Source organism: Rosa chinensis, chromosome 7 (assembly GCF_002994745.2).
Source record: "Rosa chinensis cultivar Old Blush chromosome 7, RchiOBHm-V2, whole genome shotgun sequence".
NCBI classification, from domain to species: Eukaryota; Viridiplantae; Streptophyta; class Magnoliopsida; order Rosales; family Rosaceae; genus Rosa; species Rosa chinensis.
Genome location: NC_037094.1, coordinates 56,358,048 through 56,501,342, shown reverse-complemented (window position 1 = coordinate 56,501,342; position 143,295 = coordinate 56,358,048). Strand labels below are relative to the sequence as shown.

The window sequence follows — 143,295 nt, the reverse complement described above, 5'->3', positions numbered from 1 at the left end:
ATGGGTTGCATGGGAATATTAGGAATGTGCTGGACTGGTCCATGAGCCTGGCAATCCTGGCATCCTTTTGCGAATGTGATACAATCCGTCAAAATGTTAGGCCAATAGTACCCATGTCTCCTGATGAGCCAGCGCATCTTTGGGCCCGCCTGATAAGATCCACACACACCTTCATGCCCTTCTTGCATTAACCGTGTTGCTTCGCGGCCATAGACACACCTGAAATCGATGCCATCCTAGCCACGTCGACATAGCTCGTCACCTCTGAGGAAGTAATTGAGTGCCAGAAAACAGGTTTTCCTATCTGCAGTGGGATCCGACGGCGTGAGGTAGGAGATTAACGGTATATGCCAATCCACATCAATATAATCAAGGGCCGCCACTGTGTGCTCTTCTGGCGGGTCAGGGCGCGCAAACCACGAAGGCAGCGTGCATCGCTCAACCATGAGAATTCTCTCATGAACCCGATATTTCAAAGTAACACCTGTAGCCAACTGAGCGAGTTCATTGGCCGCGAAGTTTCGCTCGCGAGGAATATACTCCAAGTCCACATCTTCAAATTGGGCTATAAGTTCAAGAGCGCGATCCAAATATGGTGCAAGCAAGTAGCTGGAGCATCTGTACTTTGCGCGAAGCTGAATGATCACGAGTAAAGAGTCCCCGCGTACCTGGATGTCTCTGACTCCTAGTTCGAGTAACACCTCTAGGCCAATAATAAGGGCCTCATAGTCTGCCTGGTTGTTGGTGCACCAGAACTCCAGCTGGAAGGAATATGAGAAACGATCTCCAGCTGGAGTTTCCAAGACGACTCCAGCTCCAGCCAGTGTCTTCGTTCTCGAGCCATCAAAATATAACACCCAAGGTTGAAGTGAAACTATGGCTTGATATAACATGGCGTACTCAGGTAAGCATGCCAAATCTGGGCGGTCTACGGTTTCCGTAGCGACTTCTAAGTCTCTTACCGCAAGGATGTCTAGCATGGGGTGATGCGCTAAAAAGTCTGCGATGGCTTGTCCTTTCACTGGTTTCTGAGGGACATACTGTAGCAAAATTTTTGATAAAGCAAGCACCCATTTGCCGATGCGCCCCCTTAGGATAGGTCGTGATAGCATATATTTTACCAGATCGGTCTAAGTGATGATGCAAGTAGTAAAGGATAACATGTAATGTCGCAGCTTGCAAGCAGAGAAGTATAGAGTGAGGCATAGCTTCTTCATGGGAGTGTACTTTGTTTCGCAGTTTGTGAGTGTCTAACTGAGGTAAAAGATAGCATGTTCGACGCCAGCTTTGTCATCCTGTGCGAGGAGGCTGCCAACGGAAGCCTCTGCTGCTGAAATATATAAGTTTAACAGAAAACCAGCCCCGGGGTGAACTAGTACTGGCGGACTTGCTAGACAGGCCTTGATCTTGTCAAAAGCCTCTTGATGTTGAAGCTCCCAAACAAACTCGTTCTGTCCCTGCAACTTCAGTAGTGGGGAAAAAGGCTGAATTTTACCTGCAGAATTAGAGATGAAACGTCGCAAAAAGTTGATCTTACCCAACAGCTGCTATAGATCCTTCTTCTTTCATGGGGGAGAGCCGTTGATGACCGCGTTTGCCTTATCTTCAGGGACCTCGATTCCTCTTTGATGGACTATTAACCCCAGAAATTCCCCTGCCTAAACTCTGAAAATACATTTGGCGGGATTCATCTTGAGCTTGTGTAGCCGCATGCGCTCAAAAACTTTTCTTAGATCTACAATATGGTCCCCTCGCTTTTTAGATTTCACGACTACGTCATCAGTGTAAACCTCCAAAATCTTCTCAAGTATGTCATGGAAGATCAGGTTCATGACTCTCTGATACGTGGCCCTTGCATTCTTCAGACCAAAAGGCATGACCACATACTCGAAAAACCCCGCGAAGCCTGGGCAGCGAAACGAGGTCTTATGCCTGTCTTCTTCCGCGACCGGAATCTGGTGATATCCTACAGTTCCATTTATGAAGGATAACAATTCATGTCCCGCTACTGCGTCCACTAACATATCAGCGACCGGCATGGGATGAACATTTTTAGGTGTAGCCATATTAAGGTCTCTGTAATCCACACAGACTCGCATTTTGCCATTCTTCTTGCGAACAGGCACTATGTTAGATAGCCACTTATTGTACTTGGCCACCCTGAGGATGCCTGATTTATGCATCTTCTCGACTTCTTCTTTAACTAGAACCTGGGTTTCCAAATTCATTCTTCGTGGCTCTTGCTTCACAGGCCTCTTGTCAGGGAGTGTTGGCAGCTGATGGCATACCAAGTCCGGTGACAGGCCTGGCATATCCTCGTATTTTTTCGCGAAGCAGTCCTTGAATTCTAGCAATAAGTCGATGAGCCTCTCCTTCTCGCTAGGCTCTAAGTACACACTGATAACCACTTCCATGGGCTCGTAGTCAGTTCCTAGGTTGACCTTCTCAGTAGGGTCCCTGACTTTAGGAGGTGTGTCATCCAATGCTGCTGGGGCGAGCTGAATGTCTTCCTCTTCCTCTTCATGGTTAGAGAGCTCCTCGTTAACTATTTCCAAGGTTGCAACTCGATCATAGGCCTCTTTTTCCACCATATATGAGGATAATCTCTCGTACAACGAGTGGAAGGCCTCTATCCCTTCTTCTGGAAGGTCGTAATCCATTAATTATTTAAAGGTTTGGGCACAGCGTGGCCAGGCCATTCCAGGCCTTCCTTCGCGAGCGTGAGCCCCCACTGTGACAACTCAAAGGCCGTCACCCCTGTGGGGCGTCCTTTGTCATCGATGCCACTGACCTGTAATGGAGTGATTAGCTCCAAGTAGTACCTAGCATCTACGTAATTCGCAGAGATAGAGAATGGGCGAGGATCAGCCTTAATCACTTCAGCCTTATTCATAGCCCTGTTCCACATAATCAATTCCTGGTGAAGACTTGACGGGACACAATAAATCCGGTGGATCCAGTCTCTGCCTAGAATGGCGCTATACGCCGCGTAGCAGTCTGTCACAAAGAAAGCATATACCCCTTCCGCGGGGCCGACCTTGATACGCAGGAATAATAAGCCCAAAGTCTTCGTTACGGTCCCCGCGAAGTTCTTCAGCGTGAGGGATGTAAACTGAATCCTCTCTTTCTTAATTCCGAGCAAGTACACAGTCCTTATAGTAATGACATTAATTGCCGCTGCAATATCGACCATGATCTTGCTGACTTTGGTGCCGCCAATTTCTGCTGTGATATATAGAGGTCTCATGTGTAGGACCATAGCAAGTGTTGGTCCTGTAAATCTCATGACGGACTCTATGGGGTTGGCATCTTCTGTTTCCAAGAACACAGTCTCTTCCACAGGTGTCATGGCTGCTGAGGTAATCTGCAAAGGCTGTTCATTGCCTCCTTCAGCTTCCACACACTCCTGCGCGGCGACCGGTAGTGCATACCTCCCAGGAAGGACATAAACCATGTTGCATGAGGTATCTAACACTTCCGTCTCGTCCATCTCCTCATCCAGGTTGAGTTTGGGCTCATCAACTGGTATGTCAGTGTTGAATTGTTTGACCAATGAAGCAACTAATGACTCCTCTATGAGGCCTTTTACTTGGCACTGCTTGTGCTCCTGAGTCGTGGCAATCTACTTTGGCGAGCTCTCCTTCCTGGCTAGCGGAGGTGTTCTTTCTTTTGTGATCCTGCAAAAAACATTAGGCTTAGAAGCCCCTGACTCTGAGCGTGCTTGCTTCTGAAAATTGCGGGGAGCCACTAATCGCTTAGCTGCTAGCGCCTCCATTTCCCTCTAATATTGCTCAGGTGATTTGACCAGTTGCGAAGGTTTGATCAGGCCCTGATCTAGAGCTTCTAGTGTTCGCTTGGCCTCTCCCAACCTTCGTTGCAACTTCCTTTTCTTGGAATGGCTAATCTCCATTACTTTCCCTTTCTCTCTGGTATACCATTTGTCTTCCTTGATGGAAGACGTTGAAGAAGGTGGAATGTACGGTTTGGTCAAGACATCGTTGTGCTCATTCCTAGCCCTGTCATCTTTCTTATGTTCTGCTGCAGCTGCATTTAGTTTCTTGAACAAGTTGGAGTCCCTTGGGGATGACGGTGACTCTATCTTGTCTCTTGTTCTTGGGCTAAACGGTTGATAGTTTCGCGACGGTGAGGCACACTTGATTGGCGGGAAAGAGCTAAAACAAAATGTCTGATCGACTTCTTCATGAGACACTTGGATGCCACATTCTTCCTTGCATCACTAGCAAAGAACCACTGGTGAGGCTTCGATGACCGGTTTAGCTTTCTCCTTTGCAGGGGTCTCGTCCCCTTCTGTCCTCTCTTTTCAGCCCTTTGAAGTCAGATCCAAGGTTGGCTTTCTCTGGTTCTTCTTGGTTCAGTTCACATCAACCATGTTGATCTCATTGTCCGGGAAAGGGTTCAGGTCCACTAGTGCTGCCGCGGTCGTCGGAGTTTCCACCTGCAAACTACCATTATTGAGCCATACCTGAATTTGGTCCTTTAGCTTCACACAGTCAGTCGTGTTATGGTTCCACAAATTATGGAATTTGCAGTACTTCTTTCCCTTCAGTTGATCTGGATGAGGAAAAGGTCCGAAGTCCGTCTTCACCATCTTATCGGCAATCATCTCATTTAAAATCTCATGTGCCTTATTGGCATCATATGTATACGTCACAAACTCAGGTTTGGTGAAGGCCACAGACTTGAGCTTGACAGGTTCTTTAGATATCTTCAATTGCTTGAGGGCTGAGCTCTTCCTCTCTGTCAGTTCAAACACGGAGACATCATTCTCCTCTTCATCATCTTCTTCCTGGCAAACTTCTTCCCCTTGATGATGGTAGTATGGATCGTAGGAAGTCGGCTAGAAGTGCAAAGCGGCCACTGTACGATACTTTCCTGGTACATATGTCCCTTTGGACGCATTCTTCCTAGTATTAGTCTCTCCGAGGAGATGCTCGAAGCTTCCTACTTCTGTGATAAGCTCTCTCATGGACTGGATCATGCTGCCATGTTGCTTCTTTCGCTGGCGTGGCTCCAATCCTTTGATTATCGATTTAACCAACTCTATTTCGGGCAATATCATGCTTAATTTAGCCTTCTGGATCTAGAAGCGTTGGAGATAAGAAACAGCAGACTCGGTGGGCTGTTGGGCCATCTGGGTGAGAGAGGCCAAGTCAACCTCAGGCTCAATAGCTCCAAAAGTCTCTCAAAAGAGCTTTTCCATGGCTGGCCAATCAATCACTGACCCTGGCCGCAGTTTAGAAAACCATCTGAAAGCCGCACCAGATAGAGAAGTGCCAAAGATCCTGCACTTGAGGATGTCATCATTTTGATATTGGCCGCACTGCACTTTAAACCTAGCCAGATGGGTTGTCACGTCCTCAGTATCCTCTCCTAAAAAGGTAGATAATATAATATTTTTGTAGCCTCTGGAAAAAGGCGCGAGCATTATATGCAGCGGGAAAGGTCCCTCATAAACCCTATCTAGGTGGGCCCTCGGATTCGCCAATCTGATCATCTCCTCAACCTCTTCATGTTTCACATAGCCAGGACCAAGAGGAGGTATCACCACGTTCTGGCAAACATTCTGCAGAGGTGTAGCTTGGCTAGCGGCTATTGTACCTTCCCCTAAGCGAATTGTCCGGGGAATAGTGGATGGCTGCAGTGTCATCACTGGTACGGCCACATCCTTTACCAAGGCCATTATTTTGATCGGAGTGTCAGCCTGGTCAATACCATAATAATTCCCTAGAAGTTCTTCATAGACATTCTCCGCCTCGTCACTGTCGTTGTATTGAGTAAAGGAGACAGGATCAGCAGGAGTGCCTTCATTGGTCTTCAGAGTCTTACTCTTTTGCGAGGACATTGGAGTAGCCTTGTTACCACCAATTACCAGGGCTTTGTCCTTGCTCTTTGTTGCTGAGGCAGAAGCGGCTGCAGCAGGCGTAACAGTATTGCCGCTATTCTTCTCTCGAGCATTAGAAGGTATGTATTTACTAGTACCTGAAGCTTGTCCCAGTGAGCCAAGAATGGCATTAGGATCCCCCAAATCGTTATTCAGCACTTCCTTAGCTTGGTCTAACTCAGCTCTCTACATGGCGACTTGGGTCCCGAGATTGGATCCTTCGTTGCGAAGCACTGCCAATTCTGACGCAATATGCTTGGCTTGGTTCGCGATGTCAGTAGAGATGCGCTTGCTCTGAGTGGCCTGACCGGTCATCATATCCACAAGCTCTTTGTGATTTTTCTGGCTTTTCTTGTATGTATCTTGCCACTGTCCCTGCGTTTGTTGCGAACTTGCTTCAAGATTTCGCAGTGCGATCGAAACCTCATCAAGCCTTCGGCACTCTTCCGCGAGGGCCATTTCCATCCTCTCATTATATGCAGCATTATTATACTGAAAGATGGATAGCCGCTCCTTAATGCTCGCATTCGCCGGGGCAATAATGGGCACAAAGGAATCAATTGTCCCTTCACTCGAGGCCACTTGGGCAGTGTTGGCTGTGCTGCCAGCCTCCTTAGGCTAGACAGGAAGATTTTTGTCACCCTCAGTAGTGGGTTGTGGAGTTCCACCTTGTTCTGTTAACATGTCTCATGATGGTAGGTTGAGTGAGAACTTTTGTGTTACCTGTTCGTTGGAAAGACCACGACAGTCGGCACGAGAGTGTGGCATGTAACTGGAGGTCTTGTGGTTTGGGCAGCTAACGTAAACCTTCTGGTAAGGGTTTGTGCTTAATTTCCCAATGGTTGCAATCACAAAGAAACAGCTGTGTGTGTCCCACTGGGCGTGCCAGCACCGTGGGGTGCGGTCGTCGAAGAATCCCTTGACCTGACTTCTTGATCAAATGTCGTGGATGAGGAGAGCACTAACCTCGTCACTAGGTTCTTCTCTATGCCTTTCGGAAAAGGACTTCTTGCCTTACGGATAAGGGCTTTGGTTGTGATCTCTTCGCTACACCGAATCGATACTCAACGTTGTAGGTTGAGCAGAGCAATCACTGGGAAGTTTGGAGAAAGCACGAGTTTTGCTAAAGCGTGACTTTAGCTTCACTGGGTTGCGAGGGCGTTACCCTTGCCTCGCTGGGTTGCAACTGGGTTGCAGGTAGGTTTGCTCCGGAGAGGCTTTGATAATCTGTATGATTAGTTGATTGAAGAGTTGTGTCTAATTCGTCCTTGAAACCTGATTTTTATACCTAGGGCTTCGACTGTTCCTTGCCATAGAAGGATTATTGATTGAAGTTTCCTATTTAATCTCCACTACTTGATTCCAATAGGGGCTCATTTTCCATATGGATCACAGAATGGGCGAAGCTATAACCTAAACCCATGTAGGCTCATTTTTGAGTCGCTAGTATCGGCCCCATGTGCTAAATCCCTTAAGGGATCTTGCGCAAAAATACTTTTGAGCTCAAACAACAGTTATTTATATGCTGCCAAATAATACAGGACGTATTGAGCCCTTGAACGAGAAGGACACTGGCAGGCTACAGGATTAGCGGCCAGGCTCACCAGTGAGTGGACCTCTATTTTAATTAAATGATGCATGCAATATGGATTTTCAAGCATGGAATTTAATTTGTGAATTGAAAATAAATAATTGTTTCAAATGTGATTCTCGTTGAAAGAAAAGAGTTTTAAAATGATTGAGTTGGCAAGAAGGCTATTATAGGCGCATGCGTACATTTCCTAGTTGGCTGTCCCCTCTAGGTAATAGTCTGGTCGACAGTCCCTTTCAGTGCTTCATCTGGTCGACAGTCCCCTCCAGATGACAAGAATTAGTTAGTCGGCAGTCCCCTCTAACCACTACCTCCTAATTTCTGATCGGCAATCCCCTCCAGATGACAAGAGTTAGTTAGTCGGCAGTCCCCTCTAACTACCTGTGGTTAGTCGGCAGTCCCCTCTAACCACTACCTCCCATTTTCCTGTTGGCAGTCCCCTCCGATGCATCATCTGGGTAGTAGTCCCCTCCAGATGGCATGAGATGACTAGTCAGTAACCCTTTCTAGTCATTGAACGTTTTTCACCGAAAGGTTGATTTCAAAGGGAACGAGTTTGGAGATATTTTTATAAATCTCACTGCATGCCAGATTTAAATAACAAGAAATGGGAAAGCATCCAATTAGTTAGTTTCATAAATTACTTTATTTTCGTCCACTCACTCTAAAATTTTTAAATGTTTTTCCTTAGGCCCTATAGTTTTCTAAATGCACATATTTCATATTTGTTGAGGTAGTATCTAGGAACTTGAGGAATAGGATTCATCACTTCTGTTTTGATCATAGGTTATCACTTAACCTACCTTGTATGATATCGGCTTAATTACGTAGTACTGCTCTAATAACCATTTTAAATTGGAGAATGTTAATGCTTGAGAATTTGATGCCTTGTTGGTATTAAGATGGAGTTGTATTTTCGGAATATAATTTATACCTAGAATGTAAGTATTTGGAATGTATTTATGGTTGTGAGTTTAGTTATGTTCATGTCCAGGTTTTTGTAAACTTTGGGTAGTCCATTTTATGGGAGGTTTTGCAGATTTTTTGGTAAAATTTCACCTAAGGTGGTCCCTACAGGCTTGTATTTGGGTTTGGAGATGAAACTTGGGTTGGGTTCTGCCACTCGTATCCTGACATCGACTGATGACCCCCAGACCCAGATTGGATCGGAAGACGATCCCAGACCTTCAGTGCCCTGACCACCTATTTTCTTCAACCCAGAACACCAGCGTCCAGACTACAGGCCTGCCAGACTTCGACTCAGACCGACAGAAGTATCCTTTTGACCAATGAGGCGTAAACTCAAACCTCCAACAAACCCTGCCTCTTAGATTGGGACAATCCTAATCCTAGTTTTGAAACAACAGCTCTCTATCTGAGCCCAACCACCCATGGAAGGAGGAGAGAATAAGTGAGCTGAGATTTTGATTCGATCGATCAAGAGAGAGAGAGAGAGAGCTCACCTGTGGAAGAGGAGGAAGAGGTATAAATGAGAGAGAGAGAGAGAGAGAAAATAAATTTAAAAAAGGAGGAAGTGAGAGATATAATAAACATTCCAGACCCATTAGTATTGGATGAGAAATTAAGAGAAAAAGAAGTAATTTGTAAAATTTAGAATGTGAGGAATTGAACTGTTTTAGAGAGGAAAGTACATGAATTAACTAGTATTTAGTCCTATTAAATACATGTCATAGTCTACACACAATACTGTTCTCTCTCACTCCAAAAAACTCGGACCGCGCGTACGGTTTTTTTCAAGATCTCTTAGCCTTCTCATCCGGCGGCGCTTGTCGGTAGTGGTTCGCCATGCCGAATGGGCTGCTGCCGGGCAGGTTTTGAAAGCAATGGCCTTGTAGTCTTCTAAATGGGGGTGGCTCGAGGTTTGGCAAAGGAGTCTGGGCTGACCAGTTTGTGCAGGTTTGGTGGGTCGTCGAAGCTTCCACGACTACTGGCGGCAGGGTTCCGTCAGGAGCTCTCCTGAACATGTGATGGTGGTGTGGCTATGGCAGTTTTCTAGAAGATCGGAGTGGCAGCGCAGCTTTGGTGGTCTGGGAGGATCGCTACAGGGGCAGGGCCATGATAGATCTGGAGCGATCGTGGTGGCAGTGTGGCTAGGCTGTTTTGTGCAATCTCGTCTGGGGTCACGGCCACTACAGGTCTGGTGGTGATCAATGGCGCTGGAGGAGGATGTTTTGGTGGCTAGCTCGGGTCAGTCTTTTGTTGGGCCTTAGGCTGGACTCATTTCCTTGGGCTGCTCTCTTAGGCCTTATTTTGGGCTGGTTTTGTCCTAGTCCCTATTTACTTTGGTTAGTCTTCAATAATTCCCTACATTCAGGGACAGTTTAGGCACCTTTGTGCTTCTAGTTTTAGTATTTGGTCTTGGTCTTGTTGACTTAATTTTCAGTGTCTAGTTGTACACTAATTGAGGTCTCTAGGCGACTAGATTTGATGGATAAGAGTTAGGTTGGGAGGGCCGGACACTTCTAGTGCCTCCGGCGTAGTACCAAAGGGGGATCCTGCTATGTGTACGTATTGATTGTATAATGAGTTTGTCTATTTTCTATGTACCATTGTGGGTACTACCACTATCTTCTTGTTTGTCTAAATTGCAGCGGAAGGGTATGTAATGGTCTATTCTGGTTTTTTATGAATATATATTCGCCCTACGGCTCCATTATCAAAAATAAATAAATAAATACATGTCATAGTCTTGTTAGAAGAAAGATCAAAGGAGATGTTTCTTAGTATTTAATTAATGTATTGTTATAAATCATAGCTTACTTTACTCTTGTTGTGACTTTTTCCTAGTTACCATTTGAGTTGCAGAAGTGATAACATGTATTGTTAAGTGATAAAATACTACATGAAATGAACATTGTTTATATCACATGAATATCGAGCATAAAACACCAACATCACAAGGTTGGATAACCACCAAAACCTAATTGTTGGGATCCCACGCGCAATGATAATGATACCAACACCTGATGTACGCCATTCACTTTCCTAGAAAAATGACAAACCCCTCCCACATCGAAATTGGGCAGACCAAGCGTCCTTTCACCACCTATATAAGGCCAAAACCTTTTTACTATAGGTAAGTTTTCCTTCTCTCTCTCTCTCTGCCCCCACTCTCTACGCTATTACTTTATCAACAAATATTAACTTAGGCATTAGAGAGTTTTAGGTCGGCAACCCCAGTCTCTCTCCTAACCTTAATTGTTTTGGCAGGTAATGGAGACGATAATGAAGGTTTACGATTTCGTGATTTTAGACTCCGGCACAATGATAGAGATAGCTTCCCTCTTTCCCGGAATCATAAGAGAAACATTTGGCGCTAGGAGGGTTCAAACCTTTGAGGAGACCCTCTTTCAATTATGGGTGTTTTTCTTCTTTTTTGGCTTCAAGTTGTTGATCCCAATGAAATGAAATTATGCTTGAGTGCTCTAATGATTTGAACAGAAAAATAGAATTTTTGGTGTGCTAAAGAAGTATATGTTTCAGAAAATGTGCAAGTAACTATTGTTGAGAAAGTTTATGAAATGTTTTTAAACTTAGTAACTACTGGTATAATTGTTCTTATGTTAACTTATGGTGATATCGATGAAAATTATCACTATGGACATATACGCAAGGATCTTATCTTAAATTGCAGTTATGATCTTAATGAAAGTTTATTCTGGAAATATTGTCAAGGTTGCTGAGCGTAAGGTGGAGTTGAAGAATTTTAGGATAAAGGGTAAATTAGCAGATAATGTTTTATTTTGCCATGACCAATGGGAGGAGATTAGATCTAATTATCTCATTTATTGAGCCATCATGACCCTGGGATTCAGGTCACACGACAAATTGGGAAAAGGACGAGTACTATATCTAGCTCTTAAAATTGCTAAGTACATCAAAAATGTCTAATTCTCTAGACATATGTCCTATACATAAGAACGGTCACATGTTAGATGATCAAGACAGTTTTATGAGCATGCCTATTTACTGTTTTGCACTCTTCTTCGCAAGGATGAACTACAAGACATTTTAGATGTCCGAGATCGAGAACGTGCGACTGATCGCATATGGTACTGCTAGTTTTTTCATTCATCTAAGACATTTCTTCCCTTTTTAGTTGTCTGTTTTCACTCAATAGGTTTCAACATTTTGAAAAAGGTTATTATTACAAATGATATATGAACTATACCTCAATCTTATCGATGGTACCTGAACTTCAATTTTGATCACAACCAGTACCCGAACTTTTCGATTTCATTTTAATGGGTACCTAGAGCCACCTCCGATCACTATTATGACTAAAAACAGCATGGAAGGCGATCATAGTGATGATTTTTGATGATTTCGAGGGTTGCGATCATATATAGTGATGATTTTTTTATAATAGACTTGCCTTGAACTTGTTTTTTTGTTTTTTGTTTTTTTAGATTTGGCTTTTTTGGCCGGAATAGTGATCGAATGTGGCCTTAGGTACTATTTAAAATAAAATCTAAAAGTTCAGGTACTGGTTGTGATCAAAATTGAAGTTCAGGTACCATCGATAAAATAGAGGATAAGTTCAGGTACCATTTGTGATAATAACCCTTTTGAAAAATATATTGTCGGAATAGTCTTAAAATCCTAGTGTTTTTTTTTTTTTGTACCATTTAACTTTTGCTGTCTCATGTGTTGCAACGTTGCTTGTAGTACTGTGCGCGTTTAAATTTTTCTGTGAGTCAATAAAATACTTGAACAATATATGAAGGGGTAAAGTGACTATTCTCACTCATGCACCAGATTTGATAATGGTTTTATCACTTCTCGATTTCCACTTGTGATCCAGAAGTGGTACTTTTTCTATTCACTATGTTAATTTGACTTTTACTGAGGCAGCCATGCTATTTCTCTTCATCTCTGCATCTTTCAGTATAACATGTCGCATGTGTCAGGTGATTAAGGCAGTTGAAAATTCTCTTGCTTGGAAGTTCTATGGTAAACAGAATATAGATTAACCTCTCGTTTTTTAGCGAATACATTTTTATGAAAAAATATTTTATTTTTAAGGTCATCAATCAAGTAGTAGTTTCAGTATAAAATTACCTAATAAAATCAATGTTTGTTTGATCAAAGGGAAGTTCTAAGTTGGTCAGTTTATCATAGATTTAAAACTAAGAAAATCCTCCCTCAACTCAGCTACACCAAGAATGTTGTCGTCCAACCGTCTTCAAGTATGTTAAAAATTTTCTCTCGCATTATCCTTTATTTTCTCTATAGTTTAAGTTTTTTTTTTGTCTCAATCTCTCATTCTAACTTCCTATGTGAACAATTTAGCTTTTTGACTTGTCAAGACCACCAGGTATTTTTCACAACTTGAATTATAACCCTGAGTCCGTGACTTGGTATATATGGGAAACAAGGAAACTTTCTTTCCTAGATGATATCCCTTAATTGTATATTGATACTCTCGGAAAGACCCATAAAGAATATATTATGTTATCTTGTCATGCCACTTATGTAAACTCAAAAAACTTGTTGTCAATAATCTATTATAGAATACGTTTTTTATGTTGTCATAGTATATATGTGCTTCACTTCCGACGTTTTTATCCATGTGGAAATTCAATTGATGTTTCCACCCTTGCACAAGCATTATCAAAACTAACGATGACAGATAATGTCTTATTTGATACAATGAATAAGATATTAAGAATGCTGATTGCATTTGTTAGCTCACTTACACAAGTAATGCGGACTACTGAACTACTCGGTATATGACAAGCATAGCTAGCGGAGACATTCTTTGTGCTAGAACACACTGACGTTAGTTATTGTCCGCGGTTAGTCATTCCAGCTCTAGTATTTCCAAATTCCAAGGGTGATCAAATGCTTAATGATTGTGCTACAAGGAGGATACTGGTAGATCTTTATTTGTCTCACTGTACTATATTGTCTATGGTCAATTGATTTATTGCTCTAGTTGTTCAATTGATAGTTGTGGGATTACAAAATTGCCCTAGCGTGGTCACATGTTAGATGATCAAGACAATCTTATGAGCTTGTTTATTTACTCTTTTGATTCTCTTCTTTGCAAGGAGGAATTGCCAGACATTTCAAATGTCCAAGATTGAGAACCTATGACTAATCGCATACGGTAGTGCTAGTCTTTTTATAGTCGTTGTCTTTTTGTTCTAGTATTGGATATCGAATGTCTTCATAAGTGTCTTGATATGTCTATATAACATTTTTGCACTATGAATATATGAACTCATCATTCAAGATCCCACTCTTTTCAAGGTGAATTGCCTTCAAAAATAACTTTTGCTATTAGATTGAGAAACCCACTTAATCAAAAATGAAATTTGACCAACTTCTAGGTGATAGAACTTTTGTTACCAAGATAGCCGAGGGATCGATATAGGAAAAAAAACGTTCTTCTTGGATGAATTACAAGGTGTGCTATCACATGTCAGAGAGGCCAGTTGTGCAATTATACGCGTGTAATTGACTTCGTCGAGCAATTGAAAGCTGAGGAATGAACAAATCTCGGCTAAAGCTGGAGACAAGAACTTTGGGACTATTCAATGGATGATCTACGAATAATGATTGGTAACTGAACAATTATGTTACAACTACTCCTAGTGCAAAAGTGTAAACCCTTTTATAAAACAACAAACAAGTAAATTTTAGATTAAGTGCAAAAAGGTAAATTTTAGATTCTATGGATTCTTTTCCCTTGGTTGAACCAGTGGTAGGATCGAAGTTGCAAGGGTTCTTAGGATTTAGTGTAGCATTTCCACAACGTCCCATTTTCTCTGTTTTTTTTTTCTCTTAGTTTTGATTTTCTATTTGCTTGAATCTTCTTTTCTCTTAGTATAGGGCGTACTCCTGAACATCCCTCCGTGATGGGTCCGGCCTCGACCCATCACGAGTCATGAATGTCCTGAGTTGGAACTGCCAAGGGATCGGGAACCCTTGGGCCTTGGACAGTAAATGGGCTTAAAGGGTTGATAACCCTAAACATTCCCGATGTAATTTTTCTGAGTGAAACAAAGTGTACAGCTCAAGAGATGGATAGAGTACGATATCAGTTAGGTTTTCAAAATGTGTTTGCCGTGAGTAGTAAAGTGATTAGAAACCCAAATGGACGAGTGTCTAGAGCGGGTGGTTTATGTCTTTTTTGGAGGGAAGACATTGAGGTTGCTCTTCAGACTTATTCTGACAATCATATTGATGTCCTCATTGGGAGTGTGGGAGACAGGAATAGATGGAGATTTACCGGTATATATGGTCACTCTAAAGTAGAACTTCACCAGTTGACTTGGGCACTTATCGCTAAACTAGGGCATAATAATGTATGGCCTTGGTTAATAGGTGGTGACTTTAACGAAGTGCTTAAAGCTTGTGAGAAAGAGGGAGGCCCACCTAGGTGTCCCAGGCAAATAGAGGCTTTCAGAAGTTGTGTGGAGGGGTGCAATCTATTTGACCTAAATTTTGTGGGGCCGTGCTTTACATGGAGAGGGAAGCGGGCAGGAGAAATGATCAAGGTCCGCTTGGACCGGTTATTGGCCACGAAGGGGTGGACTGATTAATTTCCAGCATCTCGTGTCACCCACCTGAAGCCTTCGAAGTCGGACCACCTCCCCATCTTTTTGGAAGTGCGTTCTACTAGACCCAAGAAAAGGAGGAGAAAGAACCATTTCCGTTTTGAGGAATTTTGGCTCAACGATGATGAATGCGCCAGTGTAGTGAAAAAAGGATGGGAAGATGTGGAGGGTAGAGATCCGTTCCAAACTGTTCTGTTGAAAATTGAGAACACCAGAAGAGTTCTTTGTGAGTGGAGCAAACAGAAGTTTGGTAATCTTAAGGCTGAAATTGAACGTACTAGGGCTAAGCTGGTAGTTTATTTTGATAAGTCAATGTCTGCATACCCCTAGGAGGAACGTATGAGTTTGGAAGCAAGGCTAAACGATCTATTGTTACATGAGCACAATTACTGGAAACAGCGTTCGCGGATCATGTGGTTGACAGATGGTGACTTAAATACGCGTTTCTTTCACCAGCAAGCGTGTCACAGGAAGAGGAAGAATGAGATCAAGGGTTTGTTCAACAACAAGGGTGTATGGTGCACGGAGGATTCAGATTTGGAGAAAATTGTGGTTGACTATTTCGGTAATTTGTTCTCTACTAGTCACCCTAGAAATATGGACATCTTTACTAACCTTTTCCCACAGGTTGTTTCGGATGAGATGAATATGGAGTTAGTTAAGGAGTTTGATGAGAGTGAAGTTCTAAAGGCATTGAAACAGATGCACCCTACAAAGGCTCTGGGACCAGATGGTTTCTCTCCTATATTTTACCAGCGTTATTGGGTAGTGGTTGGTAGGGATGTTACTGCTACAATACGTAACTTTATGTCCTCGGAAGTTTTGCTCAGAGAGGTAAATGGTACTTTTGTTACGCTGATACCCAAAGTTAAGGAGTTGGAGCACATGCAACAACTTCGTCCGATCAGCCTCTGCAATGTAATTTATAAATTGGGGTCGAAGGTCTTCGCAAATAGATTGATGCCTCTCTTGCAAGACATAATTACCCCCAACCAAAGTGCTTTTGTAACAGGAAGACAGATTTCTGACAATTCGTTACTGGCTTTCGAGTTGTCACATTTTCTGAAGAGACGAAGTGGGAGTTCGCAAGGCTTCGGAGCATTGAAATTGGACATGAGTAAAGCATATGACAGAGTTGAGTGGGATTTTATTGAAATGGTGATGCGTAGTATGGGGTTTCATCCTACATGGATCAGATGGATTATGGGGTGCATAAGGACAGTGACATATTCTTTTATCCTGAATGGTGAACCTAGAGGACATCTTGTTCCTTCTAGGGGTTTACGTCAAGGTGACTCTATATCCCCATACTTGTTCCTATTATGTGCTGAAGGTTTATCTCGAATATTGTCCCAGGCAGAGAGGATGCAGCAGTTACATGGGATAGCCATAGCGACTAGGGCACCATCTATTAATCATTTATTCTTTGCGGATGATTCCTTCATTTTCATGAAGGCAGAAAGGGAAGAATGTGCCAGACTAAAGGAGATTTTGCAGTGCTATGGAGAAGCCTCGGGATAGCAAGTGAATTTCCAAAAAAGTTGTATCTCTTTCTCCAAAAATGTGAGCTTGGATTTCCAAGAAGAACTGGCTGCTGTGTTTTGGGTGGCTAGGGTGGACAAGCATGATAAATATTTAGGTTTACCCACTGAGGTTAGTTACTCAAAGACTGAAGCCTTTCAATTTATTATGGAAAAGACAAGAAACAAAATGAAGAATTGGAAGGACAAGACTCTTAGTGTGGCGGGAAAAGAAGTGATGATCAAAGCCGTTGTACAATCGGTGCCTACATATGTGATGAGCTATTTTGAATTACCCAAGCACCTTTGTCAAGAAATGCATCGTTGTATGGCTGAATTTTGGTGGGGAGATTCGGAGAATGGGAAGAAGATTCATTGGATGGCATGGGACAAAATGTGCATTCCAAAAGATAAGGGAGGTATAGGGTTCACTACTAGAGAAAACCCATTTGGAGATAAATTTTTTCGAGACGAACCAATTTTTCGTCCCCCAAACACATGATTAGAGACAAAAAAAATTATTTCGTCCCTAAAAATTTTGTTTCCAAAACTCTTCATTCGACACTATTTAGAGACAAATAAGTTTCAATTAGAGACAAAAACTATCTGTCCCAAAATTTAATTAGGGATGAAATTTAATTTAGTCTCCTAAACGTTTTAGACTTTGCAAATAATTGGTAAAATTTAAGTAGTTAGTTGCGCCAAATTTCAAATTTTGGACAAAAAGAATTAGGGGCAAAAAATTTCTTCTCTAATTTTGTTGGCGGTATTTTTCTTTTTTTAACTTTTTATCTAGACGGGTTTGGCAAAAATAAACAGTGTATAGTGATTGATTGAGATTGAAATGATGTATTTTTGATCTCACATATAAATAGCCTCTCCATTTATTTTTCTTCTCCCCTAGTCTCAGTTCTTCGAATTATTTGACGATCACTGCTCTGCGACTTGCCCATACGAACATCTGAACACCAATACCTCCCAACAACAGTGTCTCTATCATGTAACCCCTCTCACCTATCTCGCATCTCTTAGTTTCTCTTCTTCTCATTTAGTACTCTAAATATAGCATTAGGGTTTTCAATGTTGCAGAATTTCAATCTTTTTTTAGTTTTGGTACTGCTAATTTTTGTTTATTGATGTTGTAGTAAGGTTAGAGGCACGATTAGAAGACTTGCATTGTTGACTGTTACTAAGAACTTAAGAGAACTTTTTTGAAAATCCGGAATCTAGATCATCTTCTATATGAAAATTTTTGGTTCTTTTATTTTAATTATTTTATCCATAAAAATAATAGAGTTTGTTAACTAAAGCATAGTTTTTTTACGCAAATATCCCTTATATAGATACTAGGAGAACTACGTACATGAAAAAGGATAAACAAGTAAAATTACAAAGAAAAAAGAGATCTTTTGATTTTTATTGAAGGTAGCAAGGATAGAAATCTGTTCAAACAAAAGAAAAGAGGAAACGACCGAATGGAACGCGCTACACGCGCTCAGAGTCGAGTAACTATGTGAAATTGGGGCTTAGGGTTTTTGATCGAAATCTTCTTGATCTCGTGGGTAGTTAGGTGGTGATCCTTCTGGTCTCATCCTCTCTCTCATTGGAACCTGTTTTGTTCCTTCGCTCGTCATGATTTAAAGCTCGATCAAATCGTTTCTGTATTAGGATTGCTATATTAGTCTTTGACACACTCTCGCTCTGCAGGCTGCAAACCTCTGACGCCGACTCTAAGATCTGTCTGCCGCCGCAGCCGCAAATGGGTATTCTCTTCTCTCACTTCTCCACCTCAAAGACCGGTAGTAGTTCTTGGAAGTCGACAACCCTCTTCTGTTCTTGAACCCGATCCAGTTTTACTTCAAACACCGGTTCTTGGGTCTTCTTCTGTTCTTGAATTTGATCTTGAAAGACTGGTTCCTTGGGCTTCGACTTCGGCCTCGGTGTCTCTGAAATTATTTGATGTCTTCAAGTAGAAATCAATCTTTAGTTAATTGCTTGATATCTTCACTGTCTATTTTTCATTGCTACTTAGGATTATTTATATCTTATTGGCTTATCCTTGAATAAGTCTTTTGCTTAGCTTCACACTGTATGTGAAAACTTTGCATCGTTAAGCTCTCAGCTTTGAATAAAAGTTTGTCATGTTTATGAATAAAATGCAGAGATCTGTTTCTAACAATGTTGTTGGTAGCTTTTCAATTCTCTTGTGCCTTTGTTAGTGCTGTGATTATCCATTGTGCTATCTGAATTGTTTATGTGCTTTTGCTCATTGATTTCTCTAAATGAAGCTTTGTATGTCCACTGATAGCAATACTTTGATGCATCAGTTTATTTGGTTTGAGACTTTTAATTGGTGATTTTCCTATGACTACTATCAAGTAACACATGATAATATTACTGAAGATTCTGATATGTTAAAGTAGGATATAATGGTTTGAATTACATGAGTTAATTTGAAATGATTGATTGTGTCAGGGGTTAGTACTTTGTAGTATCTATTATTTGTTCGTTGGCATATGAAGAAGTATGAGAAGGGGGAGGAATAGGAAGACACCAGTTGTTCTGTTTCTGTATCATATGCATATATCCCTATTCTAGTTCTTGTTGGTTTAATTTCACCTTCCAAGTTCCAGCTGTTGCACCTTATTAAGCAGAGTAAATGGAGAACTTATTTTGTGTTACTTACTGACATTTTTTTAATGCTCATATGCGTAGAAACTTAAGGTACATATACATTTTGTCTGGTAAGCATATAATAACATAGTTGAATGGTATCACACCAAGGCTTTCACCTCCGCAATAAAGTTTAATAGCAAATATTAATGATTGACATTTGCTTCTTCATGAAGTTGATAAAGGAAACTGGTTACCTTGTCCCAGGAATGCTTGGCATCAGCTTGGCAACATGAGTGCAGAGGTAGCAATGGAGCAGTACATCACTCTTCTTTCAGAAAGTGTTCCTTGGTGGATGCAAGATGTTCATGGTGTAAGCATTTAACTTTTGAATCCTTAGTGCTAGTGCTTCAGTGGTTGTTTTTACCGTGCAATATAAGGTCATATTCCTTGCCTATTGCATTGGAGCAGGACTTTGCAGATCCCCAAGTACATGAGACGGTAACTACTTATCTGGACACATTGATTCAAAACCAATCAAACGCTGCAGGTGTAAGGTGCTGAGTGTTTCCTTAACTACTAACCATAAGCACTTTCAAGATTTGGAAAATTTTCCCTAACAAATAAAAAAAAACCTTTTCTGACTTTGCAGAAGAGTAGAAGAACTAAAGCCTAATGTTAAAGGTTTAGATGAGATTGGGGTGGGGGTCGTAACTTCAACTTAACCTATGGAATACCTTGAGAAGGTTGGAACCTCAAAACAATGAACCCTAGTCTCTTATCGGAGATTTCAATAATATTTGCTAACTGAGGAGAAAATTGGGGGTAACCTTTTAATTGTTATACGCATAATATCTGTTCTGGATATTGGTCTCTTGGCATTTCTTTTTTTTTTCTCAGCTAGATTCTTTTCTCTGGTGTATTAATAGTATTATACATGTTTGCTACTTTGCTTCATGCAGGATTAACAGACTCTGCGAGTTGTCTTTCTTTAATAAGGTAATAATAATGTAAAACTCTGATTATTACTATTACAAATTAAATATACTTGTTTGACAAGCTTACACTGCAGTTTGGTATGACTATACAAGTTATTTTTGCTGTGTCATTTAGATTTCAAAATGAATTCAATTATAATAGCTGTTGCCATTTGACATGAGAAAAAGCGGAACTTGGCTTCCTATTTGTGGCCTTTCTGTATTTTGCAGGTTAGAGTATCTGGTATCCCAGATTATCTCCAATTTCTTGGCTGTGATTGCAGACATCTTGGAGATGACATAGGTAAGAATGTTGTAGGTAATATAATGAGTGTTTTACGATACCACAAGTTGTATGTGGCCAGACACATTCGTTTAAGTCACTGAACTTTTTGGGTTTCAATGCTGCTGGTGCGTGCATTAGATTGTAGTCTGTGACACTGGAACCGTATTGTATGAAGTTATGAATGAATATATATAGTACTGGAGATAATATGCTAGTTCTGATATTTCTTTGTTTCTGTTTATATACATGATTTTGAGCTTGCTGAACTTATACCAAATTGTTTTGTGGCACATGTAGTTCATAAGAGTTCTGCAGCAGGAATTAAATGCCGTTGAGAAGGACAAGGATGCGTTCATTGAGGACTTTTCTAAGGTGAGTTTCTTCCTTGTTTTTTCTGGGCATTTGATATGTTATTACAGTTCTATGCATGAAATTCTGATTCTTTGCAATCAAAATATGTTCAGGAGGACTAGAATGACATGGTGGATGGAAGGTAAAAGCTGGATAGGACTAACTCTAGAGAGCAGAAGGGGGCCTCTTCATTGCCAAGAATAAATGATTGTGACACCTCAAGTTTTGCGAGTGCAATATTGTACTCGAGTTGGATATTCATTTCAGATAAACATTGTATTCAGTTGCTGGTGTGTTGTGCTGTAGACGGTCTTATCTTAAACTATGTCGTTGTCCTATTAGTGTTTGAACGTTTGTTGTCTATAATAAAGGAATCGGGGTTTGTCTTTGCTCATGTGTATCTGAATCTGTGTCAAATTCAATATTTGCCTATTTTAATTGTCTCCTATTCGTCTGATAGGTGTCATTAAATTTGAAAATAATTTAAAATTTGAAAATAGAAAGAGACGGAATGAGTTTCGTCCCCTATTCATCTGATTGGCGCCATTTATAGTTAATTTTCCCGCCAACTTGAATGAGAATGGGGGATGAAATTTTGTTGAATAGGAGATAATTTTAATTTCTTCTCCAAATGCATTAGGAGACGGAATTTATCAACCGTTGCCTTTAATAATTAGGGACGAGATTTAGGAGACGACTTTAGCCACAAAATGATTTTGTTTCAAATCTTTTTTTGGGACGAATTCTCAGTTTTTAGAAACAAACTGATTTCGTCCCTAAATGGGTTTTCTCTAGTAGTGGTTTCGGAATATGGAATTATTTAACCAAGCTCTACTTGCTAAGAAAGGTTGGAGGCTAATTAGATATCCCAACTCTCTGCTTGGTAGAATTTTAAAGGCTAAATATTTTCCAGATGGTGATTTTTTGCATGCTTGCGTGAGCCCTGGTGATTCTTATACTTGGAGGAGTCTTATGAAAGGGAAGTTACTGCTGGAGAAAGGGGTTAGGTATCAGATTGGTACGGGTCTGAATGTATCTGTATGGGACGACCCCTGGATCCCCAGACCATATACATTTCGACCTGTCGGGGGGGTGGTTGAAGGCCTAGAAAATTTGAAAGTTGCAGATTTGATCGACCCTGAGTCCAATGAATGGATGCATGATTGGCTGGAGGAGTTATTTTTTGTAGATGAGGTTGAGTTCATCCGCAAAATTTCGCTTAGCCTGAGACATCCAGCAGATAGGTTAATCTAGCACTTTGATAAACACGGTCTCTACAATGTCAAAAGCGGGTATCACATTGCAAGATGTGTGGCGGCACTTCCTCAACATGCATCTACGTCCCAGGCCCATGGGGAGGAAAAGTTATGGAGACTAGTCTGGCATGCTAGAGTTCAACCAAAAGTACGAACCTTCATTTGGAGGCTGCTGACAAACATTATTCCGACGAAGGCAAACTTGAGCAGACGAGTCTGGCTGGAAGATCAGGTATGTGTTTTTTGTGGATGTGAAGTGGAAACTAGTCTGCATGTGTTCAAGGAGTGCAACGTTATTGCATGTTTTTGGTTATTTAGCTCTCTTGGGCTGCGTGCCAGAAGCCATGCAACAACGTCCATGAAGAATTGGATTATGGATATGATTGATATCCTTGATAAACAATAATTAGATGTGTTCTTTATGCTTCTTTGGACTATTCGGTATGAAAGAAATAAATTGTTGTGGAATGGGGGGTCCTTTAATCTCATGCATGCAGTCAGTTGGGCTATGCATTTATTGGCTGAGTACCAACGCCTCCACCCACTGAAGACTCCTAACAGAACCATTAGAGGAGCGGTGCCGAAATGGATGTTCCCACCTCGAGGGAGGCTCAAACTTAATATTGACGGTGCTTATAGAAACTCTGACGGTAGTGGGGGTATTGGGGTTATTGCCCGTGATGATACTGGTAGCTTCAAAGGAGCCTGGTCTAAGATGCTTCCTCATTTAAGCTCTGCACTTCATAGTGAAGCCGAGGCTTGCAGAGCAGGTTTGTTTCTAGCAATCTATCATGGATGGACAAAGATTGAAATTGAGAGTGATTGTGCTCTCTTAGTTGCTGCTATGAATCAACAAGTGGACCATAACTCAGAGATTAGTCAGATTCTTGACGATTGTAAAAATTATATGCAAACATTTGATTATGTAAGCATTCGACATGTTTTTCGTGAAGCAAATAGTGTGGCCCATCGATTAGCCCACTTTGCTAGTTTAGATCATGTTGTGGATCTTTCTATAGTTAAGGCTCCTGTTTTCTTACAGGACGTCCTCTATGAGGATATATGTAATGCAACTATGTCTGCTCGGGGTACAGGAATTACGTCCCCCCCGGTGCGACAAAATATTATAAACAATAACATGGGCATGGGGATGAGCCTCCCAGCTTGACTAGGTTCCAAACCCCATTATTCAAAAAAAAAAAAATACATCTTTGATACAATTGAATAGGACAACAAATGCACACTTATACCAACACCGAGAAACACGTCCTAATTTTTAGGACCGACTGGCCAAAAATTGTAATGAGCTGAAACTTGGGATCCTAACCATATATTTTATTTAAGTCATTATAACGTTTGAGATTATTGCAATATCGATTTCGTAGATTGTGGTGTCGTTAACTACATTTCGATTTATATTAAAGACATACCTTTTTTTTAGGGTGTTCAATTAAAAAATAGTGGTTTTAGCATAAAACGTCCTATTAGGGATATCAAAACTTGGACTGGGCATAAACCTTAGAAAAACCGGTAACCAACTGAACCAAACCTAAAAATCCTGTTCGGTAACCGAACCGTGCATAAAACGACGTCGTTTTGAAGGTGAACCGCACCGAAACACTTAACTGTGGTGCGGGTTCTGTTTATGACCTCGAACCGCCCGCATTGAACTGAACCAGACGGATTGTTTTCTAATATATATTTGATTTATTTTTAATAATTTTTTATATTATTTCCCACACGACCTTAACCCTCAGTTGAGTAAGTTCTATCTCGCCGCTTCCTGCTATTTTCCCTCTTCTCCCACAACGTCTCTCTCTGGGTCGCTCCTCTCTACCATCGACGCCAACGCTCCTCTCCACTCATCTCCGGTCATCTTCGCTCATCTTTGCTCCTCTCTCCCTTCTCTCACAGCCTGAACCTCATAGCCGGTAAGATTAGAGCAGTTCAACAATGTCCAAAACTTCAAATCAAGTTAAATCAAGTTGATACAAGTTCTTAATTAGTAATTAATTTTACTTTCTTTGTGCTTATTAGGAGTGAAGAAACAAAGAACGAGGAAGAAGGTACTGGTGTTAAGAAACACGTCCCAGATCTGCGCTGGTATTAAGAAGGTACATAGTATAGACTATAATCTATTAATCTGCTCTGTCTCCGTTTCTCGTTCATCGTTTTCTCTTCATTGTTTTTCATGGCTATGTGCATATTATGGAGGGGATTTCCTCAACTCCGACACCGAGTCCAACTGGAACTGCAGACTCTAGCATTGGGATGACCCCCACACCGAGTCCCACAGTGACTCCTACTCCTGTAGTTGTCCAAGGTGATATTCCAGTACCACCACTTCCCCCACTTCCTGGAGAACAAGATGGTTCAAGCAAGAGGAAGAACAGCTGAATTATGTGGTAGCATTTCGAGAAGTTGAAGAATCCAGATGGGAGTTTCTTGAAGCCAGGGCGTTCAAGGTGCAAGTACTGGCCCCAAACCTACGCAAGCGACTCCAGAAGCAATGGCACATCAGCGATGAGGACACACGTGATGTACCAGTGTAGGAAATCGCCAATCTATGTCTCGAATAAGATGCAGAAGTACTTGACCTTTGATTCGACTAATAGTGGAGGTAAATTAATTGTTGTTGCTTATGATAAGAAGACTTCTAGGCTAGCTTGTGCGAAAATGGTGGTTTGTAATGAACTGCCATTTTCTTTTGTTGAGAATGAAGGGTTTAAGGATTTCAAGAAGGTGACTCAGCCTCAATTTAAGTCACCTTTTAGGAGAACAATAGCTAGAGATATCTGAAAGCTTTATCAGGCTGAGAGGGAGAGGATTAGGGGGTTTTTAGCTGTTAATCAGCAAAGGGTTTCTCTCACAACGGATACTTAGACAAGTATCGAAAACATTAATTATATGGTGTTGACTGCTCATTTCATAGATTCTAATTAGAAGCTGCACAAGAGGATTTTAAACTTTTGTGTGATTCCAAATCACAAGGGTAAAACAATAGGCAAGCTGGTTGAATCTTGTTTGATTAGATGGGGGATCGACAAGGTTTTTACAATTGTTGTCGATAATGCAAGTCCAAATCAGGTGGCCCTAGACTACATGAGGGAGAAGATAGGAAATTGGAATCAATTGGTGTTAGGAGGCAGTTTTCTGCATTTGAGATGTTGCTGCCACATTCTTAACCTCATTGTGAGGGATGGTATGGAGGAGCTAGACTCTTCCATCGATGGTATTCGGAATTGTGTTAAGTATATTGAGTATAAGGGAGGAATCGTACCTTTAGATGTTTGCACACGATGGAATTCAACATACTTTATGTTGGATCTTACGTGTAAGTATAAGAAGGATTTTTTGAGGCTTGAGGATGAGGATCAGCAATTTGAAAATTACTTTCAAGAGAGAGTGGGTGGAAGCAAGAGACAAGGGCCTCCTAGAGCTGCAGATTGGGAAAAGGCAGCAAGGCTCGTCAAATTTCTCAAGATCTTCTATGCCGCAACCATGAAGTTAATTTAGTGCCACTAAGCATGTAACTGCTAATGAGCCTCTACTTTGGATGTGCACAATTGTTAGTGAGCTTGATAAGTGCATAGCTAGTGAGGATCCTCTTCTTGTTAGCATTGGCACCTCGATGAAAAAGAAGTTTGACAAGTATTGGCTGCAGCTTGAAGATTTAAACAAAATTCTTCTTATTGCCGTGGTTTTAGATCCAAGATACAAGCTATTGTATCTTGAATTCTTCTTCCCAAATCTGCAAGCAAATCAAGGAGGTGTGCAAGTGATGGTCGATGACATGAAGACAACCTTGAGCTCACTGTTTGATTTTTATGCAAGTAACTCTTTACTATTTTTCTTTTTTCATATTTTTGATTTTGTATCACAGTTTATAGTACAAGTATACACTAATTGAACAATTTTTTCTTGAATTGCAGACAAAGTTCCAGCTGCTGCAGCAGCTTCAAGGAATGTGACAATGCCAAGGATCGAGTCTACGCATCAACAACCTGATGAGGATAGTCATGCAGCAAATCTGCTTTAGTTCAAGCTTTTGCGGCAAGAGAAAGATGTTGTGGTGATCAAGAATGAGCTGGACAAGTATCTATTGGAAGCTTCAGAAGACCCTTCGAACCCCAAGTTTGAAATTTTGGCTTGGTGGAAGGAGAATGCTCCAAGATACCTCATTTTGTCCCAAATTGCCAAAGATATGTTCGCTATACCTACTTCAACCATGGCGTCCGAATTTGCATTCAGCCTTGGAAAGAGAGTGGTGGACCCTTTTAGAGCTTCTCTTACCCCTAAGATGGTTGAGGGATTGGTTTGCTTAAGTGATTGGCTAAGGGGAGCGGGATTTGATGCACATAATGAACCAACCAAAGATAAGCTGCAGCTTTATGAGGAGTTGGAAAAGCTGGAAATTGGTAAGAGTTTTCATGTTTGCTGTTTTGCAATGGTATAATAATGGCTTGATAAGTTTATGTTTTGCACGTGTATAATGAGTTCATTGAGCTGCAATGTTGGCTTACTTGTTTTTGTTTTTCTGTTTTGCACTTGTTGGGAATTTGATGGACAGATGGAGGAGCAACTATTGTTAGTGACAGTGAGGAATGAAGTGAAGGGCTGGATTGCTTAGAGAAAGATGGAAGGCGGCACTCGATAGCACTGGAGTTTGGCATTTGCTTGTTTGTTGGACTGCCATTTATTTTTTTAGTTTTCTGCATTTGGTGAATTTAGACTTTGGGAATGGTCTGTAATTCAGCACCTTGATGAACCCCTATTTCCTTTTCTGCATTTGGTTAATTTGAACTTTGGGAATGCTCTGTATTACACTATTAGTGTAATTTGAATCTATTCAGACTTTGAGTGTATTAGACTATTAGTAGTTGGTCTGTATGTTTGTTTCTTCTAGCGTTTGCTTATATTTTTTCCACATTTGGTTGATTAGTAGTTGGGAATTTGTTTTGCTGGAAGTAGAATGTTTCAAGTTTTAGTTGATTTTTTTGTTCTTTCAAATTTGGAGGGAGAGTTTCTATTGGGACCTCAAAATCTACTCACTTGACCTCACTCTATTATGAATTATTAAATGACATATATAACCTACTATAAAATGACAATTAAGGACAATAATTATGCCCAAAAATATTATATTTATTTTATGTAGACTTTCTAATTCAATAATATTAGATTGTATTTCTTATTATTTTCCTTATCTATTTTCATTTTCCAATTTCACTACATACTCATTAAAACATTCATATATATTTAATAAGAATTAAAAATATGATTAAGATCCTGTGACATAAAAATGTATGATATATATGTTGAACGCATATTGGTAAGGGAAAACAAAATAAATTCTCTTATGATTTATGATCTAAATCTAAGTCAATAAAATAAAAATAAAAAAAACTAGCAGTTAAAATATATATATATATATATATATATTTAAGTAATTAATCATGTGGTACAAAAAATACAGAAAAAAAATAAACATTAAAAAACAAATGATTTTATTTTTTTTTAGAATAAAAACAAGTGATTTTTTTTTTTTGCACAGCTAAAATAGAAAAAAAAAAAAAACAGAATAGTTCATGGCATTTTCTTTTTGATTAGACATTAATTTTTGAAACTCAAGTTTGATTAAGAAATGTATATTTAGTTAAGATTTATAGAGTGATTAAATCATTGAAATGACTAAATTTTTTATTTTAAAGATAATAATTTGTTTGCAAATTATATGAGTGAGGTTATTTGAGGAAGTTTAGTAAGGTTTAGTGAGTAAATTTAGTATTTGAAAATTTGATAAGAGGTGTAAAAAGCATAGAGGTCAAGTGAGTAAATTTGGAGGTTCCAATAGAAAAACTCATTTGGAGGCTGCCAAATTTCCAGGTTTTAGTTGGATGTTTTAATATGCGGTTTGGGTGCAAACCGCACCGCACCGAACCGATAAAACGGTGCAACCGAATATGCAGTCCAAACATTATAAAAGCGGCTGCGGTGCGTAAAATGGGCCTACCGAATAATGCGGTGCGGTTGTGGTTTCAGGCCCATACGGGCCCGAACCGCACCGAGCCCAGCCCTAATCAAAACAAGCCAAAAGTCTCTATATTTGTTAGATCAAAGCGGAGCTCTAAGTTTGTCACTTTATCATATATTTAAAACTAATCAAATTCTCCCTCAACTCGGTTATATCAAAAATGTTGTCATCCAATTGTCTTCAAAGTTCAAATATGTTCAGAATTGAAAGTTTTTTTTTTTGTCTCAATCTCTCCATTCTCACCCCTTATTTGAACAGTGTAGCCTTTTGACCCACCATGATATTTTTCACGACTATGATTTTTAACTATGACGTGGTACATATGAGAAGCAAAGACACCTTGTTTTCTGGGTGATATCCCTCAATGACGTATATCAATTTTTCCAACTCTCAGAAAAACTCGTAGAAAATATATTATGCTATCTTGTCATTCCACTCATGGCAACTCAAAAAACATGTTGTCAATACTCCAGTATAATCTTTTTTTTTAATGTTGTCGTAGTATATATATGCTTCATCTTCTTTTTGTGTTATTTTTTGTGTGGAAATTCAGTAGATGTTCTCACCCTTGCACAAGCATTTTCAAGTCTAACGACAACATTTTGTTTTCTATCACGTACGCCCATATTGTTTTGTTAAAAAAGAGCTAGCCATCTCAGCATATGCTTTTTACAACGTTGTACAATCCAAACTTAGAAAACCATATAATTGCAAATCCTTAAGGGATTGCTCCATTTCCAAAATGTTAGTGAATTTTGTGTTGTTATTTCAATCAATTCGGCTTACGGTCATGCTTGGGATCCTTAAACGGCACATCAGACTTGGAGTTTACATTGATCACTTATACTCCTTACGCGTGCGATCGATCATGAATTTCTTGAAGTAATTTTGCAATCTTTGCGTCCATGCATACTAAAGCTAAGTTATTTAGCACACAATTAGCCATACCCATGGGAAAGCAAGAGGCACCAGTTTGGAGGGCAATGCTAAGTTAATGATATTTGGTGGTTGAAAGCGAACGATTTATCAATCTCTTGGAAGTTTTGATTGCTTAACCTTAGTTATCTCAATGAGGAGGGTAAAAGTGGTGGGGCATCCGAATACAAACTAAAATCACTACTCAATTAGCCAATTAACTCTAGACTAAGATGATGGACCGATTAAGGCATATGAAGTAGTTCTATAACTCTGACTCTAGGATTTTTTTACGGTGATGACCAATTCCTTTTACATTTCAGCGAAATAGAAGCCAAATATAACCATTTAACCCTTAGAGCAAGTTCACCCGTTGGGTCACCGGGTCACTTACTATTCACTGCTTTTTAGTGTATATTTTCATTCTCTGGGTCTTGAAATACACTGTGCTCGTGACCCAGAGGGTGAAATTAACACTAAAAAGCAGTGAATAGTGGGTGACCTGGTGACCCAACGGGTGAATTTGCTCTTACAAGCACCAAAACTCGCCACTCGGGCTTGAATCGAAACCCAAAAACCTGTGGGGAACAAGGTACGTAAATACCTAAACCCATATGGCTAAATAAGTCTGATTTGATGTGCAATTGATCTCCCGGCTATTAAATCCAAGATAACATGCAGTTAGATCCAAGGGAAATCAAGGAGAAAACAATCAATTTGTTGTCACCAGTGATGAATCAAAGATAACAGGGTTAGAGGTGGATCCAGGATTCGAAGTTTAATTTATCTTAACTAGTGAAAACATAAATAATGAAAAATAAAACCGGTGATGAATCAAAGATAATATGGTTAGAGGTGGATCTAGGATTCGAAGTTTAATTTATCTTAACTAGTGAAAACATAAACAATGAAAAATAAAAGAAGGAATTGAATAGCTCTTAATGGCATTATATAATGTTTTCAATTCTTTATGATAGTAAGGCTCGCTAGAACAATACAAAAATAAGAGAGAACACAACAACAACAACAAAATTTTTTGCCAAGCTGTTCTGATTGTCACATAAGCACAACTGTACAAGCCTGCAAAAAGGGAACCACAAGCTTGACCTTTCTGCAGTTCGGTTGGCTTCTTATACAGCTTTTGGTGTTGTGGCCATGTTTTTTGCTTGGTGTACATATGAAAAATTTCTTGTCATTGGATAATAGTATTGTTAATGTGCGTGAGAGTGCCAGACTCCAATGATGAATTGGTCATAATTGTATTGGCATTACATTCCAAATTAGTTATCATAGATAAGCCTATCAGACGCCAAAACAGAACCTGTACTATATAGTTCTTCTATTCCATCCTGTAGAAAACGAGTATATTGCAAAAATTTGTGAGAGAATTGACTTCAAAAGCGCACACACTAGTTTATTCTAAGCACAGAATATTAAGATTATGAAGAATAATCAACTTAATACAAAGTGGGACGCGGCCTGCCGCAGCATGAATTCATCTACTTGATTACAACTTTGATTATCTAAAGTTTTCTACTTGTATAATTAACTCCGGCCAATCAACCATGAGCATCTGCATAACTCTCTCTAGTCTAGGCAATGGTTGTTAATTTGACACCATTTTCAGCTATGCACTTGCTACTTTGCACTGATAATTCAGGCGCATCTTTGCTCCCTCTGGAAAAAAATAGTTGTCGGCCAGCAAAAGCAACAACTTGTAAGGCATTGCCAACTCAGAGATTTGATCAAATTCCCAGCTCTTAGCTTTTGCAAGAGTGGGTATCCAAGTATCTTTGCTTTGCCCTAACATCATTGAGCACCCTATAGATGATCATATCCATCTTGGATTCCCATTGATGATATGTATGCCTTCAACAAGAGCCTAATGACTCTCTTGATGACTCATTCTGTAAATCGACCTTTACGTGAAAGATTATGTCCAACGACCATACAACCTGATTTAGGATTTTAAATGTATCTAAATGTTTGAGAGCTACATTATCTCAAACGGAAAATAGGAAAAAGTCAAGGTGGCTATACAGTTTGATCTTTGTTAATAATGCAATATTTAATTCATAAACTTGTTTTGGTTGTAGGGTATTAACAGCATTAACCAATACACCAAATCCAGTCCTATAATCAACAAACACTACCCTAACCCAAAAAAGCGAAAATATACACACACACCCCCACAATGGAAAAGGTTTATGAACTCATGAAAATGCTAATATTCACATGCAATTTTTTTTTAAAACATATTGCAACTCCATTACCAACAATAACATATTTGAACTCACCACTCTTCAATGCTTAAATTTTTCTATTTGGTCCATGCATTGTTCCAACAAGTGAGCTCCATCATACGCAACATTGTTCTTCTGAAGAAATTGAAATTGTTTCTTAGCATGACAATAACAATATATAAAAAGGCAAAGGCATACAAATAAACTTAAAGCTTTGATCCTCTTGCGTTTAATATAGATTAGAATAAACGCATATTTGAGATCAAGACAAGGTAGCAATTTACTAACAGCAATACATGCAATCAGTTCCACCCTCAATACACTAAGGACTCCTCAAGAAGATCAGAACTCTTTTAACCCTTCATCCATTTGCTCTCTTGGTACCTCTTCATATACACATTCTCTCTAATCAGTATTGGTTATAATGCAAACACAAGAATACTCAATCCTATAGTAAACAAAAATATCATCACCCATCAGGTGTGTCTATATCCAACTTTATGAGTAGTGGTATGAGGGGTACTCTAAGAAGAATGAGATTCATGGAGACAAATATATTTTCTTTATATTTTGGCATGTGGTTATCAGTATAAAGTACTTGGCACTGATGTTATTCCCCTCCTACGTACATTTAGTGGAGTATAAACGTAAAGACTCTTTATGCAAAGATATGCCACCGCTCTCTCTATCTCTCTCTTATCTCTCTGTATTCTGTACTAGTACTACTGCACGAACCCTCCTTTTTTATCATCATCATCATCAAGGCTTATTACTGCTGAACCCAAACATCCCCACAATCAACACATTTATATACATCTTCTCTTCCTCACCTCCTTCCCTGCAACAAGTACCAGTTTTAAAACTATACCCTTTTTAATTCCTTCTCCCTTTTCTCTCCTTCCATCTTTCAGCTTTTCAAACATGGCCTCTCACATAACCTACTTCCTTTCTGTGTTACTTATAATATTCTTGGTTTTGTATCCTTCTCAAGCCTTGATCACTAGTAGTAACCAGTCTCAGTTTTTTGTGCAAATAATAAAGTCTCTTTCACCTAATTCGGGTAGCTCTTTGTCAGATTGGGATGTCAAAGGAGGAAAACCTTACTGTAACTTCTCTGGGGTTAGCTGCAATGATGATGGCTACGTTGTCCGGATTGATATTTCCGGTCGATCACTCTCAGGTCACTTCCCAGCAGACATATGCTCCTACCTGCCTCAGTTGCGCATTCTCCTTCTTGGTCACAACAACCTCCAGGGTGACTTTGTTGATAGCATCACCAACTGCTCATTCTTAGAAGAGCTCAGCATGGATCATTTGTATCTCAGTGGAACTCTACCAGATTTTTCACCCTTGAAGAATCTAAAGATACTTGACTTGTCTTACAACAAGTTCAAAGGCAAGTTCCCCATGTCAGTGTTTAATCTTACCAATCTTGAGGTGCTCAATTTCAATGAGAACGGAGATTTCAACTTATGGCAGCTGCCGGAGAATATACACACACTGACAAAGCTCAAATCCATGGTCTTAACAACATGCATGGTACAAGGGAAGATCCCAACATCAATAGGAAACATGACTTCCCTTGTTGATCTTGAACTGAGTGGAAATTACCTGGTGGGTCAAATTCCAACAGAGATTGGATTGCTCAAGAATTTGAAGCAATTGGAGCTGTACTACAACCAACTCACTGGTAACATACCTGAGGAGCTCGGAAATCTCACAGACCTCACTGATATGGACATGTCAGTCAATAAGTTGACTGGGAAGATTCCAGAGTCAATCTGTCGGCTTCCCCGGCTTCAAGTCCTGCAGCTTTACAACAACAGCCTTTTAGGAGAGATCCCAACTGTGATTGCAGACTCAAAAACACTGAGCATGCTGTCACTTTATGACAATTCCCTGACTGGAGAAGTTCCAAGAAATCTGGGGAAATCATCAGCTATAGTTGTCCTTGACTTGTCAGAGAACCAACTTTCTGGTCCATTACCAACAGAGGTTTGCAGGGGAGGTAAGTTGCTCTACTTTCTTATTCTGGAAAACCAGTTTTCTGGAGAAATACCAGACAGCTATGCAGGATGTGAGTCTCTTCTTCGATTTCGGCTTAGCTTTAATCGTTTGGAGGGCTCGATACCTGCAGGACTTCTTAATCTTCCCCATGTTTCCATCTTTGATCTGGCTTACAACAATCTGAGTGGTCAGATTGCTGATACAATTGGGAGAGCCAGAAATTTGTCTGAACTTTTTATCCAAAACAACAGCATTTCAGGTGTTCTACCCCCTGGAATCTCTGGAGCAATAAGTCTAGTGAAGATTGATCTCAGTAATAATCTTATTTCTGGTCCAATTCCTTCAGAAATTGGAAAATTAAAGAAGCTGAATTTACTGATGTTGCAAGGCAACAAGCTCACTTCTTCCATTCCTGATTCACTTTCTTTGTTGAAATCACTCAATGTTCTTGATCTCTCCAACAACCTCTTGACAGGAAATATCCCTGATAGTCTTTGTGAATTGTTACCAAACTCTATCAACTTCTCAAACAATAAGCTTTCAGGTCCTATTCCAGTCCATTTGATAGAAGGAGGGCTAATAGAAAGCTTTTCTGGCAACCCTGGCCTTTGTGTGAAAGTCTATGTTAACTCATCTGATCAAAATAGGTTTCCCGTATGCCCACAACACTTCAACAGAAAGAAAATAAATTCCTTTTGGGTAGTAACAGTTTCAGTAGTTATTATTCTTATTGGAGCTATTCTCTTTCTGAAGCGCCGATTTGGAAAAGAAAGAGCAGAAGTGGAACATGATGAATCTCTATCCTCATCATTCTTCTGCTATGATGTGAAAAGTTTTCATCGAATAAGTTTTGACCATCGTGAGGTCATTGAAGCTATGGTTGACAAGAACATAGTAGGCAATGGAGGATCTGGGACAGTTTACAAGATCGAGTTGAGCAGTGGGGACGTAGTTGCAGTGAAGAGACTATGGAGTAAGAAAACAAAAGAATCTTCAGAAGATGATCAGTTTGTTATACACAAGGAGTTGAAAACTGAGGTGGAGACTCTGGGTAACATAAGGCATAAGAACATTGTAAAATTGTTTTGCTACTTCTCAAGTTTGGATTGCAACCTGTTGGTTTATGAGTATATGCCAAACGGAAACCTTTGGGATGCTCTTCACAAAGGTTGGATCCATTTGGAGTGGCCTATTCGTCACCAGATCGCGCTAGGGATTGCACAGGGCTTGTCATATCTCCACCATGATCTGATGCCTCCAATTATTCACAGAGATATTAAGTCCACCAACATACTGCTTGATGTGAATTACCAACCCAAAGTTGCAGATTTTGGCATAGCCAAGGTTTTACAAGCAAGAGGAGGGAAAGATTCCACAACCACTGTTATCGCTGGGACATACGGTTACTTAGCCCCAGGTACTTAATTTTCTGATTCAACTAGATAAGATTTCATTAAACATTCACAATGACATGAAAGATGATGCAAGAAATGCTTTCATGCGTGATCAATAATGCTAGGCTCACTTAGTTTTTTCATAAAATGTTATGTCCATAACTCCATATAGATGTCAGTTAGAAAAAAATGAAGTCCAGCGCACAGATTTGAATGAATGAAATACTATCAAGTGAGTTGGTGCACAAGACTGATGTGTTATTTTATGACTGCTATTACTTATTACTTTGTTGCTATTACTTGTTGCTTACTTGTTGTGTTTTGATTTATGGCTGTTATCACTTGTTGCTTTCACTAAGCTGCATCTTGGTACAAGACAATAAATAAACATCAAAGGAAAACCAAAAGGGTAGTTCCTCAAATCAGCAGTGTGCTTATTTTTAATGTCAATTACCCCTTTGCTTTACTTTAGTCATTTATCTACACAGACTTAAAAAGTTTACACAGAATGTAATGCTGAATGTAATTGGTGCTTTGTAACAGAATATGCATATTCATCCAAAGCTACAACCAAGTGCGATGTCTACAGTTTTGGGGTAGTTCTAATGGAACTGATAACTGGGAAGAAGCCAGTGGAGGCAGAGTTTGGTGATAACAAGAACATCATATACTGGGTTTCAAATAAAGTGGATACTAAAGAAGGAGCCATGGAGGTTTTAGACAAGCGATTGTCAGAGTCATTCAAGGAGGAGATGATCCAAGTTCTTCGAATTGCCGTTCGATGTACCTACAAGGCCCCTTCTCTGCGTCCAACCATGAAGGAAGTGGTTCAGTTGCTGATCGAGGCAGACCCTTGCAGATTTGATTCATGCAAGTCATCAACCAAGACCAAAGAAGCATCAACTGTAACAAAGGTTAAGAACCCTTTTGAGTTATGATTTGCATGAAGAGGTTTGGTTGGTCCCACCATCCCAAGGTGAAGTATTATAGATACTAATAGATAACCATGGTCCCTCGCAAGCTAATCTGGGGGACTTGGTCATAAAGATAACTTAATTACTCTCCTAGCTTTTCATGAAAGTGGCTTGTAGATTCTATCTCTTTCTCTTTTGCTTTCTTTTGCTCTTGTAAGGATTTGAGCTATTTAGTCACTATAACTGCTTTACAGTAACGCTGATCAGCATCTATATTACAGAGACCTGCCAATGAATGATCATATCCTTAGCTTTTATGAATTTTGTTCTTTCGTCCTTTAACTTTTGCTCCTTTTCTATTCGAGTGGGATGGGAAAGGAGTGGAAGGTTGTTAACTGTGAGAGGCTTCTTTTATGCATCAAAAGTGGGTTCCTGATTCTGAATTTTAATAACTAAAGGTAAGAGGGCATGATTCTATATGGAGGGGACACTTGAGCTTAGCTATCCAATAAGCAGATAGTTGGACCTGATTGATAGATGAGCATCTTTGTCACCATTTATGTTAAGGACGGAGGAGAAGTAGTGAATAATTTGTCTTCTTTTTGGTTTTCTGTTGTTTGTTTCTATTTCTACATCAATTTGATTGAATTTGTTTTGGGTCAAAGGAGCATGCACAGAAATGCTCCAAACATATTTCACCATCGATAGTGAACCATGAACCTCCTTCCACACACAAGTTGGGAAAAAAAAAAAAAAAAAAAAAAAACTTCTCTGAATAAATGTACTCTAAAAGAGACATTCAAATCGATTTTACCTAAATATTCTATCACTAGCTAGCTAGTTTTCTTCTATGCTGTTATAGCTAGCAAGATCATGCTATAAGTAATAGCATCTTCAACCTAAAGTTTATCATTACTTAAGTTTTATAAGGTCACCAGCCATACACATTAAGATTTTTAACCATTTTCTTCTAAAATTCTTCTAAAAGTATATCATATAAAGTAAACAAAACACTCTCAAAACAGTTGGCTCATTTCATACAAACATTGAGATAAAAAGCAGTCACCCATTTGGTGCATATTAGAGTCATCTCTGCAAAGACAAGTTGTGACAAGCATATATATATAAATATATATATATATATATATATATCATGAATCATGACTAAATGTAACACGTGCATAGGTCTGCAACTGATCACACTTGAAGGTGTGTCTATGTCAATCTTTGTGAGTGGTATGTGGGGTTTTCGTAGTAGAATACGATTCATGGAGACAAATATTAGTATCTTTTGGCATGGTGGAGAGCCCATATACAAAAGCAAGAAGCTTTAACTGATATATCAGCTCAAAAAAGGAAGAGTTCTTGAATGAAAAGACAGGGTATCAAGGCAATGCACATCCATATAGCTGTAATAACAAGTCTCATTCAGTAATTTTATCGAACACTTTGTGGGCATCTTATGAGTGACCATTGACTCCATAATTTGCAAAAGTTAACCTAATCATAACTCTTATCACTGAAAACAAAGTTGTTCAAAGTTTACATGACATCCATACCTGATTGTACAGCAAAAATTTCTTACTAAAACCCACCCAGAACCTGAATTGACAGAAATGAGTATAAAAACAACAAATTAGTGATTGTTGGCTGAACAAAACAGTGACATTATTCATAAACAAAATATAGAAGCTAAACAACAATCATGACAATGATTACTATGTCCACTGACTGATGCAAGTGATTAAGTTTTAATGTGGATAGTGTGATCCATGATGCTAGAATAGTCATGCAACCCAAGTAAGGTGGTTTTCTGGGGTGGTTGAAAATCATACCATAGTAGAACTTATACATGTGTTCCACTTCACAGTTCACAGTACTAGCTCTACTAGTACTGGTAGTAGCTACTGTATTTCGGTAGTGCTATAGGGACATGATCATGAAGAATAGGATTAGGAATCGCCTTGTGGTGTGGTATGACTCTTCATCTCTTTGAAACAGATCCCACGCACTGAACTTTTTGGCTATCATCTTCTGTTTGTACGGTACGGAGAACTGCCTATGGGGTCATCCTAATAGTTTGGACTTTGGAGTTTGGGCTGGCCAACACCGAGTTTGAAACTAGCTTTTAATTTTTATTTTTCTTCTTTTTTTCATCCCAATACATAGTTTGAATGAGTACTTTTATTTTTAGGATATGTTACATGGTGAAGATTTTGTTTTTTTTGTTTTCTGTTTTTTTTTTTTTAAAAGGGTCGGTTGTCAATTTATTAAGAGTAAAAGTAGATAACAATATATCATGACTCACTCATAGAATAATAACGGAAAAAACACTACTTCTCTCTAGCCGTCGTAGCTACCCTGGCGTCTTCTCTAGCTTTTCAAGTGCGCTCGTCCAGCGGTGGCCCAACGTAGTAGTGGTGATGTTGCGGTGTTGCCGGACGGCTGGTGGCCTACAAAGTTCGGTGGTGGTTCTTGAGCTTCTGGACGGGGAAGAAACTAACATGGTCACCAGTGTTTTCATCCCTTTTCTATCCTCTTTGGCTGTTTGCAGGTCGAAGCAGAATTCCGGGGCAGTGGTTGGAGGCTGTGGAGGCATTGCGTGTATTGGGTGTCCCATATCCAATCAGCTCAGGCTTGGTGGGCATCCAGATTCGTTTACTTGGGTGGCGGCGGTGACGGGAGGTGGCTTTCCTGGAAGGGCGGCGACGAGGGTCGTGGCTGCTGCTTGGGCTTTCATGCTACACTGGGTTTGGGCTTGGTTGGCCTTGTTGAGCTTTGACTTTGGGCTAGGTTCTCCTTTGGCCCATGATTGTGCTACTAGTCCAGCAAATTTTATTTTCTAGTTTTTTCTCTGGGCCTTTTCTTGTGATCTAGTGGGCTTTGTCCCAATCTAGTTTAGTTTTTTTGCCTGTAACTGGATTCGAGTCTTTGTCGGCTTAATTCTTAGTTCCTCTAGTTGTACACCAATTGAGGTCTCTGGGCAATTACATTTACTATAAAGGAGAGTTAGGTTGTAAGGGTTTGAGTCCTTTTGTTTTTAGGTCCGAATAAGTGAGCTCATCTGTTTGCAATGAGGGATACCAGTCAATTTATTTGGCGGCTTGTGCCATCTATAATTTTGGTATGAGACAATAATTGATGTAACGTGCCTTCTGGCTATGAATAAGTAATGATATTATCTATTCTTTCAAAAAAAAAAAAAACAACAACAACAACATATCATGACTCATCTTCGACGGCAACTTTGAGTCATATGATGCTACCATAGAGCAACATAAATACAATTACCAAAGCGTTAACAACAAATAATCAATAAGACAATATTATGGGTTAAGATCGAAGTCTGCCCTAAGAGGGGGCTTCCTCATGACATGGTCGAAGAGTAGTAGATTCTAACTACTTGGATACGGGGAGAGAGTCTGATTAGCTATGAGAGGACATTGAGGTAGATAGGGAGTCGGAACTAGTGGCAAGGAGCAAGGCCTGCGCTTAACAAGCAATAGGAGACAAAGAATAAGTTGACAAGTAACTCCATCAATTAATGTTGCAGTAGTGGAGTCACGCATTTTGACTACCACAACACCACAGTTAGTAGTCTTGTACCATGAAGCATCACAATTTAACTTCTGGATGTTTGAATGGGGCATAGACCAATGAGATGAGTGATGGGGAGGGGAGGACAAAGAATTAGTGGGAGTGCATGAATGAGTTTATGAGTTGCTGAAATTTACATGCTATTATTAGTGTTCAGTATCATATTGTAACATATACAGGTTCATTTTGGTCTTTGGGCCACTATTGTGATTCATGAATAAATAATAAATCATGATGAAGCACTTGAAAGAGTTCATAGTCATGGGACTATATTAATAAACACCCAAATCTGATATGCACGAGTATAAGATAATTTTTCTTCTATTTTTCGGTTCTTGAAAGGGGTAAGTATATTATTACTTTTTGCTTAGGCTAACTAATTTTCATGCAGAAAAGATTGAAGCTAGTTTGCTAACGTACACTCAAACAGTACGTGACGTTGAATTTATTATTGCATATGAGTTGCATGTTTAGATAATTAATTCATTCTTAAGTTAATTGTAGAACTTGTTTTATGATTTATGATGAGTACTGTCTCTATATGCAAATAAATGTCTCTATGCAGGTTTGGTAACTAACTGTTTCTTATCATCTTATGTTAGTAAACAACGACTCAAGGTTCTTCCAGTAATTTTGTTGTTTAAAATGGATAAGCGATTAGTTGATGCTTTCAATGAATTGATTGAAAAGCCATAAGATATCAACTGTTTTTGTGACTTATTGAGAAGGTTAGGGTTATGACCGTAGCTTCCATAGAAGGTATTTTCTTTATATAGTCTCAAGACACAAGGATAGCACATTATGGGTTAAATAAAAACACATTCAAATACTTGAGTTTCTTCTCCAGCCGTATAGGTGATGATTGACTCTCTTATACCATGTTTTATTTAATTTGGTCTTGTGATTCAACATACAATTATGCCATGACTTCTACTCGTAAGTGATGTTTGGCATGTACGTTTATGGAAAATCTCTATTTTTGGGACTTAGTGTAATTTTCAGTTTATCATATTGCATTGTTGTTATTGTTGATTATTTATGCTCAATTTGATTATTGGTTGTTTTGTTGTTTTCTGTGTTACTTGAGACTTAAGATTTCTCATAAAATTTAACAATAAATATTTATTTTTGAGCAAATAAACTTAGTCAACGATTTTAATGTTTCTTAAGTTCCTACTTTAGATGTGTAGGATCAGTGGGAGCATTATACATTGAGAAAAATTTAGCTACCGTCCCTAAACTATGCTGTCAAGGCCAATTTGATACCCGAACTCTCAAAAGTATCAATGTGATACCCAAAGACGTATTTTGACATCAATGTGATACTTCCATCAAAAATTTCTAACGGCTCCGTCAGTTTGTTAATGTGGCAAGCATGTGGGTCCCATGTGATATTTTTATCAAGGGTAAAATTGTCTTTCTTTACTAATGAATTAAAAAAAAAAGGGATAATGACCACTTACCCATAGAATACCAAATACAACCTCATACACTCCACCAACTTATTTTCAACCCCAATCACCTAAAAGTTTTCTCTTTTTCTCCCAACTATTCCTTTCGCTTAATGTTTATCCTATTAATACCCCTCTCTCTTGCTTTTACTATTCTTTTGCTTCCTTTTATTTTCTTTTGATGAAACGTGGTGGACCCATCTTGAATTTATTTGTCTAGATATAATTACAGCTCATATCGATGCATCCTCTATTCGACGGTAAATAGTTAAATTTTAATATTCATAATTTCGATTGTTGATAGACTTGAGTTGATTGCTATCTGCAAAATTACTACTAAGGAACTGCAAAAGGAGAGAGAGAAATTGAGAAAATTAAAAACCTATAGAGATAATCTTAGTAGAGATTCTCCCAATTACTGGGATATTATCTGTAGGCTACATACTAGAATCTATAGAATAGAAGAGGAGATAGATAATCTCTTAGATGTTCTGGAAGAGGAACAAAAACCTCTTGATTATTTGAACATTGGTTAGATCCGTACATCGCTGGTATCAGAGCTTGTAAAATAGCTCAAGGAGAACCCCTCCTTAATGGGGACAATGTCAGAATTGTTATTAGAGAAAATAAATTCTCTATTGAAATCTTCTAATGAGAAATATCAGAAGTTGTTACTAGAAATATCTAGATGTCAAACTCATCTAGAAAAATTACCTGCTATAATCCACCAATTAGAAAGATTGGAAAACAAACTGGATTATATCAAAGAACTTCCAAAAACGGAAGAAGAAAAGCTGACAGTCGTCAGTAGAAAAATCAATGAACAGCAAAAAATGCTGGAATCTATGAAAAATATACTGAAGGACAAGAAAGGGCCTACAGTAAAAAAGAAAACTAATGGATTCAAACCATTAGAAAAACCAGACACAAATCGTGTTCCAAACATGATTTTTCTGGAACCATCTACTAGTCAGACTAGTATCCGGTATGAAAACCCGGAAAAAAGAGAAATGAAAATGTTAAGCATCTTTGGAAAAAAGAAAGGAGTACAGCTCCTTAATGTTGAAGAGTTCGAATTCAACGAAATTGAACAAGAGGTAAAAAAACTCCTCAATCCCAAAATTAGATTTTAAACAAATCTACAAAAGGGGAAAGTTTGATCTAATGGATAGCCATTATTTTAAACTACTGGAAATCACAACCCCCGCTACAGCAGGTGGAGAGACTGATCTTCTATTAATCACTCCTTCAGAAGTTGCCAGAGCACAAGCAAAAAAATATCAATTTATGCATATTAGAGCAGTCCAAGTAGGCATAAATCTGCTTGCTTGTGAAGGCATAAACTGTTCAGTCCTATGTGTTCTACAAGACAACAGGTTAACAGACTTCCAAGCTAGTCTGTTGGGAACACTTGAAGCATCTCTGTGCGATCAAGTAGCGTATTTCAACTGCTTCCCCAACTTCACCACCAGCTTGAAAGATGCAGCTCACTGTCTACGATTGAGAGTCAAGACAAACGGCATATCCATGAAAGAAGATATGCAAGAACTTGCAATAGTATATAGAATATACTATAAATTGATGAGTACTACAGTAGCCCCCAAGACAAGGATAACAAATATCCCAGGTCTTACTACTGGATTCCTCACCAACCAGAAGAACCATTCGCAGCAGATTCATAAAGTTACGTGGAATGAAGTGACTTTTCCTCTTGAATGGAAATTATCAGGTCCAAAAAGGCAACCGGAAAGAGCAAAAGCAAAAATCTACAAGAGTAGAAAAACTGGAGAAATCAGCCTTAATTTTGACAATCACAGAAAAAGTGATGTCTGTCCTGAGAATCTCAGGATAAACAAGAATAATCTTCTGAGAAGAAGCTACAGCACTAGGGAAGCTAGTGTCAGTGGTATAAAACCCACTATTGAAGAACCAATTTCTGAAGAAGAATTGGAGGCTGATCTGAACAGACCAGTCAATATGTTCAGAGCTGAGAGGCTCTATGAACTCTATAAAGAAGCTGAGAATTGTGAAAATCCTGAACGATTAGAAAAACTAATTGAGAAAATGAAAGAATTCAAAATCAGAAAGACGAGAAAAGTCTTTCCTTATCAAGATATTGAAATGGAAGAAGGAGAAAGCTCCAGAACTTTCATTAGCAGAGAAAAAGGGAAAGTAAAACTTCCATTACAGAAAGCCCCCACGGGTAAAAAAGGAGAAAGAAATTCCCAAAGATTTGTCCCAGAGGACAATCTGCCTAGAGTTCCTATCACGAACTACGGCATCTGGTTAAATCTAGATAAGAGTCTAGATAAAAGAAAGACCATTGACCAATGGGTAGATAGCCTGATGATGGCTTCTGCACTTACCCTTGGCAAATTTGAAGCACCAGATTTGCAGGTGTACTATGAAACTACTCTTACTGGAGTAGCAAAAAAGTACTACCTATCCTTCAAAGAAACTGCCAGAGGAAGAGACTGGCTTGAAGAAATCAAAAATTCAAAGTCTCCGTATGATTTTGCAGTACCACTGTATGATCAGTTCTGTGGAGATCTTTCAAATCTGAGTGAAAAAGCCAAAGAAACGGCAAAATCGAATATCTATGCTCTCAAGATCTGTGACATGAGATATTTCGAAGAATACCTGAATGTGTTTTAGGAATATTACTGTACAATTGGTGAACTAGAGAATACTGATCTAGTTAATCTGTTGCACAGGAAACTCCCTGAACCATGGAGAACAGCTGTGAGAGAAAGCATAGCTGAAAAACCAATTGAAAGATTTTCAGTTGGAGGAATTGCCGACAGAATTCGGCAATTACTGAAGGAGCAATGCAAAGCCAATCTTAGAGCTAAGACGGCCAAGAAACAACTCAAAGGAGTTGAAAATTTCTGTTATGGAATACTGGATATGCCCACAAACTGGGGATGTCATGAATCCAAATTCCACAGAAAGAAGAAAAAGAAAAATATTACTCTAAAAAATTCAAAAAGAGTAATCAGAAAAGAGATTGGAAATTCAATAAGAGTTCCAATTACAAGAAACAAAAGGATGAAGATCCTAAAAAGAAATTCTTCAAGAAAAAGAAGAATACTCATCAGCATAAACAACCAAGCAAGAAAGCTTGCAGATGTTGGTTATGTAAAGCTGAAGGGCACTATGCCAATGAATGCCCTGAAAAGGGTAAAAGATCTACTAAAGCCCTCTTCGAAGAATATGAGCAAATAGTAGAGGTAGCAAACATGAAAGGCTACGAAATAGCCTATTCTGATGATGAAGATGATGACAGGTCAGTCTACTCTGCCTGGTCTGAAGAAGAAGAATCCTCAGAAGAGTCTGAGATAGATTCTGAAGTAGAGTACTTCGAATCCAGACAAATGAATATTTTGAAAATCAAAAATTGGGAAGAAAGCAAGACAGAAGCATTAATGTCTTCTTATCAGGTGAACCCTGGTACATTCGTTTGTGACTATTGCTTATGTCACGAAAAGAATGGTCTCCCTATGTTCTGTGAAGAATCTAAGAAGACTTATCACAAAGAATGCTTCATAGCTGAAGCAAGAAGAAAAACCAAGAATGGCCTTGTCAGCCAATTGGTTGAACAAGAATATGAAGAATATTTCTCTGAACAAAAAGAGAAAGAAGAAGAAAAAGAGGTAGAAACTCTGTTCCAAAAAATTATAGAACCTTCTCCTCCTCCTTCCTCGAAAAAGGAAGAAATCATCGATGAAGAAGAAGTCGATGAAGATGTTGAACTGGTTGAAATACCAGAAAATGCAAAAGAATGTAAACCATTCATTCCAACAGAACAAGCTCAAGAAAATGAGCTTCATCAATCGAAGGTCGTCTTTACAAGTTGATACAGCAACTACATAGAGATTGGACTCAAATTCCCTGATTACAGAAAATATCATCTACATGCCTTTGTAGATAATGGATCAGGTTTTACAGTTGCAAAAAGATTTGCAATTCCAGATGAACTCTGGAGAGAAGATAAGAAAAAATCTGCTACTGGTGTTACTTTTGATGGAAGCCATCTCACCATGAAAAAAGTAGCAAAAAATGTTCATATCACCATTGGTGGAGGAACATTTATCATCCAGAATGTTTGGCAATCTGAAGGCCAAGGATCTGATTTCTTGTTGGGAAATGATTTTATTCTCCAACAACGATTCATTCAGGATGAAGAAGCAATAGGCTTCAGGAAAGGAGAACGGGTGTTCTGGGCAGACCGCCTCACACAAGCCAGAACTGTGGTCGGTCCCGGTTTTACTACTCAGTATCAGAGATCGCAACAGAATAGTGGTGATCTTACCCCCTACAAACCAAAATTCGAACCCATACTCCAAATCAAGCAACAAGAAGAATTACTTGTTGAAGAATCTTCTGAAGAAGAAGAAGAAGAAGAAACTAGTGAAGATGAAGAAGCTAGTTTCGTCCATGAGCATAACCTCAAGCACTTTCAGAACAAGCTTGAGTCTCACCAAATTCCCACTCTTGAAAAAATCAAGAAAACACTAGAGCAAAATGTGGATACAAATCCTCAGAAGTTTTGGGAAAAAGACCCAGTGGTCTGTGAATTGAAATTGCATGACATGAATGCTATCTGCCATGTCAAAGCCATTCCTCATTACAAAGAGGAAGATCAAAAAGAATTCAGAAAAGATATTGAAGATCTCCTGAAAAAGAGATTAATTCAACCTTCCATTAGCCTTCATCATGCTCCAGCATTCTACGTGAGAAATCATGCAGAAAACCTACGAGGAAAAGCTAGAATGGTTATTGACTACAGAGACGTCAATAAAAAGACTGTCAAAGATGGCTATCAAATTGCTCAAGTAAGAGTATTGATTAACCAGCTCAGAGGAGCCAAAGTCTTTTCGAAATTCGATGCAAAGTCGGGTTTCTGGCAGGTTAAGATGCATCCTGAGAGCATTCCTCTCACTGCATTTGGAACACCACAAGGCCATTACGAATGGTTAGTAATGCCTTTTGGTCTAAAGCAAGCTCCCTCAATCTTCCAAAGAAAGATGGACAACATCTTCAAGCATGTGGCGGAGTTCTGTGTCGTCTACATAGATGACATCCTGGTCTACTCCAAAAACAGAGAAGAACACATGAGACACCTCCACGAGGTAGTAAAGCTGATAGTTCAGCATGGGATTATCCTAGGAGAAAAGAAAATCTTCTTTATCCTCGATGAAGTTGATTTCCTAGGAATTAACATCAAGAATGGAGTCATAAAACTCCAACCTCATATCCTTGAGAAGATCTGGAAATTTCCAGATAGAATTCCTGATGATAAGAGTCTAGAGAGATTCCTTGGTGTCATAAACTATGGGAGAGATTTCATTCCCAAAATCTCAGGGTTAACAGCGATGTTATCTCCTAAGACAAGTTCCAAAAGAAAATGGAACTTCATAGAAGATGATGAAAAAATCGTGAAGCAGATAAAAAATCTCTGCAAAAACCTCCCTCCTCTGCAACAACCAGAAGAGAATGATGAAATTATCCTCCAGACAGATGCGAGTGATAATTATTGGTCCGGTGTGGTTCTGGCAAAAACGCCTAGAACTAACATTGAAAAGATCTGCAAATTTTGTAGTGGCAAGTTCAGCCCTGCAGAACTGAATTATCCCACAGGGGAAAAAGAAATTTTGGCTGTCAAGAAAACGATTTTAAATTCTCCAGCTTTTCTTGGAAAACCCTTTACTGTCCGCACCGATTGTGCCAGAGTAAAGAATTTCAAAAATTTCAAACTTGATAAAGCTGCTGATAGAGGAAGATTAGCAAACTGGCAATTATTTTTTAACCAATATGATTATAATGTTGAATTAATTGCAGGAAACAAGAATTATCTTCCAGACGCATTGACCAGGGAAATGGCAATGTTCAGCCAGAGAGAAGACGACGAAGGTCGTAATCCCAGAAGCAGAAGGACTGGGAAAGAACATGAGCTTCAAGAAGATCCTATGGAAACCAAAGAAAAGGTTCTTAAAAGGTTTCTGCTAAGTCCTAAAGGACTAGCCTCAACTGATCAATCCCAGGGTAAAGGATTGGCTAGCCCGTCTCAAACGGCAGACGGTAAAGGCTCATCAAGACCGTTGACGGCTGCTGCTTTGCCAAAAAGCAGACCAACTCCAACTGGAGTCATAAATGTTTTTAATTATGAATTAAGAACTTTTGACACTCCTGTGTTCAGAACTGGCAGGAGACTAGCTTATCACCAGAAGGCAATCCTGGATAATCTCTTATTTGCTTTTCAAGAAAGAAGCAGTGGTCTAATGTTCCCGGCACTCTTTGCACTAGCTGAAGAACTATATGAGAACGCCAGACCACAATTTGAAGAAAGTCATATACAGCAGAGTGCTGTAAGAAAAGAGAAAATTCTCTTCCTTGAAAGTCCAGAAAGTGCTAGAGTTCCTGTCATGGCACTTAATGAATCAGACTGGCATGAATTCCATAGTCTGATAGGAAGACATAATCCAGAAGACCTAGTTCCTCCAACTCTCTTTATTGTTTCAGGTCCTTATGTTGGAAGATACCTGGTTAATGTTCAGAGTAAACATCCTCAAGAACACAAGCTCTGGCTTGTTGAAAATGGTTTTGTCCATAATCTGTGGACTAAAACAAATGATGATCTAAAAGGTTTGCCGCCTATCATTGTCAATACAGTCAAAAATGTAAGAAAAAATGACTGTATGCTTCGACTGAAGTTCAAATCCACTCCTCCAGAATGGATCCAGAAGGCAAATGGTGAAGTTGAATATATTCCTCCTTATCATTATGTAAGAATTATTCAAAGGAAATATCTTCAACAATGGCCAACCAAACTCAAGCATCCCGTGGATGAAGGCCATGACTCTAGAATATATCAAAAAGATCATCTCTGAGGATACCTACAATACCTTCCTGGCAGCAGGAGAGAAAATTATCATCACTACTTACGATCATCCTGACGTAGTCAGCAGTGACTTATTCCTATCTCTTACCAGAAAGGAGATAGATTCGACTCTGGCATGCTTACGATGGGTGGAAAAACTTGAAACTGACAACCACTACAAGATGTATGTTGATACAGATGTCGAAGACAATGCAACAACAGTAAGGATGGCCCAGGCAGATAACGACTCGTTTATCCTTGGTCACAATTCAGAAACCGACGAGAACATGTGAAGCAGCAGGTGTAGAAAACACCGAAAGTCCTTTTGGATTTTTCTCAAAAGTGACTTTTGCTTTTCAAAAGCCAGGTGAAAAACATTTCACCTAAAGGAATCTGCTTTTTCCCCGGCCGACCTCCACCAGCAGGAGCACTAAGGAAAGCAGGAAATCACGGAGTCGTTCTGTACATTTTGTTGTTTTGAATTGTAATTTGAGTTCCGCTCCCTATATAAGGAGCTTTAGCTTCCCTTAGAAGGCATTCGAAGTAGAAAACATCAGTCTAATATTCAAAAATTTAGATAGGAGTTCAGATTAGTTCTAGTAGCAGAGTGTTTTTCCTTCCTGCCTGTGTGAAGAAGTGTGCTTTCATTTCAAGTAAGTACTGTAATCATCCTTATGGGTAGCTAAACAGCTTCTTAGCTGTTTACCTAAGAATGAGGCTTTGAAATTTTAGCTTTGTAATTATGTTTATATAAATAATTTCAGTGTGTTCACCCACTTCATCAGTTTTTAAGTTAGCAAGTCAAGTTTTCTGTTATGTTCTTATCTTTAATCATGTTCAGCCAGTATCTTATACTTTCTTTAAGTTCAGAATTCCTGGTTTTTTAGAAAAAATTGCCACAGCTTAGGATAGAAACAAGCAGCAGTGATTCCGCCTGTTAAAGTAACCGTTAGGCAGGAGGCCGTTAGGTGAAAAACTTGGGCATGTTGAAGGCTAGTTTTGTTTTTCTCAGAAGTTGGACCAGGATTTTCTAAGCAAAAAATGAGTTTTGGACCCAAAAGTCAGCATAGGATACACTAGGCACTACTTAGAAAGGACTACCCTTATGAGTCTTTTCACCTAAAAGTTGTGTAAATGGGCAAAATACAAGGATGTTGGATTGATTGGGCAAAATACCATGAGTTTTTGGGCAAACGGGCACAACCCCAAAAAAAAATTAAAAAATATATCGGGCTCTCTCTCTCTACTCTTTCCCAATCTGATCTTCTGAAGAACAGCCGCAATGGAGAAATGTTTTTTGAACTTGTGGCTTATGAAGAACAGCCCGAGCAGCGAACAGAGATTGCCGCCGGTGTCGGCGACGAGGAGGAGGCTTTGGGGCCGGAGCACGTAAGTGTGGAGTAATTTAGCTATAAGTACGAGGCATTCGAATTCGCTCCGCTCTCTTCTCTCATCTCTGAAACTGGATATAGAGAAGTAGAAGAGAACCGATAACAAAGAACCAGTCAAGTCCTCCTCCACTCTACCTCCGAAAGGCACGAGCTCTCTTTCTTTCTTTCTCTCTTTTCCTTATTATGCTGCTGCGCTCTCTCGGAGCCCATCCATCAGCCGCAGAATATCAGAGGTGTTGCAGCTAGACCCACATCCATTCTTCTTCTTGTTCTTCCCCTTCCTAATATTATTATTATTATTATTATTCCTATTCCGGTGGGGTTTAACCGGCGGTGTTGGAATTGGACGAGTTGTAGTATTGTTAGAGGTAATCGTGTTTTATTTTGAACTGAGCGGGAGGGGTAACCTGACTCTAGATATGGGCTGGTTGACGGGTTGACGGGTTGTTTTGGTTGGTAGATGAAAATCTGGAGTGGCATTGCCATTGGTATATGTATTGTTCAGGTGCTGCAATTCCCATGTTGTGATCTTCTCTTCTTATTTGTTTTTGGTTTTTCAGACTCTTATGATTCTAGTTAGAAGAAGAACATAGAAAAGCACAAATCAGGGACCCAAATGGGAGATCAAATACTAACCCAGATAGAACCAGTCAACAACGAGCGGAAAAAAGGAGATAAAACCAGTCAAGATGACTAAATAGAAAGATATGGATTCTATATTGCGGTCCAGTAAAATGATCAATCATAATATCATACTATATTTATCCACAGGTGACAAAAGAAAGATTTGAGGCATCGGAAGTCATAGAAGTGATTTTAGAAAGGTACACTTTTTGACTTTTAGCCACTGGTAGACTTGAGGAGGAATTCTCAGATATGTTTGCAGACATCAGATCATGGAAATGGGATTTTGGTCATACTAAAGGTGTTTTAATTACTAGTAGTTCCTCTCTACCCAGATTAAGTGATGAAACTGATCATTGGGGTTTTGTTGGTGTATCTCTCACTAATTGCTTTCCCTACATTTACGATTATTTCAGGTAACATTTGTCCAATTGGATTTCTATAGTTAACAGTTGAACCCAAGAACCCATCGCTTCTTCTTGATCTTCGAAGTGAATGTTAATGTTTAAAAGTCTAGCGGTAGCTGGACCTTAGTTAACGTTGATCCGGCGGGCGGATCGATACCTTTGTTGTGAGTGGTTTCCGTTATCTGTCAAATAAAATACAATGGGCGTCAGAGGGAGACCGCGCCGGGCGGTCTTCAACTCTCCGATGCCTAAGTTAGTCAATGTATTTATGTTGACAAAGTAACAGTAGGTAAGTATTGAATGTGTCATAAATGAGGAGAGAGGAGAGGACCTTTTATAGGTGAGGAAGAGGATGATCTTCTCCTTGTTTTCGATGTGGGACTGATGTGCTTCAGTTCCCAGTTTCAGTAGCTTCTGATGCTACCTTGACACGGCGCGTGGCGGCGCGTCGGCGGTGCTTTGGGGTTGATCCGGGGCTCAGGCGGTAACCTGGCTAGCTGTCTTTACGCCAGTCACTCATGAGGTGGGCGTTGGTACCCCTGGCGGTACCCTGAGCGTGGCTCATTATAGCTAATTATGCTTGCAAATGCACATGTATGTACAAGTCCCCCAAATCCCCAGTCAAGGAGGGCAATCTTGGTTGGGGAGTTGATCGGCGGTTTGAAGCGTTTCTCCCGCTAGACTTTGCAGAAGCATAATTAGCGTCAGTGCGTTGTCAGCCATGGATTTACTGAGCAAACGCTTTGTGCCCTTTCGGGTGGGCCCCTGCTAGGCCCCCAGGGAGTCCCCCACTCCCCGGCTAAGATGGACCTCCGGATGGTCGCTGTTACTGTTTGTTGAGGGGGAGCTGCACGGAGCAGCGCTGCACGGAGCAGAGGGTGTTGGGTTGCGAGCCCAATCTTAGCACCCAGGTGACGGGGGTCAACGTACCTGATCAGGGTTGTCGTAGACTGTTGACTAGTCCCCGTGTCCCGTAGGGACATTCTGACCGTAACTCCGCATGGCGGCGTTGTCAGAGAGGCGTGGCCTCGGGATCCGCCGCTGGCGAAAGTCCCCCCGCTAGATGTAGCAGGAAGCAGCGTCAAGTAGACGTGCCCGGTGGTATTTTATTGAGCGGTGTTGCGCTGAATAAAGTATGCAGCTTGTCAGATGAGAAAGGGGGTCAGCTAGCGGTGCGCTGTGTAGCGGAGGACGCCCCGTTTATCAAATGACGAGAGAAGCTCCGCTGGCGGGGTTTCACTCAGTGGACAGTCACCTGGGAGATGACAAGTGAGGATCCGCTGGTGGGGTTTCGCTCAGCGGAGACTCCGTCACTTGGAAGATGACAAGTGAGGATCCGCTGGCGGGGTTTCGCTCAGCGGAGACTCTGTCACTTGGGAGATGCAAGTGAGGATCCGCTGGCGGGGTTTCGCTCAGCGGAGACTCTGTCACTTGGAAGATGACAAGTGAGGATCCGCTGGCGGGGTTTCGCTCAGCGGAGACTCCGTCACTTGGAAGATGCAAGTGAGGATCCGCTGGCGGGGTTTCGCTCAGCGGAGACTCCGTCACTTGGAAGATGCAAGTGAGGATCCCCGCCAGCGGAGACTCCGTCACTTGGGAGATGCAAGTGAGGATCCGCTGGCGGGGTTTCGCTCAGCGGAGACTCCGTCACTTGGGAGATGCAAGTGAGGATCCGCTGGCGGGTTTTCGCTCAGCGGAGACTCCGTCACTTGGGAGATGCAAGTGAGGATCCGCTGGCGGGGTTTCGCTCAGCGGAGACTCCGTCACTTGGGAGATGCAAGTGAGGATGGATCCGCTGAGCGGGGTTTTCGCTCAGCGGAGACTTGCCATGGTTGGGGGTTTACTTGTCAGGTGGTTACTTCCCTTGGAAGCTAAAGAATGATGACGGTTGACACGTGGCCAACTCCCAGAGGGTTAGCGTCTGGAGGCTTGTCTCCTAAGCCTAGCCGTCTTCTCGTCATTAATGCGAGTAATGATGGATTTCGTAACCGAGGCGACGCCTCGGCTAATCCAGGGGGTTAGTGAAGACGTGGGACACGTGTACGGTTGGTACGTGATGTAGTTTTGTAGCGGACGGCTCAGGATTACTTGATGTTGACATAAAAAGGGGGGAACTGAGCGAGTTTCGACATTTCTGGAAAATCTTCAAATCTGAGTTGCCTGCTTCGAGCCTTGTTCGTCTGTGAATTGCGAAGGAGATCCCCGGGTTTGCGTGGAGTAGTCGGACTGGAGAGGACGAAATCTGTCAGTGAAGACGAGCTGCACTCCAAGGTCTTCGACGTGAGGTTGGTATTTCGGATCCTTTTCCTGTTTCATTGAATCTGCAATGGTGGTTTCTGGGTTTTGGTATCTCTGTTAATGGTATGATATTGCTTCTGTGTTATTCTCGGAGGGTGTAGGGAGAGATTTGAGGGAGGTTACGGTGTTTGACAGAAAGTTGGGGTTTTGGGTTTTGCTAGACGGTCCAATCTGGGTTGAGTGTGCGGTTGTTTTTGTTTTGGTATTTTTGTGGGTAATTGTTCTTGACATCTTTGGCTATATCTGATGTGAGAGTAGGTTAGATCTGTATTTGTGCTAACTGATGCGGGTTTTAGGGTTTGGGATGGCCAACGTCATAGAGATTTCGAGCAGTGAGGATTCCGGGTCTGACGTGTCGTTCAGCGTGGCGGATATGACTTTTATTGACTCGTTGCGTCCGTCTGCCCATGCAGGAACCTCACTGCCAGAACCGCTTGAAGTTGAGCCACTTCAGACCATCCCCTGGGAAGTAGCTATGGGTCGTGGTTCGCGTCCAGAGAGCTCTAAGGTGGGTGAGGTTGCTAGGCGCGACGAGCGCTTGGCGAGCAATAGTGCTGCTAGCGGCTCCGCTGGCGAAGGGGAAGTGCCGGGCCAAAATGTCGAGTCGGCGTGGTACCTCTCAGATGGCACCGCCGTCGACGAGGCAGGTGGGCGGATGGATGCCGCCGCTGTTAACCGGATGAAGCGGACGTTCCGGTTGCCGGGCTCGGTGAAGCTGCGCCCCCCGACAGCGGATGAGAAGGCCTCGATGCTCCCAGCGGGATGTGCTGCCGTGCACGAGGCCATATTCCGCCAAGGAGTGACATTCCCGCTAGTGCCCAATCTCCAAATTCTTGTGTGCGAGTTTGGCCTTGCCTTTGGGCAGATCTGTCCCAACATGTGGCGGTTGATGTTGGCGATTAACTCCTTGTGGCGCTTGTCGGGGTGCGAGGGGCCTACCGTGGCGGAAGTGCTTCATTTCTACGAGCTAGTGTATGTGAAGCGCCGAGGTTGCAGAGGGTGTGTGAACCTGAGCCGCCGCCAGGGAGCGCCCAAGTTGATTGAGAATCTAAGGGACTCAATGTCCTACTGGCGGGGGACCTTCTGCGTCGCCACAGATGGCTGGGAGTACCACACCAGGTCGAATGTGGAGGGGCCGACGTTTAAGGCTAAGTCGGAATTCCAGCCCATCCGAGGTTGGCAACTGGTTTCCGCTAAAAATAACTGGCGGGTTCAAACTTTTGCAAACCTGCGGTTTTTGCTAATGATTATTGTGTTTGTGCAGCGGGACTAAGGTACATTTTGACGCGCGAAGAGGAGTGTCGCGTGGCGAGGATCCGTGGCTGCTGGCGGAACCGCAATTTGCTTGACTTCCGTCTTCTGACCGGTTGGGAATTGCTGGTCGACCTGGGGCTAACTCGCTCTATTGGTGAGAACATTTCCGCCACACCTCTTTTTTTTTTGTAAGTGATCCGGACTGACGGGTGTTTGTGTTTTTCTTTTCAGAAACCCCGCCCGGTAACAAATCTAGTCGCGACGCTTTCGAAAAAGCAATGGATCGCGCCGAGATAGAGAATTTTCTTGAGGCTATGTATGCCGAGGGGCTGGCGGCCCAGCAGACGGTGGTGAACCCGGAGACGCTGGTGCTGAGCCAGTCCGAGGTTGCGGTGGAGCTGCCGATGCCGCACCACTCCCATCTGGGTGAGGATGGCCTGCCGGTAGTGCAGGCGGACACCCAAGCGGGCTGCGGGGAGAGGGGGATTGTTGGTACAAGGCCGCGGGAGCGGATGCCTACCACCCGACGCGGTCCTCAAAAGAAGACGGTGCAGCCGACGGAGACTGCCACCGAGTCCCGGGGTGAGCCGCCGGTGCGGGTGACGAGGACCGCTGCTGGGACACAACGGGCGCTGGAGAAAAAACGCCGGCAGCCTGACTCCCCCGTCGAGGAAGAGGAAGAAGAGGTGGTGATCGGAGTCCGCCAACAAAAGAAGGCTCGACAAGCTGCGTCGAAGGTTGCAGTGGCGGAGGGAGAGGCGGCAGCCGTCAGTGATCTGGACTCCTTTGCCGAGTATGCGCCATTCATGACAGAAGGGGAGCGGGCATTCCTTTTCCATCTGTGCGAGCGGCTGGGGTTCGGGGGTCTGGCGGGCATATCGCGCCCGACGGCAATTGACCAATCGCCCTTCAGCTCGGCGTTTGGTCAAATATCTGCGGGGTTACATGATATGTTCGAGGCGGCGTCTAAGCAGCCCCGGATTGAGGAAGAGCTCAGGGGAGAGATCGGAGGTCTCCAGAGGGAGTTGGCGGAGGCCAAGGAGAGATTGGCGGAGGCCGAGCAGGGGCTGGTCAAGGCGGAGTGTGACTATGCGGACGCCCGCGGCAAGCTTAATGCGGCCATAAGGCGGGACCTGGAGAGGAATGAACGCGTCTCCCAGTTGGAGCAGGAGATCGCATTGCTGCAGGAGCGGATAGCCGCTAAAGATAAGAAGCTCATTATTGTGCAGCGGGAGTCTGCCGCCAGACTGGATGAGATGCAGCGGCTGGACGGGGAGGTTAACCGCCTGAAAAATGAACAGAGTTCTTCTGCGGCCGCCGCCGTTGAAGCGTTCAAGCTGTCGGCGGAGTATAAAAAGACATTGACCGAAGCGGCGAAGTCTGGGGCCCGGGCCAATATAGACATGTTGAAGCGGAAGGGCGCCATTGACTTTGCAAAGGCGTCACAGCCCGACGTGCCGGTGGTCGAGAGTGTCCCGCCGGAGACAGAAGTCGTGCCTGCCCCTGCGGCGGGTACTCAATCGGGCAGCGGGGAAAGTGGCTCCCATCCGCCGGAAAGGTCCCAGCAGACTCCCCAGCAGACCCCGTCGGAGGTGTCACGTGCCGGATTTCTGGAGGCACACACCCGGGCGGATGGTACAATGGAGACTCCCAGTCCGACAGCTCGAGGGTCCGATCAGGCGAGCCGATCGGTCGTGCCGCCGCCAGTTGAAGCCGTAGAAGCCGAAGACAACCGCCGAAGCTAGCTGAGACTTCCATAGGTTTTTTTTTTTTTTTTTTTTTTTTTTTTTTGACACTTTGTAATAATGAACTATTTTGGGTGGGGAGTCCCAGCCCTGAAATGAAATTTCAGAGTTTGACGTTTGTCATGATGTGTTTGTACCGCTAGAGTTTTGATGTAGAGATTTTTCTTTTGCCAAGCAATGAAACATTAAAGGAATTAAAATTGGTCCAAGTGCACCACGTAGCGGACGTGGTCCGCTAACGATTCCTGGCGTTGCCAGTTGCCCTCAGTGCTAGACTTGGTAACAATGGTTTGAATAATTCCTCGTTTCATTGATAGCTGACTGATCAGCGTTTACAAAAGAGGGGTAGTACCCGTTGGGTAGCTTCCCTTAGCTAAATATTGAACAAAAATTTAGCTAAGTCAAGATGCTCTTGGGTAGCGGCATGACTATTTGTAATAATACCGAAGGTGTTCGGTATTCCAAGGGTGGGTCGTTGTGACGCCATCCTTGTCCATTAAGTAGAAGGTGCCTGGGCTAACGACTTCCACAATTTTGTATGGACCTTCCCAAGTTGGGCGAAGCTTTGTTGGCGGTGGAATGACTTCCTTCATTACCCAGTCCCCCAGTTGGAGGTTCCGGGCCTTGACTCTGGCGTTGTAGAAACGCGATACCCGCTGCTTGTTTTGCAGGTTGCATAGGTGGGCCTTGTGTCGCTTTTCCTCCAGGAGGTCCTTGTCCAGGTTGATGCCGTCAGTGTTGGTCTCTGGGCGGTAGCCCTCGACTCTGGCGGTAGGTTGAGAGACCTCAATAGGCAGGACAGCCTCCGTTCCGAACATCATGCAAAAAGGAGTTTCACCAGTTGCGGAAGTTGGGGTTGTTCTGATGGCCCATAGAACTTCCGGGAGTTTCTCCGCCCATAGACCCTTTGCTTTGTCGAGTTTTTTCTTCAGCAGCTTTTTGATTATCTTGTTTGCTGCTTCGACCTGACCGTTGGTCTGGGGGTGGGCGACAGATGCAAAACTCATCTTAGTACCCAAGTTGGCGGTGAAAGAGATGAGCTCCTTGTTGTTGAATTGTGTGCCATTGTCGGTGATTATCGTGTGTGGGACACCGTAACGGCAGTAGATGTTCTTCCAGAGGAAGTGAATTACCTTGGCGGTAGTTATTGCTGTTAGTGGTTCCGCCTCTATCCACTTGTTGTCGTAGTCGATAGCCACTATGATGTACTTGAACTGGCCCTTGGCGGTTTGAAATTTTCCCATCAGATCCAGGCCCCAAGTTGAGTGGATCCATGGAGCGACGATGACCGATAGTGGTTCCGCCGGTGCATGCGGGATGTCAGCAAATTGTTGGCACTTGTGGCATGATCTTGATACCTGGCGGGCATCGTCGCCGAGAGTAGGCCAAAAATAGCCTTGTCGCATTGTGCGATTGGCTAAGGATCTGGCGCCTGAATGGTTTCCGCATTCTCCGCTATGAATTGCTGCCAGAACGACTTTTCCCTCCTCTGGGGTTAGGCAGCGGAGGTTGGGATGGGTGAATCCCTGGCGGTACAGCTTGCCGTTCTGGATGTTGTAGCGGGTTGCCCTCCGCTGGAGTTGTCGCGCCTTAACTTTGTCGTCCGGCAATGTGCCGTTGCGCTTGTACTCAATGACTTCGTCCATCCAGCTGGTATTGACCTCAATGTTGAAGATCTCCGCCAGGGTTTTTGTGATACTTGGCTTGTCAAGACACTCCACTCTTGTGTCCGCTGGACTCTGATGTGGCTGGGCGGTTGCCAGCCTTGCCAGTGAATCAGCCTTGGCGTTCTTTTCCCTGGGGATTTGTGTGATGTTATGAAATTTGAATTTCTTGAGGAGTGTCTTAACGTACCCCAAGTACGCCGCTAACTGTTGGTCCTTGGCCTGGAAGCTGTCATTGACCTGGTTAACGACCAACTGGGAATCACTGAAGATGTTGACGCTGTCAGCCCCTGAATCGATGGCGAGGAGTAGGCCGGCAATGAGTGCTTCGTATTCCGCCATATTGTTGGAGGCTTTGAAGTTGAATTTTAGTGCGTATTCCACATTCAGCCCCCCAGGGCCTGTGAGGATGACTCCGGCGCCGCTGGCCTTGGCGCTGGCGGAGCCGTCCACATGCAGGTTCCAATCTGATTGTAGGGGAGCTGGCTCCTTAGCGGTGACCATTTCCGTCCCGGGCTCATTCTCCGTGCTGGGATTGGGCTGACGCTCAGTGAGCTCGGCGATGAAGTCCGCTACCGCCTGGCCCTTCATGGCGGTTCTTGGCTTGTAGTCTATGTCAAATTCACTGAGCTCGATGGCCCACTTGCTGAGGCGCCCTGAATGTTCAGGGTTCTGCATCACCTGTCTCAGTGGTTGATTGGTCAGCACATGGATTGTGTGCGCTTGAAAATACTGGCGGAGGCGTCTGGCGGCAACGATGAGTGCAAGAGCTAGCTGTTCTAAGGGTGGATACCTTGTTTCTGCCCCGTTCATGCCTCTGCCGGCGTAGAAAACTGGGAGCTCGTCCTGTCCCTCCCGCCGGACAATGGCGCAACTCACCGCCGATACTGATACCGCTAGGTATATGAACAGTGTCTCTCCTTGCACAGGGATAGAGAGTAGTGGGACTGCCGCTAGGTAATCCTTCAAGCCCTGAAACGCCGTCTGACACTCTGGGTTCCAGTTGATAACTTTCTTGTGAGTCGTTTTGAGGAGCTTGAAAAATGGGGCACACCTGTCAGATAGCCTAGAGATGAATCGAGAGAGGGCGGTTAACTTGCCCTGGAGGCACTGGACGTGTATCTTATATTCAGGGTCCGCCAGGTCGAGTATGGCCTGTACCTTGTCCGGGTTAGCCTCGATTCCTCGTTCACTGACAATATAACCCAGAAATTTGCTGGCGGTGACGCCAAAGAAGCATTTTTCTGGGTTGAGGCGCATGCCATAGGCCAGGAGGATGGTAACTATGATCTTGAGATTTGCCACATGTCCGCTGGCTTTTATACTTTTGACTAACATGTCGTCCACGTAGACCTCGATTATCTTGCCCAAATGTTCAGCGACCATAGCATTCATCAGCCGCTGATAAGTTGCACCGGCGTTCTTCAGACCGAAAGGCATGACATTGTAGCAGTACAGCCCTTTGTCGGTGGTGAAGGTGGTACACTCCTGATCGCTGGGATGCATCTTGATCTGATTGTAGCCGGAGAAGGCGTCCATCATACTGAGGAGTTCATGCCCGGCGGTCGCGTCGACCAGCTGGTCAATGCGTGGCAGAGGGAAACTGTCCTTTGGGCATGCCTTGTTGAGATTTTTGAAGTCGACACACATCCGCCACATGCCGCTAGGCTTCTTGACCATGACCAGGTTGGAGATCCATTGGGGATAGATTACCTGGCGGATGAATCCAATGCCCTGGAGTTTGGCGACCTCTTCTCCTATGGCGCGGTATTTCTCCTCGTCGAAGGCCCTTCACCTCTGCTTGATGGGATGGAAGGATGGCTTAATGGTTAGTTTGTGTGTGATGATTTCGGGAGAGATACCTGGCATGTCCGCATATGACCATGCGAAAACGGCGGCGTTGTCCCGCAGGAATTGAGTGAGTTCTGCGGCCACCTCTGGGTCTAGCTGAGCTCCTATGCGGACTGTCCGCTCTGGGTGTTCGTCAGAGATGCTGATGACCTTCAACGATGTTTCCGGATTGACCGGTTCCTTCCTCACGTATTTCTCCTCCTCATCCCTAGGATCCTCGAAGATATCTGGTGGCGGTGCCTGATTTCCTACCGTTAGGATTTCGTGGCGGCGGGTTGACCGCGCAATGGTGGTAGAGTAGCATTCTCGTGCCAGTTGCTGACTTCCCCTGACACAGCCCGTGCCGTTGGGTGTGGGGAACTTCATGAGAAGCATGTATCCGGCGATGATGCATTTGAGCTTGTTGAGTGCCGGCCGTCCTATGATGGCGTTATACGAACTGAAACAGTCCACAATTATAAATTCGGTATGTACCTCCGCCATACATGGACTGGAGCCGATGGTTAACCGCATGTAGTCAGAACCCAGCGGCTGAGTGATATCGCCGGAGAAGCTAAGCAATGGCTCATGGTCTTGTAGTAGTTTCTTGTTCCGCTTAAGGTTGTTGTAACAACCGCTGAATATGACATTGACAGCAGATCCGCTATCCACCAAGATTCTTCCTACTGACCATCTGTCGAGAATGGCATCGATCAGGAACGGGTCGTCATGGGGTAGATGTACTCCGCGCTCCTCCTCCTCTGAGAAGGTGATGGGCTCCCAACCAGACTTTGGGAGTTTGGTGGATCTCTCGTAGCGGATGTTACAGACTTCCTTTGGGTGATTGGCGCGTGTGTAACGCTTTCTTGCCCTGTGAGACATGTTGGTGATTGGAGCCCCGCCGTCGATGGTGTTGATGCGGCCCAGTGGCTCAATGTTGGCAATCACAGGTGGCGGTTGGCGCACCTTGAACTGATCCATCTTGCCGTCACGGTATAGGGTCTCAATGGTTGTTTTGAGAGCGTTGCAACTGTTGGTATTGTGACCGCTGTCCTCGTGGTATTTGCACCACATGCCGGTATTTCTTGGCTTACCCCTTTTGGGGAATTTCGGTGAGGGTGGCGGTGGTATCTGATCCTTACACTGATTGTAAATTTCCTCGTACGAGGCTGTGAGGACGGTGAATACTGCATACCGCTGAGAGGACTCCGTCTGCTTGTTGCGATTGTCCCCATGGGATGGGCGGTTGCCCTTGTAGTGGTTGTCTTTCTGCCTCTTGCTTTGATAACTGCCCTGCTGCCACTCCCTCTTCTTGTCGGCTGGCGGTGCAGTGGGGGCTTTGCTGGCGGTCTCCTGATGGCTGGAGGAGGGTTGAGATGACTTTGTTGGTGCTGCTGGTGGCGGTGGGGTTTCTCCATATGTGATAAACTCTGCCTGGGCATGAATGACCGCCTCACTCATAAGGTGATCGTACGCCGCATTTGGATGATTGTAGTTGAGGTGATAGAGGAATGGTCCCTTGAGGAGTCCCTGCTTGAAAGCCGCCGAAGCCATTGTTTTGTCGAGATCGCGGCACTGAGATGCTGCCGCTCGCCATCTTGTGACGAATGCCTTCAATGATTCGTCCCCTCCCTGCCTGACGCCAAACATGTGGCTCGTGTTGTGATGACCTTCTGTTCAAGGATTCCCACAGACGGCGCCAATGTTAATGTTTAAAAGTCTAGCGGTAGCTGGACCTTAGTTAACGTTGATCCGGCGGGCGGATCGATACCTTTGTTGTGAGTGGTTTCCGTTACCTGTCAAATAAAATACAATGGGCGTCAGAGGGAGACCGCGCCGGGCGGTCTTCAACTCTCCGATGCCTAAGTTAGTCAATGTATTTATGTTGACAAAGTAACAGTAGGTAAGTATTGAATGTGTCATAAATGAGGAGAGAGGAGAGGACCTTTTATAGGTGAGGAAGAGGATGATCTTCTCCTTGTTTTCGATGTGGGACTGATGTGCTTCAGTTCCCAGTTTCAGTAGCTTCTGATGCTACCTTGACACGGCGCGTGGCGGCGCGTCGGCGGTGCTTTGGGGTTGATCCGGGGCTCAGGCGGTAACCTGGCTAGCTGTCTTTACGCCAGTCACTCATGAGGTGGGCGTTGGTACCCCTGGCGGTACCCTGAGCGTGGCTCATTATAGCTAATTATGCTTGCAAATGCACATGTATGTACAGAGTTGCCATAGTTTCCTTATGCATTTGAGATGGAGCTGTAGAGGTGGTCATCAATGGCGAAATTGGATGAGAAATGAGGAAGAAGAAGATAGAATTAAAATTTCCCCAAACAAAATATATAGAATAAAAAAATTTAAAAGAAGGTTATTTTGATCATTTGACCATTTTTTAATCCCCACGTGCTTGCCACGTCAGCAAGCAAACGGAGCCATTAGATATTTTTGACGGAAGTATCACGTTGATATCAAAATATGTCTTTGGGTATCACATTGATACTTTTGAGAGTTCGGGTATCAAATTAGCCTTGGCAGCATAATTTAGGGACGGTAGCTGAATTTTTCTCTTATACATTTGTCTTTTGTTGGATGGATCTAGTTTATTAAATAGATTAATTTCAGTTTACCCCCCTGAGGTTTGGGGGTGTCATCATGTCACCCCCTCAACTCTCAATTTTGAATTTTTACCCCCAAAACTTTCTAATTTCAGTCAGTCATGTCCAATTTCTTAGATTCCGTCCAAATTGGATGTTAATTCTGATGATCTAACCCACTTTGAGGGCTAAAATGGTCATTTCAAGACCAAAAAAAACTCATATGTGTCCTTAAAAGGCTTCAAAGTGGGTTAGATAGTCAGAATTAATGTCCAATTTGGACGAAATCTGAGAAATTGGACATGACTGACTGAAATTGGAAAGTTTGGGGGGTAAAAATTCAAAATTGAGAGTCGAGTGGGTGACATGATGACACCCTCAAACCTCAGGGGGGTAAACTGAAATTAATCCTTATTAATCAATGCTTCAGTTCAGTGTTATAATAGCAAACACCTTGAGATATGGTCTATTTTAATTTTTGGTTGTGGACCATTTACATATGCATTTTAGTTATGGCAGATACTTAAGCATATGTATGAAATTTTATTGTATCAATTGAGGTTCTATGAGTTGGGAAACTACTTTAGTCGTTTTGGGGTGACTTGCTTTTGTAAGCATGTTCTTTCCTTAGCTTTATAATTTGATTAAGCTTGTATTAAGTTTTGAAGTTTGCACACTTAGTAGTTGCTTCATTGATTTGTGTTAATTTTGTTATTGAATAAGAAATGATGGTCCAAGTGGCAGAATGTAAGAATTATTTGTGGGCTCATCATTATTTATATGATAAATAACAAGTTAATGAATTTTCTATCCAAATTCAGTTGTGGCAGCTACGACTGCTGTCCTAAACAGTATTACAGATGGAATAAAGTCTTCCAAAGAGGATTCTTCTCAAACCATCTCCTCCGCCATTGTGTCGCAACCCCTTCCTTTAGACTGTTAAAATTGATTTTGATGGCTCTGGACACATAAGTTCTACTGCTAGAGGTTTCATAATCCGTGATGCTGATGGAAAACCCCTTTTCGCAGCAACCAGAGGTTTTGGAAGTACCACAGTTCCAGTAGCTAAGGAGACTACCTTAAGAAATAGCCTTGCTAGTGCACTACAACTCAACTATTCACATGTTGTAGTAGAAGCAGAGATTCAAAGCTCATGATTGATGCAGTCAAAGGTGTGATCCAACCCCTTTAGAGAATTACAAAGATTGTTCAAGACATTCGAAAGCTAGCGACCAGATTTTCCTAAATTTCCTTCAGACATGTTTTCATATAAGCTAACTTTATAGCTGATGCAATGACATATTTAGGGTATTCCTCTTTTGATGGTTTCTCATGGACTAACTCTGTTCCAAGAAATGAGTCGAATGCTTTATTGTTTGATGTTGTAAACAATGGATGTCATAGAGGCTTCTGTCTTTAATTATAGTCTTTTTGTATCAAAATTTTTTTTTTTTTAAAATTAATGACTTAAGAATAAAGTGACTGAGATTGTATAGAGATTCTAATCGTGTTATAATATGAATATTGTATCTGTTTCTATATTAATTAGGGAAACTTAATATAATAAATATGGCGTACCGTGTAAATCCTTTTTTTATTCAGATGTCCAAATCAAAGATTTCAGAGGTGAAGTTGTATCAAATATCGATATCGGAAAAAAAATTCATTTGTCATGCCAAACATCCGCCAAAAGAACCATCGCCAAGTTTCCAAAGGGATCCCAAAGAAATTAAGTCACGACTAGCTAGCGAATTATTTCAGATCCAAGAAGAGAGCAAGATAGAAAATCCCCAACATTTTTAAAACACATGCCTCCCTGATCGTTTTGTAACTTGATATGAGCCCAGCTTTTTCAATGGATGCTTTATTCTCCATCTTTTCCCCACGAAAACTTGGCTAAAACAAAATTGATCTCTTTGCAAAGAGAGTTAGGGAATTGCAAACACGTCATCAAATAGGTCAGTATAGTCAAGGCAACATATTTTATCATAATTTCTTTTCTAGCTTGAGTCAGAGAGGCTTGCTTCCAAGTTCCAACCATGTATCTTTCTGGTAATACCTTCTCTAACACAAGCAGAGCCTCTCTTTTTTTTAAGCGACCCCAAACTGTAGGCAGCCGGCCCCAATTAAGTGCCCGAATTTGTTATTGCTAAAATAGAGAGAATGAAACTGAGAGGTGTGATGTCAACCGGAAAGTATAGGGGCTGAAGAAGAGAGATGACGTTTCATAATTGACAGGGCCAGAGGTAGTGACGGTTCGCTGTAGTAGCTTGGAAGAAAAATAATGTGTCATCAATAAATAGCATATTACTGACATTTATTCCCGGAGAGCCCCAAGCTGATCGGTGTAAGTGGCTCAAAAGTATAAGCCTTACAAATAATGGTAGAAAGAACATCAGACAAAAAGAGAAAGGTTAAGTGACGGGGATCTGATGGTTGTAATCCTCATGTGGAGAGAAAGAAATTGATTGGCTTACCATTAAGTAAAATGGAGAGTGAATTATCAAGTGAATCCGGGGATTTACGAAACTCAATTTAAAGAAAACGACTTCTAAAAAATCTCATTTTAATCGATTATAAGTCTTTTATTTAGTCGTCATTGTAAATTACTTAGATATATATGGTTGAAAATGTCACTCTTTTATGTACTAAATAATAAATAAATGTACACTTGCAATATTTCATAGGTGTGTGAAATGTCAAGACTTCATCTACTTTCAATGTAAAAATGCAAAGAAATAAAAAAGATTACAAAAGAATGGGGGTGCATGGCAGAGACTCTGTTGTCCTTCTGTATGTCTTAATTCCACCAAGACTAGAACCGTTAGGAGTTATTACGACTATTAGGGCATTTCCAACGGGTGAAGTCAGAATCCATTCTGGCTTTGGCTTTTGTGGTGAGCATCTCCAACCAAACCCCATGTATAGTCATTTTGACTCATGAGTCAAAACTTTAGCCAAAATAACTAAAGAATGAAGAACGAAAGCCATTTTAGCTTCAGGAGGAGACGTGGGCCCCAGCTGCATATGGCAATAAAACCAAAGGTCATTAAATCAAGGGCTTAGATTCAGTCTTCAATTATTCTATTTAAAATGAAAGACCCAGATTAATTCATTCCAAAAATAAAAAAGTAAATATATATTTATTAATTTCTAATCTAACGGTGGAAAAAATACCATGAATTAAAATCAACAGTTAATATAAAATAATTCTGTTTTAAACCAAAAAGCCTTGAAAAAATAAAAGAAAATTTTCTAAAAAATCAGAAAAAAAATTTAGTGATAAATTAATGACTATATATTATATAAAATAATTATGTATGATATCTAAATTCATATTGTAGTTAAATAATTGTCTAAAATAATTAATTTATGAAATGACTTTGTCTTTTAACTCCATTATTAGAGATGCTTTTAGGGTTTGAGACTCTTGGGGTTGCTGTTGGGTCTTTTCTCATTAGTCTATTAATTTCCATTGATTTTCAATTTGAATTATTGCCACCACCACGCAGTACTCTACTGATGGACGTTAAGGCCACCATAGCTTTCATTTAATTTTTCTTTTCTTTAAAATTTGTTTGGCCCAAACTAGGCGCAGGACAACTCATGTGCATATATGGCCTATATATGTTATTACAGACATTTATTGGCGATTTGAACACTTAATTAACTACAACTACAACACCCATCTACCACCATCTTCTCAGAATTGAGTTATTGTTTGCTTTTGTACATTCAGATGCTGACCAGATCCATAATAATGTAGCTCTCAGTGGCAACTGAAGCAATCAGAATTCAGAAATGTAAAGAAAGTGAAAACAGATGGAAATGGGATGTTTGTTTTGGGGACAACAATTCTGTGGGGCTCCTCAGAGATCTGACTAAGTAATTAAGGTTTGCCCCTCTCAGTTTACTGCTCTGAGATTGGAAGCAGAAACTACATGAAAATAGAAAGGATCCGCATCCTCTCCTTGGCTAAGAAAAGATGGATGGGGATCTGTTAGAGTTGGTTGAGTGTCATGGGTTCTAATTTTCGAAGCTCAATAAGAGAGAAACTAGAACCTCGATCTTTACAACTCGGTAATAAGTGCATAAGGAGGTTGGAGGTGGAGTCACATATACTCAAAGACATCTTATTGCTTGATGCCCGCATTAGTTAGATGAGGCATGTTCATCCCATTTCTTGGTTCTTAAATGTATTGCATGCACCTCTTGTTTCCAGAGGATGTAGATGACCTGAGAGAAAGAGCAAAGGAAGCTGCTTATTAATGGGGGATTATTCCTACTCGGCAATCATCGACATTATGATGCGTTGCTAGGTTGAACAAATTATAGCCCCTCTCATAGTGAGACTTATATCTTGAATGCTAATACAGACCCGCACCAGTATGTGTGCATATGCATGCTCACACTGAACATTAACACAAGGATAAAGCACAATCTAAAAGCTTTATAAAGACAAAAGAAACACAAACCCTAGGAGTACACATAAAGCGCCACTTTGTAAAAATCGACAAGGAAGATTTATAGACCACTTACACACAAAATTTACACTATTTAATCCAAGTAAAAGTAATCCTAAGGAGTCTCATGTAAGGCCCAGGATTCACGGCTTTAATTTTAACTGGCATACAATATCACCAAATACAATTTTTATGTTTTAAATATGATATATCTTGTCGCATCACAATATTGCAACATCAATTTTATATTTTTATAATTTAGTTTAGACTTTATCCGCAAAAGAAAAAATTATTTAACCTGAATCATATGTTAAACCCTAGATATAGAAAGGAATTGAAAAAGTAGACCGTGGAGTGCGTACAAACTAAAGTAGAACGAAAGCAAACTCCAACGACGTTCTCAAATGGGAAAACCATCTCTATCCGCAACGAGAACAATGGAACGTCCTCCGGCCTCTGTTACCCCATCGTTCAAACCCCACGACAACCATAGCAGCGTCAAAATACCAAGGTCCACCTTTGAAAACCCTAGACTCTGCCGACGCTGACATAAGAAAACAACCCTTCCCTTTCGTTAATTATCGCCGCCCCTCTAGTGTAGCTCATGTCCTCCCACATTATTGGGTCATGAATTATGGACAATATTTGTCCCGAGAACGCGGATGAAATAACCACAATTCATGACCGCTCGATCAAACCAACCCAACTTCACAAAAATGACAAGAACAATAAGCGATAATAGTTCAACATCTAGCGATAGCTAGTAGCCAAAAACATTAATCACAAATTACAATAGCCTCCAAAAAGAGGGATGTGAAAGTGACTAATCAGACAGTCTCCGTAGTAATTGGTGCCCAATTCCATATGTGAGAGGCCTAACTGATCTGGCATGCAACAGAGTCTGAGTGGAATGCACCACACTACATGCTAGCTCACTGGTGTGCATGTTTTGTCTATCCTAACTTACTATACCTCAGTTTAAAGTGCATCATCCATATCCACCCGCCAATGTAGCTACAGGCAGGCTTAATTCGCCGAGGTTTATGAAGTGCGGCGAGCTATATGGCATGGAATCGGACCAGTGATTTGAGCTTGCTGCATTCAGATTTGAAGGCACCATCTCTGGCACAAAGATAGTTAATTGTGCCTTTATGATTCTTGTTGGGTTGGTCTTGGAAGGTCTCAATTAATTAATAATCAATCACTTCGGTGTACGAAACGCAGCGCTGGCGAGAACACATAACCATTAACCAGTATGTGGAGCCATTAAAATGACCACAGGAAGTTCCATTTTACAGACTCAATGAGGGAGAGAGAGAGAGAAAGAGGTGCTTAATTTGAGGAGGTTTGATTGATAATGTAATGAGACTGAAATGGGAACAGTGTAAACTTTTTTTTTTTTTTTTTTGTTTTGACTTTATCAAGGGGAACCCAAAGGCTTCCTAAGTCTAAGATAAACCCCTTCGGCGCATATGAAATGCTCCAACTGTTTTTTCTTCTTCTTTGTTTTGAAAGAAAGAAATTGCATTAAAATTTAAGCAATTGAGATATGGAGATCATTGGACGATTGTAAACGAAGTCAAGTATATAGCAAACAATTTCAAAGTACTCATCAAATTAGAATGGCATGTGGTGTGTACTTTAACTTATGAAACAAGGTGTAATGAAACAAGGTGTAATAATGAATAGCCATTAATTGGATGTAATAAATGCCAATCTGTGAACAACTTTTGGTACATGCATGGAACCAGACATTCTACGTCACTGAAAATGTCAGAAGGTCAAGATTGGGACATTGATGCATCATGTCCTTCTGTAACTCTTAAAAGTCCCACTTTGTTTCTGAAATACAATGATGGAATATGTTTTTCTTATTTTGGCAAACATGAGGTGAAAATGCAATACTGAAGTCTATTTTCTTGCAGGAAAAAAAAAATCTCTGATTTTATTTGTTTCATTAATCATATCAAATAGTATTATGACATTAATTTAATTCGGTTAATGAAGGCAATAGAGAAGGTCGTGAAATTATTCTTCATTTTCACTTTCACTCCCGAATTCTCATTAATATATATTGCTAATTTCATTTTAATAACAACAATGCAGTTAATCCCCATGGTTGAAACATATTATAAAATAACAAGGGATATTTTCACACCTTCACAAATGGTGTATGAATTTTAGGCATTTCTACACTTTGGTGTACCAACTTTCATAACTATAAGAATGGTGTATCATGTTTGCTCCAATCTTTCATTTTGGTGTACGCCGTTAAATTTTCTGTTATCTTTACACACAAAAAAAATTTCGTTATCTTTCTTTTAGCTTTGTCAGTTTTTTTTTTTTTGGTAAAGATAACGGAAAATTTAACGGCGTACACTAAAATGAAAGATTTGAGCAAACTTGATACACCATTCTGATAGTTATGAAAGTTGGTACACCAAAGTGTAGAAATGCCTAAAGGTCATACACCATTTGTGATGTTTTCCCAAATAACAAAGGATTTGATGTTGGTATGTGCTGATCCATTAGGTCTTATAAATATTCTCATAGAAAACAAAGTCTATTTAATTATTTAAAAAAAACATTTATATAATATTTTTATATAACTTACTATAGCCCGGAGGAATCGCAGAACTATCCCCATCCCACATATGACTTTCTGAAATTTTTGGAGATCCTCCTCTATGTTACCCAACTTAGCTCACATGTCTCTCCTATGAGAATCAAATACCCAATGAGCACCCTACCCGATAAAAAATCTTGCATGTTCATAATTTTCTTTTGTGTTCGGTCAACATTAAAATGTAACTCCCACATCTTCAAAAAAAAAAAAAAGAGTGTATATTGCTTTTTTTTTTTAGGAAGTATAAGAGATGTCATTAAATGCCGAAACCAGAAAGGCACATACAGTGGGTCCCGTGCCCCAGTAAAATTTAAGTACAAAACTTTGCTAGTTTCATAATAGCAACTGTCACTGTCTTGCTGCAATGGTAGAGACTATCCTCTATGTGAACTTGGTCCAACTTGGTCTCAGGTTCGAGTTGTGTTACCAACAATGCACTTTTTTTTGTAAATTTTTTTTTTAACAGTAATACAATTCTTTCTTCTCAACAAAAAACCATTAACACTATTCTTTTTTATGATTTTAAAATTCAAGGATAAATCATATTTCCATTATGAAATATTGTCTAAAATTTAAAAAAAAATTATTTCCTGTTTTAGAGAAACTGAATTTGAGAGGAATTTGCTGTGTATTCTCATTGATAATAGGGGCCTCTTTATATAGAGGATTACAATACATAGAATCTCAATCGTACAAGGAAAGTAATCGTACATTGAATAGGAATCTAGATCCTTCTAATTTAACCCTATTACCACTAGGTCAAGTAACCTAGAGTTTGGGCCAAACACAAATAGAGATATCCTTAAACACTCCCCCTTGTGTTGTCCAAACGTGGTGCTTCTCTTGTTGCCTCGTTAAAAACCTTGCCGAGTAACAAAAACCCAGTGGGACAAAAATAACCTCGATCGAAGGGGAAAAAAGCACAACACACCCTTCACGTTTCGAGCTGAACATGTAGACATCTCCCCCTGATGTCTACGCCTCCCCCTGATGACTACGATCATGGGAGTTCAGATAATTTCCTCAAGCCAATTCTTGCCACATGTTTCTCGAACGTGGATTTGGGCAATGACTTAGTAAACAAATCTGCCTCATTGTCCTCAGATCGAACCTGGTTCACTTTGATCTTGAGGAGCTTCTGTTGTTGATGATTGTAGAAGAATTTAGGCGATATATGCTTGGTGTTGTCGCCTTTGATGTAGCCTTGCTTCATTTGTTCAATGCAAGCAGCATTATCCTCATAAATGCTCGTTGACTCATCTGTGGTAGACTTCAAACCACAATTACTTCGAATATGCGTAACTATGGATCGAAGCCATATACATTCACGAACTGCTTCGTGAAGAGCAATAATCTCTGCATGATTCGAAGAGGTGGCGACTAAGGTCTGCTTTGTAGACCTCCAAGATATCGCGGTCTTTCCCATGGTGAAAACATAACCAGTTTGGGAGCGACCTTTGTGTGGGTCAGAGAGGTACCCAGCATCAGCAAAACCTTCCAAAACACTTATATTGTTTTGGGATGGGGAGAGGGAACGCAGTCCACCATGTGTGGCGTCCCTGGCACTTGATGGGTCCGAATCCATCTTCTCTCTGTAGGGATAGAACAAGCCCATATCGATCGTACCACTTAGGTGTCGAAAGATATCTTTAACACTAGTCCAATGGCGTCATGTAGGCGTAGAGCTATATCTAGCTAGCAAGTTCACAGCGAATGAGATATCCGGTCTTGTGCATTGTGCTAAGTACAATAATGCGCCTATTGCACTTAGGTAGGGCACTTGTGCCTCTAGCACTTCTTCATCGTCATCTTTTGGACGAAATTGATCTTTCTTTGGATCAAGACTACGGACAACCATTGGGGTGCTTGAAGGCTTAATCTTATCAGTGTTGAAACGCCTAAGCATCTTTTGGGTATAAGCTGATTGATGAATCAGGATACCATCTCTACGGTGCTCAAGTTCTAAACCGAGGCAAAACCGTGTTTTCCCAAGATCTTTCATCTCAAACTCGGATTTCAAGTGTTCAGCGGTTTCCCTTAACTCTTTAAGGGTGCCAATTATGTTCATGTCATCGACATAAACCGCTACTATTGCAAATCCGGAACTTGTCCCTTTTATGAACACACATGGGCATAGTTCATTGTTGACATATCCCTTTCCAATCAAGTAGTCACTTAGATGGTTATACCACATCCGTCCGGATTGTTTCAATCCATATAGTGAGCGTTTGAATCTAATTGCAAACGTGCTCCGTGGTTTAGAGCCACTTGATTTGGGTAACTGAATTCCGTCTGGAATCTTCATGTATATCTCTATATCTAGATCCCCATATAGATACGCAGTAACCACATCCATAAGCTGCATGTTCAGTTTTTCGGAAACCACCAAACTGATAAGGTAGCGGAACGTTATGACGTCCATTACTGGAGAATATGTCTCCTCGTAGTCGATTCCAGGGCGTTGTGAGAAACCTTGCGCCACAAGGCGAGATTTGTACCTTACAATCTCGTTTTTCTCATTACGCTTTCTAACGAATACCCATTTGTGACCAACTGGTTTGGTGTTGGGCGGTATTGGCACAACTGGTCCGAATACCTTTCTTTTCGCTAGAGAATCAAGTTCTGCCTGGATCGCATCTTTCCACTTTTGCCAATCGGCTCTACGTTGACATTCATCAACGGAGCGTGGTTCGATGTCATCGGTCTCAATAATCTCACGCGCCACTGAATACGCGAATACATCATCAATGATGATGGAGTTTCTTTCCCACGTCCCATGTACACTAGTGTAATTAACAGAGATCTCTACGTTCTCAGGGATAGCTTCTGACAATGAGGCGTCCCCCAAAGATGTCTCTTGGACATAACCATAATCCGGAACATTGTCATGGGACGGATTTTGAGTATCGATGATCAAAGGATTTGTTTGTGCCTCGTTCGCTCTCTTTCTAGGGCGAGTATCCTTCAAACCAATCGGTCTACCGCGCTTTCTTGCGGGACCTGCGTCCATAGATGCCACATCATTGCCATGTTGAGCAATGGCGCCATCTCCTGGTGTCACAGGAGAGGCGTGATGTCCAGTATTTAGGACATCGATCCTTGCAGGCACGTTTGCAGCAGGTATGTGTGATCTCGTCACTTTGGCAACATCAGAAAACACATCAGGCAGAGTGTCTGCTACGTTCTGGAGCTCAATTATTCTTCGCACTTCAAGTTCAGACTGTGCGGTACGGGGATCGAGATGAGACATAGTGGGGACAAACCACGACAATTCTTGTCGTTCCTGTTGAACATATGTGTTCTTATCTCCCCCTAATGATGGGAAGACTGTCTCATCAAAGTGACAATCCGCAAATCTAGCGGTAAAGAGATCGCCTGTCAAGGGTTCAAGGTAGCGGACTATCGCTGGAGATTCATATCCAACATAAATGCCCATTCGTCGTTGTGGACCCATCTTAGTACGCTGTGGCGGCGTAATAGGCACATAAATGGCACACCCAAAGATGCGTAAGTGCGAGATATCAGGCTCGTATCCAGTCACTAGCTGTAACGCAGAGTAAGATTGGGTGGCAGTGGGTCGTAGACGAATTAGCGTCGCTGCATGCAATATTGCATATCCCCAAGCAGAAACAGGGAGATTGGTGCGCATAACCAATGTCCGTGCTATCATCTGTAGTCGTTTGATAGAGGCTTCTGCGAGACCATTTTGGGTATGAACATGGGGAACTGGATGCTCTACATCAATCCCCAATGACATGCAATAGTCATCGAATGTCTTCGATGTAAACTCCCCAGCATTATCAAGTCGAATTGACTTAATAGGATGGTCAGGGTAGTGAGCCCGTAGACGGATAATCTGGGCGAGGAGTTTAGCATAAGCAGCATTTCGAGTGGACAGTAGCGCGACATGTGACCAGCGTGTCGATGCATCAACCAATACCATAAAGTATTTAAAAGGTCCGCATGGTGGTTGAATTGGTCCACAGATATCCCCTTGGATCCTCTGTAAGAACGGAATGAGTATTTTGGGATCCTTTGCGTAGGACGGTCTCGGTCCTAATTTCCCGAAGGAACGGGCTTTGCAGAAAGAGCGAGGGGCCTTAGAAGCAACCAATGAGGATTTTGGTTGGGCCTGAGCGTCTGTAGCGCTATTAGAAGCAAAGTGTGTGACTACATCTCCCATTATGGCGTTAGAGCCATGGAAATTGGTGTGTGTGGCGTCATGGCCACTAGGAGGAACAACCATGGAGTTATGCTCATGGTTGGCGCCATTAATGGCGTCACCACATGGGACTTGGGCGGCCCTATGGCGCCCCAAGACGGCTGCAGCTCCAGATGCTGCAATGGTTGCGGTCTTGCTAAGTCCTGGAATCAATTTTCGATTCTTGCTTCTTCTCACTCTAAAGAATGGATGTCCGTGTGAAATCTTTAGTATACGGAGCATCATATCACGACCAGGATGTCCTAGTCGGTCATGCCAAAGCCAATATGTGTCTGAATCCAAGAGATCTTCTCTTATGACATTATTAGATTCAATAGGTCGAATTGTAGTGACATAAAGTCCACTAGATTGACACATAAGCTTCTCTAAGATGCGCTTTCTTCCGCAATCATTAGAGGTAATGCAAATGAATTCTATTCCGTTCTCACTATGCGTTTCCGCATGGAATCCGTTGGCTCTAATATCTTTAAAGCTCAATAAGGTTCGATTCGCCTTAGGAGTGTAGAAAGCTTCAGTGACTTTAATCAAGGTGCCATTGGGCAAAAGGAATTGGGCCATTCCATGTCCTTGAACTAAACTTGATGGCCCAACCATCGTAGTCACAGATGAATATGTAGGCAACATCTCCAAGAATAATTGCCTATGTCGTAGAATGGTGTGCGTAGTCGCACTATCCGCAAGACATTGAAGTTCATCCATTCCTTAAAAGATGGTCGGAAAAGTCGTCGCCGGAAAGTTACTGTAGCGGCCGGAAATGGCCGGAAAAGTCGCCGGAAAAGTGGCCGGAAGTTGGCCGGAAAAGTTGCCTGCGGTCGTTGACCGGAGGGTTGACCGGATCGCTGACGTGGCTACTGCTGATGCTGACGTGGATGATTGCGTGGCAGATGACGTCAGGGTCTTATGCTGCTGGGCTTCAGATTATTGGGCCTCAGGTTATTGGGCTTCAGGCTGCTGGGCCGAGTACTTAGGCTACAGGGGATTGGGCTGACCGCAGCTGGGCCTAGGGTTGACCGAGTTGGGTTTTGTTGACCGAAGCACAGATAGGAGGTGCAGGCGGCGGTTCAGCGGCTCAGATGGTTCCAGCGGCCGGTTCGAGTCGATCTAGACCGGTTTCGGTGTTGATCTTTCGGATCCGGTGGTCTGAGGTCTGTTTGCAGCTTCTGGTGGAGTTTGGTGACGGTGGGCAGGGGGGAAAGCGTCGAACCGGGCAGAGGGACTTTCGATATTTCCGGTGGCCGGTTCGGATATTTTCCGGCCGGTTCTGGGGGCGGGGCCGCCGGTTCTGGACTCCTGGAGTTGAGATCTTCAAGGTGGGCGGCGGTGGTTTCTGGGATTTGAAGGCTACGAATTTAGGATTTCAGGGTTAGGGCTTCGTGCTGATAACTTGTTTTAGAGAAACTGAATTTGAGAGGAATTTGCTATGTATTCTCATTGATAATAGGGGCCTATTTATATAGAGGATTACAATACATAGAATCTCAATCGTACAAGGAAAGTAATCGTACATTGAATAGGAATCTAGATCCTTCTAATTTAACCCTATTACCACTAGGTCAAGTAACCTAGAGTTTGGGCCAAACACAAATAGAGATATCCTTAAACATTTCCGTTATATTTCCTTAATTTTATTATAATTTTTATTTTTATTAAAATTTTGATATTTTTAAGTTTCGATTTTTTTTTTTTTTACTTTCGAGTGCCCTCTTAAGATCAATTTTTGGCTCCACCACTGGGCACATACAAAAAGATCCATATATTTTTACCGAAATCAGTAGTCAAGTATCTAAGTACAAACCAATATCATCCATTGAAACAAACTGAAGCTCACTTATTCAGAGAGCGGTACTAGACAATGAAAGTTCCCTGCAATTACTAAATTAAAATAGCATGAATTTCCTTTCGCTAATGCACGCAATTATGATGATCCAGGAAATCTTTAATCGAGTGTACAAAAACCACATACTAATTAAGCAATTAAAAAAAAAAAGCTAGATAATTTCTCCTTGCTTGTATTTAGGTTAGGGGTCTTTGTCGGATAAGTAAGCAGCAAAGGAGTAGGCACATCTTCTTCTTCTTGTCCTTTGGAGGATTTTTATTTTTAGCACCTAGAGGACAACTGCATTTCCTTTTCTTGTTCAAAATACCCTCAACAGTGACATAAGGCACAATCACACCACTAGGAGAATCCACCAAACCCAGCGGCTTTGCAGAAAATTTTGAGCTAAACTCTAATAGCCTCACCTTCTTAGGTTGAGAAGTTTGAGCCCTCTCAGCATCAATAAGCAATTAACTATTGGGGAATTTCGTTTTCTTTGGTGATGTAGATAGAGTAGAGTCCCTACCACGCTTCCCAACCTGCACCTCTTCCTTTGTCGTTACCTTAACAGAATTAGCCCTTTGCTCAAGTTCATGAATCACAACAGCCCTCCTATCTTTCCTAGGGAGCAAAGCATGTTGTAGATTAACAAAGGTAGAGTTTGGAATAGTACTTGGCACCTGAGAATAAAACTTGAAGGAAGAACTCCCCATCCAAAATAACCCCTTCCCAATATGAAAGGTGGGAGATCCAGCCTTCTTCTACCCATATTGCACCGCAGGAATGGTATCAAGTGCCACAGCCTTGTTGCACCCACCAAAACACCTCCCAATTACTTTCTCTTAGAAGAAAGAAATCTCCTCTTCCACCCCAGGAGAAAATTTCAGAACCCTCTCAAGGATTACAGGATTGGCGATATCATGCCCAACCCTAACCCTAATATCCCGCTTATTTAGAAACTATTTCCCATCCAACTTAATGTAAGTACCCGTAATAGAAGCAATATAGGGGAGTTTGTGTTTATCCTCGTAGAGAGGAGGAATATTATGGATCCAAACCCAATAATTTAGAATATTGAAAGAAAGCTTACTGATTGGAGTTGCACCATCATAATCCAACTGAACATAGGCCCTCTTGAATAGTTCCAAGGAACCCCATGCAAAACCTTTCTCTTATCCCCTTGGTCATCAAATAACAAGAGCAGAGTGTTACAAGCCTTATCCTGGACCTTGGAAGTTTTCTCCATAACCCAGATTCGTCGAAGATAATTACATAGGTCCCTGATGTCCACCTCCTGATGCGTCAGAACATTACAAATCATGTACAGCGCCGCAACCCAGGCGATCCAAATCAAGAAAACCATCATCGCCCGCCAGCACTAAGGATGCGGTGAAGGAGGCTCTGACATCCTTAATGTTAGTCATTGGAAAATCTCGACACAGGTTGAGCTAAGGTTTGGGAGAATAGGGCAAGCACGCGGTTGGCTTAGGAGTTTTTAAAGTGTATTTAGTTGCTTTTAAGATTTGATGTTTTATAATCACATTATTGACTTAGCTATCAACAATCTACTAAATCTATTAACAAAGTTTTCTCAAAAGCCTAACATGTCTTTCTTGCGCGCATGTCATCGACTTGGATTTAACCCTAGCCTAAGTCTTTCAAATCGTGCCAATGATTTTTGATCTACTCATCGAAGTTGACTTTTTTTGGTGTCTCAATCTTTTGTAGGTGTCCCTTGTCGGCATTCCAAGACTATCGTAGTTATCGCCTCTTACCATATTTTTAGTGCAAATTAAAGGGCGGTGTCTTTTTATATTTATCTTGTTGTAGTTATTTTCTATTTAACAATGCTTTTGAGTATATCGTTGTTAAGGTGGACAGATTATAGGAGCTCCTAGGTTTTCCTCTGAAACTTTGGATTTTTTTGTTTTTGGTTGCGAGGTCTCCTTTGGCGGCGCTCCATCTCTGGCGTGGCCCTCTGGCCTTGTGGGTGCATGGTGGTTGTTGCTGGACGGGTATTTGGTGTTTTTCATGGGGGTGGAGGCGGAATCATTGCAAGCGACTTTCTCTACCTTGGTTGATGTCGGCGGCATATCTAATGGTGGTTCCAATCTGGTCAAGGGTGAGGCGCGACGGTGGCTGCGATCGGGTCGAGTTGCGCAGACTTTTGTCAAGAACAAGCGTGTTCGGCGCTAGGTGGGAAGGTGTGGTTGGTTTGCATCTCTGTTGGGTCTTGGTTTGCTATGGTAGGTGTCGATGGGAGGCGGCGGGGCATATGGGTTCTCAAATGAGGCTTTTCAAGGCTGCTATGTTCTGTTGGCAGGGAGGATGGCTACGGTTGCTGGTCTTTGATGTTTGGGGCTCACCATAGAACAGCTCTGTAGTGGGGTGGAGCAATGAAGCCAACACCAATCCAGGGACGACAGTCGTCATTTGTGGTCCAGTGAATGTAGCTTGGCGGTGGGTTGTGGGTTGCACTGTTTTCCTTTTGGTTTTTGTTAGGGTTTTGCTTTTTCAGTTAGATTTTTGGTTAAGGTTAATAAGTCCCTACTCCTTTGAGTTAGGGTTGTGTTCCTACTCTTTTGAGCTAGGATTAGGTCTAGGTGCTATGCCATGTAAATGGTGTCATTCCCGAGAACGATTTAGTTCAAATTTGGTATACTGTGGTGGTCGATCTGCTGATGAGCAATCCTTTACACATGGTCTGGTACTTTTTGGACACTTGTTGAAGAAGACGCAATCATTTTGTTGTTGACTACGAAGTACTATTGGGACATTCGGGATCATCTGTTCAAAGTAGCCTTGGAAGGAGGTGTATTGTGGTTGACGTTTGGGCCCTTTAGCCTAAAGGTATCTGTACCCGAGGTTTATCAGGGTTTTGGTTTATCCCCCCCCCCCCGATGTTTGCTTTTCAATTGATTGAATGAACTTTCTATCTTTCCCTCAAAAAAAAAAAAAAACATTGCTTTTGGGTGTTTATTTGGTGGTTAAAATAGTAATACTTCAAATGAGCTCTTATTATCGAGTTATTTAATGTGGCGGATTTTGTTGAAATATGATCACATTTCAAATAAAATTGACAATTTTGGTAAAAGATTACTAGGTTTCAACTTTCGACTACATTTATTCCAACAAAGAGAAATAAAATGTCGACTATTTATAAGGGAAAATGAACTTACATCGCATTTGCATGCAAGATTTCAAAGTCAAATATCAATACCAAAATTTGAAGTAATCGAGTTTTAATTAGACCGTTGTCGTGTTACTCTATCGCGTCAAAAATTACCGGATTCAAGATAAGAAATAAAATTTACCTCATCATTTTTGTTTAAAAAAATAGAAAAGAAAGAAAAAGTATAGAGAGACAAAAAGGTTTTAATGTTTTGCTAGGAGAAAAGGAACAAGAGAAAGTTGAAAATGGCACCTCACCGGCCTCCCCAAATCCAAAAAGAGCGTAATGCCTGCCAAAACTGCCTCCTCACTCCTCCACGACCCCAACCAATCATATTTGCTATTATAGACCAACAAGAACCCACCTTTCTTTTTCTCTCTCTCCCTCTGAGAAACCCATAACAGAAACCAACACATAAAACCCAGAAAAGCTTTGACAAAGGGGACTGAGAGAGAGAGAGAGAGAGAGAGAGAGAGAGAGCTTGGCACTTGGGCTTTACCCATTTTTCTTGCTCTGCAATGGAGGTTGAAGATGGCTCTTTCTCCTTCTCTCCTACTCTGTGGAATGACCCACCTGGGCTTGAGGTACCTTCTCACCATGGCTCTGTATTTCCAAGAACATTTTCGGGTGTTCACAGATTGAGAGCAGAGCAATGTAGCTGCTCTTTCACTCTGTAAAAATCCAACCTTTAGTGTGTGGAGTATGGCAAACAGGATGGAGCCAGGCAATTTACATATACTACTAGTTTCTCTTTTTCTCAACAAACAAGGAAAAACCAAAAAAAAGTTTCATACCCTCTTCATCTAATTTTATGGGTTTTATCTTCTTTTTTTTTATATTTTTTTTATGGGTCTTTTGTTTTTATTTTTCTGGGAAGAGGGTTGTTGAAATTTTCAAAGGCGGAGGAGGAGCATATGGTTCGTCATTGATCTTGGGTATTTGTCACCAGATGCTGAAATGTCAAGTGGAAGACAGAGGATGAAGCGTTTTGGTGACTGTGACTTTCATTCACATGTGTTTGTAGCCAGACGTGTATTTGTGGGCTTTACATGGTTGTTGTTGGTCATAATGATGCTGATGATATGATGATGGATGTGTGTATATTCCTACCCAAATTTTCCATAACATTGAGTTAATTTTAAAGAATATAGCGGTATAGTTCTTTTATGTGTGATTTTTCTCATCTTGTGCACTATTAATTTCTTTCCCATTTTGGGTTCTTTTTATTATTGCCCAGCTATCTTGTGAATAATTATTGAAAAAGTCTGTTGCTTGTTGAAGTGAATGAGGGGCTTTCTATGATCACAAAGAGCCACCTGATAATGAAACCGTTCCATTTGCCTTTTATAGCTTGTTAATGAAATTACTGTATTTGTCTTCACGCTCTGAGTGATTCCGTCTTTTTCATTGGCTTATTGAGAAGCACATGGGTGGAAATGGAAAAGTAGAATGATTTGTTTCACTGTGTTTGCAGAGATGTTTGTAGGGATTGGGGTCTGGATTCTTTTGCCAGTGATTAGTCTTCTGAATCTTAAGTTACTGTTACTCTTCACATTACGCATTCTAAGGGAGAAATTTCAATCAAGCAAGTCCAGGATAGATTGCAAGTTGTGTTGTTGATTTGCCTAGAGAAATTTCTTGTCATTCTAAGGGAGAAATCTCATGAAGCTGATGATTTGAGTATCTTCCTTGTATTCTCTCATTGGTGATCTTTGAGGTCTGATATAGAAAAATGCTTGGAAGGATATGTTGAGGAGAAGGGAGTCTTTCGTCTTCAATATTATCATACTTTTGCCCTTCTGTGTTGGACCAGTATTATCCATCCCAGAGGTTCTAGTTATAAGGGGCGAGTTATTAGTGTCTTTTTTGGGCATTGAGTTCTATTGGTTGCTGTGTTGCTGGTAATCTGCGACTATAAGTCACATTATGTGTTTTTAACTAACAATTATCACTCACTGTGAGGATATATTGCAACTTGTGTGTTTTGCCTAGACAAGTTTCTCTCTTGTCATGTATCAGTAATCGTAGTTGTCTTCCTAGGACTTGTCTGGTACAGAGAGATATCTGGAATCAGAAATGTTTAGGACAACTGTGTTGTCTCTCTTGTCATGTATCAGTAATCGTTGTCTTCCTAGGACAACTTGTCTGGTATAGAAAGATTTCTGGAATCAGAAATGTTGAGGACAACTGTGTTGTTTGTCCTCGGCATTTTCATTGTTTTTCCCTTCTCAGTTGGACCAATGTTGTCCATCTAGAGGTTCTGGTTATAACTATTGGTAGAAGTCCAAATACGTGGTCGAAACATCCTTGCTATGGATGTAAGGGGTTAAGTAAACCATGTAGCAGTCAGATTTTGGTTATCTTTTCTGTAGTAGTTGCTGTGCATTCTCGGTTTTGAATCTTGTTTAATGCTTTCATATTGGGAATATTTTAGATAGTCTTTTGTTGGTACAAGTGTTGTTTTTGCTTCTAAAGCAACTTCCATACTTGTATGAAAGTTCCCAAACCAAATCTGCTTATTGCAAAACCAAACATGTACCAGCCAGACTTGTATCCTTGTCTGACATGCAGTTCGCTGAAGGTGATGTATATTCTCAATTGCAATAATTGAGCTGTTTCTTTCAGATATTTAGTTTCATAATGCAGGAACCATCAAAGCCATCTTCCATTTTACCAGCTGAAATTCTCTTCTTGTATAGCTTAGCACAGCAGTTCCATTTCATTTGGTTTGATACATGAAGTTAAATAGTAAGTCGATCTCTTTTAAGCCTAGTGCTCCAAAACATTATTGTTTCTAGGTTTTACTCAGTATCTGACTTGTTTACGTTATATCATGAACTTCATTCATTGGAGCATGGTTACACCATAACTATTTGTTTGTGCTGTTATATAATAAACTCTAGTATTGCATTTGGTACCAAAGTCTCACAGTGGTAAGTAAGAACTAGCAGTCTGCAAATGAAGTGTAGGCTACTTCTCTGTTTATTCAAAAAGCAATTTGCAAATGAAGGAATATTGTTTTCACTTTTCATTTCAGCCTTTCGTTGACATTATATGAGATTGATGTTTTCTAATTCCGTACTAGGGATCCATTGTCTCAGGGCTATGCTTGTCAGATACTTCTAAGCTTAACATTCTGCATTTGTAGAAATTAGGCTACAATTATATTCTGTATGGCCAATATGTTTGTTGGATAGGATAGCTTTCAAAACATTCATTTATCTATATCTATTTATTTCCTTCTTCCCCGATGATTGGATAACATTTAGATACATAGGATAACATTTAGATACATGTGTCCTCTCTCCAGAAGGCAGCAAACAAGACAAGATGAGCTGACCTTGGCCTGCCTATACCTAAGATGCTATGATCCTATAGGCATGCTTTCTAGTTCTTCCCTATAGGCTATAGGCATGCTTTCTAGTTCTTCTGTTGTCTTTAACTCCGACCCCTTTCTATGTTAGAAAAGTTTGGAGGCTTTGGTGGATAAGGTCTTTCTCAAGCTGATTGATACTTCATATTTTATAAAACCATTTTTTTGGCATTCTGTGCCTGAACCCTTAGTTTGTGTTTGCTTGCTATCTGTTGTGGTTGTTGGTGGTGGTTTTCTTTTGTAATAAAAGAAAGTGCTTTTTTTTTTTGTTCTGAAAAAAAAAAAAAAAAAAAAGGTGCTTGAGAGATGATGGAAATTTTCGTGTCTTGGGGCATCGAAGATGTTCTCGTTTGCGGAGGAGACTATTTTCTTGTTCAGGAATTAAGCGTCTTAGAATTTGATTACCTATCTCTCAATATAAAGCTTAAAGTCTTAAACGCTTAATCCTAAGCCAAAAAGGTTTAGCCTTAAACCATGAAACACCATTCTGGACATGGTTAAGATCGTCATAAGGAAGTAGGAATACTTTATCAATGAAAAACAATAAATCTTGCGTGCTGGTATCTAAAACCACTAGCATTTATTATGGATTTTTCACACGCTGCATTCTGTTGTAGGCAACTAAATGAATCTAAATCAGTATATTGGCTACTTTCACCATTCATAATTCAGCTGTACTTAGCTTCAACAAATGGTTTCACTCAGGATGAAAGTGAAAGTATGTTGTGCATAAGGATTTTTAAGGTTCAGTTCTTAGGTGGAGTGACTCCTCAGACTAGGCAAAATCTGTTCTCCCTACAACTTCATCGCAGATTTTGGTAAAGATGACTGTGCTCGTGTAAAAGGTGGTCATATTTTAGGTAATCTAGAATGAATGACCATCTTTACTAGACACTTGTCCTCAGTAATATGTGCCGAGGTCTTATTGATTAAACTCCAGAACTATGTAACTAAATCTAATCCCTCAACTCAGCTGCAAACGATCATTTTCTCATTCTCACTCTCGAACTTTATTCTCTCTTCTCAAAGACTCAAACCTAGATGAGGGCTATGAAATTAGAGTCTTCGATGCGTTACACCAAGAAATCTGGACCCCGAAGCATCCCTCAGACTGAATATTCCACATGCAAACTGAAACTTTATATGCGTCCGAGTTTTTCAACGAGGCGGTTCTCTATTTCAAGTCTCTTCTTGACCATTAATGCATACTTGTTAACCAAATTTTTGTCTGAAACCGCTTCAAGTTTGCACTTGAGGGACGTATTTCCACTCTTCTTTTCATACAAGCACGAGAAGGGCACAAAAGTACCTTTTGTGCTGCATAGCCAACCATGAGCAGCCCTCAATGCAGCTCCAAGAGAAGCTGAATCTGTAAAGGGGGAGAAAGAAACGAAACTATTAAGTTATATTAATTTTATCCATCAAGTAAAACTTAAACCTTTTAAAGCAGGACACTAGTATCAACTAGAGAATCCATCAGGTTCATTGTTTCATAAGTTTTTTGTGATGTGGTTTTAGTACTTTGGTATTACAGAATTTGGCTTTGTTGACTATTCTAGACTCGAATGTAAAAGAATTTGGTAATTAACTAGAAAGGACTCAAAAGAGGCAATGACACCACAGAACATACAGTGCTTACCAGCTCTATGAACTGTGTACACCTCACATCCAAAGACGCATGCCGCAATGTACAGGAAGGAACGATTCACCGATGCACCACCAGTTGCTATTATTCGTTCTGGAGGAGAAGGCATTCCAAATCTTTCTGCATGACCTCGCATTGACATGAACTGGCCCTCTACTACTGCCCGAGCCTGGAATCAGTAATTTAGACTCTCTTACAAAGAGTTCACGTAGGATATCATCTACCAATGTGAAGAATTGCCATCTTATAAAACAGACCTCATCAAAAACTGGTTCAAAATGCTGCTCCACTTCATGTACAGTCACACCCTCCAAAGTGTCACCGGTGAAATTTTCAAGAATGTAGCGGTGAATTCCAACTACAATCACAAACTAGAGTTTAATTGCTGCTATTAAGAAGTTAAGACTTGGATGGATATCCCAGCATTCAATGAATTAGATATTGCCGCCATCTGAAACAACAAGGAAAAACAACAAAAAAAGACAGACAGGAAAGCACTTATGAAACAGTAATGTAATTTCAAAGCTTGCTTAGTAGCAGACGTTCCATTTGATCATTTACCACTGTATGTCCTACTTGATTCCCGAAGCAAATAAATTGACAAAAAACAACCTTTGAGCCAGATTTTTGCAACTACAATTTAGCCAGAAACTGCTAGATGCCTTCACAAGTGACTGAAAGGCAACCTAGAGAATGAGGTAATTCAACGGTTTATACAAATATTGACAGATCTCAGTCACCAAGGGATAAAGTTTACAAATGTGAAATAGATAAAATAATATAAACGAGAATCCCACCTGGAAGTGGGGGAAGAATTTCATGCTCCTTATAGTAGAAACCCATCTTTCCATCTGTAGCAGGAACTGGAATGTTAAATGGAGAACAGAAAACAATAATCCCAGAAAGAAAGCAGTTCAGACAAATGACATACTAACCATTTAGGGGCTTCGCATATGTAAGATAGTCGTTGAATTTATCCCAAGAACTTCCGCAATAGCGGTTCCGAATATCTAATATAAAGATTGAGGTCATACTAAGTAACAAGTAGATATATCTCCATTTCAATCTGTAGCGATATGTATCAGCACAGGGTACTACCTTCACGAGTTAGAGACCCATTCTTGTAACACAACATTACCATGTAGCTTTTCGTGTCAACGGGATTAGGGAAAACATGTCCTTCCATTCCAGGATGAGGATCATCTGTAATGCCGAAGACCTGACCAACAGCAGTGAAAACTTGAATAGTGTAACAGAAGAAATCAGTGAAAACTGAGAAGAGAGACTGGAATAGTAAATTATAAGGAAGAAACAAGTGAGATTCCGTTCATGACAGTGCAATACCGTAATTATACTGATTACTAGTATATAAAGATATGATTGGCCTATGCTGTACAAGATAATGCAATTGGCGTTAGAAAAATAATGGGAAAGAGAAAAGAGGAAGGGAAGAAGATGAAGACATGGAATAGTTTAGAAACATTTAAATGGCTTCCATTAATATATTTTATTTGTATCATTTTCCTTCTCTTTCAAGCAACTCTCATCTCTCTTCTATCACCCTTATTTTTCTCTAATGCCTAAGGAAGAAAAGAGAAGAAAAAAAACAAAGATGTTACCCAGCAGAGCATAACAATTTCTACTTAGACTTACAGTATCACTTGTGCCAAGACTCAATGCAAGATCCCCTGGCGTACTTAGGGTTAAGCCTGCACGTCAAAAATTCCACTTTCAGCTGATGAGGATTTAAGAAACAAGAAAGACATGGACAGCCTCCCCTCAAATGAACGCATCAACTACAGCACACAAAACAGCAGAATTCTTTGGGCAGTTAAACAGAATTTACCAGTTCAATGGCTTCAGAATATTAGCAACAGAAAGCAGTTCTATAAAGGATCCGCTTCTGAAAATAAGAAAATTAGGCACCTGCTAAGCTGTTAGGATTGTCTCCTGACCACTGAATAACCAAGCAATCCTTGTTGAATTTATATCTGAAAACATAGATAAAAAGGAGAAGCGTAAAAGACCATAAAAGTGTACTCTTATGTTCTCGTTTGAAAGATTGAATGTACTTCTCACTAAATGGAAACATTAGTCCATTTGTTTTTTTTTTTTAACTAATACAGAGGTTACAGTGCTTACTCACCTTTAAAACTTCCTCTTGGGAAAAATGAGGGGAAAAGACCCAAACAACAATATTAAACAAAACAAACAGCTCCAGGTATAGGGACTCTATCAATATCATTAACAACAGAGGAGCAAGCCAGATGGGAGACTCATGAAAGTAGTGATAAGTGGTAACCACCCAAATCCATGGATCAGAGTCTCTCCAATTTTCAAAAATCTAAGACTGGAACTGTATTTACTATGGTACTGTACACTTTATTTACTTTGTGATCCCTCAAAGTAGCATATTGTGCAAAACACAGTTCAAGAACAACTGGTTGCAGTCAATAACAACTGGTTCCATATAAGATTTTAGAAATTCGAAAAAGCTTCTACCTTCCCATGTAAACTTAATGCACCAAGAAGAAAAAATTAACTAATTCATATGAAGTTATGAAATCTAGTAAAGCGTCTAAATGAGTAACGCCAATACAAAACAGAGGAGAAGAAGATCATACACACAAACAAACAAACTGTCACTAACCTCTCCACGAAATAGGGAGCAATGTGACCTGCAACAGCATGGGCAGGGGCTAACTTTCCAAGTTTATCCTCCAGGCCAGGGGCAGTGGCCTTCAATAAAAGTAAATCACTAAAACAATTAATCAACTGGGAAAGGTCGACTGATCGATTATCAAACTCTTAGGAAATGCTCCAAAAACTTAGAATGGATCACAAAAGGAGATAGTAGAAAATTACTGTGATAATGACAGACCTCTAATAGTACTTTAGACCAGAGCCTTTTCTTTATATCCATCAAGTTCATCCCTGCACCATCAGTTTCATCAATACAGGCATATCCCCCAATTAGAAGAGACGCCAAAAAAGAACTAACGAGAGAGATCCTCTCAGTGTTGCTATAAACTTCTGGATGTGTCTCGAATATCTTCTTGATCTGTGGTCCTGTGAATCTTTCATATGCACGTGAACCTGTAATTTGGGATAGCTGCAATGCTCCACCAACAGCATTCTCTAATTCTTTACATTGTGCTGTGGTGCTGCTGTCCATCCATACCGGCGATTCCTTCACCGAAAAGGCATCTTTGAGCTGATCCACCATTTGCTTTTTGGAGTCTAATGATGACAAGATTGAGGAACTCCCATTCTTCCAATAGACACTACCATGTTGCTGCCCACTACCCGAAACAGCAATGATCTTCCCAAAATCCAACTTTGATTTCAAAAGTTTATCAAGTACAAGATCTAGAGCTTCTACCCACATCCAGGTGGGGGAAACAATTCTACCATCAACCGAGGCATCTCGGTAAACTCCATCTTTGGTTTTGTAATGAGGCAAACTAGTGTCAAATTGGACAATCTCTGAGGTAACAAAATTGAGATTGGAGTCTAGCACAGTTGCCTTCAATGACCTTAATTATATTACAAATCAAAAAAATCAAATAGCCAAAATTCATGTTTTGTTTCAGATCACAGACAATGGCAGTACAAATATGACGATACATTTTTCATGCATTAACTTGTCTGTCAAGGAAACGCAGTTAAACTATGAAAATCATCAACATTGTCAATTAGTGATTTGGGTTTTTCTATTTATGTGAGAATGCATCGATGAAGAACTATCAGAATCATCAACATTGTCAATGAGTGATTTGGGTTTTTAATTTTGTTGTAATGATTGGAAATAAATACAGAAAACCAGGAACTTACTGGGTAGAGCTGTCAAATCCAAGAAAATAAGAATCCTTGGGGAGAGAGAAGTCTGCCATTTTAGCACATTGGCAACTCTAATTGCTTCTTACTCTGGTTTCAGCCAAGAAAGAGTGAAATTGAACAAGATTGGTGGGGTTGTTTGATCTAGTTGCGTTGCTTATGTTTGACGAATGAAGCGGAAATTAGTTAGCAAATCCATTAAAGTCGGACACTTTTGGCTCCGGATTATATTGTCCAAACCCATATTTTGAGGTTTTGATGAAGGTTGGTCTTCCATAGGATGGGGAAGTTATCCCTCTCTTTTTTTTTTATTGGAAATAGCACTTCATTAACAAAGCTGATGAACAATAAAATTCAAGGGCAATTGAGGAAGTGAAGACTATGTTTCACCTCTTCCCCATGGTAATGTGTACATGTTGCCCTAGGAAATGTAATTAGGTACCGCACTCTTTAGCTAGGCACATGCTTTGTTTCCTATATTTCATGTATAGATAGAGGATTGATCACAATGGCTATCCGATGTACTCATTGCTAATTGCTAATGTAACTATCTAATTGCTTAATATATACAATGTTTTCGCTTTCTCACCAAAAAAAAAAAGGGGGCAATACAAGATCAAAAAGGGGCACTACAAGATCGAATTCCGGTTTCATGCATGTAAAGCCTCCCTAGCTAGCAGTAAGATTAGCAGCACGGTTACTAATTCAGGTATTATTTTTCCAAGAAATCGCTTCAAATTGTGGCTGCAAAGATCTGATCTCATCAAATACAAAGCCTTCGAAACCAAGGTCATGATCCGAACCACATGATGATCACCCCAGATCGACAAAGCTAGTTCATTTACACTCGAAGTGCGAGCTACCTGATCAAGCAAGTCAATAAAATTGGACATATGCCAAACTTCATACGCACCTGCTAAAAAGCTATTCTTCCAAATTCGTCCGCACCGATTTACACAGCCATAAACAATGCAAAGTTGTTTCTTTCTCCATTCCACATCGAAAACAAGAGATGGATATGTTGACGTTTGAGATTTGATGAACATGGTAGAAAGTCATGGCAATTAAGCACGCCATAAGATAGAAAACCTTGATTTTGTTCACCACTTTCAGACCCCATAACTTATCCCGGCCCATACTGTTTTCCCAAATCGTCCCATACCCTTTTGATCAAGAAAATTCCTAAAAGCTTTCTTATTAAACTCCCCTCCCCCATCAGTTTGAATAGATTGAATATTATGATAATCTGAGTTGAAAAAAAATTATAGAACTTGATGAAAGTAGGTAAAATATCAGATTTATTGATAAGTGGATAAATCCACATAAATTTGGTACAATCATCTATAGGTTTACATAGTACTGGAAAACCTCAATTGAAGACATGGAGCAAGACCCCAAACATCTTAATGAAAAATTACAGACTTAAACATAGACTCAGTAAAAGGCAACCTATGTATTTTGCTCATAATTACTCTTTTCTTTGTACAGTACAGCTTTTGATGGCTTGTCCAGCACACAGATATCAATATCATCCACAGTTATGAAGCAATGATTATCTTCAAAAATTCAGCAAGATATGAGTCAATTCATCATCCTTCTTCACAAATCACAGCTCTAGATGAACATGAGCAAGAGAAACAGCTACAGTACTCAAGCAAATTTGTACATAAAGTGAATCGATCAATTAACCTGAGAAAGAATTGAGCTCAACAGTAGTGCACAGAATATTGAAGAAGCTAGAACTGAACCTCCAGAGCTTGAACTGCAGAAATGAAGCTCAAATCACGGATCTAGAGTTTCACCTTGAAGAAGCATGAGATGGTTGAATGCGGAAGCAAAGAGAAGAATCAGACACAGCTTCAGTAAGAAATAGAGTACAGGATCAAGAACCGCTTTAATACATTTTGGATTCGGGTGCCCAACTCATAAACCAACCAATTTGTTACCAACCAACCCAAATTATAGTGAGTTATGTTTTATATAGGTTCTTTTAATATGTGTGGAGGTATTATTGATTGAACTCAGACCTATGTAACTAACCTAATCCCTCCCATCAGCTGCAGAATCATTTTCTCATTCTCACTCTCGAACTTTTTTCTCTCTTCTCAAACGCTCAAACCTAGAAGAGGGCAATGAAATTAGTGTCGTCGATGCATTACACCAAGAGATCTGAACTCTATCCCAGTGTCAAACCGAATACACCACATGCCAACTGAAATTTTACATGCATCCGAGTTTTTCAACGAGGCAGTTCTCTATTTCAAGTCTCTTCTTCACCATCAACGCATACTTGTCAACCAAATTTATGTCTGAAATAGCTTCAAGTTTGCACTTGAGAGACGTATTATTCTTGTCATGCAAGCACGAGAAGGGCACAAAAGTACCTTTTGAACTGCATAGCCAACCATGAACAGCCCTCAATGCAGCTCCAAGAGAAACTGAATCTGTAGAGGGGTAGAAAGAAACAAAACTATTAAGTTATATTGATTTTAATACACCAAGCAAAACTTAAACCTTTTAAAGCAGGACAACAGTATCAAATAGAGCATCCATCTGGTTCATTGTTTCATAAATATTTTTTCCGGTCTGGTTTCAGTACTCATGTATCACAGAATTTGGCTTTGTTGAGTATTCAAGACACAAACGTAAAAGAATTTGGTAATTAACAAGAAAAGAGGAGCTGACACCACAGGATGTACAGTGCTTACCAGATCTACGAACTGTGTACAACTCGCATCCAAATACACACGCTGCAATGTACAGGAAGGCACGATTCACTGATGAACTACCAGTTGCTATCAATCGTTTTGGAGGAGAAGGCATTCCATATCTTTCTGCATGACCTCGCATAGACATGATCTGGCCCTCTACTACTGCTCGAGCCTGGAATCAGTAAATTAAACTCTCTTAGAAAGATTTCATGTAGAATGTCATCTACCCATGTGAACAATTGCTATCTCAAACAACAGACCTCATCAAATTTTGGATCAAACTGCTGCTCCACTTCACGTACAGTCACACCCTCCAAAGTATCACCGGTGAAATTTTCAAGAATGTAGCGATGAAATCCAACTACAAGCATAAACTAGAGTTTAATTGCTGCTATTAAGAAGTTAAGACTTAAATGGATATCCCTGCATTCAATATATTAGATATTGCCACCATCTGAAACAAAAAGGAAAAACAACAAAAGAAGACAAACAGGAAAACACTTGTGAAACACTGATGTATTGTCAAAGCTTTCTTAGTAACAGACATTCCAATTGATCATTTACCACTGTATAGTTCTGCACTCCTACTTGATTCCCAAAGAAAATAAAAAGACTATAAACAACCATTGAGTCAGATTTTTGCAACTACAAGTTAGCTGGAAACTGCTAGATTCCTTCACAAGCAACTGAAAGGCAACCTAGAGAACGAGGCAATTCAAGAGCATATACAAACATTGACAGATCTCAGTCACCAAGGGATAAAACAAGTATGAAATGGATAAAATAGTATAAAAGAGAATCTAACCTGGAAGTGGGGGAAGAATTTCATGCTCCGTATAGTAGAAACTCATCTTTCCATCTGTAGCAGGAACTGGAATGTAAAATGGAGAACAGACAACAATAATCCCAGAAAGAAAAGTAGTTCAGACAAATCACATACTAACCATTTAGGGGCTTGGCATATGTAAGATATGTGTTGAACCTATCCCAAGAACCTTCGCAATAGCGGTTCCGAATACCTAAAATAAAGATTGAGGTCATACTAAGTAACAAGTAGCTATATCACCATTTCAACCATTAGCGATATGTATCAGCACAGGGTACTACCTTCACGAGCTGGAGACCCATTCTTGTAACACAACATTACTATGTAGCTTTTCGTGTCAACAGGATTAGGGAAAACATGTCCTTCTAATCCAGGTTGAGGATCATCAGTAATACCAAAGACCTGAGCAACAGTGATAAGCCAAGTACAACACAAGAAATCAGTGAGATAAGAGTATGAGAAACTTGAATAGTACATTATAAGGAAAAAACAACTGACATTCTGGTCATGGCACGAGCAATATCGTAATTATACTGAATAAATACCGGTATATAAAGATTTGATTGGCCTATGCTCTACAAGATAATGCAATTAGCATTACAATAGATACATAAGAGCTAGTTAGGTAACCTTTACATTTTATTATAGTTTATTAATGAAGAGAAGAGACAATGGGAAAGAGAAAAGAGGACAGAAAGAAGAAGAAGAAGACATGGAATAGTTTAAAAAAAAAAATTAAATGGCTTCCATAATTATATTTTATTTGTATCATTTTGCATCTCTTCCAAACAACTCTCATCTCTCTTCTATTAATCTTACTTTACTCTAATTTACCTAACAAGAGAACAAAAAAACAAAAACAAAAAACAAAGATGTTACCAAGCAGAGCATAACAATTTCTACGTAGACTTACAGTATCACTCGTGTCAAGACTCAATCCAAGATCCCCTGGGGTACTTAGGGTTAAGCCTGCACACCAAAAATTCCACTTTCAGCTGATGAGGATCTAAGAAACAAGAAAGACATGGAACAGCCTCCTACCAAATGAAAGCATCAACTACAGCACACTAAACAGCAGAATTCTTTGTGCAGTTAAAGAGAATTTACCAGTTCAATGAATTTTAGAATATCAGCAACACAAAGCAGTTCTATAAAGGATCCGCTTCTAAAAATAAGAAAATCAGGCACCTGCTAATCTGTTAGGATTTTCTCCTGACCACTGAATAACCAAGCAATCCTTGTTGAATTTATATCTGAAAACAAAGATAAAAAGGAAAAACATAAGAGTATAAAAGTGAACTCTTATGTTACCATTTGAAAGATTGAATGTACTTCTCAATAATGCTTCCAATCACTCCATTTGTTTTTTTTTTCTCTCACTAATATAGAGTTTACTGTACTTAGACTCACCATTAAAACTTCCTCTTGGGAAAAATGAGGGGGAAAGACCCAAACAACAACATTAAACTAAACAGACAGCTCCAACTCGAGGTACTCTATCAATATCATTAACAACAGAGGAGGAAGCCAAAAGGGATACTCATCAAAGCAGCGGTAAGTGGTAACCACCCAAATCCATGGAGTTTATTTCCTCAAATTTTCAAAGAATCTAAGACTATAACTGTATTTACAATGGTAATGTACACTTATTTAATTTGTGATCCATTGAAGTAGCATATATATTGTGCAAAACACAGTTCAATGACAACTGGTTCCATATAAGATTATAGAAATTAGTATAACCTTCTACCTTCTCATGTAAAACTTGATGCAACAAAAAGAAGAAATAACAAATTCATAAGAAGTTATGAACTCTAGTAAAGCGTTAAATGAGTAATGTCAATAGAGAATTAATTACATGCCTAGTTGCCTACAAAACGGAAAGAACATACACACAAACAAATAAACTGTAACTAACCTCTCCACAAAATAGGGAGCAATGTGACCTGCAACAGCATGGGCAGGGGCTAACTTTCCAAGTTTATCCTCCAGGCCAGGGGCAGTGGCCTTCAATAAAAGTAAATCACTAAAACAATTAATCAACTGGAAAAGATCAACTGATCGATTATCACACTATTAGGAAATGTTCCAAAAACTAAGAATGGATCACGAAAGGAGATAGTAGAAAATTACTGTGATAATGGCGTACCTCTAATAGTACTTTAGACCAGGTCCTTTTCTTTATATCCATCAAGCTCATCCCTGCACCATCACTTTCATCAATACACGCATATCTCCCAATTAGAAGAGACGCCATAAAAGAACTAACAAGAGAGATCCTCTCAGTGTTGTTATAAACTTCTGGATGTGTCTCGAATATCTTCTTGATCTGTGGTCCTGTGAATCTTTCGTAAGCACGCGAACCTGTAAGTTGGGATAGCTGTAATGCTCCACCAACAGCATTCTCTAATTCTTTACATTGTGCTGTGGTGCTGCTGTCCATCCATATTGGCGATTCCTTCACCGAAAAGGCATCATTTAGCTGATCCACCAATGGCACTTTGGAGTCCAATGATGACAAGATTGAGGAACTCCCATTCTTCCAATAGACACTACTATGTTGCTGCCCACTACCGGAAACAGCAGTGATCTTCCCAAAATCCAAATGTGATTTCAAAAGTTTATCGAGTACAAGATCTAGAGCTTCTACCCACATCAGGGTGGGTGAAACAACTCTACCATCAATCGAGGCATCTCGGTAAACTCCATCTTTGGTTTTGTAATGAGCCAAACAAGTGTCAAATTGGACAAGCTCTGAGGTAACAAAATTGAGATTGGAGTCTAGCACAGTTGCCTTCAATGACCTTAGAGTACAAATCAAAATCAAATCAATAGCCAAAATTCATGTTTTGTTTCATATCACAGACAATGGCATTACAAATAAGATGATTCATTTTTCATGCATTGACTTGGCTGTCAAGGAAACGCAGTAAAACTATGAGAATCATCAACATTGTCAATGAGTGAATTGGGTTTTTCTAATTTTGTGAGAATGCACCAATGAACAACTATGAGAATCATCAACATTGTTAATGAGTGATTTGGGTTTTCTGATTTTGTGAGAATGCATGGAAAGAAATAAAGAAAACCAGGAACTTACTGGGTAGAACTGTCAAATCCAAGGAAATAAGAATCCTTAGGGAGAGAGAAGTCTGCCATTGGAGTTAATGGTTTTAGCCAACAAAGAGTGAAATTGAACTAGATTGGTGAGTTTGTTTGATCTAGTTGTGTTGCTTATGTTTGACGAGTGAAGCGGAAATTAGTTAGCAAAAGGGGTCGTTGGAATCCATTAGAGTCGGACTCCTTTGGCTCCGGATTATAATGTCCAAAACCCATAATTTGAGGTTTTGATGAAGACCCACCCACCATAGGATTAGGGGGAACGAAAAGATGGGGAAGTTTTCTATTTTGCTGAGAGCTAGAATTTGAAATCAAAACCCACTGGAACCACCTCTCCAGTTTGGTGTTTCTATCTGGTCGCATCTATCTCTAGTACTATAAAGAGAAGACAGATTGCTCTCCATAACCGATAAATTTGACAAATATAATCTTCAAATATTAAAAAACTTTAAAAACTGAAATAACTAATAAGAGCATCACCAATAGATGAGTTAAAATGCCTATGTCAAATTTGAATTTGAAGGTTGAGGTGGCAATCGTCAATTTTGACATACTTCCCCTTTAAATGTTATTTTATTATTTTTTCAGAATATTTTATAATAAATAGTTTTCTCTTTCTCTGATTCTCTCTCTCTTCTTCTCCTTTTGTTTCTCAATTCCTTTTCTTCATCTACGACTTTCTTCCTTCTGTTTAAATCTCCCCATTTCTTTCAAGAAACAATAACACATGAATTCTCATAACTTCCAAAGGTCTAAAATCCTCAATTTCAAAGAATATTTTATTAAAAAATAAAATTTCTTTTTTGTCTCTATCTAGTGCCCAGCCGCAACCATTTTGGGTCTAAGAAGAAACTCTTTGTATTCTCCTCCTCCTCCTCCTCCTCCTCCTCTCTCTCTCTCTCTCTCTCTCTCTCTCTCTCTCTCTCTCTCTCTCTCTCTCTCTCTCTCTCTCTCTCTCTCTCTCAAGGACGAACACAAGCAAAGCCCGATTAACAGAAGAAGTAAAAGAGATCGAATTATTGGGATTCATTTTGATCTGCTTTTGGGTGTCAGATGTTCTTGAATTTTCTTATCTCCATTAAATCACCAAACCCAAATTTCATATCTAAATTGAACTTTGTGATTATTTGCCAAAAATTCATGAGTGTTTGCCATAGTTGTTTCTGGTATGGTAGGAAGAAATAGAGAGACGAGAATCAGAGAACGATTCATGAAGGTTTGCGATGAGTGACTTTGTTCCGGGTAAGATGAGAGAGAGAGAGAGAGAGAGAGAGAGAGAGAGAGAGAGAGAAGAAAAATTTGATAGAGTTGGAGAGATCTGTCACATTTGACAGATTGGGTTGATATGTCAAATCCAGGTAGGATTTAACACATCTGTTGGAGATGGATTGCTATCTCATTTCCTACTGTTGGGTTGTCCATCTGGCAAAAGACCTCTCTGTTGGAGATGGTCTAAGGACAATCATGTCTATTTACTACAAATTAAACTAAAATATTTATAAAATAAAACATACCCGATGGGTGTAAATAATTAATTAAATAAATGTAGAAAAACTTTTTTCAAAATAGGTGGAGCGTTACTACAAATAGTGAGAAGTTTTGTCATGGGTGAAATGCACAATGGGTAAGTGAGAAATTACCTGCACAAGAGTGAAATGTTGTTTGAAAAAATCTTTTTCAACTTTGATTTTATTAAATACCTTCTTATCACTTAACTATTAAATATAATTTCAATTAATATATGATGTAAGGATTTATATGTAATTTCACACGTATTTTGACTAACAAAGCCTCTTCACTTAATATTAATAGTTTAATACTAGTCTGCAATCACATGCTCTGCATGTGTACGGAAAAATTTCATTGTTAAAAAAAAAAATTTCAGTGGTAGTTATTGCAGAGAGAAAAGTGAGGGTTGTGGAAGCATTTTTTTTAATTTTAATTTTCTTAATAAAAAACTATTTTATAATTGTCCTATTTATCCTTGAGATTTAATTTATTTTCAAAGTTTTTTATTCTTTCAGGGTTAAATCTGTCAAAATTTTCAGTTTTGACTAGTTAACAAAGCCTCTTCTCTTAATAATAGTATAGATAAATATATACTAAATAGTGGTTATTGGTGTAAGAAACTGCTTTGGTTAAGAAACTATCCATTTTCCATTTCAAAAAATAAAAAAAGCCATCCAACTTTCTTACCAAAAGAAGTGCAATTCTAGCAAAATTATTTCCTAACAATCTGCACAATATCTTCTTTTCCCCATAAATCTCTATTTTTCTTTTTCTCTTTGATTGTTTTTTGTTTATTATTTTGTCACCTCTCTCTCTGTCATACACACACACATGGAGAGAGAGAGTGTGTGTGTATTTGTGTGCAGGAGTTACTAGACTAACATGGTGGTAGTTTTGTATTTTATTAATTGAGGATATTACGATATCGTAATTTCACTATGTTTTTGGATCAGTGGGCTAATGGAGAAATTTCTAGAATTGAACTTACAGATCAAAGACCCTTAATTTATAGGGGAAATGCTCATTTACCCACTTTTAGTTTAAAATTTGCCCACTTGCTCCACTAACAGTTTTTTAACCTCATTTACCCAAAACACTCTTAAGGGATTATTTCCCATTTACCCAATTAATTCTTTTTTATTCTTTTTATTTATTTTTGGGACTTTTTTGCCCTCTCCTTCTTTCTCACTTAGAGATAAAAGTCATCCTCCACCTTGTTGTGCTCCGGTGACCAGTGGCCTACCACGGATTCCAGCGACCGGAATCCGGCGACCGGTGACCGGAATCCGGAATCCGACTACCGGACTGTTGACCGGATTCCGGCGTCTGAATTTATTGCCCCCTAATAATACCCAGTAACCATATTATTGCCCTCCAGTAATCATATTATTGCCGTCCAGTGAATTGTATAAACTCCCAAAACCAAAATGAATACCCTACAGACACAATTGATCAATTTATATGCATATTATTGCCCCCCAGTAATCATATTATTGCCATCCAGTAAATTGCATAAACTCCCAAAACCAAAATGAATACCCTATAGGCACAATTGATCAATTTATATGCATATTATTGCCCCTAATAATCATATTATTGCCCCCCAGTAATCATATTATTGCCCCCAATAATCATATTATTACCCTCCAGTAATCATATTATTGCCCTCTAGTAATCATATTATTGCCCTCAAGTGAATTTCGTAAACTCTCAAAACCAAAATGAATACACTACAGACACAATTTATCAATGGAATTTATATGTTCAATTGTAAACATTCACTTTTTTTTTCTTTTTTTTCCTTCCCCATTCTCGGAGCTCTTCCCATCGAAATCAGAAACAAAAAAAACCATCGAAATCAGGAAAAAAAAAACCATCGAAATTAGAAAAAAAAAAACCATCAGAATTTTTCTCCGGCCACCCACACTTCCCCTGTGGACACCCATGCTGCTCCAGCACGATTCCGACCGCCTTCGTCTTCTCCAGGCCCTCTTCTCTAGTCGCTCACCTACAGCCCATCTCCGACCGGTCCCAGCCCCGACGCAACCTCATCCATGCTTGCAGGTGCCCCACACCGGCTGTGACGTCCCGAACCTGAATTCACCGGTTTACTAGTCATTTGGACGGTAAACGACTTTTACTTTCACTTTTACTGTCGTTTCAATGCTTTTAGGGGGCCCTAAAAGTTGACTTTTTTTTTTGTCAAAATTTGAGAAAATTTCCTTCATGAAAGTTGTAGAGGACGTTAAACCGAGCACGTGCATATGTGGTACGTAAAAATCGGAGTTCGTATGCGAAAGTTATAAGCGAAATAAAAAGTTACTGTTTATGGTAGATTGGTATAAATTTAAAAAATTACTGTGGCCGGGTAACTTTTCTTCCTTTTCTCTCTCCTTCCCCCGTGCTCTCTCAGTCTCTCTTCTGCAACCTCCTCTTTCACCACCTCTAGGCCACCAAATGGCGAGCTGCGAGCATCGATGGACTCGTCTCCTCCTCCTTATCACGCATGTGGGAGTTGTTTGCGACGATTTGGCCGGAAATGTGGAGATCGAAACCAACATTTTTACTGTAGCAAATTGGTCAACGCCGATTTCCGGCCACCTCCGGTCATAAAGTCAGGTCCATTAGAAGCGCCTTGAGCCACTCTTCATGCTCACCAAGTTTCAGAACCCAGATCGAAGCATGGAGGAAGAAAGCATAATTGGAAAATTTCACTGTACTTCGGAGTGCTTAATTGTTCGGCCACTTCAAGGTATTTTCTGACTTTGTCACAGTTGAGAAAGTTATTGGAAATGTTGAGTTGATGCTGTGGATGAAATTTGGTGGCCGGAGGAGGAGTTGGCCGCCTCATGAATAGTGCGACAGTGAATAGTGCGGTGTATGAACAGTGATTTATATTATGTTTTTTATTTTTTTTAGCTAGTTAAATCCTATAATTTTTGTAGAGGTTGAATATGTGATTTGGTTGGAATTGGAGAAGTTTTTAATTGATTATGAATTTCTGGGAATTTAGGATTTCGATTATCGATTTACGAGAATCCGACCGTCGGATATCTCTTGGTTCTGACTTGGAACCTTTAAGATAATGAATTGATATTAGATGTAAAATTTGGGTTGAATTAGAGAAGAAGTGGCGAGATGATTTATGAGGATTTGATTTTGAGAATCGTATTTAATTGTTGAATAGTTATTCACGGAAAATAATTGTGTACAGGGCGACGTATCGAGCTATTGCTCGACGAATGAACTCGTATGCATGGTCGCCTAAATAGTACTGTGAGTGGACATTTATTTTAAATTAATTGTGCATGCAGCATATTAGCATTTTCCGATTGAGATTTAATTTATAATTTGAATTATTGAGTTTTATGGTTTTATGAGATTTAGTTTATCGAAATTTATTTATGAATTACGAGATTAGTATTGAAATTCCTTCCCGAGGGCTTTTAGTAGATTTTTGAGATAGTCATTCATGAGTTATTGAGTTGAGGAATGATTTTCAGGAAGTGACTAATTCAGAAAATATTATGAGAATTATGGATTTCGAATATCGGTTTTTATGAAGATTCACGAGTACGAATGTTTCATCGAATTTTTGAGCATGATTGAATTATCGAGATTTATTGAGCTTTGAGCTCCGTAATTATCGGCCTTGAAGTTAGATTGAGTTTTCTTTCCGAAAACATTTATTGATTTACAGAGTATTTGATTTTATGCTTTCGAGGATTTATTGATATTTTGAGGTTATTTTCAGTTTCTTGAGGAGGCTATTCTGTTTATTAAGGAGGCCAGTTTTGGTGCATGCGTATCTTACCTAGTTGGCAGTCCCTTCTAGGTAATAGTCTAGTTGGCAGTCCTTTCTTGACTACAGCCCTGTTGGCAGTCCCATCCGATGCGTCGCCTGGTTGGCAGTCCCTTCCAGATGACATAAGGTAGTTAGTCGGCAGTCCCGTCTGCTACCTGTGGTTAGTCGGCGGTCCCGTCTACTACTTGTGGCTAGTTGGCAGTCCCTTCTATCCACCGCCTCCTATTCCGGTTGGCAGTCCCTTTCGATGCGTCATCTGGGTGGCAGTCCCTCCTAGATGGCATGAGGTGACTAGACAGCAGTTCTTTCTAGTCATCAAACGAGCCTCATGAAAAGGATGTTTTTATAAGGATTGAGGATGAGATTTTAAGAGGTTTCAAGATGTTCTTGTTACGTGATTGAGATTTCAGTAAAGAGGATGATTAAGAGTGTTTTCAAGATTGTTACTGCATGCGAGATTTTAGAGAATAACTTGGGAAAGCATTAAGTTGTACTTATACTTTTGAAAGTACTTATTTTTCGTCCACTCACTCTAACGGTTTTTAAATGTTTTCCCCTGGGCCCTTCGGTTTTAAATGCCCAGTTTGCAGGCCAGTTTAGCTTGAGGTCGAGTGTACTTGGGGTTGAGGCATAGCTGTCATAGCTTCCGCATTATAAAAGCATCGGTCATTTATCTTGTTTTATATTCTCTTGTACGCCTGTACATTAGATTGCTCTGATAACCTATGAGATTAATATTCTTAAGTATCAGAATTGTTTGTGAAATGGGAGATGTTGTGATATAGGGAGCAGGGTGGCTCCAGGAGAATAAGAATGGATGATTTAGAAGTGTGGATGTTTTTCTACAGGTTTTGGGTTGTCCATTTTTAGGGGAAGTTTTGTCAAATTTTTGGTAGAATTTCTTCTAAAGTGGGCCCCGCAGGGCCTCTTTGGATTTCACCCTGAAATCCGGGGCAGGTCCTGTCACCGGCGCTCTCCACCGTCACAGCCACCATCTCTCGACGTCTCCAGATCGGAGGAAACCGGCGATTCACCGAGATCCGACATCCTCATCTACTCCACCGAGATCCGACATCCTCATCTGCACCACCGGCGATTCACCACCACCTGCAGCAACTGGCTCCGGCTCAGCCTGGACAGCACCTCCACATCACCGGTGCCGCAGAAACTGTTTTTCAGGACGGGTACGGAGTCGGCGGAATAGGAGGCGACGATGGGCATGGCATGGAGGGCCGCGACCTGAGGCTGGAGGAATCTAACGTAACTTTTACGGTGCCGTCAGAGCCGAGAGAGAGAGAGAGAGAGAGAGAGAGAGAGAGAGAGAGAGAGAGAGAGAGAGAGAGAGAGAGAGAGAGAGAGAGAGAGAGAGAGAGAGAGAGAGAGAGAGAGAGTCCGGGAGGAGAGTGATTCTGAGAGGAGAGAGATGATGAGTTTGAATTTGTTTAATGGGGCAAAATTGTCAGTGAATTTTAGATTGGGTAAATGGGGTTAAAAAATTCTTAGTGGAGTAAGTGGACAATTTTTAAGCTAAAAATGGGTAAGTGGTCACAGCCCCTAATTTATATGTTTCCAATATGAGCATAGTATAAATAAAGACAACTGATTACTTGTCACAATTATGTTGGTTATTTTCATTATCTATATTCTCACTTTTTAGCATATGAATAGGTGATGAAAACGTAAAATTTTAGAATTTTCCTAAAATAGGGAATATGGAATGAGATATGAGAGTTGTTGGAGCTGATATTTGAGAAAAATGCTTATATTTTTATAAAAATAACGTTTAGCTACTATATTGAAGGTGCTCTTAGAGGTTTTTCTTTAAAAAAAAAAAAAAAGACTTTGATCTGAATATATTCATCTGCAGTATCATATACCATGCTATATATCTTTATTTTAGATTCATTTAATAATCTTTATGTCGGTTAGTTAACAAAAAATTATTGTACTAAAACATTTTGAGCATCATGGAATTATTTCTTCTTGAGCTCTCACATTCTTAAAGCTGGGTCGTGTCTATATTCATAAAGATTTATGGAATTGATGGACTTGTTTAGCTCTACTATCATATATAAGTGTTCTTGGCCATGCAAATCAACTGCATGCATTCGGAGATTAAAGATCAGGGGTGCTTGGTGAATGAAACTCTGCATAGGGTAGATCATAATGATCATGCATGCACCACCAGTAAGGTCTTTTGATTTAGAGAAGATTTTAATCTAATTTTCATACCAGAAATTTTGGGAGAGTGTGCAATGTCCATGTTCTATTATGAGAGAACATACTTTTATTGGGGGAATTTTGAACATTTGAAAATTCTCTAGCATTGTACTCTTTAACTTTTGATAGTGATTCTGGAACAAGTCCCAAAGAACACAAAATATGGAGATGAAGGATATGGGAATACATGATTCTTGGATTGAAGTGGCAAATATAATTTCAAAACCAACTCTAGAAACCACTTTGCATTTCAGAGTCTGGTGAAGTACTTGCCATCCTTTTAAACATTAATTGTAGTATGGTACGGTCCAAAGGAAAAGACATTTGAGAGCGCAACCGAGTCTGCGACACTTGATCGTTGGTTTGGATCAACTAAATCTATAGAGACTGTAGTTCCCCCATAACCGGCAGTATCACACATATGTGACACACATCTCGTGGTCCTTTGACGGCACTAATACAATTTGACCTACAAGTTAAGATTCAAGGAATCAATAAACTAACCAAAACACGAACAAGATATTCTCTAAGCTTCAAACACACGCAGTTTCTTCTTCATATAATTAATCAACAAAGAAAATGACTAAAAAAAAGTGATAATTTTCTCATCAATTCAAAACCCTTCTCGATAAATCACCTAGTGACAGAATACTCCTTCTCCAGCCATTTTTTTCACTAGATAGATAGATTTCTTTCACTAAGGACTTTGAACTCTCTTTCTCTGCTTTCTGTTTCAGACACTTCTCATTCTCTCGGAATTAGTGTTTTTGTTGTCTAAATTTGAAAACCAAAACAGAAAAAGGAGTTTGCTCATTCTCAACTCTGACACACTCTTTCAGTTTTATATGCAAACAGAAAAGACACAAAAAAAATGAGATTGTTGATCTGAGGCTCTGTATTACTGTTATATTAACCAGTTTGGCTCCTTCCTAAACCACTTTCGCAATCACAGATGCAACACATGAAGGCCATTTGCCGCGGCTTTTTGCTAAGATGTTTGGAAACCCGAATAAGACAACCCTAGAATCGATTAGATTAGGAATTGGGGACAGATGGAATTGAAGAAGGGCTAGCTAGCTGCCTAAAATCAGAAGTTCAATTCTCAATTCTTAGATATGTACCCTAAATTACCAAAGAGCAGCGGAGGGAGGCACTCACTCAGTTGCAGACAATATTTATGTGTGAGGAAATTGAGGTTAATGAAATATATATATACATATATATATACACACACACACATATACAGATCCTATCTAGAGCGGAGTTCTGCTTTGAAATTACAGAGTGAATTTCGAGTTTTTGGTCACTTTTAGGTCGCATATCCACATCTCGACCGTTTTTTAAGTACTAGTGTATAGATCATCTATACAAATTTTCAGCCAAATTGATGATCGTTAAGGCATTCAACTGCAATTTACAACAATGTATACGAACGGTTCTGGTTAGACAGACTCGGTTCGTTCATGTAAATTGCAGTTTTGGATGCCTTAACGATCATCAATTTGGCTGAAAATTTGCAGCGATGATTTATACACTAGTACCTAAAAGCTGAACGGTCGAGATATGGATATGTAACCTAAAAGTGACCCAAAACTCGAAGTTTACTCCGTAATTTCAAAACGGACTTCCGCTCTAGATAATATATATATATATATATATATATATATTATTGGAGCTCGTCCTAACAAAGGGTTGGTAGCATCTTGCTTACAAATTTTCAATTTTGGATCCTTCCTAAGTTTGGAGGCAATTTTTGACTCACCATCCTTTTTTGTTTCATGGGCAACACATTTCGAAATAAAACACTATTTTGTTAATTTTTTTTATAAAAATAAATTAATATCATTAGAAATCAACAGCCAAAGGCTATAGTCTACATTAGGAATGGCAATGGGGCGGGTTGGGGATGAGGATCACAAAATCATCCCCATCCCCGGGGTCATTCTCCACCCCCATCCCCGCACCCAATCCCTAATAAAAATATATTAGGGATTTCCCGTCCCCATCCCCACTGGGGACTAAGTTTCCAAACCCGCCTCAAATCCCCAATAAGAATTTAATAAATAAAATAATTTTTTCCTCATATTGTCTTTTTTAAAATCAAAATCTACAACAAATAAAATTAAAACATAATTAAATTCATAAATTATAATTCAGTGAAGACAGTGACTGGAAAAGTCAAAACACCATTAAAGCGAAAGTATAGCTATTAAAGTAAAGTAGTAAATGTATATATTTGTGATTTACATTATAAAAAATAAATTAATATATATATATATATATTAAATATATGTATATATTATTAGGGCGGGTTTGGGGATGGGGATCGCAATATCATCCCCGCCCCATCCCCAATTTTAGAAAACGGGGATTTTGGATCCCCATCCCCATTTGTCCCCAAATTCTCCCCCCCATTAGGGTCGGGTATCCAACGGATCTCTGCCTCGCTGGAGATTTTTGCCATCCCTAGTCTACATACACTTAAACAAGCATTCCAACAAGAAAATCCAGCAAACCTATTTAAGCAAATGGAAACTATTTATATCAAAGGGACGCTCACCTCAAGCGAGTAAAAGCAAGCAAGAAAAGCCTTACTTCCTAAGGAAAAAATGAAATCATTCAACTAGCACTCACTTGCAAATCATACAAATAAGAAAATTGAAAACGTCTTAGAACGCTCACAGAAGCCCTCTCGACTCACCTAGGCTCAATACCCTAAGAAAACCTAACCCCAAACAACCCCAACTTGAATCCAGGCCAGAAGCCCAAGTCCAAGTCAGAGCACATAAAGCAGACGCATGTGCTCAGCGCCTCCACCTTCATCGCAGCCTGCATCGCCGCTACAAGTATTTTTGGTATCTGGCATCTCCAGAAGGCCATTCTGCTGCAGGATATATTTTTGATTGTTTGTTACATTATTTGAATAATTTAGAGAAAATATTAAAATAAAACAAAACCAAGCAATATAAAATTTGTAACCACCTTTCAAAACAAATATATATATATATATATATATATTTTTTTTTTTTTTAAAAAGATTTTTTATTCCATTTAGTTAGTTTTTAATATAAATCTCTCTAAGTGTTCATGTGAAAATGTAATATTGCATTGATATCTATAATTTTTATAAAATTTTGTTATGAACATGGACATACACATTTGGGGATTTATCGATTCATGGGTTAGTTTAGTCACTTATAAGTCTTAGTTAGGTATATCTTAAGTCTGATACTGATCAACTCTATCATCTCACTATCATGAAAAAATGAAAAATTTAGGAACTTTGATTTCACCATTTTCAAAACCACCACCAACACTGACCTTTTTGACTAAACCGAACTAATGACAGCTTTCATCAAATGCAACATAGATCCAGTCTAAATCCGACCAAACTTAACCTATAGTAGGCTAGATCCATCAACCTTGTCTATATGCAGCCAGATCCAGCTAGTTCGTGAATAGATTTAGTAGATCTACATGATATTTAGTCAAAGAGATACTCAGCCAGATTTTAACAAGTAAATCACTTCATTCCAAAATCATTAACCAAGCAAAACCACAATCCATAATTTTAAATAGTAAAAAAGAAATATTTAAACCATAATATTACATGCATTAAAAATCTAACAATAAATCGCATAAGAGAAGTATACACATATGATACTAGAAAATAAAAACTCTAAATTCAAACAAAGATATCGATGAATTTGAATTGCAAAACTTCAAAATGTAATTGAATACAAAATAAGAGCAATTGAACCAACTTTACCTAATTTCTTTGATGGTTGAATGTTAGATGCAATTTATTTTTGAACATCTAGATACTTGATCATATATAATATAGCAACTCTGATAATTAAAGAAGCAAGAACAGTACTTGTAAAAAACAGTTCATGCAAATTCTGCAGATATAACTAATAATGATTAATTTATGATCAATTCTGAATTTGTAAGTTTATAGATTTACATATACAAGACAATTAACATGGCTATGTCAAATTTAGAATTGATATTCAAAGTAACTTAAACATTTGGATCATAAGAACACAATATTGTAGCAACCAACTATGAGACTTAAATCAGAAATTAAAAGTAGTTTGTGATACTGACATAATTCACAAGACACCAAATAGGGCACGGATAAAAAATGATTCTTGGAAAGTGCCTGACCTGGGAAATACATCTTCAATAGAGTTCCGCTACGCACCCTCCTGTCAACCCTTGGAAGAGAACTATCTTCCCAGCTTCTACAACACAACCAAAAATCAGGTATGTATGGCTAATGATGATGATGGAGTGCCTGTGTCTATTGCTCTTCTCCAAGATCCACCCTTTAGTCTCAGTTTTGTGATGGAACAAAAGAATATGAGTTATGGTGTTCTTGCAAGGATCAATACAGACGTTACAATCCTTTTTTTATATCTGCAAAACTGTTGAGACAGTTTCTTCTATCAAGAAACTGTCAAATAACCTCTTTGTTTGTCTGATAAGGATTGATATGGATAATCACACAATTTGAATTTCAAATTCAAAACAGATTGCATTAAATAAAATCATTTTCGATTAAAACTTTATTTAATTCACTGATGTTACAAACTGAACTCTAAAACTCCTCACAATGTCTGATATCTAGTTCAATAAGGTCTTACATTGAACTCTAGTAGAAGGCTAGGCTATGATGCTTAAGATTTGAAACTTCTTGCCTCCATTAGTGAGTGACAGATCTAAAAGAAAAAGAAAAAGAAAATGGACAAGTCTAAAATGTGGAAACAAGCAAGATAAGATTTGGAAGATCAAGCCTAGTAAAAGAATGTGGTCGAGAGGCTACGTTATATTGTGAAACATGAAAGAGGACATTTAAGGTTAGAAGGGCATAATTGTAATTGTATTTAGACACGTGTCAAAAAATCGTGGGAGCATCGCTTCGTAATTGTCGTCTTTGCCAATTCCACGAACATAACCTTAAATTGGTGCAATGTCATGCCTCTTACCCCTTTTGAAGTTTAGTCGAATTCTCAAACATGTTTTTTATAAAGGCTAATATGGTAATTTAAAATAAGTATAAAAATTAGTTAATTACAACCGTTATGAGACTCACCTTAATTAGGAAGAACAAATTTTTTCTTGTACATTCCTGATGGTTCAAAAGTCCTACTTCCATTTCCATTTAGGGATAAAAATTTCATCGTCATCCTCATTGAGGAGCGGATTCTTCTTTGGGACCCAATTTCTCTTTTTATGTTACTTTTTATAATTTGAGTTGACTATTTTGATTTATGTGATAATATATTAATATTATATGATGTAGATAAGTATTATCTATAAATCATGTAAATAAAATTTACATATAATGCAAATCAATATAAAAAAAATAACGAATTAAGTTTGGCGTACCTAAGATTGTTGCAATTGAGACATTCTCGATGGTTCAAAAGTACTACTTCCATTTCCATTTGGGGATAACGAGAACTTTCATCATCATCCTCATTGAGGAGCGGAATCTTCTTGAAAGCCCAATTTCTCTTTTTATGTTACTTATTATAAGTTGAATCGACAATTTTGATTTATGGGATAACATATTAATATAGGGTGGTGACGTGGTGTTATTGACACACTTTTTTTTATCTATTCACATATCCTTTTATTTTTATTACTTTAATTCAAATTTTTTTTACATATTACCCTAACTACTCTCCCTTGCAATTTTTGTTTTCTATTCAGAAAGTCAATCATCCGACGCAACTTGCGGAGTTTCCAAATGGGGATAGCGCCTTTCTGCCATGTGTCACCTTGCTAGCCCACCTCAAAACATCACCATCTGTATAAGAAAAACTGAATGGTCATAACCAGTAGAGAGAAACAAACAAAGCCACAAAAATGAAGTTTACAAATTTCAATTGGGTGGTGACTCAGTGATGGATCCTCTTCTGGTTAAAATTTAACCCTAAGGTTTGGAATCCCAAGGTCCCCCAATTCGTCGTCGTCATTCTTAAAATTCACGACCTTGATTCTATAATGAGGAGGTTTGCATGTGGGTGATCTAATCCTTCATTTTGGTGTGGGCTTGTTATCCATGGCAATTAAGAAGACATGCGAGTTCTTCCCGAATAACTTGATTGATTAGTGCATAAATAGGGGTGTATAAAGCACACAAGGGTGAGCTTGAGGTACATGATGGAGTTTGGGTTAGAGCCCACGTTGAGGATGAGAGAGAAAAAGATGATGAGAAAAAATGGTAGGGATGATTGATTTGCCAAATAGAAAAAAAAAAAAAAAAAAAAACATAATTGCAACAGAGGGTAATTAGGGTAGTTTGTAAAATAAATTGAATTAAAGTAATAGAAAAATAGATGGGTTGTGTGAATAGAGAAAAATGGTGTGTCAATAACACTACACACTTAATAAATTATATGATGGAGATATGCATCATCTATAAAGCCCAGACCAAAAAAAAAAAAAGGTATTATCTATAAATCATGCTGGTAGCCTGTTGGTTATTTAAAACTAACGTCCATGATCCATAAGTTCAAATTCATTGACATGGTTATGGGTTTAATGTATTTATTTTTCATTATAATTTTACCCACAGTCACTTCACATTTGCACGACCATATTCACACCTCAAGCACCTCCACATCCTATGCCTCGTTGCCGTCGTGACGATTGCCATTGAAATCTTAGTAGCTAGATAGGATGCAAGTATGTCGTAAAATGAGAAATTAAAGAAACATAAATTAGAAATGATTTGCTAGTAAGGCCATCTCCCACCATAGGCTATGATCCCATTTAGAGCATCTCCCATGGTAGGCTAAAAGCTAAATGGATTTAGCCTACCAAAAACAGAATATTCCCTCTAATATGCTTTTTTAGCCTACCAATAAAAAACAGTGTTGCCACCGTAGACCAAATTTTGTAGACCAAAATCAAATATCATCACATCTAACGGCTATAATTTAATTTGATAATGACAAAAAAAGGGCTATTTTTCTAATCAATGATTGTTAGTTTCATTGTTTTACTTTATGTTGTTGTTTATGTTTTAGTATTTCACATTCTAGTACTCTTTTTCCCAACTCAGAATATATTTCCGAGTATGATTTTGACGAGCCTATCAATAAAACTAGTCGATTTAGTTAAATAAAAATAAGTATATCATAAAAATTAATGGTTACACATTTATTTTAAAAATTCTAAACATATCAAATATTGGGCTGATATTGAAGATCTTAACAAGATATTTACAATGATGTTATTTTAATATTTAGTAACATTATAAATAACCCATGTATAGAGGAAAAATGATTTTTCTTAAATGTAAAATTAATGTTATTAATTAAACAAAACAAAAAAGGCAGTGGGGACCACCATTTGGCTTACCAAATCGAGCCCAAATTTGGCCTAGCATATTTGAGAAGGCCAAATTTTTTTCTTGGCATTTGGGATATAGCTTACGGTGGGAGCTTGGGGTAGGCCATAAATAGAATTATGGCTTACCGTGGGAGATGCCCTTATAACTTAAAACATGCTATTTCCCATGGACCAAAAAAAAATTTGGTAAGCCAAATGGTGGGCCCTGCTGACTTTTTTTTTTGGGTTTCTTTAAGAACATGAATTTTACATTTAAGAAAAATTATTTTTCCTATATACATGAGTTATTTATAATGTTACTAAATATTAAAATTACATCATTGTAAATATCTTGTTGAGATCTTCAATATGAGCCCAATATTTGATATGTTTAGAAATTGTAATCATTAATTTTTATGATATACTTATTTTCATTTAACTAAAACGACTAGTTTTATTGATAGTCTCGTTAAAACCATACTCAAAAATATGAAATACTAAAATAGCTGTTTTTTTTTGTCACTTTCAAATTATAGCCATTGGATGTGAAGATATTTGATTTTTGGCTTACGGAATTTAGCCTACGGTGATAGGACTACTTTTTGTTGGTACGCCAAAAAAGCATATTAGAAGGAATATTCTGTTTTTAGTAGGTTAAAATCATTTGGCTTTTAGCCTATCATGGGAGATGCTCTAATAGAAGTAGACTTGTGACCACAAACCTCCAAGAGGTGTTGAAAATTGTGTGGAGTAAATTTCAAGTGGGATGGTTCAAATTATATGTAGATGGCACCAGATTTGGCCATACGGGTAAGATTGGTTGTGGTAGGGTGATTATTATTAGGTGCAGCAATGGAGATTGGATGCGTGGTTTTCAGCTACTATTGGCCAATTGTCAAGCTCTTGAAGCTGAAATGTAGGGTGTTTTACGTTGGTCTCCATATTACGCATGAACTTAATTGGTATAAAATCTATTATACTTGAATATGATTCAAAGACTCGTAACTTTTATTCCAAAGCTGCAACAGTAACAATCATTCTCTTAGAGCTTTTCTTGGTAGCTACAGGCTCATTCTCACTTTTTTTGAAGAATTAGTGCTTAACTACACACACACACACACAAACATTTTAGCAAATTGTCTTGCTAAGTTTAGCAATTTTTTAGAGCTCAGAGGTCAAATATTCGATAAAGTTCTGATGATAACTGTCACGATCAGGCCAATTATTTTTTGTGTTTTTGTTTTCGAGCGTTATGCCCCTATTACAAAAAAAAAAAAAAAAACATATCACCACTTCGACAAAAAAAAGAAAAAGTTAAAAGCAAACCTAAATCCCCTTAAAACATAATTCGGACGAAAAACAGAAATTGAAATTCACAATTCATAATATATAATATGTAACTACACACTTTTTCTCGTATAAAAAAAAAAAAAAAACTACACACTTTTTCTTTTGTTTGAAATTCTTACAAAAAAGTAAAAAACACAAATATAAAGTGTTGAGAAATTATAAAGAAATGAAACGTCGTCGTTTCAGGAGCTGCAAAAATATCTAGGGACTAGGGAGACAACACATGATTCGTTTCCCTCTAATTATAGCCCCAGTTGCAAATTTAAAATTCAAACGGTCAGTTAGTTAGGGCCAGCCAGGCTGTGGTGAATGATGTGGCTGGCCAACCCTAATTTAACCCCGGTCAACTCAACTAACCCCGGTTAGATCCAATCCCTCCCTTTATAACCCAACCCAACCCCTTCACCATTTCTCACCCAAAACCTAAACGGCGTCTTGGTAAACGCCGCTTCATCTTCTTCATCTCCTCCTCCTCCTTCGTTTCAAAACCCTAACCCTAATCCCCCGAAAATGAGAGAGTGCATTTCGATCCACATCGGCCAGGCCGGAATCCAGGTCGGAAACGCCTGCTGGGAGCTTTACTGTCTCGAGCATGGGATCCAGCCGGACGGCCAGATGCCGAGCGACAAGACCGTCGGCCGCGGCGACGACGCCTTCAACACCTTCTTCTCCGAGACCGGCGCCGGCAAGCACGTCCCGCGCGCCATCTTCGTCGACCTCGAGCCCACCGTCATCGACGAGGTCCGCACCGGAACCTACCGCCAGCTCTTCCACCCCGAGCAGCTCATCTCCGGCAAGGAGGACGCCGCCAACAACTTCGCTCGCGGCCACTACACCATCGGGAAAGAGATCGTCGATCTCTGCCTGGATCGGATCCGGAAGCTCGCTGATAACTGCACCGGGCTCCAGGGATTCCTGGTTTTCAATGCCGTTGGTGGCGGTACTGGGTCGGGTCTCGGGTCGCTTCTGCTGGAGAGGCTTTCTGTGGACTATGGGAAAAAGTCCAAGCTCGGATTCACTGTTTATCCTTCTCCTCAGGTTTCCACATCTGTTGTGGAGCCATATAACAGTGTGCTCTCCACTCATTCGCTGCTTGAGCACACCGATGTGTCTGTTTTGCTCGATAATGAGGCCATTTACGACATCTGCCGCCGATCCCTGGACATTGAGCGTCCCACCTACACCAATCTCAATCGCCTCGTCTCTCAGGTATTTAATCAAACACTTCTTGTGCATAGCTGATACCGATAACTATGTGTTTTAAATGTTGTGAGTTATTATATGATGGATTTGAATCTGATTATTGATGATGATAGGTTTAACATGAATTCAATTAATGATGATTAATTGAAGATGCATTTATGGTCAAATACTTTTTGTGGTTAACTAATACTCTTGTGTTTTTGAACTGGATGACTAGTTATAATTTGCGTAACCGGTGTGCTTTGAATCTCCTTATTGATGACTATGATGGGGTTAACATGAACTTGATAAATGATAAGTAATTTGGTATGTGTTTTTGATCAAACAGTTTCATAACCAATACTGATGTGTTTTGAATTGGATGACATAATGGGTTTTGAATCTGATTGGCTGATAATTTTCCGGGATTTTTAATCAACACTTTCACATCCAATACTCATGTCTTTTGAATTGGATGACTGATTATAATATTGGGTTTTGAATCTTATTGGTTGTTAATTTTCTGGGATTTTTAATCAAACATTTCTATATCTAATACTGATGTCTTTTGAATTGGATGGATGGTTATAATGATGGGTTTGAATCTGATTGGTTGTCTTTGCTTTTATAGGTGATTTCATCATTGACAGCCTCCCTGAGGTTTGATGGGGCTCTGAATGTGGATGTGACTGAGTTCCAGACCAACTTGGTTCCATACCCCAGGATCCATTTCATGCTCTCCTCCTATGCTCCTGTGATCTCTGCAGAGAAAGCATACCACGAACAGCTCTCAGTGGCTGAGATCACCAACAGTGCTTTTGAGCCAGCTTCCATGATGGCCAAGTGTGATCCTCGCCATGGCAAGTACATGGCCTGCTGTTTGATGTACCGAGGAGATGTGGTGCCTAAGGATGTGAATGCGGCTGTGGCCACCATCAAGACCAAGCGTACCATTCAGTTTGTGGACTGGTGCCCTACTGGGTTCAAGTGTGGTATCAACTACCAGCCACCCACTGTTGTTCCTGGCGGTGACCTTGCTAAGGTGCAGAGGGCTGTGTGCATGATCTCCAACTCCACCAGTGTGGCTGAGGTGTTCTCCCGCATTGATCACAAGTTTGATCTGATGTACGCCAAGCGTGCTTTTGTGCATTGGTATGTGGGTGAGGGCATGGAGGAAGGAGAGTTCTCTGAGGCTCGTGAGGATCTCGCTGCTCTGGAGAAGGATTATGAGGAGGTTGGTGCCGAGTCTGCTGAGGGAGATGATGGTGATGAAGGAGATGAGTACTGATTCTGTTGCAATATGTTGGTCTATGGTGATAAAACTTCATGCTTTATGTGCCTTTCTATTTCACTGTTATGTTTTGTAATGGATGCTTAATGCTGGATAATTGTTGTGTGCGTGTGGTGTATGTGCTCTATGCATCTTACCATTGTAGCACAAGCACTTCTATCTTAGTATATGTTAAAATTTCTATTGCTTCTGCAAAATATCCAATCTATCATATTATGTGTTTAATGAGTCCGGCGTTCTGTACTACTATATTATAGATGATTCATGTTCATAGCACAAATGTTTTTCTATACAGCTGTACTGCTACACTGTCATGTTAGCTGCTTCTGCAATCTATAACATTATGCTTAATTTTTTTTTCTTTCGCTCACATGCATGTTCCATTGCTCTGTTGGTGGGGCGATTAGAGTGTTATTTAATCATATTCATAGCACAACGGCACAAGCACTTGTCTGGCGATGTTTCATAATCGATTGCTTACTGGCATTTTCAAATTTCATAAACGAAACCTTACAGATTTGGTAAATATTACTGAGACTAGTAATGTTTAGAATAGACAAATATTCAGTGCCTTAAACAATGAGATTCTGAAGAACTCTGAAGTCTGGAATTGCTGCAACCCAGACTCTGTTAGGCCTCACATCCAAATACACAAGCTGCAAATGTGCAGGATGGGGCAATTGACTGATGCACAGCCAGTTACTGTCAATCGTTTTGGTGGGACAAGAATTGACTCTTTTATTGCCCGAACCTGCGAATCAGTGAACATCTTCATCAGTGGTATTCATATATCTATGCGAACTAAAAATCTCAGCATCAGCAAAATTTTCCTCTACTTAACGACCCCACTCACGCCTTTTTAACTCCCAAGTGTCATGGTAAAATTTCAGCAACGAAGCCAATCAGAAGCATAAACTAGAGTTTATCAATTGTTGCTTACTTTTATGATAGAAGTATAGATAAGATGGTTCAAAGAGAGATGGATCCAGGCATTATATAAAATGGAAATACGTCAAGAAAAATAAGACAAACAGGCAAAACACTCATGGCAGTTCCCTTGATATCAGATCCCCGTCCTCTAGTATGAGCATTATTTCATTAAGCAGCCTTTGCGGTCCTACGGGGCGGACAGGGCAGTGAGGTACCAATTTGGAGTGTTACATAATTTTGATAATGAACTGTCAGAGTCACAGGTAGCCTGGTAGGAGTAGGACACAATCCATAGATTACCATAAAATTTCCTTCTCTTCCTTGTAGAAACCTATCTTTCCACCTAACAATGTGATAATGCAGAATGAAAAAGTAGTTCGGACGCAACGTACCAACCATTTAGAGGTAATGTGTAGGACATATATTGTTTGAATCTAAAGAACTTCCTGTACAGCGGTTACAGAAAGTTGATATATTATCTCAGAATGAATCAGAGGAATAAGCCTTAGCTGCGTAGCACCTGAAGATCTTCACCTTCAGGAGTTAGAGACTCATTCTTGTAGCATAGCATTACCACGTAGGCTGTCATGTCAACAGGATTAGGAAAGGAATGTCCTTCCAATATAGGTTGAGGGTCATTTGTAATGCCGAATTGCCGATGACCTGAGAAACAAGAACAAACAGATCATAGCACAAGAAAGCAGTGAGAATCCAGAGAAAGAGTAGCTTAAATAGTATGTTATGATTGAGAAACAACTGATATAGGGTACCTCTAACATACATCGTCTTGATTGCAGCTATATACAAATTACGGTATCATTGCCCCTCACCCTTAAACATAGAACAATTGAAATCACAATGAAGCTTATATACATGAAAACCGTTACAGACTATAATAATGACCCTGGTAGCATTTCGTTCTATTAAAATTCAAAATGGTTGCCTGCCAATTTCAAGCACCGATTTCTTAATCATATGCACTTCCCAATTTATAGTTTTCAAAAGTTCTACAGGATACCACTGTCACATATTCACGTTAGAAACTTGATGCCAGGACATGCATGTTTTTTTTCACCCAATTTTCTGATTTTTTTTTTTGTTTTTTGAGGAGTGATATTAAACTCTTTGCAGAACCTTGTATATCATATATATTTCTCTCTTTTCGATTAGTTAACAGTCCATATTATAAAATGAATTAGTGAGGCAACAACAAAATACTTGGAGGACAAGAATCGTTGAGTTTTGAGTCTTGTAGGACAAAAATACTTGGAGAACAAGAATACTCGGAGGACAAAAATACTTGGAGAACAAGAATACTCGGAGGACAAAAATACTTGGAGAACAAGATGACTTGTGCTGTACTAGTGTAGGGCTTGTATATATAACCCTATATATACCATTGAATGATATATCAAATGTCCAACTAGCCAACTCATTATGAGAGTGAGGTAACAACACTTAGAGAAGTGACAGATTAGTTCAACATGAATCAAAGACATGTAACAAACCTCTAAAGGAACTGAGACCACGCCCCTCTTCTTTATATCCATGAAGTTCATCACTTTTACTGCTCCATCACTTGCAACAATAGAGGCATACTTCCCAATTAGAAGAGACGCCATAAAGAACTAACAAGCGATATCCTCTCAGTGTTCTTACAAACTTTTGGGATGTGTAACGTGAACCGGTGAGTTGGGATAAATCTAATGCTCCACCAACAGCATTCTCTAACACTCTACACTTCTGTGCTGCTGCTGCTCATATACACAAAGGATTCCTATACAGAAAAGTCATCATTGAGTTGATCCACCAATGGCTTATTGGAGTCCAATGATAAGATTGAAGTACTACTATTCTTCCAATACAAACAGCAGCAATTCTCCCAAAATCTAGGTTTGATTTTGTAAGTTTATCAAAGTACAAGATATAGAGATTCTACCCACATCAATGTGGGTGAAACAATTACCATTAACCGAGAGGTCGCATACTCTTTTTTTTGACTTTGTCAAGAGGAACCCAAAGGCTTCCTAGGCCCAAGATAAACCCCTTCGGCGCATGTGAAATGCTCCAACTGTGCATTGCAGCACAGTGCCATACTCTCATTCAGCTCCAATCTCTGAGCATTAGACATGCTTTCAATTTCTGGAACTTTTAGCCTTCATCTACATTACTCCATAGTTCATGTGAGATGAACATGATTCTCATCTTGATTACCCAGAAGTTAAAGTTCTCTCCACTGAAGATTGGAACTCTGATTTCTAATGAGTTGCTTGAACTAGCCATATTAGATCAGTACCTTGTGTTTGAATTTTTTGATTGAAATTTTTTTTTATCCAACAGTTGATACGACCCAGTTGATATTGATCAACAGAGATCTGATACCATGTTGAATATAATTTTGATTGCTTCTACTTTGTATTTGAACAAAATATAATCGAAACCACAACTTTGTTGATTTGATTAATTTGCAGTAGCAAATGAAGCATGAACAAATCAACTTAACTCAGCAAACTTGTGTACTTGAGTTTCTGAATTTGTTCACTCTTTTACATCAACCAACACTTCCCTTATATAGGGTACAAGATTAACCTACAAAATATCTATGATGAAAGCATATTAAACTAGATTAAAAGTACTTTAGATACAAAATATCTAGCTTAATTTGAGTGGAGCAAACAGTAATGCAAGTTGCTGTAAAATATCTTTCATTGCAGCTAAGACTTTCACTAAAGCATATTTCGCTACAGTGAACGGACTCAACCTTTAGCGAATAGACTTAATTATTTAGCGAACTGTTATTCGCTAACAACTTCTCAGCGAACTCGCTTATGAATTTCCCTGCAGTTACCTCATTCTCGAGAACGCACTTTTGCAAACATTCACAGCAAACTCACTTCGTGAACGCACTCATCTCGCGAACGCACTTTAGTGAACATTCGCAGATGAAGCAGGAAAGCATTAATTCTATCAAAAAATAAAGACAACTGAAACATTATGTTCTCACAAAAGGGTAAATGGACAATGTTAGAAGTGCACCAAATTTGAAATGTCGCTTGGATCTGCAGCAGTGATTGAAGCAACTAGAAGTCTAGTGAGTTTGGAACCGTGATCTACAATTACTGCATTCCTCCGTTCGTGCAAATTTTGTTCGTCACCATTGTTTCCTAGTTTCATTACTTCATCCAGGAAGTTCAAAGCCATTCTACAAAAAAAGAGAAAGAAAAGACATCACCTCTACGCCTCATGGGCGCAGATCCAATGGTATAATGTTTAATCTCAATCTGAAATCAAAATATAACAAAAGTTGATTAGACATAAACTCTAGCTCTACCAATATCTCCAAAATATAAATAGACTACTTTCAGGTTCATACATATGAAAAAGAAGATGAGAACTTATGGCAATCATGAAGCATGCCAAATAAAGTTGAAAGTCTCCACAAACTAAACTGCCCAGCTTAATTGACAGAAACTAGTTGAAGGGTTGAATTGTTCAATGCATGCTGCTAATGGAGGAATATACCTTGGTTTCGGAAGTAGTGCAAACAAGTGGGGTAAATAACTAAAAAAATTCAATGGTGTATAACAAATAACCTTTAGCTTGTTTCAGTTTAACTTGTATGTTTACCATATGGAGGGATGACAATTTACCTGTGCCGATGCATAGATCCAGTTATTGAGCATCTGATAATATTTTCAAAGGTCCTGGATGACAAAACGATGCTTGGTAGAACCAGAGACATGTGCGTGCCAATGTAAATAAACAACCTGCCATCTTCGGAATTGCAAAAAATTCCTGCAGTACATTTAAGCCAGCCACACATAATATATGGGTCAGGAAATATTTATGGCTCATAGCTCAAGAAACCTTTACCTCATTGTTTGTAAAAAGATGTTCTGTATGCCAAAAGAATCTTAAAGTTGATTCATACACCCTTTCGTCTTCAAACTTCTGCATACAACAAGCAGCGCATAGTGAAAAATTTAGAAACATAAATGAAAAGCAAAGGAACAATGTTTTAGAATTAATGCTTTCCTGCTCTATCTGCGAATGTTCACTAAAAAAGCGTTCTCGAGATGAATATGTTCGCGAAGTGAGTTTGCTAAAGTGCGTTCGCGAGATGATGTCACTGCGGGGAAAAGTCAGAAGCTAGTTGATGCGGTGAAAGATATTTTACAGCCACTTGCATTACTTTTAATGTAGTTTAATATGCTTTTATTCTAGATATTTTGTAGGTTAATCTTGTACCCTATATAAGGGAAGAGATAGTTTATGTAAAAGTAAGATCAGAAAAGAGAACAATTCTGAAACTCAAAGCACAACGTTTGCTGAGTTTTTATTCATTTGTTCATGCTTCATTTGCTACTTCAAATTAATCAAATCAACAAAGTTGTGGTTTCGATTATATTTTGTTCAAAAATAGAAGCTATCCAAAAACAAAATAGAAGCTATCCAAAAATATCCCAACATGGTATCTGGGCTCTGTTGATCAATATCAACTGCTGAAAAAAAAAAAGAAAAAAAAAAAAGCAAACACAAGTTACTGATCTAATATGGCTAGTTCAAGCAACTCATCAGAAATCAGAGTTCCAATCTTCAGTGGAGAGAACTTCGACTTCTGGATGATCAAGATGAGAACCATGTTCATCTCACATGAACTATTGAGTTATGTGGATGAAGGCTATACAGTTCTAGAAACTGAAAACATGTCTAATGATAAAAAATTAGTGCTGAAGACAAACGCAAAGAAAGATGCAAAAGCTCTATGCATACTGCAAAACTCAGTCTCAGATGAGATCTTTCTAAGAATCTCAAATGAAGAAACAACCAAAGCAGTTTGGGATGTTCTGCTGCTTGAGTTCAAAGGCTCAGAAAAGGTTAGAGCTGTTAAAGTTCAATCTTTGAGAAGAGATTTTGAGTATACTAGAATGAATGAGACTGAATTGCTAAATGATTACAGTACTAGACTGACTAATATTGTAAATCAAATGAAAACCTATGGTGAATCCATTACAGAGAAGAGAATAGTCCAGAAGATCCTTATGAGTCTAAATAGAAAATATGATAGGGATATCGAAACTCTTGGAGTACAAGATGTGATGGGGACACTTAAGGCTTTTGATAAGAGGTTAATGAGTCTTGATGAACCATCTGAAAAAGCTTTTCAAACACTGACTCTTGGCTCAAATCAAAAGAATGATGAGCCAGCATCTAGTTCTAATTCAGAAAAGGGAAACCAAAAGATGAAGAAGAACTAGAAAAACAAAGGCAAGAAGTGGGAAGGCAAATCAGATCAGTTTGTGAAGAAAAATAATGAAGGAATTAGCGGTTCAACTTATTCTAAGTGTTCTAATATTTGAGAAAAACATCAATTCAAAACCAAAGTAATACAATCCATGAATCTAAAAGTGCTCCAGACTAAAACCTAAAATTAACATATTTTGCAGATAGGACACGACCATTCTATGTCGAACCACCGATTGAGGCAGTACCTATGAAAAATGTGCAGACATGACAAGCAAGAAACTTCAAAATCACACTCAAACAAATAGGACATGAGCTGCCGGCAGGTACTTCAGTCACAAGTTTCAAATAGTAAAGTGATGCAGATTCCATAATCTCGATGTCATAGATGTCAACATTGTAAACAAGAACATCATGATCATCATTAAGTCCAAATCCGAATGCTCTTAGGTCTATTATGTCGAACTCATGATAAGTACAGAAGTTAAACTAGTGTGTCCTAGTTTAGGAATTGTGTATGAGAAGAATGGAAGTGAATTTCAAGCTTGTACAACACTTGAAATTCACTTGCTGTACAAGCTTTTTTGGAATCTGTTACCCAGGCAGTCACGCAAGCAAAACCAAACCCTTAATAATATTGAAGAAAATTGGAAGCTTTTTTGGTACTCTCTTTTACTGCCTTCGTACATACCAGAGTATTTCATTGTCTGATTATATACTAGAGCCATTTGTAGATTGAAACAGAAATGAGTTGACAATGTTGTATTAATTAAACATGAGGAACTCGAGCAAACTAAACAGCTTCTCGGCTTCTCCCGCTAAAACGTTTTTCCTATTTCTTGTGTTTAATGTAATGGATCTTTCAAACACGCAAAACCATAGACTATTAATAAATTCAGAAATTTATATTTCAAATATCATCAATTAGAAACTATGAAAAGATCAGAAAATAACTTTTGGTACTTTACGCAATGCAATCTGAAGAATCCCAGTTTCCAGACTAAAACACCATAAACCAACTGAACTATTAGAATCGTCCCAGTTTTTGAACTAGGAGGTTCTCTATTTCAAGTCTCTTCTTCAACATCAACCCATACTTGGGGACCAAATGTGTCTCTGGAATCGCCGCTAGTCTGCATTTGAGAGATGTCTTCTGAATCTTATCCCCGTACATGCAGGAGAAGGGCACAAAACTACCCTTTTTGCTGCATACCCAACCGTGAGCAGCCCTCAATGCAGCTCCTAGAGAAGCCGAATCTGTAAAGAAGACCAAGTGATTACCCCATCAAGCTAATAATGAATGGTGTAAAACAAAGATATAATCAGCATAAAAAAGGACGATCCATGAGATAAACTTGTTTGAGAAGTAGGTTTAGTAATGACATACACATTTGAGTATCCTAGATACAGATATAAAGATATTTGGCACTTCATTTGAAAAGAGGAAAGACATCACAAGGTGTACAACGCTTACCAGGTCTTTCAACTGTGTAGACCTCACATCCAAAAATATTTGCTGCTATGCCCAGGATGTGGCGATTTACAGACCCACCTCCAGTAGCTATTATTCGTTTTGGAGGGTAAGGCATTCCAAATCTTTCTGCATGACCTCGCATTGACAGGAACTGTCCCTCTATTACTGCTCGGCACTGGCAAAAAGTCTTTCTTAGGAAGAGTTATGTAAGATATCATCTACCTATCTAAACCATAACCATTTACGAGTACAAACCTCAGCAGAACGGCCAAATTCCTGCTGCTCTTCACGTACACTCACACCCTCCAAAGTATCACCCGTGAAATTTTCGAGAACGTACCAATGGTAACCAACTGGAAGCATAAACCAAAGTTATTTCTAGCTTCTTGCTTCTTACTTCTTACTTTTGTGATAGAATTATAGAACTAAATAGTTAAAAGGCTGATTAAGCATGCAATGCAGAAAGGTTACCACCTTTTTCAACAGAAAAGAAAAACAAGACCACAAGGCAAACAATCATGGAAGCAACAGTGTAGAGTTAAACCTCCCTTATAGATTTGATTATTAGCCTCTGTTTCAGCCTATGTAATTCCCAAAGAAAAATTAAGAACCAGCCATTTAGTCAAATTAGGTTTGGCACAATTGTTATTAGGCTGAAACCGGAGAATCTTTTAGAGAAACCCCAAGACAGGAAATAAGGCTAATCACAAAAATATGCCTAATATGGACAGACATTAGCGACGAAATTAGAAGTATGAATAGAGAAAATAATTATGAAAAGAGCCCAACCTGGAAGTGGGGGAAGAATTTCATGCTCTTTGTAGTAGAAACCCATCTTCCCATCTATAGCAGAAACCACTATGTAAAATGGAGAATAGATAACAATAACTCCAGAAAGAAAGAAGCTCAAATAAGACCTATACCATTTAGTACTGGTGTATGTGTAAGGTTCCCACTGAAATCTTCCCAACAACCACGTGCATGGCGGTTGCGAATATCTATAACAGAGATTCAGGTCATACTAGGAAACTACAAGGTATATTGCAACTTGAACTGAATCTCACATACCTTCACGAGTTAGAGACCCATTCTTGTAACACAACATTACCATGTAGCCTTTTATGTCAACAGGATTAGGGAAAACATGTCCCTCCAACCCAGGATGAGGATCATCAGTAATCCCAAAGACCTGAGCAACAGCAATAGGAAAATTACAACAGAGGAAATCACTAAGAATGCAGAGACACAGAAGCTTAAATAGTCACTTATAAGGAAACACTTGAAATACTGATCATGACACATGAGATATCATACTTTTACTGAATGAAACTTTTAAAAATACATTGCCCCTGTGAGGTAAATTTCTTTTTGTTTTTGTTTGTTATTAAAAGAGGAGGAAAGAAAATATGACAGACAAAAGAGCGATGAAGGGGAGAGCATGAAGACATAGAATAACTTTAGAAAACAAAAACTGAAAAGCCATTTGAAATTGCTTTCATTTATTTTTATTAGTATTTGTTCTCCTTCTCTCAAACAAGTCTCATCTCTCTTCTATCGCTCTTATTATTCTCCACTTTCATTCCTTTAATTACAAGAAAAATAAGAGAACAAAAAACAAAGACTTTAACCCAAGCAGACCCTAAGAATTACTACTTCCACTTACAGTGTCACTTGTGCCAAGACTCAATCCAAGATCCCCAGGGGTACTTAGTGTTAAGCCTGCACATCAAAGGTGCTTCCACTGATAAGTTAAGAACCAACCAAAACATAGGAAAGCCTCTACCAAATGAAGCATAAACTACAGCAGAAATTTAAAGACATTCACCAGTTCATTGGATAATTAGAGTACTAGTGACGTGAAGAAGTGATTTAAAGGTTCCACTTAGGAAAATAAGAAATTCAGGCACCTGCAAGGCTGTTAGGGTTGTCTCCTGACCACTGAATAACCACGCAATTCTTGTTGAACTTATATCTGAAAAGAGAGACTAAGACAGTAAGTACACATGAATATACAATTGGTGTCTAAAATCACGACAGAGTAGTTCTTTCTTTTTAATATAAAAATTATTGCCTGCAGTTTTTATAACTACAAACTTCCTTTTCATCCGCATTTCCCAGCTTATATTTTTAAAGGGAAATTCATACAGGATACAATTATTGCATATTAATGAGTCACAACCCTAAGACACAAAGGAAAAACATAAGAGCATAAAAGCGGACTGTTGTGTTCTTCTTTCAAACATCAAATGTACTCCTCATTATCTCAATACCACTTTATCTTTATGTTACTAAAAATTTAAATCATCATCGACATTCGTTATGGGTATATATGAGGGATCAAGGGGGAAAAAAAAAATCTAACTGCACCGGGGAAAAAAAACAACAGTGGTGACCCAAATCCATGGGGTAGCTTCAATTTTAAAGGATCCATAACCATAATTTCTAAGGGTGAAATTGCAAGAACATAATAAACGACATCAATAACCTCACAACTGCCTGAAAAAAAGGAGAAAAGAAAAAAGAAATAACTGCCACTAACCTCTCCGCAAAATAAGGGGCAATACGACCAGCGACAGCATGTGCAGGGGCCAGTTTTCCAAGTTTTTCTGCCAGGCCAGGGGCAGTAGCCTTCAATAAACATACACCAAGAAAATTAATTAAATTGGAACAATGATTACCAGACTCAGCATGATCACTGAAAACAAAAAAAAGAATAATAAAAATTTCATGTTAAAGTGACAGACCTCTAATACTATTTCAGACCAGGCCCTTTTCTTTATATCCATCAAGTTCATCCCTGCACCATCAGTTTCATCAATAGATGCATACCCCCCAATTAGAAGAGATGCCATGAAAGAACTAACAAGGGAGATCCTCTCAGTATTGTTATAGACTTCAGGATGTGTCTCGAATATTTTCTTGATCTGTGGTCCTGTGAACCTTTCATAAGCGCGTGATCCTGTCAGTTTGGATAACTCCAATGCTCCACCAACAGCATTCTCTAATTCTTTGCACTGTGCTGTGGTGCTGCTGTCCATCCACACCGGCGATTCCTTAACAGAGAAAGCATCATTGAACTGATGCACCAATGGCTTCTTGGGGTCCAAAGATGATAATATTGAAGAACTCCCATTCTTCCAGTAGACACTCCCATGTTGCTGCCCACTACCAGAAACAGCAGCAATCTTCTCAAAATTTAAATTGGATTTTGAAAGTTTATCAAGTACGAGATCTAGAGCCTCTATCCACATCAAGGTGGGTGAAACTATTCTCCCATCAACCGAGGGGTCTCGGTAAACTCCATCTTTGGTGTTGTAATGGGGCAAAGCAGTGTCGTATTGGATAAGCTCTGTCGTAACAATGTTGAGATTGGAGTCTAGCACAGTTGCCTTCAGCGACCTTTCGAGTACAAAGCAAAACAAATAAAAATCAAGTTTGACCCAATTTAGATACAGAGCATCAGATCTCATATATAAATCAAATCATCAGGAACAAAGAATAATCCCTTAAACTGCAAAGAGAAAGATGATCATGCCATTTATTGACCAGGCAAAAAAGGGCTCCCATTCCCACATCCGAAAAGGGCAATTAAAGGGACTTTCAAGTCTCTCCCATACCTACCTATTCTTATAAAAAAAAAAACAAAAACTCTCCCATACCTGTTTCCCATATCTGTTTCCCATATTGTAGAAAACATTATTCTTCCCTTTCAAAAAAAAGAAAGAAAAAGAAAACATTATTCTTTCATATTTTGAGAAGGGCTGCCTCCATTTGAAAAGGAACTCCTAGACACATAGATTTTTACACACATGTACCATTTTGCATTTTGACTGTGCCATTACATTGTTTATATGTAAATATGTGTGTGATCATATTCAAATCAAAGAAATATAAAGAGCATACAGAATCATCAGTTCATCATTAACTTTATTGTGATTGTAATTGTGGCATCACATTGGTATATATCTACTTGTATTTGTGATCATATTGAAAACAAAGATATATAAAGGGTATACAGAATCATCAGCTCATCATTAACTTAACCGTGAGTGAAACTTATGAGAACCCAGAACCATAAACAAACCAAAATTCAAATTGGGGATGTGGGCATGTCTGATTTCTGATCAGAAACAAATGAAAACCAAGTAAAAGAGTGAGGGATTGATAACTTACTGGGTAGAGCTGTCAAACCCAAGAAAGTAAGAGTCTTGAGGCAAAGAATAATCTGCCATTGCACCAAGCTGTGATCCACAGTGAAATTCAAGAAATTGAATAATATGCAAAGTTATTCAGGAACGGAAAATTTTATATAAAGACTGTATTAAATAGGGGATTTTGGATAAGGTTGAAAAAAAAAGATTTGGATGATCTCATTCGGATGAATAGGAAGATGAATTTGGATAGGATTGGGAATGAAACCCGTATTTATGGTTATAGTTATATTGGGAAACTGGGAATAATTTTGACAAAAATATGATCGTTCAGGTTTACGTTAACTTCTGTTAGACGCTTTTGGATTAAAATAATCACTGCAACGAGATATTAGGAGAAAGGTATATATTAAAGTCTAGAACTCTAGAAGGGTTTCTCAAATGAGAGTCCAGGATTATCACATGTATGTCGTAGCAATCATCCTGTTAGAAGAAATTAAAATTCGGGTGCGTCTATTGTTACCCTACAAACATTTGAATTATTGAAAGACTATATTACTCAGTGTAAAATGACTACTCCAAGTGTAAAATGACTACTAAGTACATTAATTTTCTAAAATCTAAATTTGTAAAGGAAAAATAAATAAATAACCAATGAATTAAATAGAAAGATTACTTAATATCTCATTGGATAATATTAATCTTCATCTTCTCCACCCAAATTTGCATTTATTACTATTTTTTTGTCTTTTTGTTACCTCTTCATCATGAGTTCGTTATTTAATTCACAAAATCATTAGTGTTAACAACATCAAAATCTTTGCAATACCTTTTGTGAACACTGAAAGTAAAAATTTAAAACACGCAAGAAAAATCTCAATATCTTCTTAATTGCTCATAGTTGTTAACTAACTAATATTTTGACATAGCGTGCCAAATTTTTATACAAAATTTAGATCCCAAATGATGTGGCACACGCCATGTTAGCATTTTGCCTTAAAAATATATTGATGAGGTGGAATTTATTCATTTTTTATTATATTATATTCAGCCTAAACAAAAAATTAAATTTAATCCCTTATCATTTTGTGGGATTCGCCTCCACAGCTCCACCCTCACCATACCAATTAATCTCCAGACTTGATCCCTTTTTGCTATTGCTATTTCAGATTTCTTATTGGAGGTTCAGCTCATTCACCCATAACATGACATAAGCAAAAGCTGCTCTCTCTCTCTCTTGTAAGTTTTCTGTTGCAAATCTCCGCCATTAAAATGTATTAAACCCTGCATGTTTAAGTTCTTCCTCTTGTCCATCGTGATTTTTTTATTGATTGGGTTTTGATTGCAGCACTAGCTGCACTTTAATATCAGATGATTCACATCCCTTTTCCTATATTTCCAATGAATGATATGAGACATGAATCATATTCATGTATCCTTGCTGGTAAATAGTCCAAATAACATAATTATCAAAATATGGAAAATCCACCTCACTAGTTTTCTAAACAAAAGCTGATGACATAGCATATGCCACCTCATTTGGTATTAAAATTTTGTAATACTTTTTGGGATATGTAGCACCACTCTTCTTGGAAATAGAAATGGGTTACCATAAGTTAATTTAATAATTGAAATTAAAATGTAGGGTGTAATGAGCAACTAAGGTGAACAAAAAAAATAGTAGGGTGGAAATAGCTGCATCCTTAAAATTCTCATACTATATCTTGTTCTTGACTACGGATACATAGGACTACATGATACACTAAAAGTGTTCATTATTCAGAGAGTCTTGAAGTACCACATGTTCGTATCAGTAGCTATTCTGTTAGAAGAAAATCAAAAACTCTTGTACTATCATTTGTCCCAAACTACAGATCCGTGATGGTGCGGGATTACATGATCAAACTTCTCCACAAGGAGTAAATGTCAAAGTAACACCTGTGAATTCATTTCTACTCATTGTGTTGGGAAATTAATTGTTTAATTAGTGTTTAATCTAATTGGTAACTCAAATCCGTATTTTTGTCAATTCAGGACGGCATCTTAGTTATTCAATTCAAACAAAACAAAAAAAACCCACTTTGTTTTTCTTCCGTTATGTCATTTTGGTATAGCAAGAATCTCGTGAGTTTCTTCTGGTCTGTCATAGTCGGAAATGAATCTCATTGATTATATCATAGTGGAAATTGGTAAAAAAAGACCATCAAATATTATTACTGCACACTAAAACCATTCCGACCTCTATTGTCTGCTTAGAATACAGGATAACCGTAATCACAGAATCTAACTATCCTATAATATAAGGAAGAAAAAGAACAATTACAGCCTCTAAAACATTCACTACAGGGAGACCTTGATTATCAACCTTCGGGTAAGCACAAGCCACACAGCTGGTGGCCACTTCTAGGAACTTCACATTCAGCTAAACAAGTACAATTTCTACCTGCAAAATGAGTTCAGTTTTCTAAGCTGATAATGTACAATGGTTGATGTCTTCAAGCAGCTCATCCTCGATGTGCAAAAGGGCAGGGCCGCTGTTGAATACTCCACCTCCGAAGACCCTCCTCAGTTGGTCCTTGATTTGAAGGAGGGAGATTCCCAACTAAGGGGTAGGCTAGAGAAGAAGACAAGTTGATGGCAACAGGTATTACCGAAATAGGTCTGGGAAAGACCACATGAGGAATCTTGCAAAAATGTCAGATTCCAAAAAATCAATATGGGCGGCCCTTCCGATGAATGTGTTCAAGTTCTTTCCATATGAAGAGGTGTCAAAGTTGACGTCACAGCGCATGAACACTCGATTCTCCAAGCGAGGAGACCGTATTTGGTCCAAGCAGTCGTTCAGCATTTCCAAAAAAACTTTGCCCCTTTTGGAAAAGTCTAATGAAGCAGCTTGGCACATATCTATTCTGGCAGAATGGTAAGGAACATAACCATCCTGGGAAACACGGCCAATTAATAACAGCAGGGGGAAAGATTATTAACTAATTGTTAAGTAATACACTTCCCATGGGAGTAATAACAAAGATTAGTGACATTTGAACCACTAAAACAATCATGAGAGAATAAAATTACTATAATTGGAATATGAATCCTACAAAGTTCATGACATTCTACGTATTCCATTGTGGCCTAAATAAATCACAGCATGATTCATCAAACTTGAAAAGTGACTACGAGACATCAGAGTAAATAAATGAGAAAGGTGGTGTGGTGCCTGTAGGTTGAGTAAGGAGTAAGCCTCACACCTAAGACAGGACGAGATTCACTGTTATAAATGTCAAAATCCTAGCATAGTTATTAAGTATTGAAAAAAAAAAAATGAATTACAGAAGCTTTGAAAGTGCTGACTCCATAGAGTGATGCTTACATCAGCGAAGGTTTTTGATTGGCAACAAGTTTTTATTTATTTCAGTGTGGATTGAATTCAATGGGTTGTGGATGACAAAAGTAAAGACAGGGGTTGTTAGTGATTGTAGGTTCTCACACAGTGTATTAGGCTTGAAGACAAACAGCAGAGAGATACAACCATATAAGATTCTATTAGGTAAGTTGCCAATTTCATCAAGTAAATATTTGTTTTCAACAAATCCGTAGGGAAGGGAAGAGAGAGAAAGATACCTGTGGTGAAGATAACAGGATTATATGCTTGAAATTTTCTAGCGTCTTCTTCTGCGAGAGAAAAAAAAAATACAACTATTTAGAACTTACAAATTAAAAAGACACATTTGTCAAAATTTCTTTGACCCTCTTCTGATTTTTGTGAAACGTGCCATAATTAGGTTTATTTGAACTGCCCCATATTGTATTGAGTAAGCCTGATTCTCTGTGTTCGAGCTTTGATTCCTCAATTCACTATTTTGTTCCTTCATATACCTCCCCAGAATGCAAAAACTAAAAGCCAGATTCACAGATTTGATTTCTTTTCCCAAGATGACTAACACTTGTGAAGTCATGAGGCAACCATCCAACGGTTGAGCCACAGTATCTTTCAGAAAATAAAACAATTTATACTCCAAAACAGAAAGTATACTCCAAAGATTTCTTTCATTACCTTACAGAGCTGGTAAAAGAATGTATTTTGGAGGTCTGGATCATCTGTGAAAGTAAGTTGATGAATGCATTGAGTGTTCTTGAGCTTCTTCAAAAGCCACAGCCCAGAGTTAAATAAAGAGTTTGAACTGTATAGATACCCCAAGTGCGGACCCGATATAGAAACATATACGTGTAGGTATCTAAGGTATGGCTCCATCATAGCCTCTGCAAAAACAATGGACGATATCTCACACCAACTGGAAATAAGGCAAAACATGAAATCCAAGAACATGAAATCCAAGATTTCATTACCTGTTAGTGCCGTTCTTATTATGACATTTCCAATAGAATGTCCCACAAAGCTAAGCTTAATATCCGCTAAGCTTCCAGATCTTGAAGCTTTATCCATTTTCTTCTTAAGGAAAGTAATAACTTCCTGAGCTAACCTCTGTCCCATTTCTCTGAAATCACTGGATGTTTTGTCTTCGTTTGCCTCTGACATTAGAAACTCTGCCTTGGGATCTACCAAAAGCCATTGATTTCGAATGAGCCGTAAATCCAGATGATGCCCCTGAAGTATGAGAATTTTAATAAGTATCCACTTATCCTCTATCTTATATAACAATGCAGTACAAAGTGCATATCAGTAGACTCAAAAAGCTGTTCCATCAACTGAACTGGTAAAAAGGTGTACAGTAGCAGAGAAACATGAATGACCAACAATAAGTATTTTAATCCATAGATCAATAAACTACAAACGTTTCACACCCTTTAGGAGCAAAAATACAGCTGCATAACATAACCAAAACATATGAGCATCATCTATAGAAAGTTCAGAAAATTTGTAAAAATATGTCACTACAAATACTTGTCAAGTTTTCTCCTAGATTGGCATCATGCCTAATTAAAGTAAGCTGCATCATTAGTGTTTTATCAAAAGAACATCCATAATAGAAACTGTTTTATCAAAAGAACTTCCATAATAGAAACTGTTTACAAAATGAAACTATCAGAGCAGGTTGCAAAGAAAGAACAGAAAAACCAGTGAAATATATAACTTCATGGAAGCTGTAAGAGAGGAAAACTAGCCTGAAAGCCATGCACAAAGACAACAATCTTCAAAACACGGCCTTTCTTTGAGGAGCTATAGCCAGATTGCTTGTTTACAGATTCTGACCCATATACACTTTGCAAGCCAGGAGCATTTAACACATCCAAATGTCTCAAGTAAGAATTTTCACTATTAGTACGCCTAGGTGCATTCAAGACACGCTCCACAATAACAATAGGAATGCTTGATGGATCTCCAAATATATGCAAGTCTTGAATTGATCGATTGTTAATCTGCATTTAAGAAAACAAGACTAGCTCCTAATTACAACAATAAATTCCAAATTTAAAAACCATAACATGGGGTTTGATGTGAAAGCAAAACTGCAAATGCTCACCTTCATTTGTGCAATACTTCGTCTATGAAGCTCAGCACGGGTAGCTGCAATCTGTGCAGGCTGTAGACAACAAAATCAGGTCCATGAAACATGCATTGAAGAATCTATATTTGGTCACAAGTACTCTGCCAACTGGCAATAAATTATGTGAAGCCCTAACCCATATATTTTACTGAAACATGTTGGACATATTTTTTGATTGCCTTTTCAAATCATGTGAATACTGAATACTTACATCATCATTCAGCTTCCACAAACTTGGAGCTCTCCTATGGCCACCACTATTGGAAGACTCATCAAACCCGCTATTTAGATAGTGATGAGGCATCTCAACCTTAGAGTAAACCATCCATATTGACCATTCAGCTCTTCTATCTTTAGCCCATGTGTCACGCAAGTATTCCAGTATCTTCGTTTTGTTAAACCTGTAATGAATAAATATCACCATACAAACAAGCACAGATGATCTGAAAAATAAATCAAAGGAGCTAATTTTCTTTTTATGTACAGGGTATACGAATAGTTAATTAATCATATCCATACTGCAGCAGGTCCATCCCAAGAAATTTTTCTTCAATGGAACTCAAGACTTCCATGAAATTCAAACACACACTCTTCCAAGCATATGACACCCAAGGAACAGATACTGTGTTGTTTAAGTTGTCTCACACAACTTAAACACACACTCTTCAAAAAATTTTGATCTAAGCGTTCATTTATCAGACTAGATCAAGAGGCAATCATTAGTCTAACTATAATCACGGATATGCTTAAAGTTGTTTGCATTGTGTTCATAATACATATGACCATTTCTATGGGTAAAAAACGGTGTACTCTTGACCAAGATTGTCAAAAATGAAAACCAAAGAGGTGATGTTATTAGCTTTTCTAAACCACATAAGCAGCATTGAGTATTACCCTAACCACAGGGACGCTCTAACTTGTGTAAAAATGGTGTGTGTATTTCAATATAACTATCAAACAGTGAAGATAATTGTAATGGTATCAGACAAAAGCAAACCTGTGGAATTGCAAAAAAGTATTCCAGAGATATAAAACTTGATCTCCCAATGAATTAAAAGAATTCAGTATGGCACCCCTTGATATAGATCGTGGCAATTCACCAGTTCTAGAATCTGATGCGCCATTTGCTTTCTATGAAATAAAAAAATAGATGAAGTTTAGTAAAAATGTTAATGTTAAAACCACAGAAACTTCAAATAAATATATCAAGATTATGCTGTATGAATTAAGCAAGGACCTCAAGACCATTTTGTGGCTTGCCTTGTCCTGAAACTTTGTCATCTGCTGCAACCAAATTTTCTTGCAGGAAAGAATCATTCGTATTATCCATTTTAGAAATAAAATCAGTCAAATCAATTTCTTGGTCAAGAGCCTTGCTCAGTGTCTGGAGCTCTTCAAGCACTATGCTACGAGCAGCTAACAATGATTTAAGAAGCATGATGCCATTAGAGTCTGCACTAGCTACTTGACCTGCTTCCTAGTCAATCACAAATTTTCAACTTTTAGCACATGATAGAACAGTACTTCAAGAGAGATGGAAAATGAGATATAAACCATTAATTCATATTGCCAAAGAAATAAATACAAGTTCAGTCATCTTGAGGACTAAAGCATTGTGAATAGCAAGCTAATAAGATGTTCAAGTATTGTATAAAGGACTCTAATGCATCCAAAATAAAACTGCAGCATAAGATGCATTCAATTCTCACTCTAAACATATAAAAAATGACAATTTGACTGAAGAAGAAGAAATTTCAGAAAGAAAGACAGGAACAAGAAACAAAACAAAGCCTCCCCAGACTGAAACAAAACAAACCAAGAAAGAGCTTAGTTAAAGATAGCAGACAAAGCTTAGTTCAAGATAGCAGACAATCTGGGTAGATCTCTTTCTAAACTCTAGTTTCTATGAAGAGCGTTTTTATGTAATCACTGTTATCCAAAAGCAGATGAAGTACTTCGGTTAGTACCTAAAGGGTAAAACAGCAGCCAACAATTTTCTTAACCTCCAACAAACAAAGTTTAGTCTTATTTTTTCTATATTAATATCACCTTTGCAGAAAAGAAATGTGTTCTTTTCTACCATATCCTAATTTCAAGATAACATGGTATTTTCTAAATCCATGTCATCCCCATATTACTGCTGTTTCACCCCATATGCCATGTCTGTGTGCTCTAGCATTATGTGGAGGCCTTGTACTAATGGCATCCTGATCTAGCATGAAGCAATGCTTCAAGTCTCTCTCGAGGTTCATATCATAAATAACCCTAGATTATTGAACAAATTAGGGACACTGTAATGTAAATTTGGTTGTACTTTATGCTGCCATGAAGTCCAAATTTGAAACAGCAATGCATACACAATCAAACGCATGAGCTATAATATAAAACATAACATGCGCAGAAAGGCACACAGTTGCCTTTTTTTTTTTTTGTCCTGGTAGTATGTAAAGGCCTGGAAAAGCAATATGGGAATAGCCAACGTATTGATCAAAAACACATTATCTAAAGAATGAGAGAAAAAGAGAAGAATAGATGGCAAAGATTCTAAATTGAATAATATTTAGTTTTCCAAAGTGCCAAGAGAAATGTCTCGTAGAATTCAATGTGAAACATACTTGATTTGACTCAGAGGTTTCTCCCCCAACACCTTCAGCAATGCTACAATCACTGAAAGAAATCAAATTACCAAAGTTAATACAGCAAAAGTTTTACAGACAAGAAATAGTTTCAATATCTTTAGAAAACTACTAACTTTCCAGAAATTCTAAACCAGTTGAGAGACTAGATGAATATGTGACAAACCTGGATACCTTCGATTGATGTTTGTAAGGAGCTTTTAGTAGACTGATGTGTATACTAACATCAACAAGCACTGAATGGAACGCATCAAAATGAACAGGGCAATATGAATGCAAACCCAAAAGAGCTTTAGGAGGAATTCGAAATTCATGGACAGCGGCAGGATTAGCATCCAGAGCTGCCTGCAAGTCAGACCTGCAACTTGTCCCATGCAAGTAATGACATCACTTTCAATTTGTGAATCATAAGGCATGCAAGAAAAGAATATGAATTATGTGAACTCACCTATTTCCCGATATGGGGGCATGCATAAGCTCAAACTTCAAAAGAACAGCAGATGAGGATAGACCCTGAAAAGTATATACCCCATTAACATCAAAATTTATGAACATTACTACATACACTGGGGGTGGGAGGGGAAGTCCGAAATCATAAAAAACAATCATTGAAAATTTAATTTCTTTTAAAATCAGGATTCTTTTACCTTTACTAATTTTTTTATTTTCCTTTTTTCTTTTTTTCTTTCTTTTTTTACAAAATTGAACTAATCATGTCCTGTTAGGCAATAGTAATGCAAATTTTAGTGAAAAATACACTAATATCATTAAGATACCTAGCCAAGGATTTGTACATGTAGATTGGCACCAATTACTATTCAAAGAAAAGAAAAACCAAGATGAAATTAAGGCTACTTCTCACATAGCATAACCAACACTATCATCTTGAATAAATTCCTTGTAGACGATTTATTACTTAGCATGTCACACCCACCCACACATGAGCATTACATAGAGGCACACAGAGTGAAAGAGAGATAACCTCATTTCCAGCAAGAGACATATTGAACGATATCATGATTGATAAAAAGACGTCCTGCCTTGCATATTTGATACGAAAAGGCTGAGTTGAGAAGCTGTTGTCTGTATCATCTATCCTCCATACTCCATATACATCATCAGAACCAAGATCAGGAGCTGCCAGTCAAACCATTTAATTATTTCAAAGATCTTCCCTCTTAATTTTTGAAACAGATATCAGTTGAGTGCAGGACAAGCTTATTAAATTTATAGTTGACTGAAGCATAACATTTATCTCTGCCTAATAACAAGAATCAGAGAAAAACTTAATCATGTACATACTATCTACGAGTCCATCACATGAGTGGCAGTACTAAAAAGCAGCTATCAACTGATCTATATGTTGAACCATTCTATTCATTTCTTCTCCTTTTCTCACTAATTATTTATGCCGAGGCCTGTTTATAAAACCATAAGGACAAGCTACATTTATCAGTTGCAAAGTGATAGCTAAACCCAGGTATGTCAAGCAGAATTTCAACTTTACACCGTCAATCCTTATGCATCCACTCAAACAAACCAGTGAAAAGTAGCACGTAAAGTTTATGCTTCCACAAAATAATCTTAGCAACCAGTTTTCAATATTGATTGATGGACACATATCAAAATTTCAAGTGCAATTTGAGATACAATAAGACCAAAGGTTTGAACTTTTTATACAAAAACAACCACCAGGCAGCAATGTCCATACTTTATATACACAAAACCTAGATGGGTACTTTTATGATCTCAGTTTTGACTGAAATAGTAAGCAAAAAGACAAGAACTTAAGCTCCGCAAACAAATGTCATTTCAAGATGGTACCTTCATATTGAACAACTCTTGCTGGAGTGCCCATAAAGTCACTGTCCTCCCATCTCATGGTGATCTTAATTTGGTACCATCTGCAGCAAAATTGAAACAAAAAAATAAAGAAAAATTGGGGGTTGAAATTCAAATTTTGGAAATGGGAAATGAGGAGGAGGAGGAGGAGCAGGGAGGGGACCCTTGTTGGAAAAGATCGAGATTGTGGAAGCGGTGGATGTAAATAGCGATCTCCTGAACAGCGTCCAACATAGCCACCGGCGGCCTGAGTTGAGGCGGAGGCAGAGCCGGGTTGGCATCTGCCAATCGCTTTGATGAGGATTTATAGGTGAGACCAACCAGCCATCCTAGATGCCGAAACATGCGTCTTTTACGATCCACAAAATTTGCATTACTTCCCCGATCAAACTTTCCACTTCCAAACTCCCCTACTCTGGGGCTGCTCCTATAACACAAGGTCACACACACTTACCATTAATTCTTTTTTCTTTTTTCTTTTTTTGAATACTGTATATTGTTTTATATTTCTATTATATTCCATGGTGCTCTTGTGCTGTATGCACAACTTGGTAAGTAGGGGTGTAATTGATTTATTTCGCTTTAAAATTTTAACAAATATTTTTTTTTTAATATTTCATATTTTCTACTATCATTTTATCAATTTCCTTGTATTTTCGGAATCTGCCCATCGTTTGTTCTCGTGTAATTCAGGTTTTTATTGGTCTTTGGCGGGAGGGTGGTTGAGTTATCTCTCCATTTGTGTCGTAAGGTTTTGGTGCCTCCTTTGATGGGTCTTGGGGCTTGCTGTGGTCCTATAACACATTTGATGTGGCGGTCTCGTCGTACTATATGTTGTTGAGGCACTGTGTTATGAGATTTAAACGATGTCGGTGGTGTTTGCTTCTTGGTGGATCAGTGGATTAGTGGCGATGGGGTGTGCTTTTGAGCTAGGTGGACTTGGGGATTTCAATGGTCTGGTGTGGCTGTGGCATTCTCGGACCGAAGATTCTCAATCCCTTCCTGTTATGGGATTTTGTTTTTATAGGTTTGTGGGTTGGTTTTCTCCGAGGAATGGGTTTGCGGATTGACAATGGTGGGTGTGCGGTTTGGCTTGAAAGACCCGGATCTAAGGCTTTAGCGGTGTAGTTTAAGGGAAATCGGGTTAGAGTGTCAACTTTCTGAGGTTTTTGGGAACTAGAGTTTTCAGGCTCCTTCTCTCTATGAGGGTTCGTGCAAGAAGGGTTTCAGAGTATTCGACACTAGCGAGTGCAGAGTATTTGACACTTGAAAGCAAGTTCGTGAAAGCAAGGAAGTCCTTGGCGACTTACCATTAAAAATGTAATTTCTCGGAAACCTTTTGATGGTACTAGTTTGTATATGTTCGACCAGACACTTTGTACTAATATCTTTTACTTGTGACTGCTAAGATATCAGTGGAACTTGAGCCGGTCACGAGTCCCTAAACTGCCGCTTGGTGTCGTGATCACTAGCTACCATCTCTCCACGACTTCTCCACCTCTTTTCTACACTTGGCGTATTATTTTGAAGATGCTTTTTTACACACATCAAACAGTGGCGAATCATAAAGAAGTCCTTACATGCTAGCTTAGTCTTTGAGCCTCAACGGACTCATTAGCTCCCTTCCTCTCATTTACTTTTATCATGTTCAATTAATCAATTTTATATGTTAGTGTGTTGTGATGATGAGTTGTGAGTAGTGGACTTGGTTGGAGACTAAGCATATTAATAAAACTAAATTTTTAGTACTTCTTAGCGGTGGATTTTTGTGTACCGAAAAATCGAAAACCTTTTGAAACCATACCGAACTGTGGTGGAGGAACTATAACTAGATTGAACCGGCCAGTCGATACTGGAAACCCAACAAGCTCCTCTGGCGTCAATTTTTTGTTCTTTAATTGAACAAATCGATAATACCCAAACCGAACTAGATATGTATTATATAATTATAACTTACTTAATGTGTCCATTGGTACCATATTGGTTATTGTTTTAGATTTTAATTGATGTGAAAAGTTTCTAATGGCTATTAACTAGTTCTACCATACATAGATTAGCATGTGTGTGATTTTTCACACCCAAAAGCATCTCACTAATTCACAGACAAACGCTCAAACCAAATTCTCTTCTTAATTTCTTCAGTTGAAACTCATCCATCTAGCTCTATCTCTTTTCGACGCCATTGAAAATTTGAAAATTAAAAGACTCAAACCAACTCACATCTTAATTTCTTTCCATCATTCAAAATTGCTAAATACCTTGTGCGAAATCAATATCAAGTAGACCACACTAGGATAAGGATAATTGATAAACAATCGAGAGCACTATTGCTCTCATCCCAAAACCCTAAGTAAAACCAGCGGCGATTGTTGAACGATCGCTCTTCATTCGGTGGTGGCCTTGGGGATTGATACAACCAGTCGGAGAACTCTTATGCGGGGGCCGCTCAGGGGTTTTTTGCAAGCTGGTTTTTCGCTTTCTGTCTCTGGTGTCGCATCTCGGGTTCTGGTGGCTTTGAGTTGCAGGTTCAGTGGGCCTTGATTTTGGCTTCTTCGACTGACGATGGTTGCAGGGTTTTGAGTTCAAAATCGGCGGCAGCGTAGGTTTGCAGGGTTCATTGTGAGGCAGGTGGTGTGCTCTGCGGTGTGTTGGGTCATAACGGGTCTGTTCCGTGGAGGCAGGGATCACAACGAAGCGACGTCATGCGTAGCTATGCTAGAATTGCGCGAGGTTCAGGGTTGGAGATGGATGCTGGGCTGGAGCCAAGCCCAGCCTGCTGGGCCTTTTGAGTGGGTTTTCCTTTGGAGTTTCTTTGATCTGGATATGTTGGACTGGGGTTTTTTGGCCCTAAGCCCAATCCTATATTTTTATCCTTTGTCTAATTACAATAAATTTCTTTGTATTATGAACCTAGATTTCTATTGCCTCCGGCGTAGTATCAGTGGAGGGTCCCCACTACCTCTACGTATTTGATTGTCTAATGAGTAGGTCTATTTCTATGTACCACCGTGGGTACTATCACTATCTTCTTGTCTGTATATGCCCTTAAATGCCAGTGGAAGGGTATGTAACGACCTATTCTGGCTTGTGATGAATATATTATAATCAGTGATGAATTGATATATTCAAAAAAAAGTAGACCACACTAATGTAAATATGATAGGGGCATATTTTTATTATTTAACCCTATATTTCCTTTGTTAGTTTATTTTAATTTTAGATCATTTATTTGTTTTTGTGGTTATTAGGTTTTCCGAAGTAAATAGGAAAATGATGCTAAAAAATGAAAATTGCGTGGAATGCTGATGTAATAAGGATTCTTGATGGACAGAGGATTGCTTAATCCATGAGGCTGCTAAAAAGATGGAGATTTACTAAGCAAAATTAATGACTCGGCAAGCTTTCATTAGAAGAGTGATGTCAATTGTTGCCAAACCAATTAGAAAATTGCATTATGACTTTTCCTTGAAACAAGGAGTTAGAGATCGATAAGGAAACAAACTAGAAGAGTCTTGGAACAAAATAAAAGGCCCTTGGATGTCAGAATCAAACTTTAAAACACACAAGAGAAGCAAAAAACCATTGAAGCAACTCAAGGAGAAGAAGTAGAACCCGAAGCTCTGTTTGTGATCAATCTCAGCCCCTTGATGATCGATTGTCAACCCTATTTTCTTTCATCTTTTCCTCTCTTCAAAACTCATGTCTTCTTTTTATGTGTTCCAAACTTTATGAGTAACTAATTTTCTTTAGTTAGCTAGGGGCTACTAATTTAAGCCCTAGACATGATGTAAACTATGATGTTGGCATTTACATAACATGTTTTCATGATTTCAAAAATTTATTGGTTTATTCTTTTACCATTGATTAACTTTGTATGTATATTTATTGAAGGTGTGCAACATTAGAATGCATGCTAGGTTATATAGGTATGAGTGTGTGTATGATCATCCCAATTTGCTTGCATTTTAGAGTAGCAATTGAATGACTTGAGCCCCATTCTTATGAACCAATATCTAGGTAGATAAGAACAACATCATTATCGTCATTATCAACATTTCCTAGCTTTATTCGCAACATTTTTTTTATCTTAATGACTTCTATGTGAGAGCTGTGCGAGAACATCACTCTAGGTTTCATGTCAGAAGCTAAGTTAGGATGCACACATCATGCACTTAACGTACATATCAAGTATAAAAGGTAGGTTAAGTTCAACACATCATTGGCTTAACTTGAGTAAAGATATCTAAATGAGAAGAAACATATTAGTAAATACATCATAGGTGTAGTCATTGTCTAGTGGTGAGAAGTAGTTCTTAGAGCTAGTCTTTTTTCTTATTTGATTTTCAAAACCAAAAATCAAAACCCTAATTTTATTTTTGTTTTTTTGTTTTTCTACTATTATTTGTTTTGTCTAATTTAGTTAACATAGTATTTCAACTCCGACCAACCCATCTCAACCCTAAAGTAAATATCAATTATTTAATGCTAGCTAAGTTCTCTCCTCTCTAGGGCTTTGTGAAAGAAGTGAGAGGTCACCCATCGTTCAGCTTGGGCAAGAGAAACCCAAGTATGTGGTTGTTGCATACGCCATTAGCACTGGTTACCCTCAAACACGACTATGGGTTGGAGATTATTTCCTGATTTATTCAGATCTATGGAGGAGATGGTAACTAAGACTTTCTCAAGGAAGATGGCGCTGTGGGACAAAAGCGTAGTACGTGGTGGTGATCCCAAAAGAGAGATGGAAGAAACTGTACCGGTGGTTCTTAGTGGGGAAGTGGTGGCCTAATAAACTCTACTAGAAGGATTTGCTAATTAACACAATGAAGGGGTTGTGGCTCCTAAAAGATGGTCCACTTGACTAATCTCGAATTACGGTGGTTCCACTAGAGGGGATTAATCACATCTTGTTCGCCTTCAAGCATGTGCATGAATATTTTAAGTGGATGGTGAAGGGGAGCCCATGGTATTTTAAGTGGAGGATTTTAGTTTGATTCATCTTCTCTAAACTTGATGAGTCAGTAATAGAAATTAAGATTGAATATGACTATGTATTTGTAAGTTTGTGTTTTTGAATTTTTAGTAGCCAATAGACCAGGCCATTCTGGCTGAGGAGCAACGCGTTGTCATCATATGATTCAACCGTGATTGGGATGACAACTTGCATGCATATGGATGAAGTGCAAGCATCAGTGGTTGCTCTTGAATGACAAATTGGTTTGATGGGTTGATGGTAGCGATGTGGGTTCTACGGACTCGAATAAGGTGGCAGGAGTAATTCTAATACTCGGTCATTCATTTTGTGAAGCACTTGGTAGGCACTCAGCAGTTATTGAAGCTCGGCCTGGCTAGACTTGTTTCTTTTTTCATTTTGTTAATCAATTTCTGGGTTTCTACTTTTATATGTACGCATTACTCAAATGGAGATATGTTCTTGCTTTATATGAGCTGTACGTATGACTCATCCACGGTCGCGTTCTTTTTTAGAAACAAGGACATTATGATTGACCTTGGCACCAGGAACATTAACAACATCAAGCTTAACTGGGCTCTCAAGGATAAGCAAGAGTTCATTGACATTATGGAGACAGTGTACCGTGGTGCAGGGAAGGGGCGTGCATGGTCTGGTGATTGCTCCCAAGGATTACTCTACCAAGCACCGATACTAAATGCTGTAATTCATTCTAGTATTTGTAACATGATCCTAATTTATCACTTCCTATATCTTAATCTCCTGGATTCATTGACCTAATAGCCAAAGCATCATAATGTATTGAACATCTTCTGATTTGTATGGAGTTGCAGTTTGGTAATCAGAAATTTCTTTTTATTCCTTCAATATACTAGTGAAATAGCATTAAAATTGTTTTTATATTTTAATTGGTAAGTGGAATGAATTATATATGTAGAGCAACTTCATTATTGAAGCACTAGGAAATATTTTAGGGGAGTGTGAATACTCCCCATTTTACAATCCACACTCCATGTTTTATTTTTTGATAACTTAAATACTAACTTAAAATTTTTTTTATTTTTTTTTATTAGAATTTTGACCAAACAATGACAGAAGAAGTGTGAATTTCACTCCCCATATTTTACCTTTAGAGGTCTTGACCTAATGCCCAAATTTAGGCCAATATACTCCCACTTAACCTAGCAAGAGATTTTAATTCCCACTCACCCTATTTAAGAACTAAATGTCAATTTTAGGCTCTGATAAATTAGAAATTACGCCCACTGCAACTAATCTCTCTCACAATTTTGGTCACCAACAACCCCTCACTCTCAGATATCTCAATGGCACCGCCGGCTTCATATCTGAATGAAAGGCACCCCACTCTCTCTCTTTCTCCTAATTTTCGCTTGGACCTTGTCTTCTTCTTCTTCTTCTCAATTTTTCACTCCAGAATTCTCCTATCTCATTATTGCTCGATCACTGCATATTCTCCCATCACTAGCTTCAAATCCAAAGCCATATTCACCTTTTTTTCTCTAGCTCTAATGGCAATCAAGGAGGACTTAGAGAGCTACGGAAGCAGAGCCATCGCGCTTTCGTTGCAGGCACAGCCTCGCCACCAATGACATAAGCTCAAGATCTATAGCGAGGTGCTACGAAGAATTCAGGAGTTCAATTATGAAGGATTGCCCATGTCTGCATGGTGTTGTTTATGCTTTTGATTCTGGGCATAATTGTGGGAGTTGCTTTGGTGCAGCTTCGGCTGGGGGAACCTGTGGTTGTTAGCAGTGGCGGATCTAGGATTCAAATTTAGGGTGGGCTACATATTCAAGTGTCTTCTTTTGGGCGAAGCCCAAATTTTTTTTCTTTACAACTATGCACAAATGTAAGAAATATCATTCTGTATTATTATCGGGAGGCAAGAGTATTTGGAAGAGAAGAAGCAGTGGTTTACTAGCTATGATAACGAGAGTGAGAAACCAGAGTGAAGAAGAAAACGAGGACTTAATCGCTGATTAGTGATGAAAATGACGGAGAGGAGACTGAAAACCTATTCCTAATTATTTTCGGGTGGGCTTTAACATCAAGGCGACAACATTTTGTTGACACTATATATAGAATTTTTTTTTTCTTCAAAATGTACGGGCGGGCTTGAGCCCACCCCATGATATATGTAGATCCGCCAGTGGTTGTTAGGGAGAGGTTGCACCTTGATTGCACCCAAGTTCATCCACAGTGTTTGTGTTCGGAGGATCAGGATTGCTCTAGGGATTAGCTGTTGGGAGTGGTGTTGACCACTTCAATATTATTAGTAGAAATAATAAGCGCATGCCTATGGGTTTTCTATTGGACACACTTTTTACTATGTCTCTGGAGCTTTGATCTCCAGGTACAGGTACATATATTCGACCGGGGTACGAATCTCAGGTTACCATTCTGACATTTCTGAAACTTGATGTACTGAAGTTTATAAAGTGAGATAATTTAGGTACAATTTGGACCAATTTTCCTAAATTTTTATTGGGGGCCTCGATAAACTTTTTAGGAAAAATCGTCCGTACAGTACCTTATATTTTCATCATTCTAAACTTTCGTACCTCAAGTTTCTAAAATTAAAGTGAGATAATTTAGGTACAATTTGGACCAATTTTCCTAAATTTTTATTGGAGGTTTCGATAAACTTTTTAGGAAAAATCGTCCGTACAGTATTTGACATTTTCATCATTCTAAACTTTCGTATCTCAAGTTTCCAAAATATCAGAAAGATACCTGAGGTACTGAACCCGACCAAATAATCATACTTGGACCCGTTAGTTCCATTACGGAGGTTGCAAGCTGACATATTTTACGGAGGTTCCCCCCCCCCCCCCCCCCACTGTTCTTCGTCTACTCTCCCTCTATTCTAATCCTTTTGTGCTTTGGATTGATTGTCAGCGTGCAACATGTTTCACACTCCTTTCAAGAAAATGTATCAGCAATTAAGCTAAAAGTCTAAGAGCTTGGACTAAACTCATTTTTCTAATACAGTAAATGGAAGAAATTTTAAGCCTTTGGTGGTGTGATTGATGACTTTGAGGAAAATTTTAACCCATCAGGGTGGTTCTGCATGCATGAGTATTTATACCTGACTTGAGCCTGGATGATGCACTATTTGTTGATTTAGAAAGTAAATAGGTATCACACACAATGAAGATAAGTGAAAATGATTGTTTAAATGTGCAAGTTTCAATTGGTGAATCGGGAACAATTGTTAAAAAGCTGAAGTTTGAAGATGTTTCATGTTCATTTTTGGAAACAATGGTCAATGCCAGTAAGGATGGGAATGTTGATATCAGTACTTATGCAGGTTGAAGATGGTGGGTGTAACTTGTGTCGATTTGGTGAGTTTGAAAGGACACAACAGGTGTTCGATGAAATGCCTGACAGAGATGTGGTTAGTTGGAACTCGATGATTTCGGGTTATGTTTCGTGTGGATTGGTTTAGTAATGCAATGTGGATGTTTTCAAAAATCCAAAGTTCAGGTATGAGACCAAGTGAGTTTTAATTATGATATCACTTGTGTCGTCCGCTGGTCACGGGAAGCAAATTCATGGTGTCATGATTAGGATGGGTCTGGATTTGTTGAATGTGGTACTTGGGAATTTGTTGATTGACATGGGAAAGATTGGTTTCATTGATTATGCTTTTGGAGTGTTTTTTAATACGAAGGAGGTGGATGTCATTACTTGGAATGTTAGTAACCATATACATGCTCACAATATATGCACACAATCATAAAAGAGATCAAGGCTTACCTTCAGCAATCACTGGCATGGATTCCATCTTATGCAGCTGCAAACACGATCACTGAATATGGCCTTCTGTTACTTACCAACTTGCTTCTCAATGGACAGAACAATATGCAAAACGTCGGTAGTAATCAGGGACCAATTCATCTGTATATATATAGGTGACTTAAACCTCAAGAAGCTTCCCATTAAAGCTATCCATATCGGTTTAGGTTTCCTAGTTAGATTCTTAATGTAACACTTCATTGTAGTCTTTCTTGCAGACTAAGAATAGGATTACTTACCTTAATGAATAGATACACTGCTTCATTAAGTTACAAGTATTGATTTACAGTTTGTATCCATGTTAAACTAGGATTGATATTAAGCTAATCATCAATTACTTTATGATGATATGTGTTATGTCCATATTTGATCTTACAATCTCCCCCTTGGACTCACACATATCATGCTCGATGATTTGCACCAGAGAACATCAAAACCTACTTAACTTACTGAAGTGCGCGCCAGATAACAAACTCAAATCGAAAATCCATTCCAACATGGTCAGATCACAGTTACTTATGCAGAGCAAGAAACAGTATACATTTTAACAAAAATGCAGAGTTTCAAAACCACAAACATAAGCTCCTGCAATCCACATATGTCAAACCAGAAGTGATACAATATATGTTATTGTGTATCAACAAGTAAACATATATTAGGTCCTACTTTATGTTTCTAAAACCAGAAACTCAAGCAAATTTACTGAACACTGATGGCTTAAAATTATTGCTTGAACCTCAACATCATGCTATACATGATTTAAGCCATCTGATAGCAAGTATGATATTCAAAACAAGATGATAATTTCCAAAACAAAACAATAAAGCTGCAGCTAAATCATAACTGGAAATACCTCAAAATTTTATTGATAATAAAAACTGTCATTA

At 39.4% G+C, this 143,295-nt stretch overlaps 7 protein-coding genes and 2 long non-coding RNA genes across 17 annotated transcripts; 4 read left to right on the top strand and 5 right to left on the bottom strand.

Annotated features, from left to right (window-relative positions):
* The first annotated feature begins 18,010 nt into the window (after positions 1-18,010).
* Positions 18,011-21,226, top strand: LOC112175414. Of its 7 annotated transcripts, XM_024313092.2 has the most exons (8): positions 18,011-18,169; positions 18,307-18,362; positions 19,480-19,585; positions 19,684-19,769; positions 20,175-20,211; positions 20,421-20,493; positions 20,773-20,847; positions 20,940-21,226. In XM_024313092.2, the coding sequence occupies exons 3-7, from the start codon at positions 19,505-19,507 to the stop codon at positions 20,808-20,810; spliced, it is 315 nt and encodes a 104-aa protein (XP_024168860.1). In that variant the 5' UTR covers positions 18,011-18,169; positions 18,307-18,362; positions 19,480-19,504; the 3' UTR covers positions 20,811-20,847; positions 20,940-21,226. The 7 variants fall into 7 exon arrangements, 5 of the variants coding, with proteins under 5 accessions (XP_024168860.1, XP_024168859.1, XP_024168857.1 ...); XM_024313091.2 differs by having other exon boundaries at positions 18,307-19,585; XR_002926441.2 differs by adding an exon at positions 19,865-20,037 and having other exon boundaries at positions 18,012-19,585.
* Positions 21,227-30,443: 9,217 nt separating this feature from the next.
* LOC112179628 lies at positions 30,444-37,729 on the bottom strand. Of its 2 annotated transcripts, XR_002927838.2 has the most exons (3): positions 37,425-37,729; positions 37,149-37,191; positions 30,444-31,409 (listed from the first exon to the last, which is right to left on the bottom strand). It is a non-coding gene; the product is annotated as an uncharacterized LOC112179628 (long non-coding RNA). The 2 variants fall into 2 exon arrangements; XR_005803532.1 differs by lacking the exon at positions 30,444-31,409 and having other exon boundaries at positions 36,975-37,191.
* Positions 31,661-35,906, top strand: LOC112179625 (receptor protein-tyrosine kinase CEPR1). Its single transcript, XM_024318081.2, has 2 exons — positions 31,661-34,698; positions 35,219-35,906. Exons 1-2 carry the CDS (start codon positions 32,196-32,198, stop codon positions 35,611-35,613), a joined length of 2,898 nt encoding a protein of 965 aa, XP_024173849.1. The 5' UTR covers positions 31,661-32,195; the 3' UTR covers positions 35,614-35,906.
* Positions 37,730-77,852: 40,123 nt separating the features above from the next.
* Positions 77,853-78,784, top strand: LOC112179960. The gene is made up of 2 exons (XR_002928004.2): positions 77,853-78,201; positions 78,495-78,784. It is a non-coding gene; the product is annotated as an uncharacterized LOC112179960 (long non-coding RNA).
* A 2,832-nt stretch (positions 78,785-81,616) lies between these two features.
* On the bottom strand, positions 81,617-86,703 carry LOC112178229 (xylulose kinase 2). The gene is made up of 11 exons (XM_024316407.2): positions 86,470-86,703; positions 85,517-86,171; positions 85,286-85,374; positions 84,562-84,626; positions 84,289-84,344; positions 83,734-83,854; positions 83,571-83,645; positions 83,433-83,486; positions 82,893-82,993; positions 82,630-82,804; positions 81,617-82,359 (listed from the first exon to the last, which is right to left on the bottom strand). Exons 1-11 carry the CDS (start codon positions 86,526-86,528, stop codon positions 82,130-82,132), a joined length of 1,680 nt encoding a protein of 559 aa, XP_024172175.1. The 5' UTR covers positions 86,529-86,703; the 3' UTR covers positions 81,617-82,129.
* A 1,059-nt stretch (positions 86,704-87,762) lies between these two features.
* Positions 87,763-93,495, bottom strand: LOC112180183 (xylulose kinase 2). Of its 2 annotated transcripts, XM_040510078.1 has the most exons (12): positions 93,110-93,495; positions 92,159-92,813; positions 91,928-92,016; positions 91,198-91,262; positions 90,923-90,978; positions 90,291-90,411; positions 90,128-90,202; positions 89,989-90,042; positions 89,444-89,544; positions 89,181-89,355; positions 88,857-88,916; positions 87,763-88,234 (listed from the first exon to the last, which is right to left on the bottom strand). In XM_040510078.1, the coding sequence occupies exons 1-12, from the start codon at positions 93,166-93,168 to the stop codon at positions 88,209-88,211; spliced, it is 1,536 nt and encodes a 511-aa protein (XP_040366012.1). In that variant the 5' UTR covers positions 93,169-93,495; the 3' UTR covers positions 87,763-88,208. The 2 variants fall into 2 exon arrangements, with proteins under 2 accessions (XP_040366012.1, XP_024174458.1); XM_024318690.2 differs by having other exon boundaries at positions 87,763-88,916.
* Positions 93,496-109,767: 16,272 nt separating this feature from the next.
* Positions 109,768-112,061, top strand: LOC112176740 (tubulin alpha chain). Its single transcript, XM_024314797.1, has 2 exons — positions 109,768-110,569; positions 111,174-112,061. Exons 1-2 carry the CDS (start codon positions 109,871-109,873, stop codon positions 111,828-111,830), a joined length of 1,356 nt encoding a protein of 451 aa, XP_024170565.1. The 5' UTR covers positions 109,768-109,870; the 3' UTR covers positions 111,831-112,061.
* Positions 112,062-118,874: 6,813 nt separating this feature from the next.
* On the bottom strand, positions 118,875-124,060 carry LOC112179182 (xylulose kinase 2). The gene is made up of 11 exons (XM_024317524.2): positions 123,655-124,060; positions 122,226-122,880; positions 122,021-122,109; positions 121,389-121,453; positions 121,145-121,200; positions 120,550-120,670; positions 120,405-120,479; positions 120,271-120,324; positions 119,737-119,834; positions 119,482-119,656; positions 118,875-119,264 (listed from the first exon to the last, which is right to left on the bottom strand). The coding sequence occupies exons 1-11, from the start codon at positions 123,711-123,713 to the stop codon at positions 119,035-119,037; spliced, it is 1,677 nt and encodes a 558-aa protein (XP_024173292.1). The 5' UTR covers positions 123,714-124,060; the 3' UTR covers positions 118,875-119,034.
* A 1,752-nt stretch (positions 124,061-125,812) lies between these two features.
* Positions 125,813-134,094, bottom strand: LOC112177050 (protein FAM135B). The gene is made up of 15 exons (XM_024315231.2): positions 133,781-134,094; positions 133,600-133,679; positions 132,758-132,912; positions 132,224-132,288; positions 131,942-132,133; positions 131,755-131,806; positions 130,377-130,616; positions 130,137-130,270; positions 129,351-129,540; positions 129,116-129,175; positions 128,757-129,011; positions 127,980-128,238; positions 127,687-127,892; positions 127,254-127,304; positions 125,813-126,570 (listed from the first exon to the last, which is right to left on the bottom strand). The coding sequence occupies exons 1-15, from the start codon at positions 133,960-133,962 to the stop codon at positions 126,280-126,282; spliced, it is 2,412 nt and encodes an 803-aa protein (XP_024170999.1). The 5' UTR covers positions 133,963-134,094; the 3' UTR covers positions 125,813-126,279.
* Positions 134,095-143,295: the final 9,201 nt, after the last annotated feature.

What these genes read in the sequence shown, in the direction of transcription:
- LOC112176740 (XM_024314797.1), top strand. Translation starts at nt 109,871, where the DNA reads ATGAGAGAGTGCATTTCGATCCACATCGGCCAGGCCGGAATCCAGGTC. An exon ending in TCAATCGCCTCGTCTCTCAG is followed by an intron (nt 110,570 to 111,173) that starts GTATTTAATCAA and finishes TTGCTTTTATAG; the next exon opens with GTGATTTCATCATTGACAGC.
- LOC112180183 (XM_024318690.2), bottom strand. Translation starts at nt 93,168, where the DNA reads ATGGCAGACTTCTCTCTCCCTAAGGATTCTTATTTCCTTGGATTTGAC. An exon ending in GTCTTGACACGAGTGATACT is followed by an intron (nt 90,412 to 90,922) that starts GTAAGTCTACGT and finishes ACTGTTGCTCAG; the next exon opens with GTCTTTGGTATTACTGATGA. An exon ending in TTGATCCAAAATTTGATGAG is followed by an intron (nt 89,356 to 89,443) that starts GTCTGTTGTTTG and finishes TACTGATTCCAG; the next exon opens with GCTCGAGCAGTAGTAGAGGG.
- LOC112177050 (XM_024315231.2), bottom strand. Translation starts at nt 133,962, where the DNA reads ATGTTTCGGCATCTAGGATGGCTGGTTGGTCTCACCTATAAATCCTCA. An exon ending in AAACCTCTGAGTCAAATCAA is followed by an intron (nt 130,617 to 131,754) that starts GTATGTTTCACA and finishes GTGATTGACTAG; the next exon opens with GAAGCAGGTCAAGTAGCTAG. An exon ending in TGTGGAAGCTGAATGATGAT is followed by an intron (nt 129,176 to 129,350) that starts GTAAGTATTCAG and finishes TGTTGTCTACAG; the next exon opens with CCTGCACAGATTGCAGCTAC.
- LOC112178229 (XM_024316407.2), bottom strand. Translation starts at nt 86,528, where the DNA reads ATGGCAGACTTCTCTCTCCCCAAGGATTCTTATTTTCTTGGATTTGAC. An exon ending in CAATCCTAACAGCTTAGCAG is followed by an intron (nt 84,345 to 84,561) that starts GTGCCTAATTTT and finishes TTTGACGTGCAG; the next exon opens with GCTTAACCCTAAGTACGCCA. An exon ending in ATATGCGAAGCCCCTAAATG is followed by an intron (nt 83,487 to 83,570) that starts GTTAGTATGTCA and finishes TTCCTGCTACAG; the next exon opens with ATGGAAAGATGGGTTTCTAC.
- LOC112175414 (XM_024313092.2), top strand. Translation starts at nt 19,505, where the DNA reads ATGAGTGCAGAGGTAGCAATGGAGCAGTACATCACTCTTCTTTCAGAA. An exon ending in GGATGCAAGATGTTCATGGT is followed by an intron (nt 19,586 to 19,683) that starts GTAAGCATTTAA and finishes GCATTGGAGCAG; the next exon opens with GACTTTGCAGATCCCCAAGT. An exon ending in AGTTGTCTTTCTTTAATAAG is followed by an intron (nt 20,212 to 20,420) that starts GTAATAATAATG and finishes TGTATTTTGCAG; the next exon opens with GTTAGAGTATCTGGTATCCC.
- LOC112179625 (XM_024318081.2), top strand. Translation starts at nt 32,196, where the DNA reads ATGGCCTCTCACATAACCTACTTCCTTTCTGTGTTACTTATAATATTC. An exon ending in ATACGGTTACTTAGCCCCAG is followed by an intron (nt 34,699 to 35,218) that starts GTACTTAATTTT and finishes GCTTTGTAACAG; the next exon opens with AATATGCATATTCATCCAAA.
- LOC112179182 (XM_024317524.2), bottom strand. Translation starts at nt 123,713, where the DNA reads ATGGCAGATTATTCTTTGCCTCAAGACTCTTACTTTCTTGGGTTTGAC. An exon ending in CAACCCTAACAGCCTTGCAG is followed by an intron (nt 121,201 to 121,388) that starts GTGCCTGAATTT and finishes TTTGATGTGCAG; the next exon opens with GCTTAACACTAAGTACCCCT. An exon ending in AATTTGGCCGTTCTGCTGAG is followed by an intron (nt 119,657 to 119,736) that starts GTTTGTACTCGT and finishes ACTTTTTGCCAG; the next exon opens with TGCCGAGCAGTAATAGAGGG.